Below are 144,179 nucleotides of genomic sequence, written 5' to 3'. Positions count from 1 at the left end.
GCACCATCGTCTTAGCCAGTTGTTTGCATCAAGGATCCTGTTCCATCTCCTGGTGCCATGCCCGTCTACTGGAAGGATAGAAGAAAAAACTACCTGTGCATCCAGTTCCTTTACTTTCTTCCCCAACTCTTCAAAGTCCTTGCAGATTGTCGGTAGGTCCTTCCTTGCTGTGTCATTGGTGCCAACATGTATCAGAAGAAATGGGTGGACGTCCTTGGAGCTGAAGAGCTTTGGTATCCTATCGGTCACATCCTTGATCATCGCACCTGGAAGGCAGCATACTTCTCTTGCAGTTATGTCCGGTCTGCAGATGGCTGCTTCGGTGCCTCTCAGTAGTGAGTCTCCCACCACCACCACTCTTCGTTGCTTCTTGGCTGTACTTTTTGCTGTCACTTGTTGCTGTGTGCCCTTTTCTTTTTTGCTTGCTGGTATTGCTTCATTCTTAGGTGTGCCATCTTCATCCTCTACAAAGATTTGATATCGGTTCTTCAGTTGTCTACATCTCTGGACCAGATATCACCTCCCTACTAACCAGAATCCCTCAATGTCTGCCCACTATTTCATCCTTCTTCTCCGCTAGATTTATGAAACTTAACATGGACAAAACAGAATTCATCATCTTTCCCCCATCTCACGTGACCCCCCCCCAATGAATCTATCCGTTACAGTAAATGGCTGCCCACTCTCCCCAGTCCCAGAAGCTCGCTGCCTCGGGGTAATCCTTGATGCTGATCTCTCCTTCAAACCACATATCCAAGCCCTTTCCACTTCCTGCCGACTTTAACCTAAAAAATATTTCACAAATCCGTTCATTCCTCAACCAAGAATCTGCAAAAACCCTAGTCCATGCCCTCATCATCTCTCGCCTTGACTACTGCAACCTCCTGCTCTGTGGCCTCCCCTCTAACACTCTCGCACCCCTCCAATTTATTCTAATCTCTGCTGCCCGACTAATCCACCTGTCCCCCCGCTATTCCCCAGCTTCTTCCCTCTGTTAATCCCTTCACTGGCTCCCCAATGCCCAGAGACTCCAGTACAAAACCCTAACCATGACATACAAAGCCATCCACAACCTGTCTCCTCCATACATCTGTGACCTCGTCTCCCGGTACTTACCTACACGCAACCTCCGATCCTCACAAGATCTCCTTCTCTACTCCCCTCTTATCTCCTCTTCCCACAATCGTATACAAGATTTCTCTCGCGTATCACCCCTACTCTGGAACCCTCTACCCCAACATATCAGACTCTCACCTACCATCGAAACCTTCAAAAAGAACCTGAAGACCTACCTCTTCCGGCAAACCTATAACCTGCAGTAACCACCGATTGACCAAACCGCTGCATGACCAGACCTACCCTCGCCTACTGTATTCTCACCCATCCCTTGTAGATTGTGAGCCTTCGCGGGCAGGGCCCTCTCTCCTCCTGTACCAGTTATGACTTGTATTGTTTAAGATTATTGTACTTGTTTTTATTATGTATACCCCTCCTCACATGTAAAGCGCCATGGAATAAATGGCGCTATAACAATAAATAATAATAATTTTCTGTTATACCTTTGTGCCCAGACGAGGCTGTTTTGGTTTTCAATCTCTTGGACTTTTATGAAAGTAATAAAACTGCACTTGTTTGCACCCGCATTACCTGAGATAGTGAATCCCTACACTAGTTTAATGAAGGGAAGAAACTTAGATGTTCAATTTTGGAAAGAGTCCGTTTCCGATAGAGGGAAAGCCTAATGTTTGAGAGAGAGGACAATGGTCATTATTCTTCTTAAGTAGACCGTGGTGGTGGGGGGAGGGAGGAAGAGTCAGGAGAAGTGTATAATTGGGTGTCATCAGCAGGAAGGTGCTACTGAAAGACAAATCTGCAGCTAGATTTGCAGTAAGGGCTGTGGGAACCCCAACATTATGGGTAGTGCCAAACGACTGTTTACTCCACATCTGAGATAAACGGTCCGATTATTAAGATCAGAGTTTGATCAGAGTGGCATCAACTTTTCTCAGCTGTGGAGCGAGAAAAAAAGAACACCTTTTTGCCATATTCTCCATCCTGTCAGTTTGTGAAAATTGAACCTATGTCATCCAAGTGCAGTCCATTTATTTTTTTCACAGACTCATAGATTTGCATTTCTGATATTGATCTGAAACTCTGATCATAATAGTACATGTTTTTCTTTTTTTTTTTTCAATGTTAAAAAATCAGACATGAACAGCCCCATAGAATGTCATAGCTAAAATTGGTTGTGTACATGAGCCAGCATCAGGGGCTTATCTACAGCATTCTTTAATGCTGATGATAAGCCCCCGATGTATCCTGAAAGATGAGAAAAAGAGGTTAGATTATACTCACCCTGGGGTGGTCCCGGTCCGGTTCTGGTCCGATGGGTGTCATGGTTCGGGGCCTCCCATCTTCTTACGATGACTGCTGTAGATAAGCCCCTGATGCTGGTGGGCTTAGCACCTTCGATTTTGGGGGTGACAGGTTCCTTTAAACCTTAGATCTGGGCAGGGTCGGACTGACCCACCGGAGGACTGGAGAATTCTCCGGTGGGCCCAGCCACTGACATCTGCTGGCACAGTGAACATAAGTCGCGTGTGCCAGCAGTTTGCATACCGACCGCTCTCCCCTCTTGTCTTACTGCGCAGAGCAGTGACATAAAAAACCATCAGGGCATAAGAGCGCTCTGTTACTTAGAAATAGTGCGCACGCAGTCTGCAGCAGTCAAGCATGTCAGCAGTGTTATCAGTGACGCCCGCACTGCTCTCTATCTTTGGGAGGAGCCACGAGCAGGACGTCCTCCCAGCGTGCACATCACTACTTGAGGCTCCTCTCAGAGCTAGTCAGAGAGTAGTGCACGCGTCACTGATTACACAGCTGACGCGCTCGCCTGCTGCAGACTGCGGCTCATGATTAGTAACGGCGCTCTTCCGTTCGGAAAACTTTTTAGGTCACCGCTCCTCCCTGCGTTGAACAAGCAGGGAGAGCGGTGCAATATAAGGCTAACTCTGATTGATTGGCTGCAGCATAGCCAATCAGTGTTAGCTTTAATTGTGCTCTCTTCTCCCCAACTGTACAACACAGCTCAGGTCACAAGCTGTGCTGACATCTATAACACATGCTCCCCCACAGTGTAAGCAGCAGAGGGAGATAGATGACTCCCTGCTACAGCTGCAATGGTTGAACAAGGGCCAGCCTAAAAGTAAGTGTAATTGGGGGGCCTTTAGTGTGGGGTGAGAGAGGGGGAGGGGCTAAGTTACTTTGGGATGAATGAGGACTCCATTAAGGCTGCTTTCACACATCAGGTTTTTGGTTTCAGGCACAATCCGGCAGTTTCAGGCACAATCTGGATCAGTTTTTTTCTTACAACTCTATGGGGAAAAAACAGATCAGTCGTATTACTGCCGGATTGTGCCTGAAGGACATGCGTTTCATCCGTTTTGTGCCGGATCCGTCCCTTCAGGCTTTTTTGCCGGACACAAAAAACGTCTCCTGCAAACGCATGGAACTGATGTGTGAAAGAACATTTCCGGCGACCGAATCCGTTTTTAACACACTGAGCATGCCCAGAAGCGTCTCTCTCCCCCTCTCCCTCTCCCTCTCTCCATGCCCATGCGCAGTACATAGAGCCGGATCCAGCTAAAAAACGGATCCGGTGCATCAGTTTCCATCCGTTTTTTCACTATGTACACCGGATCCGTTTTTAGCAAATTTGACAGAATGTTTCTGAAACCAAAAACCTGATGTGTGAAAGTAGCCTAAATCATCTCTCCTTTCACCCTTGACTGCACCCCCTTCCCCTATATCACTCCTGACTGAACACGTTAACAATACAATAATTAAAGCAAAATAAGACGACCCTGCTCGTGAGAGCTGACAATCTACAATGAGGTAGGGGAGATACAAAGCACAGGTGTGCATCATACCTGACTGCACCCCCTTCCCCTGTATCACACCTGACTGCACCACCTCCCTCTGTATCACCCCTGACTGAGCCGCTCTCCTCCTGCATTACCCCTGACTGACTGCACCACCTCCCCCTGTATCACCCCTGACTGACTGCACCACCTCCCCCTGTATCACCTCTGACTGACTGCACCACCTCCCCCTGTATCACCTCTGACTGACTGCACCACCTCCCCCTGTATCACCCCTGACTGACTGCACCACCTCCCCCTGTATCACCCCTGACTGACTGCACCACCTCCCCCTGTATCACCCCTGACTGACTGCACCACCTCCCCCTGTATTACCCCTGACTGACTGCACCACCTCCCCCTGTATCACCCCTGACTGACTGCACCACCTCCCTGTGTTTCACCCCTGACTGACTGCACCATCTCCCCCTGTATCACCCCTGACTGACTGCACCACCTCCCCCTGTATCACCCCTGACTGACTGCACCACCTCCCCCTGTATTACCCCTGACTGACTGCACCACCTCCCCCTGTATCACCCCTGACTGACTGCACCACCTCCCTGTGTTTCACCCCTGACTGACTGCACCATCTCCCCCTGTATCACCCCTGACTGACTGCACCACCTCCCCCTGTATCACCCCTGACTGACTGCACCACCTCCCCCTGTATTACCCCTGACTGACTGCACCACCTCCCCCTGTATCACCCCTGACTGACTGCACCACCTCCCTGTGTTTCACCCCTGACTGACTGCACCATCTCCCCCTGTATCACCCCTGACTGACTGCACCATCTCCCCCTGTATCACCCCTGACTGACTGCACCATCTCCCCCTGTATCACCCCTGACTGACTGCACCACCTCTCCCTGTATCACCCTTGACTGACTGCACCACCTCCCCCTCTATCACCCCTGACTGACTGCACCATCTCCCCCTCTATCACCCCTGACTGACTGCACCACCTCCCCGTGTTTCACCCCTGACTGACTGCATCATCTCCCCCTGTATCACCCCTCACTGACTGCACCATCTCCCCCTGTATCACCCCTGACTGACTGCACCATCTCCCTGTGTTTCAGCCCTGACTGACTGCACCACCTCCCCGTGTTTCACCCCTGACTGACTGCACCATCTCCCCCTGTATCACCCCTGACTGACTGCACCACCTCCCCCTGTATCACCCCTGACTGACTGCACCATATCCCTCTGTATCACCCCTGACTGACTGCACCATCTCCCCCTGTATCTCCCCTGACTGACTGCACCACCTCCCCCTCTATCATCCCTGACTGCACCACCTCCCCCTCTATCATCCTTGACTGACTGTGTCCCCTCCCACTGTATCACCCCTAACTGCATCCCCTCCCTCTGTATCACCCAAACAGACTGAGCCCCCTTTCCTGTATCCCCCTGTCTGCACCACCTCCTCCTTTATTGCCCATGACTGAGCCCCTCTCCTTTTGTACCACCCCTGACTAAAACGTTTCTTCCCCTACTACTAAGACAATGAGGCCCTTCATAAAAAGATACTGCCTTTTATAGGTGGCAGAGAGATTTCTGTAAAAAGTGTATGGGGGATGTGAGGGAAAGCTTTCTATATTACTCCAATGTCATACATAAGTGATTTAGGACCCCACCACTATAACAGGGGACATTCACATAATGTATTGCTGCAGAATTTCTACAATGGAAATATCCACACAGACATTGTGCAGATATTGCTGCATTTGCTGCTGTGTAATGTCGCACCTTTACCACTGACCTGATCCTTTGTATTGCAAAGGATGAAATCGGTGGTGAATATCCGCAGCATAAATTGTTGTTGTTCATGTTACATCTTCATCGGTCAATTCACACCGTGGGTTTTCTCAGCGTATGGATGAGATGTCATCAAATCCCATCCTATAACACATTGGCTAAGTGGTTAATAAACACCTGGGAACATTTAGCTTTGAGTTTGCACCAAAATGTGGGCGCCAACCCCTGCTATGTCATTAATACGTGTGCTACCTTATGTTGTGCCCTGATATTAGCGTGTTTTACTGAATAATTGGTGGTCTTGTATTTCTTTCTATGTAGCTACATAGTGGGCCCCAAGAATGATTTTCTCTGGTGGGCCCAGTCCGAGGCTGGATCTGGGCCATAGGTTTCTCCCAAATACAGGTTTTGTACCCCCCGCCACCATTTCACACAAGTACGTGTATACACGTTTCATAGGTCACACATTTGTCCTGCAGCTCCAGTACATTTGCCAGGTGCCAATTAAAACTCCTGACAGAGAAATCTGTGTCAAACCGGTGATGTATTTTCAGCGTAAGGTTTCCCGTTTCGTCTTAAATGTGTTTGTAGATGTGTTGGAAAAATTGCTTGTAGATGTGAAATTCTAAAAAAAAAAATGTAAATGATTCATGGTGGTGACAAAATGCAAGTTTTGCTGGAGATAAAATGGATTTACTGCTTAAATAATACATCATGGCTGTGAGCGGAGTGTGCATAGATCTCATTAGAGTCTCCATTTCAGACAGTGAATTTTAGCCAGATTTAAATGCAATTGATTTGAGTCTTTTTATGAATAATTTAGGTAGTTTGGATCTTGGATACATGCTTCCTTCTGTATCTTTTATCTAGTTTTTGTTCCTTGACTTTGTTCCTAGACTGAAGATCTCATTAAAGCCCTGCAGGATCTGGAGAACGCTGCTTCTGGAGATGCCACCGTTAGACAGAAGATTGCATCCCTTCCACAGGAAGTTCAGGATGTATCCTTACTGGAAAAGATCACCGGTAAGACCATCTGTCTGGCTTGCAACTCCGGATGCTTGGTATCCGCTAGTATCTGTTAAGTTTATGCATGGGACTTTTCGGCAGATGTCTGGCCTCCGTGTTGCCGGAGCACCGCGCCGCCAGAGCACCGAGCCATGCTGCCAGCTCTAATATGGATGTAGCAATATAGTTTCTTGATTGGCGATAACAATTTGGTAAATTTGTATTTTTCAGATAAAGAGGCAGCAGAGCGTCTTTCCAAAACTGTAGATGAAGCCTGTCTCCTGCTGGCAGAGTATAATGGGCGACTGGCAGCAGAATTAGATGATCGAAGGCAGCTGGCGCGAATGCTATTGGAGTACACACAGAGTCAAAAAGAGGCTCTGAGCAACAAGGAGAAGAAGCTGGAGGTAAGGGTGCCCCTGTGAGCTCTGCCTTTCACAGGGAAGGGTGTCAGGGAATTGGTCAGGGTAGCCTACGTTCCGTCTTGCTGTTTCCACCAGGGTTTTCGGTATTTTGAAGAACCCTATTATAACACAATGGCCTATTGCAGCATAGGTGTCATGGTTCTTTCGCGATATAAGCCGTCTCGCCAGAGTGAACAGAAACCTCCACTAGCTGATTAAACTCTTCAGTTGCAACTTTTAGGCTATGTGCACATGTTCAGGATTTCTTGCAGAAATTTTGTGAGCAAAACCGGACATTTTCTGCAAGAAAGCCGCATGCATTTTTTTCGCATTTTTTGTGCGTTTTTGACACGTTTTTTCTGGAGCTTCCCAATGCATTAAATAGCAGGAAAAAACGTGAAACATCCGCAAAATTAATGAACATGCTGCGTTTTTTTTAATGCGTTTTTATAGTGAAAAAAAACGCAACGTGTGCACACAGCCTTACAAGTTTGCATAATTAAAATTACACTTTTAGTTAAGATAATAAATAATAACCACAAACATTTAGACCTAGTGACATTGTTTTAAGTGACATAACTAATAAGTAGTCAGATGATAAATGACTACATTGCAGCAAAAAAGTGGTAGCAAGAAGCTTTTAATGGTATATTTTCAACTCCACCAAACAAAAACAGACACATCTTTTCAAGAAATATTCCAAATTTGTTTTTTTGTATTCATTCTTTCTTTAGTATTCTGTTCTTCCTTTCTATCTGAGAAATTATTGTATACTTCTGTTCAGTTATGTCATGTGATCTCTTGGTCGCCCTCTCAGGAACTGTACTTTGTGTAGAATAAGATGACCTAGTTTTCACCACACAGTTTCGCCACAGGAAGTATCAAACTTCTATCACTGTTACTAATGATGATTACACAGCTTCTGTTACACAGTCCTAATGTGGGCGATCACCTTTTACCATCTATTACTGTATACTTATAATATATTAGTTTATTGCAGGGACAAATTGAAGGAAGAGGAGTCTGTGTCCTCTCAGTAGGCTGAGATGGTATTCACTCTAACTGGTTATGTAATTTTTTGATGATGCCTCATGGTATTTAGATCATCAAGGAATGCAATGCGGGACAAGAGCTAGGAATTAATATGGAGTCTGAAGAGAAGAAAACAGGAGGCTGAACTACCTGGACAAAAATACGCTATATATGAGGAGAGCAGAGTATGATGATTAGGTGGGCTGCATGGATGAAAATATCAAGGAGTGCTTCTTTAAGTATGAATGTTGTAGCTGATGTTTAACATTTTGAATAAAATGTAGACATTTGTAAACTAATGACAGCATTGAATTTGTAAAAAAGAAGGTTTTAAAACAACCAAGAATAAATGTCACAATCCAATGTGCTTAGTGTTTACATGGAGATGGATGACTGTGAAGAACGACGCCGGAATATCACCTTGCCCAGGGGACACGCTGCTCGGCGGAGTCTGAGACTTCGGTTCCCAGCAGAAACATACCACATGTGATGAGATGACAACTTGTGGGAAAGTAGAGGGAGGCTGGAGTTTGTTTGTGGTGGTCTGACTAATAACTTGGACATCACAAAAGATACAGTGTAGGCCAAGGAGCCCAGCTAACCCTTCTCTAACCACTGACTGTGGATGTGAGGATGTCACAGGCTTCCCAAAAACTGCAAGTTAATAAGCTACCTCTGCTTTTTATGGAGAAGATGTCCTTTAAAAGCTGTTGGATCAGATACATTATATGTTGCTTTTAGTTACACAGTAGTGAAGTCAAGTGTAAAGGACAGGTAGACAGAGACCTTTTTATCAATGAGTTAAGATTATGCACTCCTTCAGCCCCTTGAATGTTTGATTAACAGGCTAGAAGACTATATTGATCTCATTTTACAGACTTACACCAGACTGACTCTCACGTAACCTTTAAGTTATTCCATCCTCCTGTATTCAATACCTGGACCCCAGTTATGGAGTGCGTAGGAGATGCCTATGGCATCAATGTACCTTCATGAGTGTAAGGTAGAATTAGAGACCTTAACGGGAACCTGTCGCCATGAACAGGCAGTAGGCACCATGTTGTAGAGCAGGAGGAGCTCAGCAGATTGATATACAGTTTTGTGTAAAGAGTCAGTAAAGCTTGTGATTTGATCATTTAGTCCTCTGCTCTGTCTTTGATTTTCAGTAGAGTGTGCAGCCTTATCAGTGACTGACAGCTATTTCTATATGCACTCTTTTACAAAGAAAGCTGACCACTACACCGAAATCCTAGAAAGCCCATGGGATTAAATCAAGGATGGATATTTAATTCTCCCAAGGGGCCACAAGCGACATTGTGACTGTTCTGGAGGCCAAATCAATAGGCTGAAATTAATTCTGCCCAATATTAAGATTAACATATATTAAATAATTAATTTAAAATACAATTAATTATTTTATATTTATATTGTATGAGTTAATATTGAGCAGAATTAAAGTATCCTGACATTCCCCTCTATATATGAGCCCACACACAACCCCTTACATACAGTATGAGTCCCCTGTAGCCTCTGTATATACAATGAGCCTCCACATAGCTCCTTAAATATAGTATGAGCACTCATATAGCTTCCTATATGCAGTACGGGCCCCTATATACAGTATGAGCTCCAACATAGCCTCCTATGTGCAGTATGAGCTCCCACATAGCCGCCTAAATAGATGCAAACATCCCATACACTTATGGAAAAAACAATACATGTTCACCTCGCTCCCGTTCCCCCGGCGCTCTGCTCTGGTTGCCGATGCATTTACTCCTGTACAGCACACATTATGTAATAATGTCATCGCATCTGCTGTCCGTCGCACATGCCGATTTGTGGAAGAAGCCGGGGGCTCAGGCATCCACCATTGCATTCCCTGCTGAGGATGCGTATAGCAGTGACAGCAGGTGGTAGCAGATGACCTGCAGAAAGGGAACCTATGTCCAGCTTTGTAAATTATTTTACAAAGTCTTGAGTCCCGAGTCATTACTGCCTACTGCAAATGCAGACCCTCCTGGTGCAACACTTTGCATGGAACCCTAGAAGGAACTACAGTTACAGCTTGTACATTTTAGTTACTCCACCTACATTTATTCTTTGGCTTTACCACTCTTTGGGGCGGTCATACATTTATAAAGTCCACGATGGCTCCCTTCACACGTCTATTTTAGTAAACACTTATATGGACAATGAAGCAAAAATTCAATAGTCTCTTTTCTCAAAAGTATGTATGTTTTGATAGACTTTTTTTTTTTTTTTTCTAATATTCCTCCTGGAAATGTAAGAATAAATTGACAGCTTGGTGTTACCGGTTTGGAGTATGTTCCTCCACATTCTGAGAGTGTCTAATAATAATAATCTTTATTTATATAGCACCAGCATATTCCGCAGCTCTTTACAGTTTAACAGTATCAAACACAAGTCATAAGTAACAACGTTAACAATACAATAATTAAAGCGAAATAAAACGACCCTGCTCGTGAGAGCTTACAATCTACAATGAGGTGGGGGAGATGCAAAGTACAGGTGTGTATTTACAATGATGTATTTACAATGATGGTCCAGCCATCTTCAGGGGGTGGGGGATAGATGGAGATAGTGAATGGGCTACACACACACAAACATAAAATGACTTTGATTAGTGAACGTGGTAGGCCGCTCTGAACAAATGTGTTTTGAGCGAGCGCCTAAAACTATGCAAATTGTGGATGGTCCTAATATCTTGGGGTAGAGCATTCCAGAGGATTGTTGCAGCACAGGAGAAGTCTTTGAGTCGGGGGTGTGAGGTACGGATTAGCGCAGAGGTTAGTCGAAAGTCATTTGCAGAGCGCAGCGGTCGGTTAGGCCGATAGAAATGAGGGAGGAGATTAAGGGGGTGCCGCACTGTGGAGAGCTTTGTGGGTGAGAACAAGTACTTTGAATTGTATCCTGTAATGAATGGGCAGCCAGTGTAATGACTGGCGAAGAGCGGATGCATCTGAGTAATGATTAGCCAGATGGACAACCCTGGCTGCTGCATTAAGGATGGACTGGAGAGGGGAAAGCCGCATGAGGGGGAGGCCAATTAATAGAGCATTACAGTAGTCCAGACGGGAGTGGATCAGGGCGACAGTGAAGGTTTTTGTTGTTTCCATGGTGAGAAAAGGGCGGATTCTAGAGATGTTCTTTAGGTGTAAGCGGCACGAGCGGGCAAGAGATTGTATATGGGATGTGAAGGAGAGATCGGAGTCAAACATAACACCCAGACAGCGCGCCTGTTGCTGGGGTGTTATTATGGTGCCACCCACGGAGAGGGAAAAGTCAGATTTAGGGAGGTTAGTAGATGGTGGGAGCAGAAGTTGTTCAGTTTTGTAAAGGTTGAGTTTCAGATAGAGAGCGGACATGATGTTGGAGACTGGAGACAGACAGTCAGTGGCGTTCTGTAGTACAGCGGGGGTAAGGCCAGGGGATGACGTGTGTAGTTGTGTGTCATCAGCATAAAGATGATACTGAAAGCCAAATCTGCTGATGGTCTGTCCAATTGGGGCCGTGTAGAGGGAGAAGAGAAGGGGGCCAAGGACTGAGCCCTGAGGTACCCCGACAGTGAGAGGAAGAGGAGAGGAAGTGGAGCCAGAGAACAGAACACTGAAGGAGCGGTCAGAAAGGTAGGAAGAGAACCATGAGAGAGCAGTGTCCCTAATGCATAGTGACTGGAGCCTAGAGAGTAGGAAAGGGTGGTCAGCAGTGTCGAAAGCTGCAGAAAGGTCGAGAAGAATGAGCAGAGAGTGGTCACCGTTACGTTTTGCTGTCAGAAGGTCATTGGTCACCTTGATAAGAGCAGTTTCTGTCGAATGTAGGGGGCGGAAACTGGACTGTGAAGGATCTAGGGGGGAGTGAATGGAGAGGTAACGGGTAAAGGTACCTTCACACTGAACGATATCGCTAGCTGTCTGTCCCCCGGCGCTGTGCTTCTCTGCACTGTGTAAGCGCCGGCCTGAAAGCAGAGCACAGCGGTGACGTCACCGCTGTGCTTTCCAGCTGGCGCACACAGTCAGTACAGAGAAGCACAGCGCCGGGGGACAGACACCGGAATGTAAGTATGTAGTGTTTGTTTTTTTTACGTTTACGCTGGTAACCAGGGTAAACATCGGGTTACTAAGCGCGGCCCTGCGCTTAGTAACCCGATGTTTACCCTGGTTACCCGGGGACTTCGCATAGTTGGTCGCTGGAGAGCTGTCTGTGTGACAGCTCTCCATCGACCACACAGCGACGCTGCAGCGATCGGGATCGTTGTCTAGATCGCGGCAGCGTCGCTAAATGTGACGGTACCTTAAGGCGGGAGTAGATCAGGCCCTCCAAGAGTTTACAGATGAAGGGGAGATTAGAGACTGGTCTGTAATTATTTGGGCAGGATGGGTTGAGAGCGGATTTCTTTAGTAATGAAGTAATGATTAGTGTTTGAAGGAGGAAGGGAAAATGCCAGAGGAGAGGAAGAGATTAATGATTGCAGTTAGGTGAGTTGTGACGGCTGGAGAGAGAGACTGGAGGAGGTGTGAGGGAATGGGGTCGGTGGTGCATGTAGTCGGATGAGAAGGAGAGGAGCCTGGAGACTTCTTCTGTGATGGGATCGAATGTGGAGAGTGAGCCAGGGGAAATGCAGGGAGGGATGGGAGTCACTGAACTTGGTGATTAGGAGCGGATTTCCTGACTGATATTGTTTATTTTCTCTATAAAGTGGGAGGCCAGGTCATGAGCACAGCAGATGTCTGTGATAGGGGCTTGTGCTTTTGGCCTGAGGAGGGAGTGAAAGGTGTCAAAAAGTTTCTTGGGGTTGTTGGCTAGTGAGGAGATCAGGGTGGTGAAGTAGGTCTGTTTGGCGAGGTGAAGGGCAGAGTTGTAGGTCCTTAACATAAATTTGAAGTGTATGAAGTCTTCTGGTGTGCGTGTTTTCCTCCATAAGCGTTCAGCACACCTAGAGCATCGCTGGAGGAATCGGGTTTGCGATGTGAGCGAGGGCTGTTTCACTCTGTGTTTGGAGGTTCTGAGGGTGAGGGGCGCTACTTGGTCAAGGGTGCTTCTAAGAGTGTCATTGAAGTGATGTACAGCCAGATCAGGACAGGAAAAAGAAGAGATTGGTGACAATGATGAGTGTAGGGAGTCTGAAAGTTTATGAGGGTTAATGGCATGTAGATTTCTGAATGTGCGGTAGGTAAGAGTGTGCTGGGGTGGGCGAGGATTTGTGAGTGTGAAGGAGAAAATGTTGTGGTCAGAGAGGGGAAGCGGTGAGTTATCTCGGTAGGAGATTGAGCAGAGCCGGGCGAAGACCAGGTCAAGGGTGTTACCGTCCTTGTGTGTCTGAGGTTGAGAGCTGTGAGAGGCCTAGAGAAGTGGTTAGTGATAGAAGCTGGGATGCAGATGTGGAAGTGGGGCTGTTTATGGGGATGTTGAAGTCTCCCAGGATGAGGGTTGGTAGTTCTGAGGACATGAAGTGCGGCAGCCAGGCAGAGAAATGGTCCAGGAAGTGGGTGGGTGAGCCTGGGGGGCCGGTATATGACCGCTACTCTGAAGGAGAGGGGACAAAAGAGCCTGATGGTGTGGACCTCAAAAGAAGGGAATGAGAGTGATGGAGCTGGGGGGATGACCTGGAGGGTGCATTGTGGGGAGAGAAGTATGCCGACTCCACCACCATGTCTGTTTGTGGGTCTCGGGGAATGTGAGAATTGTAGGCCACCATGGGAAATGGCAGCAGGGGAGACAGTGTCAGAATCTGTTTTTCAGAAAGTAATTGTCTAGGAAAGGAAGCTTGTTGCATACAGACCGTGGATTCCAAAGGGCAATATTAAAAGATGGAGATGAAGGAGTGCAAGTAATATTAGTAAGATTATTAAGGTTTCTATGTGAGGTAGGGTATGGGTTGAGGTTGGTGGATGGTGGACCGGGGTTGGGGGAGATGTCCCCTGAAATCAGTAGGAGTAGGAAGATAACAAGCAATTAGTTTTTTGAATTGTATGAAGTTTTTTTTGTGCAGACAGTTTGGGCAAGATGGGCTGAGGTTTTTCAGAAAGGTGAGAAGTGCATGGGAGCTGTACATGGGAGAGGGAAGTATAGAGAGGCTGATGTATATGAGTCGTGATGGAGGGGGGATTGGGCGGTAAAAGTGGATTGCAAGGGAACACAGGAGGATAGGAATAAAGCACATGGATAGAGGGGAGTGCAGAGTGTGGTTTACCTGACGAACTGCCATGGAATAACTGCTGTATCACGACGCTTAGCTCCGTGACGCTTTGCTTCTGGGACGCTTGCATTCACCAACCACACCCCTTTGACAAGGTAAATGGTAACACCCAGTTGTACATTTTCTTTGTATATTTCCATGAGGAGTAACTGTGGTATAATACAACCAAGATCTAAGAAATGTTGCTGTAGAATAATTTGTACCGTTCAATGAATCTCTTGAAATTTAATTTGAGTGAACAAAAGACCCAAGCGGAGGAGAACAGAAGCCTGGAACAAGAGCCGATCAGAGAAACAGTGGTGGCAGGACCGCTATGGGAGGGCTGAGGAAAGGACGGCATAGGATTTTTTTTTTCTTTAATTTGTAAAACTCAGAATGAATTTGATTATCCTTGAATCATTTTGCACTTTTCTGGATATTTCACATAGATCCAGACCGTTCAGAAGAGGTGACAGATCTTCTTTAAGATGTTGGCCGACAACTATCAGACCAGGCTTTTCCATCCCTCCAAAGGATTGGTTGAAGTCCAACATGGCCAATCCTCCCTATAGCACCTGCCATCAGAGGAGATGTGGGCGAAGTCTAAATCTGCATGTTTTGCCCTTGTGTGATGTGTGTGGTCACCGTTCTCCCCAGGTCTTACCGTTTCTCCACGCTTTGTGCCCAGTGCTCGTCACTGTTGCATCTCTGGCATTTCTCCTTCACACTGAGATCATTATCTAATCAGAGATATTCATGTACAGTGAACTCGGATTCGCCTCACCCTCTCTCCATCTGCAGCCCAGCCTGGCTCACATTTTTTGGCAGCCGACGCGCGGTATTCCAACCTGTGTTCCATCCATCAGCATCTCACCTGGAATTCACTGCTGTCACAATAATCCTCCTGCTGGCAAGAAAATCTCCAGACTTAAAAAAAATTCTTCCCATCGACTTAGGGACAGGACTATTTTTTACAAGCAAATATACAATTTCCGACAGTCAGATATTTCATTTTTGGATGTTCTTGAAGGTTATTTAAAGTTCAGATGAGTGGCTTCATTATCTGGTAAAGGTTAGGGGGATTTAGCGAGGATACATCATCACTTAGTGTTCACACTTGGAAAGCGTGGATTTGAGTGATTTTCAGGCGCATCCCTTCGGCAGGCTTCCTACTTCTCCGTACCTGACATGAGTTAGTCCCGAATGTATCCGTCTTTAGTGGAGTGAACAGTCGGATTTTTTACACGTCCGTAATTTGCTAGTGGATATTCCAAACTGAAAACTTTATAAGGAACCTGTTGTTTTATCTTTTATTTAAAAAACACTGCCGTCAAAGTTTTTATCATGGTAATATATTGCAGTCATCATATTATATGGCACTGTGTATTTACAGTTGCTCATTTTGCCTTTCCACCCAGTTAAAGGGGTTTTCCCACAAAGAAACATTCATTTTAATCAATAAATCTTGGAATAATAATAATTTCCACAATTTGATGTATTTACATAAAATGTTCCTGTGCTGAGATAATCTTATAAATGTTCCCCTGCTGTGTACTGTGTAATGTCTGTGTCTGACCGTACAGGAACATGGTCTGATCATACCACAGCTCCTGGGCAGGGGAGGAAGTAAAAGAGTGCACAAACATGGCAGCATCAGATCACAGCTGATTCATTCTCTGAGGTAAAATATTGTTAAAAACAGACAGGGAAATGTTTTTTCTCACAAAAAGAATATTTTGTGATCCTATGCTGTTCTGTCTGTATACTCCTTTGCTTCCTCCCCTGCACAGGAGATGTGGTATGATCAGACCATGTTCCTGCACGGCCATTACACAGTACACAGCAGGGACACATTTATAAGATTATCTCAGCACAGGAACATTTTATTTAAACACATCCAATTGTGGAAATTATTATTATTCCAACATGTACTGATTAAAATTAACTTTTCCTAGTGGAAAACCCCTTCACGCCACAGCCCATTTTCGTTTTTTCCTCCCCTTCTTTCCAGAGCCATAACACTTGGGTTTTTCTGTCCACACAGACATATGAGGGCTTGTATTATGCGGGATAAGTTTTTTTTTTTTTTTTTTTTTGGATGACACCATTTATTTTAATACATAGTATAATGGGAAATTGGGGGAAAAAATCCAAGTGCGGTGAAATTGTGAAGAAAAAAAACAAAATTCTGACATTATTTTACAGTGAACATTTTGTGCTAAAAATGACCAAAAAATATGATTCTCCTAATCAGTATGATTATGGCAATACCCAAATATGTCCAGTTTTTTAATTATTTTAGTGGTGAAAAAATAGTAAGCTTTCAAAAAAAATTTTTTTGAGTTGTCTCCATTTTCAAGACTCGTAACATTTTTATTTTTTGTCCGATGGCGCTGTATGATAACTTAAACTAAAAAAAAGGAATCTTGGTGTTCTTGAATTTTTCCCGTTTGCGGTGTCCACCGATCCGAGATATATATATATATATATATGTATATATATATATACATACACACACACACACACACACACACACACACACACACACACACATATATACATACACATATATACACTAGTTGGTGGCCCGATTCGAACGCATCGGGTATTCTAGAATATGTATTTATGTATGTATATAGCAGCCACATAGTATATACAGTGCCTACAAGTAGTATTCAACCCCCTGCAGATTTAGCAGGTTTAATAAGATGCAAATAAGTTAGAGCCTTCAAACTTCAAACAAGAGCAGGATTTATTAACAGATGCATAAATCTTACAAACCAAAAAGTTTTGTTGCTCAGTTAAATTTTTATAAATTTTAAACATAAAAGTGTGGGTCAATTATTATTCAACCCCTAGGTTTAATATTTTGTGGAATAACCTTTGTTTGCAATTACAGCTAATAATCGTCTTTTATAAGACCTGATCAGGCCGGCACAGGTCTCTGGAGTTATCTTGGCCCACTCCTCCATGCAGATCTTCTCCAAGTTATCTAGGTTCTTTGGGTGTCTCATGTGGACTTTAATCTTGAGCTCCTTCCACAAGTTTTCAATTGGGTTAAGGTCAGGAGACTGACTAGGCCACTGCAACACCTTGATTTTTTGCCTCTTGAACCAGGCCTTGGTTTTCTTGGCTGTGAGCTTTGGGTCGTTGTCTTGTTGGAAGATGAAATGATGACCCATCTTAAGATCCTTGATGGAGGAGCGGAGGTTCTTGGCTAAAATCTCCAGGTAGGCCGTGCTATCCATCTTCCCATGGATGCGGACCAGATGGCCAGGCCCCTTGGCTGAGAAACAGCCCCACAGCATGATGCTGCCACCACCATGCTTGACTGTAGGGATGGTATTCTTGGGGTCGTATGCAGTGCCATCCAGTCTCCAAACGTCACGTGCGTGGTTGGCACCAAAGATCTCGATCTTGGTCTCATCAGACCAGAGAACCTTGAACCAGTCAGTCTCAGAGTCCTCCAAGTGATCATGAGCAAACTGTAGACGAGCCTTGACATGACGCTTTGAAAGTAAAGGTACCTTACGGGCTCGTCTGGAACGGAGACCATTGCGGTGGAATACGTTACTTATGGTATTGACTGAAACCAATGTCCCCACTGCCATGAGATCTTCCCAGAGCTCCTTCCTTGTTGTCCTTGGGTTAGCCTTGACTCTTCGGACAAGCCTGGCCTCGGCACGGGAGGAAACTTTCAAAGGCTGTCCAGGCCGTGGAAGGCTAACAGTAGTTCCATAAGCCTTCCACTTCCAGATGATGCTCCCAACAGTGGAGACAGGTAGGCCCAACTCCTTGGAAAGGGTTTTGTACCCCTTGCCAGCCTTGTGACCCTCCACGATCTTGTCTCTGATGGCCTTGGAATGCTCCTTTGTCTTTCCCATGTTGACCATGTTTGAGTGCTGTTCACAAGTTTGGGGAGGGTCTTAAATAGTCAGAAAAGGCTGGAAAAAGAGATAATTAATCCAAACATGTGAAGCTCATTGCTCTTTGTGCCTGAACTACTTCTTAATACTTTAGGGGAACCAAACAGAATTCTGGTGGGTTGAGGGGTTGAATAATAAATGACCCTCTGAAAAAACTTTTCCCAATTTTTAAAAAAAATAAACAAAGAAATAACATTCTTTTTTGCTGCAGTGCATTTCACACTTCCAGGCTGATCTACAGTCCAAATGTCATAATGCCAAGTTAATTCCAAATGTGTAAACCTGCTAAATCTGCAGGGGGTTGAATACTACTTGTAGGCACTGTAGCACAGGCCACGTAGTATATAGGAGCCATGTAGTATATAGTAGACAAATACTACGTGGCCTGTGCTATATACTATGTGGCTGCTATATACATACATATTGTAGAATACCCGATGCGTTAATACAGGCCACGCAATATAGAACAGTGGCCACGCAGTATATAACACAGCCACGTACTATATAACACAGGCCACGCAGTATATAACACTGGCCAAGTAATATATAGCACAGCCCAAGCAGTATATAGCAGCGACGTAGTATATAACACTGCCCACGCAGTATATAGCAGCCACGTAATATATAACACTGCCCATGCAGTATATAACAGTGGCCACGTAATATATAACAGCCCACGCAGTATATAAAACTGCCCATGTAGTATATAGCAGCCACGCGGTATCTAACACAGCCCATGTAGTATACAGCAGTGTGGGCACCATATCCCTGTTAAAAAAATAATTAAAATAAAAAATAGTTATGTACTCACCCGGCGGGATCCACCGAAGCTTCGGCGATACGCGCGCGGCTGCCGTTACCGCCGGTATTAACCCTGTGTGAGTGGTGACTGGAGGGGAGTATGTGGGCGCCGGGCACTGACTGCGGGGAGTAAGGAGCGGCCATTTTCTTCCGGACTGTGCCCGTCGCTGATTGGTCATGGCTGTTTTGCCGCGACCAATCAGCGACTTGAATTTCCATGACAGGCCGCGACCAATGAATATCCGTGACAGAAAGACAGAAGTGACCCTTAGACAATTATATAGTAGATAATGCTGAATGTGTGTATGTCTGGGATTGGCATCTGCACCGCCGCAGCTACAGCCACAAAATTTTGCACAGTCACACGTCTGGACCCCAAGAGCGTCATATGCTATGTTGTGAGGCAAAATTTTAACCAGCGCATTCCAATTCACTAAACAATTTTGCCCCTATCTACATAATGGGGGAAAAAGTGAAAGGAAAAGTGTTGGAGGCAAATTGACAGCTGCCAGATGTGAACAAGGGGGACTTAAAGAGTGAGAGTGATGGCGCCAAAGAGTATATACCGTACAGTTGCTAAGGTGGGGCCCCGACATGGGATATGAACACGCACACAAAATGCGCCACACGTGCTTGAACACACATACCACCCTCCGCACACATTTCACCACACATATACCAACCTCGCCACACAAAACTCGCCACGTGCAAAACTCACCACGTGCAAAACTCACCACATGCAAAACTAGGCTCACGCAAAACTCGCCACATGTGCAAAACTCACCTCATGGAAAACTCGCCACATGCAAAACTTGCACACGCGGAAAAATTGCCACAAAAGTTGCAACACATGTAAAAGTTGCCTCACACAAAACTTGCACATACTCAAAACGCACCACACATAAAACTCTCCAGGCGCAAAACTCGCCATGCGCAAAACTTGCTGCACGCAACTTGCTACACTAACCTGTCACATGCAACTCGACACATAAAAAGTTGCTACACACATGTCGCCACACAGAACTCATCTCACAAAAAATCGCTACATTCATGTCGCCATACACAACTCAACACACACAACTTGACACATGAAACTCACCCTAAAACGCACACAAGTCTGGTATTATCCATCAAAAATAAAAATCTGATTAATAAGCAGACAAACTACAAGAGCAACAAATGTACCATATAGGAGATACGGCAGCTGTCAGTCACATGACCTGTCTATTATGTGTATGTGTGAGCTAATATATACAGCCAGGGCCGTATTTGCCACTAGGCACTTGAGGGCACGTGCCTAAGGTGGGACGATGCGGGGGAAGGGGGGGGAGGCGGCACCTGAACAAGTTTTTTTTTTTTTAAAGTCCGACCGACCGCCCCCGCCCGCCTGCCTGCCTCCTAGAAGACATCATACTCGCCCTACTCCAGCGATGCCTGGTCTCCGCACCAGCAGCTTGTCCTGTGTGAGCGGTCACGTGGTACCTCTCATTAAGGTGATGAATATGGATGCATATTCATGACCTTAATGAGCGGTACCACGTGACCGCTCATGCAGGAAGAAGGTGCTGTGCCGGGACAGAGATCATGGAGGGATGTTCGGCGCCGTGTGGGAAAGGTGAGTATGACAGCCAGGGAGGATGAAGGAGGACAGGGAGCCAAGCCATGAAAGATGGGAGCGGGGAGCCGAGCCATGCATACGCGAGGGGAGGGATGGGGAGCTGAGCCATGCATATGGGAGGGGTGGGGAGATGAGCCATGCATACGGGATGGGAGGGGGGTGAGATTAGCCATGCATACAGGATGGGAGGGGGGGTGAGATGAGCCATGCATACAGGATGGGAGGGGGGGTGAGATGAGCCATGCATACAGGATGGGACGGGGAGATGAGCCATGTACACAGGATGGAAGGGGGGTGAGATGAGCCATGCACACAGGATGGGAGGGGGGTGAGATGACCATGCACACAGGATGGAAGAGGGGGGTGAGAGGAGCCATGCACACCGGATGGGAGGAGGGGTGAGATGAGCCATGCACACAGGATGGGAGGAGGGGTGAGATGAGCCATGCACACAGGATGGGAGGGGGGTGAGATAAGCCATGCATACAGGATGGGAGGGGGTGTGTGAGATGAGCCATGCATACAGGATGGGAAGGGGGATGAGCCATGCATACAGGATGGGAGGGGGGGTGAGATGAGCCATGCACACAGGATGGGAGGGGGGAGATGAGCCATGCACACAGGATGGGAGGGGGGGGGAGATGAGCCATGCATACAGGATGGGAGGGGGGGTGAGATGAGCCATGCATACAGGATGGGAGGGGGGGTGAGATGAGCCATGCACACAGGATGGGAGGGGGGAGATAGGCCATGCACACAGGATGGGAGGGGGGAGATGGGCCATGCACACAGGATGGGAGGGGGGAGATGAGCCATGCACACAGGATGGGAAGGGGGGAGATGAGCCATGCACACAGGATGAGGGTGAGATGAGCCATGCACACAGGATGGGGGGTGAGTTGAGCCATGCACACAGGATGGAGGGTGAGATGAGCCATGCACACAGGATGGGAGGGGGGAGATGAGCCATGCACACAGGATGGGAGGGGGGGAGATGAGCCATGCACACAGGATGGGAGGGGGGGGATGAGCCATGCACACAGGATGGGGGGGAGATGAGCCATGCACACAGGATGGGGGTGAAATGAGCCATGCACACAGGATGGGAGAGGGGAGATGAGCCATGCATACAGGATGGGAGGGGGGAGATGAGTAATGCAAGATGTGAGGGGAGGATTATTCAGTATTGAGCATCATGTGTGGCCATTATACAGTGTAGAGCACTGTGTGGCCATTATACAGTATTGAGCATCACATGGGGCCATTATACAGTATAGAGCACTGTGTGGCCATTATACTGTACGCAGCATTATGTGGGGCCATTATACAGTATGGAGCATCATGTATGGCCATCATACAGTATGGAGCATCATGTGGGGCCATTATACAGTATGGAGCATCATGTATGGCCATCATACAGTATGGAGCATCATGTGGGGCCATTATACAGTATAGAGCACCGTGTGGCCATTATACTGTACGCAGCATCATGCGGGGTCGTTATACAGTATGGAGCACTATGGCCATTTTTTTTTGTTTATAATTATTGTTTATGAAACGGTGTGATCAGCAGTACTAAATGGGTGTGGTTGGGGCATGGATATGGATGTGACTAGTTGTGAAATGGGTGTGGTCAGAGGCATGGCCTAAAATTTGCCGCAGCTAAACACAAACTTTATCCCTCTTTGCCGTCTTCAAATGTTGGGAGGTATGATACCGCATTTGCCAGATCGCGGCAAGTGCCGCAAATGTCCGTAAATCCCATAGGGAATGAACGAGGCCGAACGCAGTGTTGCCATAAGTGATCCGTTATGTGGCAGATGCGGGAAAAACTGCCGGATCTGCTGCAAAAGGCTACTTTCACATCAGAGATTTTTTGACAAAGTCACTGCCGGTAGTGTCATACTCACCAAAGGGGGAGGCAGCACTAAAAGTGCCTAGGGCAGCATAAACTCTAAATACGGCCCTGGCCAGGGGGGAGGGCTTCCTGTTGGCTGGGGATTTATCAGGCTGCCAATAGCAACCAATCACAGCTCAGCTTCTATTTTGCTACAGTTAATTAATCTGAGCTCTGATTGGTTAATATAGGCAACAAAGGACATTCTCAGTATAACAAAGCTTGTGTGAGTGCATGTCAGTTAGGGTGTGCATGTCAGTTAGGGTGTGTTGGTAGAAAGGCTGATGTCAGTCACATTACCTCTATGTGAGAGGATATAGAAACTGCCAGTTACAGACTATTTTTACCACAATAATGCCTCATAAGAAAAGGAATTCCATGGCACGAATGTCAGCTGATGCAAAAGGAAAAGCTGCATTACGGGCCAATGAAAAATGTGAAGACCGAGAAACAAGGCTGACACACATGAGAACAGCAGCTGCTTCCTCAAGAGCCATATCCAACTGAGTTCCTTAATTCATTGAAGCCACAAGGACTTCCTCCTCCTCGCAACCTCTATCTAAAACCTGGAGCACCTATTCTGCTATTGAGAAATTTGGATCCACCAAAGCTGTGTAGTGGAACAAGACTCTTGATTAAGAACCTGTTTACACATGTAATTGAGGCAACCATTTTGACAGGATGTGCCACACGAGAAGATGTTTTCATTCCAACAATTCCTCTCATTCCATCTGATTTGCCTTTTGATTTTAAATGCCTCCAGTTTCCTGTTTGACTGCATTTGCTATGTCCATCAACAAGGCTCAGGGACAGTCCTTGAAAGTAGTTGGAATCGATGTACAATCTCCATGCTTTTCTCATGGTCAACTTTATGTGGCCTGTTCAAGAGTTGGAACAGCCAAAAATCTGTTTATCTTTGCACCTGAAGGAAAATCTAAGAATGTCGTTTATCAAAAGGCTCTCGAATAAGTAGTAGAAGATTACTTCACATTACTTGGCCAATTTAGTTAAATCTGTGTGAAATATCTCTGGTGTTGAAATATATGTTGTGAAATGCTTCTATTAGCTTAGTTTTTGCCTTTTAATAATTACATTTATATCTATTTCTTTTGTGGTTTTTGTGTGCAGAATACATTTTTGCTAACACATTCTATTTTGCTAACAGCAGTTATAAACCCGGGCGAAGCTGGGTAGTACAGCTAGTGTGTGTGTGTATGTATGTATATACATATATATATATATTTTGATCAGACTTATCTGAACACGGTGATACCGAATGTATTTTTTTAATATTATTGAGTTAAATACCACAGTCAGAGATTGACAGTCGCATTTAACAGGTAACAATCGCGGAAGGTCCTTGCTGTAATAGTGGCAGGTCATTATTATTAATATTATTATTTATATATATATATATATATAGCACCATTGTTTCCATGGTGCTATACATGAGAAGGGGTTACATACAAAATACAGATATTACAGTAAGCAAGCTAAGAATCAGACTGATACAGAGGGGCGAGGACCCTGCCCTTATGGGCTTACATTCTACAGGATGGTGGGGAAGGAGACAATAGGTTGAGGATTGCAGGAGCTCCGGTGTTGGTGAGGCTGTAGCTTCGGTAGTGGTGAGTAGACCGCAGGGTCAGTGCAGGCTGTAGGCTTTCCTACAGATTTTCCTGAATGTGGTTGATAGTCGGACGTGTTGGAGCTGAATGTGTGGTTGGGAAGGTATGAGGAGATTCAGGATAGGGTGAGGTCTTTGATGCCAAAGGAGAAGATGATCTGTAGTAGGAGGCAGTGGTCAACTGTGTCGAAAGCAGAGGACAGGTCTAGAAGGAGGAGTACAGAGTATTGTTCGTTAGCTTTGGCTGTAAGTAGGTCGTTTTTGGTCAGGGCTGTCTCAGTTGAGTGATGGGGGCGGAAACCAGGTTGTAGATTGTCAGAGCAAGTAAGATGAGAGGTGGGAGGAAAGTTCAGCGTGGACGTGCTGCTCCAGGAGTTTGGCAAGTTAGTGGCAAGTCCTGACTGTAATACTTAGCCATTGCCTGCCAGCTATTGGGTGGGCTTTCTGTGTCAGCCTGCTCCATGCATCCGCTTACAACTTGCACCGTATATATACCGCACATGTCGTGAAGGGGTTAATTCTTCTCTTTTGTCTGCTATATATAGAAACAGGAAGTCTTTCGTCCCTGCAATTATCATTCGCCTATTCACCTCCTGACCCAGCTGCTCCACTCTTCCCCCTGCCATAGACATGTGCCTGATTCGTGACTTGTGCAGGGAAAATTGGTCTTCTATTCCTACATAGAGCTTAGAAGGGTTCAGTTTATCAGTTTTTAATCATGTGGTGTCATAGACCTAGTAGAAAAGAGAAGAATTAACAGAGTAGGAAGGCAAAATGAGCAATTGTAAGTGCACAGTGCTGCATAATATAATATAACTGCAGTATAGGAAGGGAATAAAAATGTTGATGGCAGTGCTTCTTTAATATCTAGCACTGTTCCAAATCCGCAGCCAATCACTGGGGGTCCAGATTCTAAAACTCCCACCTATTCCTATAAAAAATGCTTTGCAGCTCGCAGCTCCACATACAGAAGCGCTAAGCTCCTGCATGAGCTCACAGACACTGCATTGTACAGCCTCCATAGAACTTCCATCATTCCATGCTCCACTCTGTGTACAGGATCACATTGCTTCTGTGCTTCTCTGTGTGCACTCAGGAGCTTAGGCTACGTTCACATTTGCGTTGTGCGCCGCTGCGTTGGCGACGCAACGCACAACGCAAATAAAAACGCACCAAAACGCACGCAAAAATGCGGCGTTTTGCGGCACATGCGTCCTTTTTTGCCGAAATTTGGACGCAAGAAAAATGCAACTTGTTGCGTTTTCTGCGCCCGACGCTTGCGGCAAAAAAACGCATGCGTCGCACAACGCAGCACAGCGCATGTCCATGCGTCCCCCATGTTAAATATAGGGGCGCATGACGCATGCGTCGCCGCTGCGTCGCCCGACGCAAACACGCAAAACGCTAATGTGAACGTAGCCTTAGTGCCACTTGTGAGCAGCATGCTACAAAGCATTTTCTTTGTGGGGGCTAGGTACCAATCGGAATATAATGCATTCCAGAAAACTGACGCAGCATGAGAGAAGTTTTAGAGATCGAAGTGGGAGCTTTGTGAGTGAGAGAGGTTTCTATTGCACTCTTTATCGGATGGGTAACCAGTGCAATGACTGGCACAGAGTGGAGGCATCGGTGTAACGGCTAGACAGAAATACATTCCTGGCTGCTGCATTCATTAAGGACTGGAAATGAGAAACTTTGGCAAGAGGGAGACCTATCAGTAGTTGCAGTTGTACAGACCAGAATGAATAAAAGCAACAGTAAGGGTAGGTTCACACGTGGCATTTTTGCTGCGTTTATGGAATTTTTATGCACATGTCTGAGATTTCAGGAATCTCATGCACACAGCTTGTGTTTTTTGTCGTCAACTTTTTGAGCTTTGTTTATTTTTTTGCAGAAAAGAGCATGTCCCTTCTTTTTAGCATTTTTTTTCCAGCGTTTTTCTCCCATTGACAGTTATGGGTGGTGAAAAAGCACTGAAAGAAAGCAGGTATCAGGTTTTGTTTTTATCAGCATGCACAACAGACAAATGTAGCATTAAAAAAAAAGTTTCATTTACAGTAGTTTAATTCCCTGAAGATTAGTTTGGATCCTAGTCTTGAGACCACCCCATTCTCTGATCTCCCCAAAAATCTGTGAGAGCTCATTAGGCAGGGGCGCAGACAACCCCTGCCGGAGCGTGCACTCATAATGGAGTATGGATTCAGATTAATGGGCCTATTCATTATTGCATTTGGGCCTTTTTTGTCTAGTTTTTGTTGTGTTCTTTTGCTTGTTTCATTTGTTCCTTATTCTTCTTTTAATTTGTGCCCTTTTTTAAGGCTTATATTTTGCCTTCTCCTGTTTTTCTTTTTTTATGTTTATCATGGTGTGAGAGCTTTGGGGTTTCCAGACATTTTTTTCCTGATTCATCAGTTGTAACTTTTCAAAAAGTTGCTACGTTTTTGCCAAATGGGTTCCCGACTTTTCCCTGGACTGATTTTATGTACTTCTGAATTTTTGTACAATTTTTTGCCATATTTTAGCAGAATATGCATCTTTTTGTGCATGTCACAAAATGGTCTAAAGGAAAAAATAATTTTGAAAAATTTGGTGCATAAAATATCAACTAATACCACATGACAAAAAAGAACAGTGGCTTAGAAAAAGTCAGAGGGTCCAATTAATTAGTTAGATTTTTTTTTTTTATTTAATCTGCACTCTGCTCTGTGGGATTTGTAGCATCAGACTTGCTGATAGAGAAAGGGGAAGTGGCATGGGGTTGAGAAAAATGAAATCAACCCAGATTTGCGAGTAGAACAACTTTATTTTAATAATTCTTAGCATTTTCAATGCATGTTGGGAACTCTGCAAATCCTAAAGAAGACCATAAACATGTAAAACCTATGCAGTAAGCGCCCCCTAGTGGTGGCGGCTGGCAGCAGGAATTTAAAGGGAACCTGTCTACCCCAAATTCGAAGATGAGCTAAGCCCACCAGCATTCTGGAATGATGTAGATAAGCCCCTGATGTATCCTGAAAGATGAGAAAAAGAGGTTAGATTATACTCACCCAGGGGCGGTCCTGCTGCGGTCCGGTCCGATGGACATCGTGGTCTGGTCCGGGGCCTCCCCTCTTCATAGGATGACGTCCTCTTCTTATCTTCACGCTCCGGCGCAGTTGTACTTTGTCTGCCCTGTTGAGGGCAGAGCAAAGTACTGCAGTGTGCAGGCGCTGGGCCTCTCTGACCTTTCCCGGCACCTGCGCACTGCAGTACTTTGCTCTGCCCTCAACAGGGAGATAAAGTATGCCTGCGCCGGAGCCGCAGCGTGAAGACAAGAAGAGGACGTCATCGTAAGAACATGGGAGGCCCCGGACAGCAACACCCATCGGATCGGACCGCCCCCCAAGTGAGTATAGTATAACCTCTTTTTCCCATCTTTCAGGTTACATCGGTGGCTTATCTACAGCATTACAGAATGCTGTAGATAAGCACCTGATGCTGGTGGGCTTAGGTCTTCTTCGATTTTGGGGGTGACAGATTCCCTTTAATCATGTGTAAAGCTATACCTTTGTGGGATGACATGGTTTAAAATATGATAACCACCTTTAGACATTAGGCATGGGTGGTTTTTAATTTTTTTAACGTCCCCACAAATAGAAATGACAGGAGGGGCCCCTCCATCATTCAGAATGATACTGTATATTGTGGGAATATTATAAGTCATTCTGTGCTATCAAACTAATATTAGAAGAATCCCACAGACAATGTAGGAATCTGTTTAGGTGGAGGGAAAATGAATGTGATTTGTATATTTAAAAAAAACCATTTCTTCATCACTTTGATCATTCTCTGTCTGGTTTTCTGTTGCTGCAGGAATACAAGCAGAAGCTAGCCCGTGTTACGCAGGTACGGAAGGAGCTGAAGTCCCACATACAGAGTCTACCTGACCTCTCCCTTCTTCCCAATGTCACTGGGGGTCTTGCACCTCTTCCTTCCGCCGGTGATCTCTTCTCTACAGATTAAGACCAACTAACTCCTATTTTGGACACTCCTTTGTCCACCCAAGTCTTCAGTAGTCACCAGCATAGGAGGAGTGGAGAGCACCAACATTCAGAGAGACTGGGCCGTTATCCTTCACGTGTAAGACGCAATGAGTTCACTGCAGGCGCAGTCTTAGCTGTGTATTGTTAGTGGCCGCCTAGTCCCCTCATCTACCCGAGTCCCGTGTAGAATCTGCTGCTGACGGACGGAGCCAAGAAGACAGTCCCGGGGTTCATCATCTCACCCTTGTGATACATATATATATTTTTTTTAATAGAGACATGTTTACGGAACGTGTGCACAGATTTTGCTTCTTTATCAGCTTTCTCTGGCAGCTTTATCTTTCGTGATCCAGTGGAAAGATTGGGGGATGAATTTGCGTTCGAAGGCAGCAATGGCAGATTTTCTGTGATTTGCTGCTAGACGGGAGCAATACACAATATAGTGCGTGTCATTTCAGAAATCATCGTGTCCTAATAATTGTGTGGAAAGTGTTTTATTACTAACTTTACCATTGGAGGATGTGTACGGTGGGTCGACTGTGTCCTTAACAAGTACCCTGTTGATGTTTTTCTTGTTTCTCCCTTTGGTAACAGTGATGTCTGTGTGTGTAATGACTGTAGCAACATACTCGCCCTTTGCAGTCCTTTGCCGTTTTCAGCAGTGCTCCTAAGGTCTACCCTTTTGCCGCATGATGCAGTTGTACCTTGCCGAGTCACACAGTGTCTGCCGTGTAGAGTTACTTATTCTGAGTCTCATTTTAAGTATGTGGTCAGTATTTCACACCCATATTTGTAAGCCACAACCAGAAGTGGAACAAACATTCGAAATGTATAATGGAAACAAGTGCACCACTTCTGCATTTTTTTTTTTTTATTTTTTTTTACCCACCCCTTATTGTGACAAATACTGACCAAATACTGAGCGTGGCCAAAAAGTGACCTCCGCACCCCAGAGCAGACCCTATGATATGGAAGATCTCAACTGTGGTCATGTGACACCAGAGCGCTGCTGAAAACGGTGACTTTTACTGCACTCATTACACATGCACACATTATTGCCACCAAAGGGAGAAATTAACATGTTCATTGGAGAGTGGTCCTTGTTAAACGAGCAATCTGTAGAAAAAAACAATGGCCCTAAAAAATTCACAAAATAGAACTATTAAAAAAAACACCAGCTGTGTGAAAGCTTTTTTCCTCTGTCCACATGAAAGCAACAAATACAGGCGTGGGGAGTCAGCAGGGTGGCACCCATATCTGGCGAGTGCCGCTACATTTTCCACAGTGTTCGTGCTGAGCAGCATGGCACCACTATTACTATGGCGGTGGAAACCATTTCCGAGCCTTATACCGGTGTCATGCACCAGTGCCCGCTGCGTTTCCTATACCATTAACTATAAAGGAGTTAAGTGTGCAAATGGCAGAAGTTTGGTTCACACTTCTAATAGAGAAGTCCCCATCCTGCCCGGCGGCAGATAGCTATGAAATCTGCTATATATTAATACAGCAGCTGTCATTTTCACTCTCATCCACCAGACCTCGCAGCCTTACACTGTATGCCACCAGCCATGATGGGAACTGCTCGATTGGTCTTTCAGACCCAACATCTGTGGGTTAATGGATCACGACCATGTATATCATGCACTTAACTTTTTTTTTTTTTTTCCTATGGGGTTATTGATTTTTCTAAAAACATTCACTCATGCTCGATCATCCTTAAAGGGTTTAGCCTCTATTTTGCTTCTCTATATATTTTATGTTAATGATGATTATTATATCTTGTATGCTGTTTTTTTTTTTTATAATAGGTACTATTTTCTAGATTTCTGAAATCGCGACACTTTCTTGTTCCATTTGGCATGCCCGCCCATAAGATGACTGCAGATAGAGGGGGACATGACCAGAAATATTCAGGCCTCCTCCATAATAACACTGGAAAGTAGCAGAAGAGGAGGCTAAATAACGTATCTGGTCACATGCCTCTGCATTTGCAGCCATAATATGGGTGATTTGCTGTCTGTAGGGCACAGAAGTGTATTATGCACAACATAATAAAATAAAGTATACATTAGTAAGGGACATGCACTGAGCAATAAGGTGGCTAAGCCCTTTAAGAGGTCGTCCACCTTTGTGAAATATGTGCGTTTATTATGAGACACATTAGATCACGTGGGTAGATCCTCCTGATCTCAATGAGATCCACCAATAACCTAATGTACATGACTGTCCTCCAGACTGTTCCTCTGGTGATGGGATAAAAAATTAGGATTTAAACGTACCTGATACTACTTTTGGTAGCAGCGGCTTGTCTCCTTTTTTTTCGTATTGAATAAAAATTAAAAAGTTGTATTTTTAGCCAACGGAATGTAATGTACGAAGATATTGGGTAGTATGCACACGGGTTTGAACCCCACCAAGCTGATGCTTCATGTACTTGGACTAGACTCTCATAACCAAACTCCCATAAAAAAAAACTTTTTAAGTGAGTGAAGCCGTCTTAGAGGATTTTACAGAGAAGATAAGGTTAATAAAGGGGCTTGTATGGCTAACTAGTACAGAATGAGCCCCTAGAACATGGGGTTTTTGCCTTTCTTTTGATCAGCATAGTAGGCTATAGGTTGAACTGGACTTATGTCTTCCTTCAACCTTTAAAACTATGAACCGTGATCCGGCCTGGGAAGATTTCCTCCATGTAAGTTCTATAGGGTACTGTCTGGCCAAACCCATGTGAAGATGATCAGGCGGTGGACAAAGCGCAGTAAATTCTAAAGTTACAATATCAAAAGGACTAACTGATTGTTTTTTGAGTGTTGATTCTCTTGCCTTTTACAATATGTGGTTTATCAGGTTTTGAAGAATATATGGATTTTGTATTTCCAAGGAATGTGTCGTCAGAAAATAACCTATTGTTTTAATCAGGTTTTTGCATTCAATATTTTATTACATTTTTTTTTAAATTTGCGCAATGTTTTTTTTCCCTCCAAAAAAATCACCATATTAAAAATGAGAAATCTTGTAATTCTGACACTGGCCACTGGGGCATTTTTAGATTCAGACTTCCTGTTGTTTCAGGAAACACATGTACATTAGCAGCACTTTGTTTAATGATGAATGTGATATGGCAATAAACTATATGAAAAATGTGAACCTGATTTAAACAATAGGTCCCGTTCTGACTACCCATTCCAGTTATGCAAGATAATAATTTTACAAAGCTGGCTTCTGATGATTTGTCACAGTGATGATGACCTGGAAAGTGTCAAATGTTGCGGTGGTAAATAAGCGACAAAGCTTTACATACCATAAAACACACCATGCACTGATATAAGGTTAAAGGCCTCAACCTTTTACAGATGCCAAGGGCTGATATTACTGGTGCTATGTGTTGTTCATGTAGTAGAAAAAACTTCCACTTCATCAACCATAGTTCAAGATGGAAACAGAACATTGAGGCTGAAGTCATCACTGAGATTGTTTTTTACCTTTTTGTTAGTAAATAGGAGACCTTTAGATACATAAGTCTCCACTGGTTTATCATATTGGGTATTCCCTGCTGTAAGTGAATGTCAAACTTTGGTACAATTTAGCAATTTTGTATTCTTTTTTTCAGACACATGCCATGCTTTGATTTTAAAAACTGGCATGCTGATTAAAGGGAACCTGACAACTGATGCGTGCTGCCCGATCCACAGGAAACATTCGTCAGACACCGGCTGCACAATATCTTCCATATATGTTTAACTCTGAAACTACAGTATTAAACATAGATAATAGGCACGAGGGACCAAGCCACCCAGGAGCCTAGTTGGACAGGCGGGTCACTTGTGGGTCCTCCCTGCCTGATGCACTTGAGTGATGGGTCTCGCCTTATACACACATGCAGGGAGAGACTGGTCACTCTACGGCAGCGGATTGGGAGAAGCCGCCAGGGACCCGCCTGTCAGACTTCAATCCTGCGCGTTTCGGATGTCAGAGGATATTAAACTACGTTTAATATGTTAAACATATATGGCTGAACTCTGACAGCCAATGTCTGATTCATGCTTCCTGTAAATGGAGCAGCATGTACCTGCTGTCCTGTTCCCTTTAAATGTAACCACCACTAGATGGAGCTAGTTGCATACTGTTACATATTGAACTTCCTCTAGTGCCGGCTACAGGGAAGCAGCAAATTCTTACATCTACATATGTGATTTGCTTCTCATATGTTAGGAAAATAACCCAAACACCATTTTGGAGTTAAACAACACTTTGATATGAGAGTAATTTTAGGGATTTCGGCCAGGAATAATTCTGTCCACTGCAAATATACCGTAATACATTAGTGTAAACCATAATAATAAAAATGATGCTATATTTTTTTTTGGTTTGTTAAATTGTTTTATTTTCTGAGGGTATCCATACAATTGTCCCATAGATGTTCCCCATTTTATTGGCAAAATGGATGTCCAATATATGAGCTTCACTTACGGGACAGCACATGTATTAATACACTGACTCAAAAAAATAAAGGGAACACTGAAACAACAGAATATAACTCCAAGTAAATTAAACTTCTGTGAAACTGTCCTCTTGGGAAGCAACACAGTTTGACAATCAATTTCACATGCTGTAGTGCAAATGGAATAGACAACAGATGGAAATTATTGTCAATTATCAAGATGCACTCAATAAATGAGTGGTTCGGCAGGTGGGGACCACAGACCACATCTCAGTACCAATGCTTTCTGGCTGATGTTTTGGTCACTTTTGAATATTGGTTGTGCTTTCACACTCATGGTAGCATGAGATGGACTCTACAACCCACACAAGTGGCTCAGGTAGTGCAGCTCATCCAGGATGGCACATCAATGCGAGCTGTGGCAAGAAGGTTTGCTGTGTCTGTCAGCGTAGTGTCCAGAGGCTGGAGTTGCTACCAGGAGACAGGCCAGTACACCAGGAGACGTGGAGGGGGCTGTAGAAGGGCAACAACCCAGCAGCAGGACCACTACCTCAGCCTCACGAGGAACAGGAGAAGCACTTCCAGAGCCCTGCAAAATGACCTCCATCAGGCCACAAATGCGCATGTGTCTGCACAAACGGTTAGAAACAGACTCCATGAGGATGGTCTGAGTGCCCGACGTCCACAGATGGGGATGTGCTCACAGCCCAACACCGTGCAGGACGCTTGGCATTTGCCACAGAACAGGATTGGCAAATTCGCCACTGGCGCCCTGTGCTCTTCACAGATGAAAGCGGGTTCACATTGAGCACATGTGACAGAGTCTGGAGCCGCCATGGATAGCAATCTGCCTGCAACATCCTTCAGCGTGACTAGTTTGGCAGTGGGTCAGTAATGGTGGGGGGTGGCGTTTCTGTGCGCCAGCGGTAGCCTGACTGCCATTAGGTACCGAGATGAGATCCTCAGACCCCTCGTGAGACCATATGCTGGTGCGATTGGCCCTGGGTTCCTCCTAATGCAGGACAATGCCAGACCTCATGTGGCTAGAGTGTGTCAGCAGTTCATGCAAGATGAAGGCATTGAAGCTATGGACTGGCCCGCCCGTTCCCCAGACCTGAATCTGACTGAACACATCTGGGACATCATGTCTCGCACCATCCACCAACGTCACGTTGCACCACAGACTGTCCAGGAGTTGGCGGATGCTTTAGTCCAGGTCTGGGAGGAGATCCCTCAGGAGACCATCCACCGCCTGATCAGGAGCAGGCCCAGGCATTGTAGGGAGGTCATACAGGCACGGGGAGGCCACACACACTACTGAGCATCATTTCCTTGTCTTGAGGCATTTCCACTGAAGTTGGATTAGCCTGTAACTTCATTTTCCACTTTGATTTTGAGCGTCATTCCAACTCCAGACCTCCGTGGGATGTTAGTTGTGATTTACATTGATCATTTTTAGGTTTTATTGTTCTCAACACATTCCACTATGGCTACGTTCACATTAGCGTTCCGCTAATGTGCGTCGCTGTTGCGTCGGCGACGCAGCGGCGACGCGCCCCTATGTTTAACATGGGGGACGCGTGCGTTTTTTTTGTTGCGTTTTCCGACACGTGCGTCGTTTTCGACGCTAGCGTCGGACGCAAGAAAATGCAACAAGTTGCATTTTTCGTGCGTCCGATTTTCGTCAAAAAACGACGCACGCGTCGCAAAACGCAGCGTTTTTGCGTGCGTTTTTGGTGCGTCGTGCGTTGCGTCGCCGTTGCGTCGCCGACGCGCAACGCTAATGTGAACGTAGCCTATGTAATGAATAAAGATTTACAACTGGAATATTTCATTTAGTGATATCTAGGATGTATGATTTTAATGTTCTCTTTATTTTTTTGAGCAGTGTATATATATAGACTATATATATGTTTTCATGAATATTTGAGCCCATGGATCCATTATATGTCCATTTTGCAAGCTGACAAAAAAAATCTCACCATACAGATGTCACACGGATGCTTACATGCGAGAAAATCACATCCTTGCACTGTGCAGGGAACATTTATGCGATTCTCGTCTGTCTAAAATGGACCGATTTATTTATTTTATTTTTTTAATACGTTGTGTGTGACTCCAGCCTAAGAATCACACACAGCTCTGCAGTGAGATTAGGAGAGCCGAGAACGGCCACTACATGTCTCACACTGGTAACCAATAAGTTCGGAGGCAGATTCTCATGCAGATCAGTTTTCGGCCCATAGTCCTGAACAGCTCATTTGCATAAGAGAAAAACATGGATTTCTCTGGAATAAGACATCAGATCACAGATGTCAAGGTATCACTATATTCAGCTATCTGCGACCTACATGTCCATATAGACGGCTTAGGAGGATTTATCCTACAGACAGATTCCCTTTAAGAAACTAATCTAAATATTTATGGGTTCCCAAATTACCCTCATTTCTCATAATGCATGTTACACAATGCTTTCTAACTAGTGCTATGACACTTGTGCGCCTACATGCTTGTAATCATCAGCATTCTTCAGGAACACTGATCCGTGTTCTCCGTAAAACATGTAATACAGAAATATGGGTTTCAGGTCATCAGCGGAAGAATTTCTCATGCTTAATTTTTAGTTTGGAGCCACTTCAATCTGCTAGATGCTGCGGTTTAAATTTTTATTTTACACCCCTGGCAAATGTTGTCAGGGGATCTTCCATGGAGTTATCTATTTGCCCTGCAGCAGCTGTGTTACTGTAATACCTGGGGTCTGTGTAGGCACTACAGTGCCTCATGGAATAATTTACCCTTCACATTCTTGGGTTCTCGTCATCCCCACACACTGGTGTCCTGATGTCGTGCAACGCCAGCACATATTGTATGCCACATATACATCCATCCAATACCGGATGGAGTCCAAACCAAGAGGAGCACTGCTCTAAGCTGGTAAGGGACCGACCTGGAGCATGGGAAGGGTAAGACGTCTTGGCCGGGGAGGATCAAGTTGAACCTTTGCACCAGCGCACTTTCAGTAGTTTGTCCTAGTAGTGGCCTGAAAGAATTGTGCAAACCAGACAAACCCTTTAAACCCATTTACGTCAATAAAATACCTAAAGCATATATCTTTTACAAAATATTTGTCTAACTTGCTTAACATGCAACGTACTTTTGACAAAAGAATTATGAGAACAAAGAATTTACGAAGGGGAAGGGACTAATATGTTATTCCAGGTTCACCTAGGTCCTAGGATCATCGAGTTAGTAGGCAGCACTAACCTTTAGTTGACTGGAGCTATTCTCTCAGTGACTCACCTGTATCCTGTTTTCACAGGAAAGGTCACATTCTTTTGCCACCCTCCTAAATCTTTAATTCACGTGTATATTTTTAATTATGATCGTGTTCTGTGTGATGAATGAGGTTGTTTGTAATCGAATGTAGTAATTACTAGCAATTCATCACAGCTCACAAAAATACTGAACTGTCAATAAAACCATAAAAGAACAAAACATAAAAGAACAGGTACTCCGCATATTTTGGCATTTTGAAATGAAGTCAGAACAGATGGGTTGCATTAAATTAAAGGGATAGTCCACAATGGCTAAATCATTTGTGTTAGAAGAGTCTTTGATGAAAAAATCAATCAGATTTCATATTTTGCACGGAAATGTGGAAGCAAGAGAATGTAACATTACGTGATACATAGAAGGAAGATGGGTTTGCGATCCAGCGTCAGGCTGCATTCCAGATAAGTAAAACTTAAAAGGAACCTGTCACCAGGTTTGGCCGATACAAGTTAGGGCCACCCCTTTCAGGGCCTATATACAGCATTCTATAAGCCCCCTATCCAACCGGTAAGAGGAGAAAAATTATTATTATTATTTATTGTTATAGCGCCATTTATTCCATGGCGCTTTACATGTAAGGAAGGGTATACATAAAAACAATTACAATAATCTTAAACAATACAAGTCATAACTGGTACAGGAGGAGAGAGGACGCTGCCCACGAAGGCTCACAATCTACAAGAATAACTTATTATACTCACCTGCGGGGCAGTGCGGTCCGAGGGGTGTCGCTCTTCTTGGTCTGGTGTCTCCCATCTTATGATCGCCACCTTCCTGCTTGCTTCTTGTGGATGACGCGTCCCTGCGTCATCCACACTGGCTCCCCGCATAGCGCTCCAGTGCAGGTGTACATATCTGCCCTGTTGAGGGCAGAGTAAAGTACTGCAGTGCGCAGGGGCTGGGCGTCTCTGACCTTTCCCGGCGTCTGTGCACTGCAGTACTTTGCTCGGCCCTTAACAGAACAGATAAGTACGCCTTCGCAGGAGTGCAATTCCGAGGAGTCAATGTAGATGACACAGGGATGTGTCATCCACATGAAGCAAGCAGGAGGTTGGCATCGCAAGAAGAGCGACACCCCTCGGACCAGACTGCCCCTGGGTGAGTATAATAAAATTTATTTTACTTCTCTTACAGGTCGGATCAGGGGCTTATCCACAGCATTTTAGAATCCTGTATATAAGCCCTGAAAGAAGGTGGCCGTAACTTGTATAGGCCAATACTTGGTGACAGGTTCCCCTTAACATATATTGTACATGTTAAAACAAACTCTGGGTGTGCAATAGGATAAAAGTGCATGAGGGGTACTGGTACCAGACCTATGCGTTTTGGCTAAGGCGCTTCATTCATGGCACGCATCCATGGGCCGTCACAGTCATGTACGGGCATACCTTGTGATCATGCACTACTTCAATGTGTATGCCACTGTCACGAATTCCACTCAATTACAGTAAAAGGTGACTGCTTCCCACTCACTCCTCCACACACCAATTGTAATAGGCTAAGCGCACCCCACAGATGATCCCTCATTGCTGTTTTACCAGATGCCTGCACTGGGCAACACACTGGTACACAAGGGTAAAGTGGGCTAGCATGGTAGTCATAACTGAGCTGCTGTCCGGTTACACTCTGGCACTTTACAGACAAACACTGTCCCAGTGTGCTGTCAGGTGTGGGGTGCATCACACTCACTTGTAGAACCCAGGCCTCCACCGCCTCCAGACTTCCGTCCTCAGGAGCTGCCGCACACAATTCAGGGGACATAAAGTTCTTTACAACTGGCAAGCATTTACTGATAAGTTCAAGATCATCAGGTGGTGACATGTGGGATAGGTCACAGCAATTCATGTTTCTTACTTCCTTGGTACAGTACGTCTTGAGCCCTGCTACTCATTCGTCCTGGACTACCTCGCTGACTCCATCAGCCTCAGGGATTTCCTGTCCACTTTAGCAGTGCTCCCGAGACTGGCTTCCTGCTCCCCATGGAGTTCCATGTCCACTGACCTAGAGATATCAGAAGACCATGCCCGCACCTTGGTACCTGGCCCAAGCCCTAATCTCAAGACTTTACAGGAATGTACATCAGGGATAACAGTAAAGTCTCCCACTGCCTCGAACGATTGGCACATGCTGCCCCTAGCAGCCTACAGCACCTGAACTTAACACTGCTCTCCTCTGACTACACACTAGCAAGAAGTGCCCCGCTTTTATTAACACTATTTCCCACCCACTGGACTAGTTCTATCATTAACTATTTCCTATCCTTAGACTAAACCTATTGTTCTTGCTAAACTACTTACTATATAAACTGTATTTATGCTATCCTGCACTATACACTATTACATATAAAACAGCATTACACTAAACACACAGTGTGGTTGTTGTCTTCAGGGGCAGGAACATGCACACCCAACTTACCCAAGTTTCTAAACGGTTCAGTACTTGCACTCTGGCTACAAGGTATCACATCCAAACTATTTTTGCCCCTCAATACCATGGATATGTTAGAGCAACAAGTTACAAACTTATACATTTTTTGATATAGACAAAAAAAAGTACAGTGCTTAGAAAGGGTTGTAAAAGGTGTAATAACAAAAATACACGCATGGAAGCAAAAACAGTATAAAATAAAAGGGATAAAATACCGATACGTTTTATAAATTGGACCTGTGAGAACTTCTAGTGAAGGACACATCTGCATTACCCGTTGTTTCTCCTAGGGTCTGACATGGATATTCTGTAGATGATGTTATAAAAGGGTCTTGCCAAATCCCTCACTTCTCCCATTGGTGAGAAGGTGATAGCTCATTAGATTGGATTATAATCGAGTTTTAGCCCTCATTTCTGCTGCGGGCCATATACCCAAAAACTCCTAGAAAAACAATATGGCTGACATGCTACTAAACATCCTTAAAGTACTCTATAGATACCACAAATGAATATGCCATAATTCAGAGAGATTTTACACTCCCGTTGGTTGTCATCTACCAAAACTTTTGCAATTTCACCCACAGATGCAAATCGTCTCTCTGATCATGGATATATCCATTAATTATGTAAAACTAAAAATATAATTAGAAAAACCTTGAAATATTGTTTTACCTTGTCTTGTCTGTGGAGTACAGACAAAGTGGCTCCAGAAGGTGAAAGCATTGACACCTCAGCGTTTAGCACTATGTGCCAGAGGGGGCATACAGGGACAGGTCTGCTGTGCCAAATAACTGCCCAACATTAACAGCTTAATTACTCTGTGTACACACTCCATGTCCGCCCCTCATCAGATAACCTGCTTCAATTACCAGTTTTTTTTTTGGGGGGGGGGTTCAATGTCCCCAGCCTTCAGCCTTTGATCTGTATAACTCATAACTCCACTTATGACAGTCACGACAAAGCTCCTGTTTTCACAGAATGGCATAAATGACACTGAGGTTCAAAATCTGTCCAGTTGGACTCTTTCTGCATACTGTTAATTCAACTGAATAGAAAGTATTGCAAACTGTAAATCTTCCTATACAAAAGAAAGAAAAAACTCTGTTTCCTCTTTAAAAAAAATAATTAAAAAAAATCGGACATTCATCTACATTAGATGAATAGTTTCATTAGATTTCATTAGTTACATTAGATTTCATTAGTTACATTAGATGAGTAGTTTGTCTCAACTGAGTTAGATTGATTGCTAACGAGCTTTAACACAAAAAAAAAAAAAAAAAAGAGATCTAAGGGCTAGCCTTCTATAAATGTAGATGTAGCTTGGGGATGCATTCGTGCACTGTTATTCGTGTATTTTTTATTCAAAGTACTTTTTTTTCTAAGTACTCGGCAGTTATAACATGGCAGTTAGACAGGGCAGGAGACAGGTAAGAAAAACTAAATCTAATCCATATTCACTTGAAACAGCACAAATACTCACCATATTTATTTGTATAATCTATATTCTGGCTGCTGCATTCACTCACATTCACCGCCCTCGCATTAACTCTCTACACTCCATCCATATCGGCCCCTCTGTCCTTGCCTCTCCTATGTATAGCACTCATGCTCTATTCACATTGCTTAACAGCACAGATCCATTCAGTCCCAACATCCAACACAAGAGACGCTCTCACAAATCACTTAACCATCTGCTCACTCTTTCGATCCTCCTTCTCCTAGTCGCTGGAGACATATCTCCAAACCCCGGCCCCCCATGTTATAGCCAGTCAAACCTCCCAATTGCTACACCCAGAAACCCCTCTAACCTTATTAATATTCCCTGCATGCCTGCTGTCTCTTTCAATTGTGCCCTTTGGAATTCTCGCTCTGTGTGTAATAAACTCTCCTTCATTCATGACTTCTTCCTTTCTAATTCTCTTAATCTCCTGGCTCTTACTGAAACCTGGATCCAGCAGTCAGACACCACCGCTGCTGCTGCTCTTTCATATGGTGGACTACACTTTTCTCATACCCCAAGATCAGACAACAGAGCAGGTGGAGGCGTTGGTCTGCTCCTTTCACCCAAATGTACTTTCCAAGTTATCCCCCAAGTACCCTCACTTGTCTTCCCTTCCTTTGAGGTCCATGTGGTCAGACTCTACGTCCCCTTCTCCATGCGAGTGGCGGTGGTGTATCGTCCTCCCGGCCCCTCTCATCAGTTCCTGGATCACTTTGCCACCTGGCTTCCACACTTTCTCTCCTGTGACACCCCCACCCTTATCATGGGTGATTTCAACATCCCCATTGCCTCTCCTCTCTCCCCATCTGCTTCTCACCTTTTATCTCTATCCTCCTCTTTTGGCCTCTCGCAGCATACTAACTCTCCAACACATGAAGATGGAAACTCCCTTGACTTGGTCTTCTCCCGACTTTGCTCAGTGGATGACTTCACAAACTCCCCTCTCCCGCTCTCTGACCACAACCTTCTTTCATTCTCTATCAAGAACTGCCATCCCGCTCAGGTCACCCCCACTTTCCACACCTATAGAAACATACAGGCCATTAACACCCAGAAACTTATGATGAACTTGCAGTCCTCATTGGCCCCTATTTCCTCCATCTCATGTCCTGATTCTGCATTGAAGCATTACAATGAAACCCTGCAAAGTGCTCTGGATGAAGCTGCTCCTCCTATACATAAAACAACTCGGCACAGACGGCAACAACCGTGGCACACGCTGCAAACACGTTTCCTGCAGCGGTGCTCCAGGTGCGCAGAACGTCTGTGGAGAAAATCTAATCTACCCGAAGATTTCATCCATTATAAGTTCATGCTAAAGACATACAATTCTGCCCTTCACCTCTCCAAACAAACCTACTTCAACACCCTCATCACCTCCCTGTCCAATAACCCTAAACGTCTCTTTGACACGTTCCAGTCCCTACTCAACCCAAGAGAGCAGGCCCCAACCACGGATCTCCGTGCTGACGATCTGGCCAATTACTTCAAAGAAAAAATTGACCACATTCGACAGGAAATCATCTCCCAATCTCTTCATACCATGCACTGTCCTCCCTCCCCCACTGCATCTAGTTCACTCTCTGACTTTGAAGCAGTTACAGAAGAAGAAGTAAGCAGGCTCCTTGCATCTTCGCGCCCGACCACTTGCACCAGTGACCCCATTCCGTCACATCTCCTCCAGTCCCTTTCCCCGGCTGTCACCTCTCACCTAACAAAAATATTCAACCTTTCCCTCACTTCCGGTATTTTTCCCTCCTCATTTAAGCATGCCATCATACATCCATTACTTAAAAAACCATCCCTCGATCAAAACTGTGCCGCTAATTATAGACCTGTCTCTAATCTTCCCTTCATCTCTAAACTCCTCGAACGCCTGGTCCACTCCCGTCTTACCCGCTATCTCTCAGATAACTCTCTTCTCGACCCTCTTCAATCTGGCTTCCGCTCTTTACACTCTACTGAAACTGCCCTCATTAAAGTCTCTAATGACCTACTAACAGCTAAATCTAATGGTCACTACTCCATGCTAATTCTCTTGGATCTCTCTGCAGCATTTGACACTGTGGATCATCAGCTCCTCCTCACTATGCTCCGCTCCATCGGCCTCAAGGACACCGTTCTCTCCTGGTTCTCCTCCTATCTCTCTGACCGATCCTTCACTGTATGTTTTGCTGGTTCCTCCTCCTCTCACCTTCCCCTTACTGTTGGGGTTCCTCAAGGATCAGTCCTAGGCCCCCTACTCTTCTCGTTGTATACTGCCCCTATTGGACAAACAATCAGTAGATTTGGTTTCCAGTACCATCTCTATGCTGACGACACCCAATTATACACTTCTGCTCCCGATATCACACCGACCTTTTTAGAAAACACCAGTGATTGTCTTACCGCTGTCTCTAACATCATGTCCTCCCTCTATCTGAAACTAAACCTGTCAAAAACTGAACTCCTCGTGTTCTCTCCCTCTACTAACCTACCTTTGCCTGACATTGCCATCTCCGTGTGCGGTTCCACCATTACTCCAAAGCAACATGCCCGCTGCCTTGGGGTCATCCTTGATTCTGACCTTTCATTCACCCCCTACATCCGATCACTGGCTCGCTCTTCTTACCTGCATCTCAAAAACATTTCTAGAATTCGCCCTTTTCTTAATTTCGACTCTGCAAAAACTCTGACTGTTTCACTTATTCATTCTCGTCTGGACTATTGTAACTCTCTACTAATCGGTCTCCCTCTTGCAAAACTCTCCCCGCTCCAATCTGTCCTGAATGCTGCAGCCAGGATCATATTCCTCACCAACCGTTACACCGATGCCTCTACCCTGTGCCAGTCATTACACTGGCTACCCATCCACTCCAGAATCCAGTACAAAACTACTACCCTCATCCACAAAGCACTCCATGGCTCAGCACCACCCTACATCTCCTCCCTGGTATCAGTCTACCACCCTACCCGTGCCCTCCGCTCCGCTAATGACCTCAGGTTAGCATCCTCAATAATCAGAACCTCCCACTCCCGTCTCCAAGACTTTACACGTGCTGCGCCGATTCTTTGGAATGCACTACCTAGGTTAATACGATTAATCCCCAATCCCCACAGTTTTAAGCGTGCCCTAAAAACTCATTTGTTCAGACTGGCCTACCGCCTCAATGCATTAACCTAACGATCCCTGTGTGGCCTATTTATAATAAAAAAAAAAAAAAAAAAAAGGTTCCTCGCATCATGTTCTCATACACTTTATGCAGTATTAGCCCTCTGTGTCTGTACTGCTACATACTTAGGCAGGTAACTGGTTCATGCAGCTTTACATGAACACCTGAGCCTTACACTATAGCTGGTCCGAATAACTAAAGCAATTGTTACCATCCACCTCTCGTGTCTCCCCTTTTCCCCATAGTTTGTAAGCTTGCGAGCAGGGCCCTCACTCCTCCTGGTATCTGTTTTGAACTGTATTTCTGTTATGCTGTAATGTTTATTGTCTGTACAAGTCCCCTCTATAATTTGTAAAGCGCTGCGGAATATGTTGGCGCTATATAAATAAAATTATTATTATTATTATTATTATTATGTTCACTGCTGTTATATACCTTATAAACACATAGGCCCGACAATAGGGACAACTGCTGCTTAGTCTCGTCCATGACAGAGGTCCCAAATATACGGGACTCTTCACTATTTCCACAAAATGCCATAATACTATGTTTGGGAAAAAATTCCCTAATGCCATAATTCAGAGAGATTTTACACTCCCGTGGGTTGTCATCTACCAAAACTTTTGCAATTTCACCCACAGATGCAAATAGGCTCTCGGATCATGGATATATCCATTAATTATGTAAAACTAAAAATATAATTAGAAAAACCTTGAAATATAGTTTTACCTTGTCTTGTCTGTGGAGTACAGACAAAGTGGCTCCAGAAGGTGAAAGCAAATCATCCAATTATTCAGGACTTCATTCAGATTTCAGTTTTTCACATATGAGTTCTATTTGGTGTTCATCATGGATTTAACTCGTACCTATTACAGTTTATGGTGCTGTTTACATGTATGTGTATGTCCGACTTTGATCCAAGTTGCGGATCAATTTCACTAATGTAAATCTATGGGTCCGTTGAAAAAAAAAAAAAAATTGGACAGCACTCTGATGCCATTCATGTGCTGTCCATTTTTCAAGGACTGTTTGAAAGTGGAATATTGAAAAACTGCATTTTTTTTCCTTAATTTGAAAGAAGCTGATGAAATTGTAAAAACTTGATAAGAAAAGATAAAATTTGGAGCGGTTTTGTGTTTGAGAAAAATCACGGACATCTGAATGAGCCCTAAACATTGTGCGTCTCTCAGTGGTCAGACTTGACACTGTGCATTACCAACGAGCATTGCCGGCCCGCTGTGGCTGAGGAGGATTTATTCTGGATCAGCATCAAGGTTTCTAATAAACACGGCCGTCCAAAATGCACGCTTGTGTTTTACAAGAGCCAAGCCTTCTGGTAACATGCGAGTCCAAGTGGGCTGCGTCCCAGACCTGGCTCATGTTATCACATATCTTCCAGGAACGTGGCTTGTGAAGGAAATCATATACTATAGCTAGAAAGAGCAACCAAAAGGTCAGGACTAGTGAAAGCAAGACAACACGCAGATCCTTGTCATTTCTGTATAAATGATTTTTTAATGTCTGGATACAAAGTGTTATTTACAATATCAGTAACAAATCTCCCCCCCCCCCCCCCCTCCCAATATAAAACAGAATATTAATAGAGCATACAGATTACAAAAAGCGGCAGGAGCTTTAGACACTATATTGCCTTAAAACACTAGAAATTCTGGCTCCTAGGCCAAACATCTTCTAATGCACAGTGCACGTCTCAAGATTCAGAGCCGGAGTGTATACTTGTAAATATGGCTCCTTACGTAATAGGTTTTCTCACATTATAGGACTGTTGGTGAGGACTAGTCTCCTCGATTGTACGGCTTCGGCATCCTTCACTTTGGGAGAGGAGCTATGATGATATTCTTATAACCTTTCACCCCGTGTAGGTGGTCACTTTCAAAATTCACTGCTAGCTTGCGAAATCCAGAAAGCTGAGGCATAAGATCCACCCGTACTTTGGCATCTTGCCCTGGATCAATAGGACAGTCTCTGTAACCATAAAATGAAAGATTTGTTGCAATATAATGCCTGTACATTTAAAGGGGTTGGTCAGAATTAGAAAAAAATACATATATATATATATATATATACTGTATATATATACACACACACACACACAGTATTGTGCAAATGTTTTAGATAAGTGTGGGAAAGATTTGCACAAAGTCTGGAATTTGGCAGGATTATAGTCAGGAGTATGAGTTAGTAGTTATACCAAACAGGTGGTAATGATCATCATTTTCATATCTCGTTTAAGCATAGTCATTAACTGAAACAGAAACTGATGTGTTGGAGACTTAAAGCTGAGTAAAGAACAGCCAAATTCTGCCACAAAGTTGATGTTCTGGAAGACAGTCTTGCCATTGTGACTGACCTGTGATATGAAGCTAAGCACAGCATCAGGACACAAGGTAGTCAGAAGCGTAATGTCTATAGCAGCAGACCATGCGGCCACTATGGTGCCAGTGAGTAGGGTGAAAGGCCTAGTAATAAATGGCACAGGTTCCCTCGCCTGACGTCTGGATTTCAATGGTATCTGGATCCACAGGTGGAGATGGTGGAGGAGAGGGCCGACAGCTCCTGTTTTCCGTCATTAATTTTTGTGTAAGAGGCTCGATGCAGCAATTTGCAGCCACTATGATGTCACTAGATCACGCCTGCTGCGTGCAGCCTCAGTCCGCACTGAAAAGCATTGAGAGAATGCGGCTAGGTGAGTAGGTTTTCTTTGTAATATTTTAGTATTTTAGCAGTCGTTACTTGAGAAGGATATGAGAGCCTCATAATGTCAGGATGTGACAGTCTGAAGTAAGGAAGAGGGGCCTGGAACTGCGACCCTGACTACTCTTTATTAGAGTTGAACGACTTTTACTTTTTTAGGATCGAGTCGGGTTTCGCGAAACCCGACTTTGTCAAAAGTCGGGTCGGGTGAAATTGGACGATTATTTCGAAAAGTCGGGGGCCGACCGAAACACGAAACCCAATGCAAATCAATGGGGAATCAAAGTCGGTAGTGAGTGGAGGACAGGAAAACACCTACAGTGCCCATTTTAATGCCAAAAACATCAATTCTTATTTCTTAAGCTTGTCAATCTTAATTTACTTTATAATAATAGTTAGGCATTGAAAACAGGGGGTCATTTGGCTAAAGTTGTGGGGGGGTAGGGCTGGCTCAAGATTTTCGTGGGCCCAGGAAATGCAGAATACATCACGGCGGTGGAGCAGGGAGAGGTAAGTATTTCAACTTTGCAAGTGCTGTGATCCTGAGCAAGCAGGAGGGGGGGGGGGCACTCATTGGCACTTGGCACTGGCACAGGGCCCCTCATAGTACGGCGGTGTGTTTGACGGCGGGAGGCACCTCCCACTGCCAGAGACACTTTTGCGTACTATGAGGGGCCCTGTGCCAGTGACGTCGCCAACGAGTATGCCCCCCCACCTGATGAAGGAGCCTGCACTTTCATCTGCACCTTCCTCTTTGTCCCCGTGTAAGGTGGTATAGTATGCGGGAAGGGGAACCTGACTTTCAGCAGGGTCAGATTCTGGCTGTGTAGAGTGCAAGGGGAATGTAGTGGTCTGGGTCAATGCACCAGCAGACTCATCTAGCTGTGGCTGGGCAATGGGCAGGATGAGGAGGAAACACAGATATAGGCCCAAATAATAAAGTAGGCTAAATGCAGTTCAAAATTGGTAACAGGACTAAACAGGTGGCATAGCTTTGTTCAGTGGAGGACAACTGTAATGAGTGGCGCAGACACAGTTAGTAGGCCCAAATAATAAAGTAAGCTAAATGCTGTTCAAAATTGGTAACAGGACTAAACAGGCGGCATAGCTTTGTTCAGTGGAGGACAACTGTAATGAGTGGCGCAGACACAGTTTGTAGGCCCACAATAAAAAAAATTGGCTAAATGCAGTTCAAAATTGGTAACAAGACTAAACAGGCGGCATAGCTAGGTACTGGGGTGGGCTCCTCTGCTGAGTAGCAGACAGTGGTAGTATGCACAAAGTATTAACTGGTCTAAATGGAGGCCAGGGCCCCTGTTTATTTTAACTATCATCTATCATTTCAACAAATTTGTATTGGCAGTGCCATTGAAGGATTTAACAGCACAGACTACACAGTGGTGGAGCAGGGAGAGGTAAGTATTGCAAGTGGTAAAGCACTGTTCGAGCTGGGGGGGAACACTCTCTCGTGGACGGCGGTACTGGCACAGGGCCCCTCATATTACGACGGTGTGTCTGACGTTGGTTGTGCACCACCACCGTCAGAGACACTTCATTGTACTATGAGGGACTTTGTGACAGTGCCGTCGCCCCAGAGTGGGTGCACCCACCTGTCCAGGCAAATGGCACTCGCACGGGTGTTTGCGCCAGGTGGTGACCACGGCCCTATGGGGGGAGTCAGCCCATTTAGGGAGGTATAAAAATGGCCTATGGTGGACATTCAGCAGCTGCAAATGGCAGAATTGGAGAAGTCAGTAAGAGGAGGCCAAAAGCAAGACATTTTTCAGGCAAGCTACGTGTCAGCAGGAGAAGGTGGGGCAAAATAATTTGAAATCCATGATTGGTTAATTTTAATGAAGGTTAGATCATCAACATTCTGGGTAGCCAGACGTGTCCTTTTTTCGGTCAGTATTGAACCAGCAGCACTGAAGACTCATGAGAACCATCACTGCCGCTGTGTGCTGGGAATGCCTGAACCAAACGGTCTACAAGAGTTGCTTGTTTGGTAGCCAATATTTGCTCAAGGTTCTCATGTGGCATGATATTTAGTCATTTTCCTAAATATCGTGGATCCAGGAGGCAGGCCAACCAGTAGTCGTCATCGGTCATCATTTTGATAATGTGGGGGTCCCTTTTTAGGATACGCAAGGCATACTCAGCCATGTGGGCCAATGTTCCAGGTGTCAATTCACTGCTTGTGCTGGGTTGAGGAGCACTTTCTTGCAAATCAACATCACTTGTGGCCCGCAAAAACCCTGTACCTGACCTTGTAACGCCACCAGTTTCTATTGCCCCCTGTGAAGCATCCTCCTTCCATAAATATTCATCCCCATCATCATCCTCCTCTTCGTCCGCCACCTCATCCAGGAGAGTTCCTGAGCAGACAATGGCTGACTGTCATCAAGGTTTCCCTCCTCCTCGGCTGCAGATGCCAGCTCCTTAATGTGCGTCAAACTTTGCATCAGCAGACGCATTAGTGGGATGCTCATGCTTATGATGGCGTTGTCTGCACTTACCAGCTGTGTGCATTCCTCAAAACACTGAAGGACTTGACAGAGGTCTTGGAGCTTTGACCACTGCACACCAGACAACTCCATGTCTGCCATCCTACTGCCTGCTCGTGTATGTGTATCCTCCCACAAATTAATTACAGCACGCCTCTGTTCGCACAGCCTCTGAACCATGTGCAGTGTGGCGTTCCACCTTGTTGCAACATCGATTATTAGGCGGTGGGAAGATTCAGCGATCACTGATGGTTCAGCATACTGCTGGAGTGTAGGGGCGACCGGCGGATGTGCGAGCAAAGTCTTCACACCTTCAGGAGCAGGGCTGGTAACTCCAGATAATTTTTGAGGAAGCACTGCACCACCAGGTTCAAGGTGTGAGCCAGGCAAGGTATGTGTTAAGGTTCTGAAAGGGCTATGGCAGCCATAAAATTCCTTCTGTTATCACTGACTACCTTGCCTGCCTCAAGATGTACACTGCCCAGCCATGACTGAGTTTGTTGCTGCAAGTACTCGGCCAGTGCTTCTGCGGTGTGTCTGTTGTTGCCCAAACACTTCATTTCTAACACAGCCTGCTGACGCTTACCACTAGCTGTTCGATAATGAGACACCTCATGTGCAACACTGGCAGCTGTGGATGGAGTGGTCGTGCGACTGTGTTCTGTGGACGAGCTTTCGCTTCTGGAGGAGGTGGAGGAGAGGTGGCGAACGCCTACAGCCAACTGTTTCCTAGACCGGGGCTAGGCAGAACTGTCCCATTATGGCTGTCCCGTGGACCCTGCATCCACCACATTAGCCAAGTGTGCCGTGATGGACACGTAATGACCCTGGCCATGCGTACTGGTCCATGCATCTGTTGTGAGGTGCACCTTTCTACTGACTGATTGCCTCAGTGCATGGACAATGCGGTCTTTGACAGGCTGGTGGAGGGCTGGGATGGCTTTTGTCGCAAAGAAGGGTCGACTGGGTAGGTCATAGCGTGGTACTGCGTAGGCCATCAGGGCTTTGAAAGCTTTGCTTTCAACCAACCGGTAGGGCATCATCTCAAACGAGATTAGTCTAGCAATGTGGGCGTTCAAACCCTGTGTACGCGTATGAGAGGACGAGTACTTTCTTTTCCTAATGATAGTCTCTTGTAGGGTGAGCTGCACTGGAGAGGTGCATATGGTGGAACTAGCGGTGGTGGTTGTGGTGGACATGGCGGATTGAGAGAGGGTTGGTGATGGTATTCTCGATGTTGTCCTACATACAGTGTTTCCTACCAATAACCTTGTGATTCCCTGACTGCTTTGGCCTTGCGACGATACCTCCACATTTGCTGCTGGTGGTGTCCTAACCGGAGGGCTTACAGTGAGGGAAGCAATGTAGCGTTGCTGACTACCTTCATTCTGAGCAGGTGCACCAACAGTACGGGACGTTTGGTAGTTAGTCTAGGCTTGCAAGTGCATGCTGGTTAAATGTCTAAGCATGCACGTTGTATTTAAATTTTGTAGATTCTTCCCTCTGCTAAATGTCTTTGAGCATTTCTTACAGATAACTTTTGACTGATCATTCGGATCTTGGTTAAAAAATTGCCACACTGCACTATTCCTACTATGGAATACCTTTACAGGCATTGCACGCTGTGCTACTTTCACCGGATGGCTACGCTGTCCTAAAACTGTTTTTGTTTTTGACAAACGTTTTTCGCCTGATATGGGCCTGCCAGATGACAGCTGTTGCGATGTAGATGGCTGCTGTGGATCATCCTCCTCCGCTTCTGAGCTACTGGCAGCGGCACCCTCTTCCCCCAATGGCTGCCAATCTGGGTCAACAACTGGGTCATCTATCACCTCCTCTTCAATGTCATGTGCACCTTCCTCTGTGTCACCGTGTAAGGTGCTATAGCATTCGGGATGGGGCACCATAGTCTCATCAGGGTCAGATTCTGGCTCAGTACACTGCGAGGGCAATGTAGTGATCTGAGTCAATGGGACAGCATAATAATCTAGCTGTGGCTGTGCATCAGTGCACTCCATGTCCGATTCATCTTGTAATGGGCAGTTAACCCAGGCACGGTATGTGTAAAGAGCTCCATGGAGTAACCTGTAGTGTCGCCTGATGCATCATTCACTTTTGGCTTGGGTGAAGGACACAAGGAAACGTCTTTTCCTGACCGGGAGCATCCACTGACGACTCGCTGCTTTTATATTTCGAACTTTCTGAAGAGGAGGCAAACGAGCTAGAGGCTGAGTCAGCAAGGAAAGCCAAAACTTTTTCCTGCTGCTCCGGCTTTAAAAGCCGTTTTCCTACTCCCAGATAAGGGAGCCTTCGAGGCCTTGTGTAGCCAGACGATGACACTGGCTCAACACCTCCAGCCTTAGGTGCTATTGTGCTTTTGCCACTACTACCAGATTCACCACCACCACCATCAGTACCAGCTCGCAACCACCGCCCACATCCTCTTCCACCTGACTTCCTAATTTTTTGGAAAATCTAACCAAAATAACAACCATTATATGGTACTGTAAAACAAGGTAGAAGGTGTATATAAACGTGTTGAGATTTTAAATCTCCCTTTTTTGGGGGGAGACTGAACAAAAAATCAGGCCCTGTGCAAAAAAACAACACAATGTAAGTGGCTGAAAGTGGCTGGCTGATATACGACAAACTAACAGGACAGAAGTATATCCACTTTGTGAGAATTTTATTCTCACGTTTTTTGGGGGGAGACTAAACCAAACCTCAGGCCCTGTGCATAAAACAACACAATGCAAGTGGCAGAGAGTGGCTGGCTAATATACCACAAACTAACAGGACTGAAATATACAGTTAGGGCCAGAAATATTTGGACAGTGACACAATTTTCGCGAGTTGGGCTCTGCATGCCACCACATTGGATTTGAAATGAAACCTCTACAACAGAATTCAAGTGCAGATTGTAACGTTTAATTTGAAGGGTTGAACAAAAATATCTGATAGAAAATGTAGGAATTTTACACATTTCTTTACAAACACTCCACATTTTAGGAGGTCAAAAGTAATTGGACAAATAAACATAACCCAAACAAAATATTTTTATTTTCAATATTTTGTTGCAAATCCTTTGGAGGCAATCACTGCCTTAAGTCTGGAACCCATGGACATCACCAAACGCTGGGTTTCCTCCTTCTTAATGCTTTGCCAGGCCTTTACAGCCGCAGCCTTCAGGTCTTGCTTGTTTGTGGGTCTTTCCGTCTTAAGTCTGGATTTGAGCAAGTGAAATGCATGCTCAATTGGGTTTAGATCTGGAGATTGACTTGGCCATTGCAGAATGTTCCACTTTTTGGCACTCATGAACTCCTGGGTAGCTTTGGCTGTATGCTTGGGGTCATTGTCCATCTGTACTATGAAGCGCCGTCCAATCAACTTTGCAGCATTTGGCTGAATCTGGGCTGAAAGTATATCCCGGTACACTTCAGAATTCATCCGGCTACTCTTGTCTGCTCTTATGTCATCAATAAACACAAGTGACCCAGTGCCATTGAAAGCCATGCATGCCCATGCCATCACGTTGCCTCCACCATGTTTTACAGAGGATGTGGTGTGCCTTGGATCATGTGCCGTTCCCTTTCTTCTCCAAACTTTTTTCTTCCCATCATTCTGGTACAGGTTGATCTTTGTCTCATCTGTCCATAGAATACTTTTCCAGAACTGAGCTGGCTTCTTGAGGTGTTTTTCTGCAAATTTAACTCTGGCCTGTCTATTTTTGGTATTGATGAATGGTTTGCATCTAGATGTGAACCCTTTGTATTTACTGTCATGGAGTCTTCTCTTTACTGTTGACTTAGAGACAGATACACCTACTTCACTAAGAGTGTTCTGGACTTCAGTTGATCTTGTGAACGGGTTCTTCTTCACCAAATTAAGTATGCGGCGATCATCCACCACTGTTGTCATCCGTGGACGCCCAGGCCTTTTTGAGTTCCCAAGCTCACCAGTCAATTCCTTTTTTCTCAGAATGTACCCAACTGTTGATTTTGCTACTCCAAGCATGTCTGCTATCTCTCTGATGGATTTTTTCTTTTTTTTCAGCCTCAGGATGTTCTGCTTCACCTCAATTGAGAGTTCCTTTGACCGCATGTTGTCTGCTCACAGCAACAGCTTCCAAATGCAAAACCACACACCTGGAATCCACCCCTGACCTTTCAACTACTTCATTGATTACAGGTTAACGAGGGAGACGCCTTCAGAGTTAATTGCAGCCCTTAGAGTCCATTGTCCAATTACTTTTGGTCCCTTGAAAAAGAGGACGCTATGCATTACAGAGCTATGATTCCTAAACCCTTTCTCCGATTTGGATGTGGAAACTATCATATTGCAGCTGGGAGTGTGCACTTTCAGCCAATATTATATATATAATTGTATTTCTGAACATGTTTTTGTAAACAGCTAAAATAACAAAACTTGTGTCACTGTCCAAATATTTCTGGCCCTAACTGTATCCACTTTGTGATCATTTGAATCTCACTTTTTTGGGGGAGACTAAACCAAACCTCAGGCCCTGTGCATAAAACAACACAATGTAAGTGGCAGAAAGTGGCTGGAAGATATATGAAAAAATACAAGGACTGTAGTACAATTTCAATCTCCCTACAATGATCTCAGGACAAGTATGGCAGCAATAAAAAGGACTGCTGCACACAAAAGTGTGGACAAATAAACAAGATAACTGTGCAGAAAGGAGCAACAGGATTTTTGCTTTTAAAAAAGCAGTTGGTTTGCACAGCGGCGTGCAAACAGCAATGCCGCTATTAGGGAGCCTTATAAGGCAGCCTAATAAGCTACAGAGATGATGCACAAAAATATAGCCTCCACTGTCCCTGCAAAAAAATGGTGGTGTTGGACAGTGGATATTGCTACAGCAAAAGCAGTTTCGGGGCTTAATCTTCCCTCCCTAACTATATCCCTTCTTCTGATGCAGCTGCGGCAACCTCTCCCTATGCTACGATCGGCAGAAGTAAGATGGCGGTCAGCGTGCATGCCCCTTTATAGCCCCTGTGATGCCGCAGAAAGCAAGCCAATCACTGTCATGCCCTTCTCTAAAATGGTGGGGACCGAGACCTATGTCATCACGCTGCCCACACTCTGCGTCCTCTTTCATTGGCTGAAAAATGGCGCTGAACGCGTCATGCGAAACGCGACTTTGGCGCGAAGATCGCCGACCTCATGGCCAATCCCACACTAGGATCGGGTCGGGTTTCATGAAACCCGACCTTGCCGAAAGTCGGCGATTTTTGAATTTGTCCGATCCGTTTCGCTCAACCCTACTCTTTATGTTAGAGAGGAATGGGTTTCCGACCTTACTATGCTCCTGTTAAACTCTAATCAATCCTCTCCCACACCCCATGAGTCATGGGACAGAAATATAAGGGAAACCAGACACAAAGACAGACATGGATAACTGAAAACCACTATCATACAAAATATTTACCAAAAATAGGGAGAAAGGTAGGGGAAAGGGAGGAACAATCAAACCAAATAGAAATAGGGAAAAGAAGATAAACTCTAATGAGCCTACCACACATAGAACTTTCAACTATACTCCCAACTCCAACTACACAGCTCAACACTTTTCAGGAAGAAGTTTATTTCACGAGCAAGGAAGGAATGCTCCGAGCTAATATATATGTTGTGGGATGACATGTTGTAGCTGGGATTAACAACGTGTATGTTCCCAGCCACCACTAATGGAAAGGAAATCTATTTAAAATAGGACACAAATCACACAGTCTCTAAAGAGGGCCTACGCTTCATTACCCGTTATGACTTTCTAACTCCAGGTCCACCATGGGGGCGTTGCACCCTTGTGACATATAATGTGTATAAGGTTGCCATCGACCATCATACTGTGTGTAGGTGGCTTTGGGGTCATACTGTGTATAAGGGTTTTTTGAACTATCATACTGATCACAGGGGGAAATGTGGCCATCATCCTGCATTTAAGGGGTGCGTGAGTGCATGATACCTGGGGGGAGCTGTGGGACCATCATACTGTGTATAGGGCTATAGGGCCATCATCTTGCATATGGAGGGTATGTGGGGCATTACATTGTGTCAGAAAGTGCTGTTGGGCCATCATATCGTAGATTGGGGATGTTGTGGAGCCAGTATACCATGTGTAGTGGGGCTATCAAATCATGTATAGGGGGGCAGTGAGGCCATCACACCGTATAAGAGGGGGGCTGTGGGGCCTTCATACTGGAAACAATGCTAAGCGACCTAACTATGCATGAACACATAGGAACTGGTGTGCAGAAAAATTAGAGAAGGAGCTCTGGAGTGATGAGTGAAAATGTGAAATATTTGGCTGTAATAGAAGGCAGTTTGTTTGCCGAAGGGCTGGAGAGCAATGCAATAATGAGTGTCTTCAGGCAACAGTGAAGCATGGTGAAGATTCATTGCAAGCCTGGGGTTTATTTAAGCAAATGTAGTTGGGGATTTGGACAAGATTAATTTCCCCACACTTATATATATATACTGTATATATATAACACACACTAAGTGTTCATGATTCCGATGCCACACGCATTATCATACTTACAGTTCCTTAACTACAGGTCCATCAGTCAGACCGGCTCCCTCCACAGTGAAGCTACATCCAACCAGGGGTTCTGGTAAAGGATTCTTAATGGAAAGCTCGGCAACCAGCTTCCTCTGTTGTTTGGGCTCTCCCAATACCTGGTAAAAATAAAGCAGGGTCCGATTAGTAGAGTTACTTTAACTTTTCAGTTTTGGGGAATTTTGTTAGACAGCAAACTTGGTCTCTGTCCTAAGTGAAGAACTTCAGCTGTTAATTGAAAGTTTGAGGATACTGTACAGAAAAATGAGTATAATGGCAATGCTTACTCTACAGTTAGGTCCATATATATTTGGACAGAGACAACATTTTTCTAATTTTGGTTATAGACATTACCACAATGAATTTTAAACAAAACAACTCAGATGCAGTTGAAGATCAGACTTTCAGCTTTCATTTGAGGGTATCCACATTAAAATTGGATGAAGGGTTTAGGAGTATGTGGCTTTAACTGTTTATTGAGATATCTTCCAAGACTGTTGCGACATAGAAATAGGTTGCTGATAGACAGTCTCAATGATGTACCCCCTTAATGCTAGACATGGGTAAGAGCTAAGAAACGTAGCATAACGGAATTATGTCACTCTTCGAAGACTAGAGGGATCTGCCAAATTCAGTCATCAGAACATCTGAAGCTGCACAGCTCAGTCCCTGCAGAGCACATCCACAGCTTGATTTGGGTCATTACACGGGTAAGTGATGTCATAAACCAGCAGGAAATTCTGATCTACAATGTAAGAAACATGTATAAACATATTCACTACTAAAACACACTATACTTGTCCTCCTGGGGATCTGATTGAGAGTTTATCCAGAACGTCCCACCCAAACAAATTGTTGGTAAATGCGATATGTCAAGATGACAGCACAGGTGCAGCAGCCGAGTCCGCCTGGCCACAAACAGCGATGCGATTGACAGCTGCCCTACTACACTAAAAAAATAAATATAGCATTCTGACTATTTAATCCCTGAGGCATCATAATTATTGTTTTGGCTCCTTTTGTGAAATCCATGTCAACCTGACAAAGTGATTTTGTAAGGAAAGTCCAGAGCTTAACAAAAGATCCCATGCATGTCCAGTATTGCAAGCTTAGGTTGAGGTATTACACAGAAGAGGGAGGTGTACTCATCTGTTCCTAGCCCAAATATCGTCACCATTTTAATAAATTAGTGATTATTACATAATGGCCCTGTACATTATACAAGCCAAGAGATATTTCTCAACAAAACTTGCAAACTATAGCTCTCCTCCCATTCTCATTAGAGCCAAATCATTATTAGTGCCATCAGTGTGCCATTTTCAGACAATTGTTGTATCCCGAGATCATTTGGGCACCCTTCAAAAGCTCTTTCTTCAAAAAGCCTACAATACAGGACTAATTGTGCCATATTGTGCTCTGTATGCTATGGCTAGCAGGCAGTGTATAGTCAGTTCTCCCTCAGTATCAAACTGGTCATTGGTGAGTGTGAAACACTTAACCCTGCTGTTCTGTTGGTCAAAAATGACCGACTTTGAACTTCAATATTCTTTAAAATATTCAAGATGCGGCTCTGAAACCCGTGGCCGACCGACCCATCCTCATTTAAGTCAATCAACCACAAGTTTCAGAACCGCATCTTGAACACCCCAAAAAATACCAAAGTTCAAAATAGGTCTCCCCAGACCGAACAGAACAGCAGGGTTAAAGCAAACCTGTCATGTTAAAAAAGCTATTAACCCACAGATATGAGGTTAATCTGCAGGTCAATAGCGTTTCGAACCTACTGGGTGCCGTCACTTACGCCCCCTGCTGCTGTGAGGAAACTAGCTTTATTCCTCCTGGTCACGGGGCGACACTGACACGGTTTGAGTCATCCGCTCTCTGTACAGAGAGCAGTGGTTGTAACCGCCCCCCCATGGACTGACTGACAGCTGGCCCTAATGCTAAGCTGCTGTCAGTCAGTGCTGGGTGTCCAGCTACAGCCACCACATAGATGCACAGAGCAGTGACTGAACCCATGCCGGCTCCGTCCCCGTGACTGACACTGGAAAGCTACTGGGAGGAATAAAGTAAATTTCCTCCTGGCAGCGGGGGTCTGAGTGCGGATACTGGGCAGGTTCAAAATGCTATTAAAAATCAGGTTAACCCAATATCCGCAGGTTAATAACGTTCCCTTTAAGGACTCTAGATGGTTTATGACATTGCAGGAAACATGGTTGGCTGTAACATAAGCTGTTGTGTCCCTTAATTGTGCCGATTGGTGGATTTCTTACCTCCAGGACCACCACCTAACATTGATGGCCTATCCTGAGGCTAGCTCATCATTATTAAAAGAATTGTTCTGTTAAAAAAATAGTTAAGACACATGGGCAGGGTAGGTGACAACTTACTGATTGGGGAGGGCCTACTAGGCCCACACTGATCCGCAGAGTAGGGAATTTTTATCCCTGGAATGTCACTTTGGACGCCCGACCGCTGCTCTATTCATTCTCTACGGGGCTGTGATCAGTAAGTTGTCACTTATCCTGTGGATGGCAATGTAGAATAGAAAACCAAAGCAACAATGGGCCAACATTTCGGTCACACGACCTTGTTTGCAACCACATACGGAATATAATGGCTGATCCAGATAGGCAATTTCCTGTAAAAAGAAATGAACACCTATAAGTCCTAGCGTACCCCTTTTATTGCCTTTCTATGGCTTCCTGCCATCAATGATGACAGCTTCACTTGTGAATAGATACAATCTGGGTGGAATAAGATCACGCTATAAAAAACGTGAGTTATGTTAATAATAATTCAAAATAGATTTTCTTGGCAGTCTGAGAGTATAAACCAATGAAGATAAATGCACTTTTTTTCATTCAGACTTACCCTCACTTTGATGTCGGGGTTTTTCACATAAATGTCTCTCACAGCAAGAAGAATATCATTATTAGAATAGTCATGGAGAAGAGCCACCACTTTGATCGTGTTGTCCTGGGTCAGACTGCTGCCATACTCCTCATAGAGGATCTTCAGAGGCACAGTATTATCTGACAGTAAAGAACATCAATAGTCAGTGAATCAGTGTAAATGTATAAAATAAGGAAGAAAAAAATATATATGAAAAGGAATTGCACGTGAACAACTTGACAATTATGTGGCATTGAAAGGGTCTCTGCTCTTCCTAAAAAACTATGGGACAATTAAACAAGACCAGCATTGTTGGAATAAACATGGGCATGCTTGAATTAGATGACCTGTGGTGTTTCTCCCCACCTATTTTGTCAGAGCTTGGAGAAACGGTCATCAAAATTCTTAAAATTTTGGCACCAATTTGCTCATAAATTTTGCAACTTTTCAAAGCTTTATGCCAGAAATCTGGCTTGAAAGCTGTAATGAATCGGGGGGCTATGTGTTTTGCAGCATGTCTCATGTCAGTGCGGTGCCAGCCTCTTTTTGAATCAGTAACATACAAAAATAAGTTACAAAAAACCCCCCAAAACTCTGAATGAGTTAGACTGCACTGCTTCATGTGTCAAATCCTCTGAAAATGTTAGTCTATGGTCTAGTCATTTGTGTGTACTGTACATCAGCAGATGAGAACCATTAAGAGTCACATGATTGATCTCTCGCTGTTCAACCTAGATTTTTTTTCTTTATTATTTGTTGCTTACATATCGCCATCATATTCCACAGCACAAATATCATCATCACTGTCCCCATGGGGCTCATGATCTAGATTCCCTATCAGTATGTCTTTGTAGTGTGGGAGGAATCCGGAGAACCCCCACCAAACACCGAACAACATCCAAACTCCTTGCAGATGTTGTCCTTGGTGGGATTTGAACCCCGGACTTCAGGCTGTAGTGCTAACCACTGAGCCACCGTGCTTGCCTTCTTTTGTTCTAGACATAACTCAGAAATAATCATCCACACATTTCAATATGAATCTGAAATAATGAGATCATCTCTGAATGTGAAGGAAAGGTCCAAGTCTGGAAGTGATTTGTATCTTCCAACAGTACAAAAAAAATTCCTGAATGAATGATGGCAGCAGATAATCATATATTACATAATAGGGTTCGCTCTTCGGCAGATTTACAATCAATATGGATGCAGCCTTGCAGAACCCTTACTGCCAAAATGTGATATAATACGACTGCACGGCCCATTTATTATTACCCCAGCGAATGTAAAACAGCAATGAGGAGTGAGAAGTCACAAAGGACAACAGAAAACTGAACTTCAGATACCAGATGCTCCATGGGCAAGGTTTCCTGATAAATTCAACATCCTTTCCTCTGATGAATCCATAAAATGTGGAAAAAGTAGATATTTATACCCAGTAAAGAAGGCTGGTGAATGGTCTAAGTACAAAAAGCAGTCTCCAATGTAATCCCATCATAAAAGTGATAGGCTCAGTCAACAGTTGGTAATCTATAATAATGGGTATAGTGCGCCATCCCGGGACCACAAACAACCAGATGTGCCCGCATACATCAGTTTGCCACAAGGCATGCAGCTGAACGAGTAGCTGGTTAGGTTCCGGCTCACTCACTTCTCATTATGGTACTAAAAGTGGGTGCCATTGGCCTGATGGTTTAGGAACCTGGAGCTCGTATTCCTAATCTAATATTTTAGGGGCACTGTATTATAAACCATAATAAGGTGGTTATGTCAGTGAAAGCTAATACACAGCAGGAGCGGAAACAGACATAAGAGGGCCCCTGTGCAAAAAAAATATATATGGGCCCTTTGCAGCCCAATAGATCATCAAAATCCAACTGCTTTGGGGATAGAAGTGACCTCCTTAACCATCAGGCCCCAGCGCTGGCTGTACAGGGGACACAAATTGTATGTCCGTCCCTGATATACAGGGCATCAACCAATCCAGGACCAATGCCAGAGTCAAGGCTAGGAAAGACATTAGTTACCAGACTCGTTTTGGTTGCCACTCAACCCAAAAAAAGCCCAGGGAGTGTCTCACAGCTCCAGAAAAAATAGGTGGGATTTATAGAAATCTTATGCCCTCTGTTATTTTTCTGCTGCGGAAACGCACTAAAAATGCATATAATCTACACATGATTGTATCAAAGCTTAATCAAATACCAGGAAGTGTCAAAAACAAAGCAACTTTATTTAAAGAATGACTTACCGACAAGGTTAAGAACCATCATATAAGGATGGAGATAAGCAACTTATTAATCAATTGAAAACACTGATCTTGCTTGACTTAGATCGGTCATGCAACTAAGTACAATTTATCCTAATTGCTCTGAATACAATATTTATTCTCCATTACTTCACGTCAGTTTGTGACACAGACAAGATAGAGATTGTAACCTGGAAGCTCTGAGCTGAGCCGCGGGCACAAACGGCTGTGTACCATCTGCATTGATTTTTATTTACAGTCCAGTTGGAAAATCTGATCTGGAATGATTACGCTAATCTATAGACACAATCAGCAATAAACTGTATAGATGCGCCTAGGGGCACAATTATATTAAGTATCACTAGTACATTAGTTTTTTTTTGGCACAGATCATATTGGTTGTGTGCCGGAACTGGGACTGAATGAAAAAAAATAGTTAAATGCTATTTTTTAATTTATAGTCTTCCGTACATTTTGGGGTGTCCCTTAGGTGTAACATTAAATATGAGAGGTCTAAATGTATCAAGCAGCATCCACCATTGTATTCAATTTAGTACAATCTAGTCTCATTCCGTGTTGTTGTCCCTATATTACTCAAGATTAGTAAATCTGACCCATAGTGTTATTCTTGGTCAAGGTGGGGGGGTGTAGGTGGTGTATAATACCGTATATACAGTAGTTTCATAAGATAGACCACAAATATTAGATTCTAACTTAGTATAGTATGCTTCCCAATATCTGTCAATGATTATCCGTGGATCTCCAAAAACTTGGTGGCACTACGTTTTGGAAATCAGACTATATGGTGGCATGCATTGTTTTTATTGCCTTCTACATCCACCACCCAACAGGGATCTCTTTATTGGCAATAGGAGGTTTAACACTTAGCGGTCAATTCAAAAAAGTGAAAAAGCAATCTTTTTTTTTTTGTTTGCTTTTTTTAAAAAAATTTTGAGAAATTATTCTTTGGAGGAAAAAAATATTTAGAATCCATTGTATAAGGCTATAAGAACCAAGGAATAATATCTGCTTTACAAAGAGGTTGAAGGAAACATCCCAAAACAATGAGCTCTGAAAAACAAAATTCTATAATACAACACTAAACTATAAATCTAATGTTGATGTAGTAACTTTATTCACATAGCATAGTAATAGTACATGCATTTGCACAAACTAGGTCTGCAACACCCCAGGTAACCGGTTGTTGCAGTGACGTTGCCTTCCTTTCGAAGAGGGCGATATCATGATTGGAGGCAATGGGAATTTCCTTCACCAGGTAAGGCACCCACAAACAACACATTCTGAATCCAGGCCAGGAGTGGGAGCTCAGGACCCGGATTCAGGGGAGCTTCCCTCAAATATGGATATATGTCCTGGTCTGGTGGAGGAGCTAGCCAGTCAGAGAGAGAGAGAGTGGAGGGAGACAGTTAGTCTCCAGGAGGGAGAGATAGAGGAAGGACGTCTGGAACAGACAGAGGCCTGGCAGCCATGTGAGAGCTGCAGCCTCTGGAAAGAGAGATAACCTGAAGGGTTGTATGTGGTGGAGCTACAGAGGAAAGGAGCACAGTAGTGGAAAAGGGCTCAGGGGGAACTGTGACCAGGCACCCTCAGAGCCAGAGCGCAGTAACCGGGCACCGGGAGCCCGAGGCTTTAGTGGGACTCTGGGACACTTAGCAGAAACGGAGGGCTAAGATCTTTAGGTGATTAGCCCACATCACACCTGAGACGCAGCAGCACCTGAAGAGCCCAGGGCATGATAGAGTCCCTGTAAAACAGCTCAAGCTGCTTGTCATGCGGGTAACTGTCCCAGGACAGGAGAGAGAGGATTCCTTGCCAGCAAGCTACAAGCAGCAGAGAACCTCGCCATCTTAGCCCAAGTAGGAAAGGCTTACGGACCTCACCAGGGAGAGAGATCAACTTTGCCTCCAAGCCGGCCGGACCACATCACCACCTGTGCCTGGAACCCTGGACTGTGGCCTGCTAACAACAGTAAACCAGGTAAAGACTTTACAACACATGTCCTCCACTTATTCGTTGGCATACACCATCTTTGCCACATACCTTGGGAGCCCTGGGGATCCCGCTTCACCTGTGGAAAGCATTACCATCTAGCCGCCATATCATCACCCCAGAGGACCCCTTTAAGCAGCATCAGTCCCTACTGACTGAACCACAGGTGGCATTACGAACAATAGACTTTATTCACAATCCCCCTTAAAAGACCTTTCCCCTTTAATTAGGCGCTCAGGGCCACGGACCGGGTCGCAGCCACCGTGACATCCTCTTTAAGTACCGGACCCGGTACCAAGTACCCTGCTGCCCTGGCGGGCATTTCAGGTCATTCTCATGGCTTGTAAAGATATACCTATAGGTGTGCAGAAACAGCAAGTCAAATCCAGGCTCTGATGCCTGGATGGACCAAAAAAGGTCTATCCTTAGTCCTCTCATCCTATCACACTTAGGTGAAAGTGTGGGGGTAAAGTTTGCATTGTACCCAGAAGCTTCTAGCATCTGATTTTCATTTTCCTTATATCCAATACATGCTAGCTTTCTTCTTTCTGAAGACCGTCATTCTAGAAAACACTTTTTCACAACAACTCTGCAATAAGTATTGGTCTTGGAAAATGTAAAAAGTGTAGTTTAAATGGCCATGCCTTCGAATCAAAATGTCAAAATTAATGGAAGTGCAGATTTACGAGAATAGGAACTGTTAAAATGACCCTCCAGTTAATGTCTATATTCACATGTTCAGTATAATTGCTATATTCAGCCCTGACATTTTATTTTTATGATAATCTTGTTAGCAGCAAAAAACTTTACTGTGATTACATTGGAAGTCATGGTTATGGCTGTTCTCATACCTTTAGGCCATTGCTGCTTCAAAGAACATAAAGGGATCCCGTAGCTCTCTGCGAATATCATAATAGTTCTCAAATTTTTTGTGTAGGAAATTGTGAATGTCAGGTTGTTCATAAACGTTCATAAAAGTTTTGCAGTTCTTTCTTATCCTTTGTAAAGGGTACAACTTCTAGAATGCTGGGAGCCTCATCAAAATGGAGTGTCTACTACATCTACAGCGTCAACCTCAAGTAGGCGTATGCGAGCATCTACTACGTCTACATTGTCCTCGTCCAGTAGCCATATATGCCCGAAAATGATTCACGACAGAGAGCACATTGACTCTGTTGGCACCATTATAGTCAATGACCCCGTCGGAGCATATTCTCGAATCGTGCTTTGTGGGACACAAGCCTCAACAGGACCACTGAACTTGGGCGAGAAAGGAATATGGAAGCACCCCAAGGGATAACTTTAAAACTGAGCATAAATCTTTAAATGTATCCATACACCCGAGAAAGCTGCCACCCATAAGACCATTTAACTGCCAACTATTGCTGCCAACTCATGCTATAATCGAGCACAATTTGTTTGCCGGAAGGAGGCAGAAATTGGACGATGGTTATGGTGTAACAATTAGAAATTTAATAGTCAGAATATGGCAACCTTTTTTCTTTTTAGAGTTTAAAGGGAACCTGTTATGTCCAAAAAACGATACCAACTTGCAGATATAGCGTTAATCTGGAGTTTAATAGTATTCGAATACTGTCTGGCCTGTGCACTGAAAGTGCGGCTACCAGGAGAAAAGGAAGTTTATTTCTCCATTGGCTTTCAGTCACATGGTGTGGCAGTTGTATGCACACCCTGACACTTTGATTGACAGTTCACTCTGCAGCACTTCATGTTATAAAAGTGTTATTTCCATCTTTCACATTTATGGCACGTACACTAGATATACCATAAATGTCCGATGAATCCTTTCATTTTGAATACAGCGCCCCACTGTAATGCTTCTGTCAGTGGTGAGGCGAGAAGTCAGGCATGTTCGGCAATCTGCAAAACTCCCACAGTAATGAATGGAAACATCTGCCCAAGCGCGACCACAACTCCTCTAACAGCGGCAGGCAATGGGGATGCCACTGTTATATGTTGCTATTGGTTAGCGAGTTTGTTTAGTGATCCGGGCCCTTATGCCACCAAATATATGGGCCTAGTAAGAAAAGAGGGTGGCACTCCCTATAACAGACCACAAAGACTATTAACACCGATTTGTTAGCAGGATAGGAATATTTCGAGAGCATGGACCTTTTCTTGATCTGCAGAGCCCCATCAATTGCTCTATTATCTATTATTGCTCACTTCAAGTCTGAGGCTCACAGTACCAAACTAGAACGCAACACAACTGCAGTAAAAGCTTCTTATCGATTTATTGACACTGCAACACAGGAGAAATACAATGTTCCCACAGCACTGACACAACGTGAAACTCCAATATTTGACATTAATATACTTTATAATCATCACTGAGCCAAATGCTGTAGCAAACAATTTATAACTGCTGCCACGGTCATCTTGTCTTTTCTCCAGGGGAAATAATACTAGACCTAAACTATTAAAATTATATATTTTTTTTCTAGTTTTGTTCAAACTATGCTATAGCTAAGATAGCGCTTTGTATAGCGCCAGCTATCTGCCCATATTTTGTAATAGGCAAATTAAGTTCCTTGAAATTGGCAACCTCATTCTGGCCATATTTGGGATTAGCTGAATTCGATCAGCGCAGGTCTTAGCATGCTGCAAACTGATCACTCGCCAGGTGCATCAGTTTACCAGGAGGACTGGACCCCTTCATGAAACCTAAGAGATTTAGTGCTCTGGGTGAGAAATATACAGCAGCGTTACCTGGGACCATATAGTAGTATTATTTAGATTTTGTATGGCGGTATTATTTGCATTATAATCATCTGTAGCTATGAAAGATTTTACTCCAGTTAGAGAACAATATTCTACAACTTAAATATTCTATTTGAGGGGGTATTCCGATTTCTGATAATTGTAAAATATACAGTATGACTGCGATAAATGCAGGTCCTACTTCTGAACATGTAATGTAGGCGGTGTCTAAAAATCACTAAAATTGACAAATCTCCGGGCCCGGATGGGATCCACCCCCGAGTACTGCAGGAATTAAGTACAGTCATTGATAGACCATTATTTTTAATCTTTAAAGAGTCCATAATAACAGGGTCTGTGCCACAGGACTGGCGTATAGCAAATGTGGTGCCAATATTCAAAAAGGGGACAAAAACTGAACTCGGTAAGGCCAGTAAGCTTAACCTCTACTGTGGGTAAAATCCTGGAGGGCATTCTAAGGGATGCTATACTGGAGTATCTGAAGAGGAATAACCTCATGACCCAGTATCAGCACGGGTTTACTAGGGACCGTTCATGTCAGACTAATCTGATCAGTTTCTATGAAGAGGTGAGTTCAGGACTACACCAACCGAACCCAGTGGACGTAGTGTACATGGACTTTTCAAAAGCTTTTGATACGGTGCCACACAAAAGGTTGATACATAAAATGAGAATAATGGGGATAGGGGAAAATATGTGTAAGTGGGTTGAGAGCTGGCTCAGGGATAGGAAACAAAGGGTGTTTATTAATGGAGCACACTCGGACTGGGTCGCGGTAAGCAGTGGGGTACCACAGGGGTCAATATTGGGCCCTCTTCTTTTTAACATATTTATTAATGATCTTGTAGGGGGCATTCAGGGCAGAATTTCAATATTTGTAGATGACACTAAACTCTGCAGGGTAATCAATACAGAGGAGGATAATTTTATATTACAGGATGATTTATGTAAACTAGAAGCTTGGGCTGATAAATGGCAAATGAGCTTTAATGGGGATAAATGTAAGGTCATGCACTTGGGTAGAAGTAATAAGATGTATAACTATGTGCTTAATTCTAAAACTCTGGGCAAAACCGTCAATGAAAAGACCTGGGAGTATGGGTGAATGACAAACTCATATTTAGTGGCCAGTGTCAGGCAGCTGCTACAAAGGCAAATAAAATAATGGGATGCATTAAAAGAGGCATAGATGCACATGAGGAGAACATAATTTTACCTCTATACAAGTCACTAGTTCGACCACACTTAGAATACTGTGCACAGTTCTGGTCTCCGGTGTATAAGAAAGACATAGCTGAACTGGAGCGGGTGCAGAGAAGAGCGACCAAGGTTATTAGAGGACTGGGGGGTCTGCAATACCAAGATAGATTATTACACTTGGGGCTATTCAGTTTGGAAAAACGAAGACTAAGGGGTGATCTTATTTTCATATATAAATATATGAGGGGACATTACAAAGACCTTTCTGATGATATTTTTAATCATAGACCTGAGACAGGGACAAGGGGGCATCTCCAACGTCTGGAGGAAAGAAGGTTTAAGCATAATAACAGACGCAGATTCTTTACTGTAAGAGCAGTGAGACTATGGAACTCTCTGCCGTATGATGTTGTAATGAGTGATTCATTACTTAAATTTAAGAGGGGACTGGATGCCTTTCTTGAAAAGTATAATGCTACAGGTTATATATACTAGATTCCTTGATAGGGTGTTGATCCAGGGAACTAGTCTGATTGCCGTATGTGGAGTCGGGAAGGAATTTTTTTCCCCAATGTGGAGTTTACTCTTTGCCACATGGTTTTTTTTTGCCTTCCTCTGGATCAACATGTTAGGGCATGTTAGGTTAGGCTATGGGTTGAACTAGATGGACTAGATGGTCTTCCTTCAACCTTAATAACTATGTTACTATATTACTTTATCCAGAACAGGACCCAGTTTTGTGCTACTGTGAATGGAGAGCTGACCGTAAAATGCATGGAGGAACTTCTACATAAGTGAATGGAAAGAGCTGCTCTTGTGTGGCCATCTCACCATTCGCAACAGCACCAGATGGGCCCCATTCTTCCATCATTTTATGAAATGAGAGTTCCCTTTTAATATCCATACCATACCTATCCATAGATAGTGTTTACTGATGACTAAAGTTCAAACCGGTGAAGATGATGTGCCATAGCGGACTAGTGGACCTTAATGATGTGCTATAGCGGACTAGTGGACCTTATTTGTTGGATCATCATCTATTCCATTTTTAGTTGCAAAATCACTTCTTGTTTTAAGTGTCTCTTAACAACAGGCTGATTAGAAAGGAATCTCCATTGATGAGCTATAATCTGTGGCCGCACGTGTCCAATCTTTTTACAGCGGCACCATAGGGAAAATGAGGCATTACCGAGCACACGTGAAAGTCAAGATGTTGTGTGTGTAATCCAGGCGCAGGACACAAGAACTATAACCTAACAGTGTATGTAAAGAAGTTTACTAAACCGGACAACCACTCTAACAAAGGACATGCTCTAGATCAGACCTGGGTAAAGTGCGGCCACATCCGGCCATCTGGCTGTTTTTTTTTCATGGGTATGGGATATTTGGGTGGGCATGGGGAGGATAAGGGGGTGAAATGCTGCGGATGGTGCTGCATATGGCGGTGACATGCTGCACATGGTACTGCATTGGGGTGACATGCTGCACATGGTGTTGAATATGGGGTGACATGCTGCATATGGGGATGACATGCTGCACATTGGGAGGCTATGGGGGTGACATGCTGCACATTGGGAGCCTAAGGGGGTGTCATGCTGCACATGGGGAGGCTATGGGGGCATCATGCAGTATATGGGGAGGCTGTGGGGTCTTCATGCAGTGTATATAGGAAGGCTGTGTGGGGCTCATGCAGTGTATATGGGGAGGCTGTGTGGGGCTCATGCAGTGTATATGGGGAGGCTGTGGGGTCTTCATGCAGTGTATATGGAGAGGCTGTGTGGGGCTCATGCAGTGTATATGGAGAGGCTGTGTGGGGCTCATACTGCATATGGGGCAGGTTGTTTAGAGCTCATGCAACATATGGGGAGAGGCTGGTGTGGGGCTCACGCTGCATAAGGGGGAGGTCGTGTGGGACTCATGCTGCATATAGGGGAGGCTGTGTGGGGGCTCTTACAGTATACAAGGGGCTGTGGGGGGGCTCATACGATATACAAAAGAGGCTCTACTCAGGTTCAAACAATATAAAGGGGATGTCAGCATACTTAATTCTGCTCAATATTAAGTGATACAATTAATATTAATATAATTATCAATAATATAATAATTATAGTATATCGATATTGAGTAGAATGATTTCATCCTGTTGGTTCTTCGCTCCACAACAGTCACGGTCTTTCATGTGGCCCCTTAGGAAAATTAATTGCCCACACCTGATCTAGATATACATGCATATCACAGTCATATTCTACATTTCTGACCATTGTAGGGAGCAGTCAGTGAACACAGCCTGACCCTCACCTGACCAACCCAACACTAAGTGTGTGAAGACGTGAGATAAACCATGCCAATTGCCTCTCTACATGGAAAAAAAAAAATCTTCATAAGCAACAGATGGAAAACCAAAAAAAGAAAATCGACAAGAGGAGAAATGAAGCTGTTATCTAAAGTCCTTCGAAACACAGCCATACAAGGAAAGAAGGCATTGCTGTACTCATATTACGTGGGAATCAGAAGTATGGAATTAGGATATATTAGCTTTTGTGGAAATGTTTAGTCTACAACGAGGTCAATGTAATAGCTGGAGAAACATTTTTGCCTTGCACACCTAATGTGTGGGAATACACCCATTTATGATGTGAACTTATGTATGAACGTTGCTGAACAGTCTCCACTTTGTACATTACTTGAAGAAAATATTTCAATTTCTACAGCTTGCTTGTGTGTAAACCAGTCACACCACAGAACAAACACCCAACATCAACAAATCTCCACCATCAAAATAAGAAAGGAAAACTAGTTATAAAACACAGTATATACTTAGTGTATTTATCTAAAGAGCAATTATAGTCATAGGTGGTTGAGTGGGCCATTAGTTATAGTTTCCATGCATACTTTCCTGCCAAATCTGATGTGTGTTTGCCAGAACAATTGTACCTCCCTGCACGGAGTCACATCCCTCCACTCCCAATGTCTGACCAGGTAGGAGAGTAGGAATGAGCAATCAACTTCCTTTCAGAAAATCCTCTCCCCGAGTGCAGAGTGTTATTATACAGGGTGGGCCATTTATATGGATACACCTAAATAAAAATGGGAATGGTTGGTGATATCAACTTCCTGTGTGTGGCACATTAGTATCTGGGAGGGGGAAAACTTTTCAAGATGGGTGGTGACCATGGCGGCCATTTTGAAGTCGGCCATTTTGGATCCAACTTTATTTTTTCCAGAGGGAAGAGGGTCATGTGACACATACTTCTTGAGAATTTCACAAGAAACACAATGGTGTGCTTGGTTTTAACGTAACTTTATTTTTTTCATTAGTTATTTACAAGTTTATGACCACTTATAAAATGTGTTCAAAGTGCTGCCCATTGTGTTGGATTGTCAATGCAACCCTCTTCTCCCACTCGTGACACACTGATAGCAACACCGCAGTGATCACAGTGGTCCTTCCCTTATAGACAGGACTCTTTGGTCACAGAGCGGCTAACCTCACTGATTGGCTGTCATTAGTGATGAGCGAGTGTACTCGTTGCTCAGGTGATCTCCGAATATTTGTTAGTGTTCGGAGATTAAGTTTCCATCACCGCAGCAGAATGATTTACAGCTACTAGACAGCTTGATTACATGTGGGGATTCCCTAGCAACCAGGCAACCCCCACATGTACTCAGCCTGGCTAATAGCTGTAGGCGATGAAAACTTAATCTCCGAACACTAACAAATGCTCGGAGATCACCCGAGCGTGCTAGGGAAACCCAAGCAACGAGTACACTCGCTCATCACTAGCTGTCATACTACAGATGTGATCTCACCGCTGCCAATTTAGGAAGCTGGGAACAATGCCTGTACCTGGGACGGTGAGTAAAGCAAACCCCACACAGGGCGCAAGATTTTCTAAAATGGGACAAACCCTAGCTTTTGTTCACTAAGGATTAATTTTTTCCCCTCCTTTCCAGGTTTAGGCTGAATGGAGCCTTGTACAAAATTAACAATTGGTGTCCCCAACCCATTAATTGTTTTACTCAAGAGTGGAAACTATTTTGTATACCTTTGGAAAAAAGAAGATTCAGGCTTCCTTCACACTTTTTTTTTTCGCCAATGAAATGACCCCACTCGCTGAATAATGTGTCCCATCCTCATGTGAATTTCAGCCTGTCCACATCATCATTGTAGCCCTCCCACCCCAAAAGCAGCATTGATCTGCAGGTAAATAGCAGTAAAGGAACACAATGACTATTCATACCAAGCACAAGCACTCAGTGCATAATTTTCCCTCTATCACCCCCCCCCCCATATTTGGCAACACAAGCAGGTTGGAGGATGTCTTTAAATGATTGGCCCCGCCATTATGCACAGAGCGCCTGTACTTGGTTTGAACAGTCATTCTTTCTGTGCTGACAGTCCCTTTAAAATTTATGCCTGCCTTTCTTAATGGAGCAACAGCTAAAAGGAGGAACTGAAATTATACTCTCCTTTAGCCGCTTGCTTCCAGTTATAGTAGCTGCTGGGAGTGGTAACAATCACAGGTCATTACAAAGTATGTGTGGCTGTAATCACTTCCCAAGGCACTGACAGCCTGCTCTGCAGCATGTGTGTGAGCAGAGGAGGCTGTCAATCAAAATTCTGGGGAGTGATTACTGCCGTGCTTACTGTGTAGTGATCTGTGACTGTAACCACTCCCTACAGCCATCACTTTATGATTGGAAGCTATCAGGAACAGGGAGAATTGAAGTGCATTTTCTCATTGTTTCCGCTGCTCCAGTAAGGTAGGTATGATTTTAACGCTATTTACCTGATGATTAACTTTATATCAGTGGGTAAATAGTGTTTCTGGACATGATGGTTCCCTTTAGAAATCAGTAGACTGTCTGTATAGAGCTGCATTTTCCAGTGTGACAGTTATAGGCACACTTTGCTTCGGTTTAAAAATACAGATCCTAAACAGGGTATGCCTTTATAGCACACCTGTACAACATGTGACCTGACGATGGACTTCTGGCGGTCCACTTGGAGAGCTGGTAACAGGCCAATTACCTTTCTGCATTCAATTGCATTCATGAGTACTGGGACAGAGGCAAAAAAAACCAAACATCAGCTCCCCACCCTGACGTATAAACAAGCGGCAAAGAGAAGTTAAGGTAAGAGCTCCTTGGAGCCGCAGGTTGTAGGGCAGGGGTGGGCAATTAATTTTGCCATGGGGCCGCATGAGAAATTTGGATGGTTTTAGAGGGCCGGACTAATATAATTAACTCATTTTACCCAATACTGTAGTATACATATGCTATCTTACTATGGGGGCACAAGTGACAAATAAGGACAGTATGGGGCCCATTCTGCCCTGATTTGTCACTTGTGCCCCCATACTGTCCTGATTTGTCACTTGTGCCCCCATCATACTGTCCTGACTCCTGATAAATGTGCCCCACAGGCCCATAATGTGCTGTTTGTGCTGCCCCCATCCGCATTCCCCCCAGGGCTGGCCGCTGCTCCCTCCCCCTCCTATCATGCATGCAGACAGGCAGGCACCTCCATCACCCGGTCCCCGCGAGCACTTACCACAGACCGAGGTCTGCTCTGGGGCGTCTGTGATGCTCTGGGGGGGGGGGGATAGGGGGGTCTGTGATGCCCAGGGTGTAGCCCAGGATACTGGCTGATGTAGATGAGCATGGCAGGAAGTGGCGCTTATTGCTAGATATGTTGGTAATTGGAGACAATAGGTCTGCAGCACCAGTGTAGTTACGGTAATGCAGGAGCCGAGGCTGCAGTGTGTGAGCCCGGGCACACTGGCACACGGACACTGCTATCTGAGCAGTAAAGTTGCTGTTGTGCTCTCTCGTCTCAGCCAGGGCATAGTGAGCTGCCAGCCTGTGATGGAGCGCAGACAATGCACTTAACTTTCCAGCAGCAGCAGCCTGTGCTGAGTGCAGCAGCCTCCCCTCTCTCCTCCCTTTTAACTTACCCTCCTCATCCTCCCTCCCCTTCTCTGCCATCGGGGGAATAAATCAGAAAGGAAGCGGAGATCTCTTCCCAAAGTGTCACTGATGGCAGCTCATCAGCCCTGGCTGCCAGAGTAGCTGTGCTCCAGCTATGACCTGGACGCAGCCCCTGGATTGTCCAGGTCACAGCTGTGGGAGGGGGATCAGCGCCATTTTGTTGGTGTGCTGTGAGGTAGAGGCTAGAATGGAATCTCTCCTGTGAGGGGATAATGTATGCACGCATAGGACACCGGTGTCTGGCGCAACGGAGCAGCGCAGCAGCCTGTGTCACGCTGAGTGACGCCACCGCTGCTGACGCTTCCCTGATGCGGAAGTGCCAGCAGCAGTCAGCGCGTTAGAATGCAGGGGGCACAGGCGCAGGCGCACGGACAGGAGTTGGAATGCAGGGCGCACAGGCGCTGGAGTGGCTGAAGGGAAGGGGAACCAGCGACGCGCAGCAGCTGCACTGTCTCTGGCGGCTGGCTGAGCGGGGGCGGCGGGCCGTTTACAATCGTCAGGCGGGCCGGATGCGGCCCGCGGGCCGCATCTTGCCCAGGTCTGTTGTAGGGGCTTTAATTATATTGATGGGGTGTTATTGTGAGTGCACAGTATGGTCGGGGCAATTTACAGAAGGGGAAAAGTTGGAGAAGGGGTGCAGTATAGTGAGGAAGCAGCATGGGGAGACAGTATGGAGCAGTGGGAGCTTGGGGGATTGTGGCACCCCAGGAGTCCGGTTGCCACAGTGGTATTGCTTCCCTCACAGGGAGTAATGTCATGCCTGAAAGCAAGGAGGGGTCCCCTTACCAGGTATCAGTAGGAGAGAAGTCGAGCAGAACCTGGGGAGTGGAGCTGTGATTAAACTCGCCCCAGAGGTGAGCACTAGGAACCAGATACCAGAGACCGTGGTTGCATGGGTACTGAGGTCCCGGCAGCTAAATCCGGAGCGCAGGGGACTGCAGGTCTCCTGGCCCGATCTAATACCCGGCGGCACAGCAGCATACCAGAGCCTGGAGCCGACACAAAGGAACGGCACCTGTGATAGGCTCGAACGGCACTTGTGATAGGCTCGAGCTGCCAGCCATGTGGGCAAAGGTTTGTTTTTAAAAATGGAGACAATTAGCAGTAGGAGGGTGAGCTGTGAGGCAGCAAGGAAAATGGGAGGTCAGCGCAAAAGGAAGGCCTCCATACCTACCTGGCCAGGTGTATCCAAAATTGCTTCCAAGCTGCTTGACTCTCCATTACGATCTGTTACCAGTGCCCCGGTCTGTACTATCAATCATCAAGTAAAGGAAAAGAAAACTACAGCTCTTGTGTCCTACAATAATCTCTTGTGCTCTGAGTCCTGCACCACAAGGTATACGAAGCCTGACATAAGCAGAACTGGTAGCCCTGGGGCCCAGCTCTACCTGTGAGGAAAAATCTTAATGAACATAAAAGCAGCATTTCATCAAAAAAGTAATTATCTAATCTAAGGTCGACAAATGACTATGCATAATAGTGGCTGCAAAAAGGACAGGACATATCACAGGCCAATCGCAACAACAAATAGACAAAAACCAGAGAACCAAGAAAAAGCGATCAAAGAGAGGCCAAGAATAGTAAAAAGTAGAAAAAACTTTATTAAGCATACAATTTAGCAGGAAATAACAGTGGGTACACCCACGGGACAAATGTACAATCTAACAAAGAAGAAAACATGGGACGAAGACCGGTGGTGGCTCAGAAATCCTAATATATAATGAGAAAGGACCATCAAGTAAAGGAAAAGAAAACTACAGCTCTCGTGTCCTACAATAATCTCTTGTGCTCTGAGTCCTGCAACACAAGGTACACGAAGCCTGACATAAACAGAACTGGTAGCCCTGGGGCCCAGCTCTACCTGTGAGGAGCAGAACCGTCCCAGCTGTGTCACCATCAGCCCCAGCGGTCTCCATTAGCAGCGTCGGCCATCCGTTGCCGAACACTACAGTTGGCTTCACGTTAAATCACATATACATATTCATTATATATAAAATCATGTAAACCCAGAATAAATTTTATTAATCTCGATTAAAATGCCACCAACCTGTGGCTGCACCAAGAAAAAATAAAAAAACAAAAACACAAAAAACACTGTGAAAAAACTAGGGTGGGGAAGAGGACAATCCCTATATGATACCTAGGTGGCACCTGCCTGACAGCGGGGGTTGGCGCCCTAGGGAGAACGTTATGGCACCCCCGCTCCACGTCGGCTGACCCTGGGGTCCTTTATAAGGCCCTAATAATCCCAAAGGGTCCAATGGTGTACTAAAGGTGCCCCTATAAGCTATACATATAGCAACTAGAACTAGGGAAGCCTCAAACCCCACACCTGTGAATTAAAATCAATATGAGAACATGCAGAGGGCTTTTTTGCGGTCAAATTTTACCATTATCACATATAATCCGTGATCATTAGGGCAAAACCTCACTTAGGCAGATGATGCTGCAATTGCTTCTATCAGCGCTGTGGGAGGCGCACACCCGCAGATGTCCACCCTACCACATACAATAGATGTAATCGATCTGTACCTCATACAGCCGTGTCCAATCCCACCGGGATGTTATTAACAGATATAGGCATGTACATAGATCGGTACTCATCGTTTAGTGATACGCCGTCCGCCCACTGTTCCTAAGTAGCCTCAACACGTTTCGCCCCACTGGCTCATCAGGAGGCTCGATTCATGCTCATGTGTCTCGATGGTGCAGGATATATCATTTTAATAGAGATTAATAAAATTTATTCTGGGTTTACATGATTTTATATTTAATAGGAGCCCACTTTCATTCATTTATTAAAGATATCACATATACATATTCCTCATTTTTATGGGACAGCCAGGGCCGCGGAGTCGGGTCACGGCGCCGTAACGTCCCCAAAGAACTTTCCGACCCAGTTCCGAGTACCCCACGGCCCTAGTGGGCGTGTCAGGATCAATATGGAAAAAAATCAGCATGGGTGGACACTAAGGAAAGGTGTGAATATAGGTGAACACTGAAAATGGCGCGTGAGGTAGGACAGTGTGGAGTCCTTAGTTTGTAAGGAATGACAACATGGCAGTTTTAGTTCATAAGGTCAGATAGTGAGGAGACAATATTTCATAAGGTGAACAGTGTTGGGGTTATATTTGATGCAGCAAGTGGAGTGAGGGGCAATTATTTATTCAGGGGCACAGCATAAGAGATTTTTTATTCATGGGGTGTTATAAAAGGCCTTTTTGTTAAGGGCATCATATTGGGATATACCACAAAGTCCAGCAAAGAGGGAATTCTGTGGGCATGAAATCTCATCATAACATCTGTACTACATGGAAATAAAAGAGATAAGAATCCTTGACTTCAACCAGAGAAGACGTCACTTGTTAGGTACATAATCTTATGATGGCTGGTAACAATAACTCCTAGCATCTCATTACCATTGTTAAGGACATACAGAGAGTTGTAGGCTCATGCAATACAAGTGTATATGGTGGGGACTGATCTGCCATTGCAATTGAACACTGTACCAAGCTTGTTAATGTAGTCATGTACTGACAGTTATTCTGGTGGTGTATTCATGTACTGATGGTGGTTCTAGTGCTGTATTCATGTAAGTTCCCCTTGGTTTTTTTGTGACAATTTGGATCTGTTCAGTATAACAACCCTTGGTAAAAAAAAAAAGATTGTACACTCTTGCTGTTTAGAAAAAGTATTATTCAAGATATGTCTTCCACTTTAGAATATAATTATGGAGTCATCATTGTCACGATTATGTATATTTGAACTACAACAATTTGCAGACTACCACTATTTAAATGTATTAAATTAAAACTAATGTTTTACCTGCATTTGCCTGCAAGCTGAGTTGGTCTAGCTCCTTTATTCCACACACGGGCCCCACCTGACCAGTGTAGCTGGTAGGACGTGCGCAAATTGTAAGTTTACACTCTTTGTCCTCGTCAGTGTTGTTGGTGATAACTGCAAACACATCAAAATCGCTACCGTTGTCCATTTTTTCTGATACTTTAATCTTTATGCCAACTGGAGATGGCACTTCCTCATTCTGTTGTCGAGGAACAGTAGTGTGCTGATTTGCTTTTTCAAAGACCCGCCTTTCATCTTCAGAACCTAAGGAACACAGAACACGAATACATGTTTATGATCAGTTGTTTGCTATTTTATATGTTTGTCAATGACATCTACAGGAGAGGTATAATATTTTCTACAAACAGCCCCATACTCATTACTCGAGATTTCCCGAGCACGCTCGGGTGTCCTCCGAGTATTTTTTAGTGCTCGGAAATGTAGTTTTATTGCTGCAGCTGAATGATTTACATTTGTTAGCTAGCATAAGTACATGTGGGGGTTGCCTGGTTGCTAGGGAATCTCCACATGTACTTTTGCTGGCTAACAGATGTAAATCATTCAGCTGCGGCAATAAAAACAAAATTTTCGAGCACTAAAAATTACTCGGAGGACCCCCGAGCATGCTCGGGAAATCTCGAGTAACGAATATATTCGCTCATCACTATTAGGCTGGGGTCACACTGGCGTATTGCATCGGATGTGATATGCTAATGACACTCTGCTCCTGCTCGCAGCAGAGCAGGAGCCGAGTGTCATGCGTCTGTGCTCCGACCGTCTCGCACAGAGCGGATCGGAGCACAGCTGCGGAGGAGGCGGAGAAACTAATTTCTCCATCTCCTCCATTGCCGGGGTCCGTGTTTAACGTACATCACTCAGATGACATCAGGCTTATATGGGTGCGAGTGAGCCGACAGTCGGCCGAGTGTCCGTGACAATCGCAGCATGCTGTGATTGTCTCGGACCGAGGAAAATGGCTGACAAAATAAAAAATAAAAAATCGGCTGCTGTGATCTGCCCCCTAGCTTATCATTGGTCCGAGTGCACATTGCACTCGTCCGTTTAAGTCGCCAGTGTGACCCCAGCCTTAGTGTGAGAACCCTTAATCTCGAAGATTACCCTGTATAAACATGCCAGAAATCACCCAAAAAACACTTTTTTGTTAGATGATCAGATCTTTTATCCCCACATAAAAATCATTGATATCAGCAGCAAATTGCCACACACAATTCAAAGATGTGCTACAATAATACAAAGCTGTATGGAGCCAGAATATCCATATTCTCAGGCCTGTGTACAGGGTAGCAAAAAGAAAAAAAGGATTTGGTACAGTGTTAGCCAGTTGAAAAAATTATTCCTCTCAGTGGAAAAAACAAAATAATAATCTTGAAGGTTATACCATTTAATAGCTAACAAAAATTAAATAAATGAAATTACAAAGCAAGCTTTCTAGACTTCTTAACCCAAGAAGCTTTTCTCTGTTTTGCATTTTCGATTTTCGCTCCCCTTCTCAGATTCATAACTTTTTTATTTTTCTGTCCATATGGCCATGCGAAGGCTTGTTTTTTGCGGGATGAGTTGTACTTATGAACAACACCATTGGTTTTACCATGTCGTGTACTAGAAAATGGGGAAAAAATTCCAAGTGTGGTGAAATTGCAAAAAAAAGTGCAATTACACCCTTGTTTTTTGTATGTCTTTTTTACTAGGTTCACTAAATGCTAAAATTTATGATTCTCCAGGTCATTACGTGTTCATAGACACCAAACATGTCTAGGTTCTTTTGTTATCTAAGTGGTGAAATAAAATTCCAAACTTTGTTAAAAAATCCCCCCCAAAAAAGCCATTTTCCGATACCAGTAGCGTCTCCATTTTTCATCATCTCGGGTTGTGTGAGGGATTATTTTTTACGTGCCAAGTTGATGTTTTTAATTATACCATTTTGGTGCAGATACGTTCTTTTGATCACCCGTTATTGCATTTTAATGCAATGTCGCGGTGAACAAAAAAAATGTAATTTTGGTGTTTGACTTTTTTTCTCACTACGCCATTTAGCGATCAGGTTAATCTTTTTTTTTTATTGATAGATTGGTCGATTCTGAATGTGGCGATACCAAATATGTGTATGTTTGTTTATTTTGAATGTGGCGAAAGGGGCGTGACTTTAAATTTTACGTTTTTAATACAAAAAATTATATTTGTAAAAACATTTTTTTTTTACTTTTGGCATGCTTCAATAGCCTCCATAGGAGACTAGAAGCTGCTGTAGCCCGATCGGCTCTGCTACATAGAGGCGACGTTCAGATCGCCTCTATATATTAGATTTACTGGCTTGCTATGAGCGCCGACCATTGGGTGGCGCTCACAGCAAGCCAGCACTGACAACCATAGAGGTCTCCAGGAGACCTCAGGTTGCCATGTCAACACACCAGTGACCCGCAATCACGTCCCGATGGCCGGAAGCGTGATTTAAATGCCGCTGTTGGAGTCTGTCAGCGGCATTTAACTGGTTAATAGCTGCGGGTGGATCGCGATTCCACATGCGGCTATTGCGGGCACATGTCATCTGTTCAAATCACCTGATATGTCGACGGAAAGATGTGGGTTCACTGCCGGAGCCCACATCAAATGGAGGGAGACCGACATCGATGTACTATTACGCCCTATGTCGTTAAGGAGTTAAACAAACAAACTGAGCTTAGAGAGTGAATCCTTCATTATAATAGATTAATGGTGTGAAAGTTTTATAGTCCGGATATCCATATAAGGTCAGAAACCTGGTGCGCCCACTGTCTCTGGAGCAGATTCCTCAGATTTTGTAGTAAATCATAAATTCTCCTGACAGATTTAGTCCTGTGCAAGGAAATCAAAGACTGTAGTACGTTTACATTCCCATATTGCCTTTTAATATGGTAAATTTCATAATGCTTATGTTGTGTCCTGGACCCTAAAAAATGTTTGGCCACGAGTAAATATTTCTTTGGCCTGCAATCAATTGGGGATGAAACTCATCTTTGTTCTCAGTTTCTGTCCTGATTTTCCAACATAGAGACCCCCAACATACAGTTGCATAGAATGAAAGGGAACATGTCACCAATTTTGTCATATAGCATCTAAAACTATGACCTTATTCTGCACCTATACTGCATTCCATAAATGCTTATTTAACCCCCTGATTCCGCCTGTATACCACCTGAAAACCTTTTTATGTTCTACCGCGCTGTATGGAAATCGTTGTGGTCTGGTCCGATGGGTGTAGTTTCATGCCTCTCCATCCCTTCCCCCGGCTACTGCCCGCTGTCCACCTTCTTCAATTCCCTATAAGTACACCACTTTGGAAGAGAGACGTGAATGTCCCGGGAATATTATAGTCCTGCTGTGTGTTGGAGGATCTGTATTCTGTCTTTGGTTTCTACATTAGTGTAATTTTGGCAGCTCTTCAAGAATAAGTTGCTCTTCGTGTATCCGAGGGATTTGAACTTCAGATCATGATGTTTTTTTAAATTAGGAGGTTGCCTGTAGCACAGCAAGGGAGGGACTTTGAATATTGTTTTAATCTGGTCTTCCTTGTGTAGCATATGATGAAGTTTTTTAGTAGTTTTTCTCAGTACCCCAAGCTGTGGGTTGTAGGGCCCGGTCCTGCTATGCCCTTATTCACATTGACGTCGTATGACATATGATAAGGCTTCAATACTAGACAGGCAATGACTGTCCTGAGGGTGCACCTTGTCGTGGTGGGATAGCTTTTATGCTTTTTTCAATAAAAATATTGTTAAATATTTACATGTACTATTACAGTTTACTTGTTTACTTGCTCTAGGACATATGCTCATTTAGGTCTTTTTTTTTCTTGGGTTTTGTCTGTGAAATGGCCATTGTGAACATGGTCTTACACTTTGCACATATACCAGCTTATAGTCCGGGTCATTTATTAGGTTTTGCACTTAACCTCTTGTAATTTGTACAAATAGGGAGCGTGGCCCACCCTTTCTGAGCTAAGAATTTCATCGGTATAGCTTCCCATGGATGGGTGTCTCAGTTGAGGGGTCTCAGTTGAGGCCTTGTCCTGCTCTGCCCTTATTCACATTGACGTTGTATGACACATGGTAAGGTTTCAATACTAGACAGGTTAGGACAGTCCCAATGGGTGCACCTTGTCGCGGCGGGATGACTTTTTTGATCAAAATAACGTAAACAAGGTACTCTATGTTATCTACCTGTACTAATACTATTTACTTGCTGTAGGGTATATGTTCATTTTTTTTCCTTGGGTTTTGACTTTCTCTCCGATATGTACTTTTTACATTAATTCTTCTTCTAACAGTATAATAGATGCAATGTATATTTCTAAGCTTACCGCTTGTTACATTTCAATATTTCTATATCTATCCATACACATACTATGCTAAATATATAATTCAACTCTCTTACATCATAGCCTGGAAACAACTCTCAGATGTGATCAGCAACACAAATTGTTTTCCACACGTAAAATAAAGTCTTCTAATCTTCACCAACCAGGATACGAAAAAAAAATCAAATCAGATTTGGCTACAGCCATTCACATTGAAGAGTAAATATAATATGGCTGTTGGCACATGGAAGCTGAGTCATCCAAGAACTCAACAAGTTCCATTATTAAGTTTTTTTTTCTCATGAAATAAAATGAAGGAACTGCCAAGAGAATAGTCATTGTCTGGCATTTGCACAATGTCAACAACATTATTATCTACTCTCATTCTTCTATTAATTATTGGGCTCCATTCAGAAAACAAAGCATTGTGCTGGTAACACATGAACGTTCTCCAGGTCCGTACTTTGGAGCTGTGGGCATATGGTACCATATGAGAGATGCTCTTCCCAAGAAGAGCCATATGGCTTCTAATGGAGTCGGCTGTGGAATCTGGCAGAAAAAAAATATCTTACACTTTTACAGGCATCACAGTACGACTGTAGAAGTTTGTCTGAAGCCTTAATATGGTTGTGTGCATAAGCCCTAAAGCTAACTATGAAAGCATAAGAGAACAATTACACTAGTAAAAGTCCACCTGCCATTCTGTGAAATGGAATATTACTTCCCATAATGTGGCATTGTAAATCTGCCATGACAGTTGATATTGTTCACGATAATGTTATTTCTGACACTACTTACCATTGCACAATTTAGCACTTAACCAATTGATCATCACTCCGTTATATTCTTACCTGGACCTGCTCCAGGGACATCTGCCTTAATCACCGAGCACCATTTCATTTACTCTGCAGGCGGTGCAGATTATAGAACAAGCAACATTACTGGCCTCACTGAGCAGTGTAGGCATTGTGTAGCTGAGACTAATGGTGTGGCTGTCACTTGTGCTCCCTCACAGCCATAGGGAGTGTGGGTTTATGTGTGTGAGTGCTGTCCAACTGCTCCGCAGAAATAATCAGTTCTCTAGTATAGCCAATGGGGCAGTACAACACCCCAGTCTACTGGGAGTTGCCAGTTATTGCTTGGTGTAGTCCATGATCTCTGGAGCTATATTTTGTTGTTTTGATCCTGACTAACTACATCTGTTTTTGTGATGCCTGCAAGTCTTGACTTTGGCTTATCCGACTTTGCTTTTGACTGACTTTCTGGTATCTGACCCAGACTATTCCTGACTATGGTTTTGTCTCCTAATTCTGACCTCTGTTCTATCTCTGCAGTTACTGACCTGGCTACTTTGATTTCTGTTAGCTCAGACTCCTTCCCTGGACAGTTATAACTCTGTAGACCCAGTGTACCTCATTATAAGTCCAGATCCCTGTATAGGGATTAAATGTCGAAGGCTGGGATTCTTCTCAGACCTACTCAATGGAATGGCTAGCACCAAGTCATGAACGGTTGGCCTTTTGAGCTAAGTGCTTTAGACAGAGTTTACACCCATGATTTATAGGTATTAGATCTTCCAATATTCTGCATAGCTACAATTTTCTTTGTTTTTTTTCAGATTTTGTACTCACCCTCAGGATACTTGTAGTTGTGTGTAATGTCTTCCCGACTGTCGTTTCCCACAGCTTTAGTGCTTATTTTCTGTCCAACCTGCCCAGTGTTTTTGGTTTGTCTGACAGAGCCATCTTTCTGCTCTACAAAGTTTATCACATCTGCATTCACCATAGCAAACACAAATGGGGTATCATAGTCTAAAGCAAGGTCACCTTCCTTGATAGCAAGAACAGGAGCAGGACCACAGCAGAACACATCTGCAAGACAAAAAAGGTCTACATTTTAACAAATTGTATTGGTACAGTGAAAAAACATTGAGACTCTACTCTGCGTTACCTTAATTAAATTTTCTTAATCCTAACAATTTGTTTACACGAAGGCAAGGGCCAGACTGGCCATCTGGCACTTCTGGCAAATGCCAGATGGACTGGTTCAGTTGTGGGCTGCATGAATTATGACTTAGTTCCTTAGGTACCTTTAGCAGCTGTGGCAGATAATAGAGCCACCAGCTCCATACTCAATCACTTACTCCAGAAGGCCTCAGGTTGCTTCCTGCCTGCTGGAGGCTGGTCCCACAAAAGTGTAATCCTGCAGCGCGATGTTACTACATCGCGACACTGACATCTACAAAACAGGATTGAAGAAGAGACAGTGGCTGCAATGGAAGCAAATGCTGATTAGGGGAGTGTTAGTTTTTGTTTTTTTTCTGGTACCGATAATACTGTGTGGTATATCATCATACTATATAAGGGCCTATGGACCATCATACTATATGGAAAGCTGTGGGGGACCAGCATACTATATGAAAAGCTGTGCGGACCATCATACTATACCGGGGCCTATGGGTGGGACAATCATACTGTATGAAAAGCCTTGGGGATCATTAAACTATATAGAGGCCTGTGGAGGACACTCATACTATATGGAAAGCTGTGGGGGACGATCATACTATATAGGGGTCTGTTGGGGGCCAATCATACTATATAGGGGCCTGTGTAGGGAAGATCATAGTATATGGATATCTTGGGGACATCATACTATATAGAGACCTGTGGGGGGCATCATATTATATTGGAGTCTATGGGGGACCCTCATACTGTATTGGGGCTGTTGGCGACCATCATACTATATAGAGCCCTGAGGGGTGCTATAATAATATATAGGGGGCTGGTGATCATCATATTGTTTCTGAGCTATGGGGCACCATCATTCTGTATAGAGGACCTTCAAACTATATGGGGGACTGTGGAGGGACGATCATACCATATGGAAGGCTATGAGGGAACTATCGTACTGGATTGGTGCTTTGGGGGACAAATATACTATGTGGAAGGAAGGATATGGGGAGATGGTCATGCTGTATTGGAGCTGTGTGGAGAACATCATACTGTATTAGGACTGTGGGGGGAACTATTATACTATATGGGGGTGTGAGGCAGTGACAAGTGTCACAGGTGAGGGTCGCTGTGTGTTCCCCCCAGGATGCGCACGGAGGCGTATTGGGGCCATGGGAGTGCATTGCAGTCACAGACGTAGCTGTGATTGCAATGCAAAATAAAAGTGAGTATAGGTCTTGGACATACTAGTGTCCAAGGCAGATTTAGGGAAAAACTGCTCTGAGCTTTTGTGTTGTGAAACAGACTGCAGGATGGTAGTCATGCAGTCTGTTTCATTCCCAGTCCATGTTTTCCATGTGACTGAAGGCCACAGATTCTAGATAAAAACCCTGTAGTATAGGGTTTGGGTGTGTCAGTATCAGAGTGGACTTTTGCATGGTGTAGAGCAGACAGCTCTGCAAAAGCTCCGCCTGTGTGAGTAACACAGAGCCCAGCAGAGCAAACTCCTGGCACAGAGCAGCGTACACAGAGGTGCAGTCGCCCACGACAACTGGTCTTAGAGGTAAACTGGCTTGTTTATCAGCTGCAATCTGGAGGATATGGTTCCCGGCTGCGATCCGGAGGATATTGAGCATTGTGTATTGCTGTGAGATTATCATTAAAGAGACTTTTGTTTGGAACTTTCCTGTATTACTGCCTCATCACTGCATGCAGTGCTACCACAGCACTACATACGGTGGAAAGAATGTGGGCAGTGTGAACTGAGGCATACCCCAAAGCGTGCTGCATATTTGTGAGCAAGCTGGCATTGCTACAGCTCAAGTGTGCTGGAGAAATGGAGGAGATTTTGAAGCAGGTGATCCTCGTCCAGCAGCAGGAGCTACTGTGCCAGCAGCAAGGGTGCCGAAGTTCCAGAGGCAGCAGCAAGAGGCACCGCAGTTCCAACGGCAGCAGCAAGAGGCGCTGCAGTTCCAGCAGCAGCCAGAGGCTGAGGTTAATTTTTCCATATTATGTGTGGACATTAAACATGTGGTGGGAATGGTGAAAACCCTTTCTAATGGGGCTGTGTTGGGAAGGGACTTGCCCCTGTTCTGGTCCCTGTGGGAGACCAGGGTACACCGTCTCAAGGTAAATGTTGTGCCAGGTGCAGAACCCGAAGATCCCAAGTCAGAGATACCTGCCATAGGGGTCGCCAATCTAGGGACAGAGTGTAACCCCAATAGGTTCCCCCTAGAAGTTGTGGCAGGAGATATCAAGGAGACAGTTCTGGGTAGGTGTGGTGGCGGAGGCAACTAGGGTCGTACCCACGAGAAACCCTCTGGCATCGGTCAAGGATATGGCTGGGGGTCAGGGTAAAATGGATAGAGCTCTCACTAGTCAGCAGCGATGGGTGGCTCGGGTTCGGGGGCAATGTGGTAAGGATGGGTGCCCACTGTGACCAGGGCGGACCTCGGTTTTCCAGCGTCACATAGACACCAAGGCATGGGTAAGGATGAAACGGTACCAAATGCCCGAAGGCAGGTACTTAGGTTATGGGATGAGCTGCGGGGTTAGTGAACCACAAATAAACATGGTCAGGGCCACTCGAATCAGGCACAAATCGACTGTCAGTCAGGGTAGGGGGCGTGTCGTCTGCAACGGAGAACAGGGAGGTGGTGGTTGTTCGGGTAATAAGGTATGGAGGAGAAGCGCAAAAGGGAAGGATGAGTGTGTCAACTGATAGTTTCGGTCCCTACTTTGGTTTATCAGTATGGTGTCGGACGGGGGTGTCACAGGAACATGTGAATGCCCTGTCACACGCCCATGTGGGGTGACATGCATTCAACCCCACAGGTTTGAACAGAGGGGCAGATATGTGAGGCAGTGATCGGTGTCACATGTGAGGGTCGAGGTGTGTACCCTGTTGTGAGTTCTGTTTTTGGGCTCCCTCTGGTGGTTACTGATGGTACTGGGTGACTTGTCTTTCCTGGGTTTCTGGGTTCCACCTGTTCCATCAGCATATGGGAGTTTCCTATTTAACCTGGCTTTGCTGGCATTTCCTCGCCGGTTATCAATGTATCCAGTGTGTCTTGTTACCTCTGCTCCCTGCTCCTAGAACCTTCTGGACAAGCTAAGTTTGGATTTTCCTGTTTTGTGTTTTGCTTAATTTGGTTTTTAGTCCAGCCTGCAGATATGTGATTCTCTGCTGCTGGTTGCTCTAGTGGGCTGAAATTGCTTTTCATGTGCCATGAGTTGGCACATGAGTTCAAGTAATTTCAGGATGGTTTTTTGAAGGGTTTTTCGCTGACCGCGCAGTTCACTTTTGTATCCTCTGCTATCTAGCTTTAGCGGGCCTCATTTTGCTGAAACTGTTTTCATACTACGTATGTGCTTTCCTCTCATTTCACCGTCATTATATGTGGGGGGCTGCTATTTGCTGTGGGGTATTTCTCTGGAGGCAAGAGAGGTCTGTGTTTCTTCTGATAGGGGAAGTTAGATCTTTGGCTGGAGCGAGACGTCTAGGATCATCGTAGGCACGTTCCCCGGCTACTTTTATTTGTGTGTTAGGTTCAGGGTCGCGGTCAGCTCAGGTTCCATCGCCCTAGAGCTTGTTTGTATCTGTGCTTGTCCTTTTTGTGATCCCCTGCCATTGGGATCATGACAGTACCCCTCAAGATGCGCACGGAGGCCATGGGAGTGCATTGCAGTCACAGACTGCAGGATGGTAGTCGTGCGGTCCGTTTTATTCCCGGCCCGGGTTTTCCATGTGGCTGAAGGCCACATACTCTAGTTAAAAACCCTGTAGTATAGGGTTTGGGTGTGTCAGTATCAGAGTGGACTTTGCATGGTCTAGTGCAGACATCTCTGCAAAAGCTCTGCTAGTGTGAGAGTAACACAGAGCCCAGCAGAGCAAACTCCTGGCGGTGCAGTCGCCCACGGCAACTGGTCTTAGAGGTGGACTGGCGTGCTTATTGGCTGCAATCTGGAGGATACGGTTCCCGGCTGCGATCCAGAGGATATCGAACATTGTGTATTGCTGTGAGTTTTTCATTAAAAAGACTTTTGCTTGGAACTTTGCTGGGTTACTGCCTCATCACTGCATATGGTGCTACCACAGCACTACAGGGCCTGTGGACGACCGTCATACTATATGGAAGGATGTGGGGGGACCATCAAACTGTATTGGGGTTGTGGGGATCAATATACTATATGGTAGGTTGTGGGGACCCCTTCATACTGTATTGAGGCTGTGGGGGCACATAATACTGTGTGGAGGTTCCAATACACTGTATTGGGGTTGTGGCAGGACGATCATACTATATTTGTGTTGTGGGCAGACTATCATATACTATATTGGGGCCTGTGGGGACCATCATATTATACAGTGGTGTGGGGCGACCAATATACTATATGGGGGTGTTGGGGAACCATCATACTATATTGGGGCTGTGGGGAGCCATCATGCTGTATTGGGGCTTTGGAGAACCATTGTACTAAGTAAAGGGCTGTGGTGGAACCATTTTACTATGTGTGGGGATCATCATACTATATGGAAGGCTGTGCCGGGGACCACTGTAATGTGTGTGGTGATCATCGTATTGTGTCTAGTTACCATTAAACTGTGCAGGGGGCTGTACCATTATAATGTGTGGGGAAATATCATACTGTGTTGGGGGTTGTGGAGATCATCATGCTGTGTAGGGACCATCAAATTGTGTGTGTGTGGGGGGGCTAAGTTGACTATCATACTGTAGCGGGGCAGGAGTGACCATCTTACTGTATGGTGTATGTGAAGGAATGTGGGAACATTATTCAGTGTTGGGGCATTTTTGGGGGTATCATACTTTATGGCGGCAATTAAAAGGATAACATAGTGGGCAAAAACACTAAGGAGATTCAATAAGTTTATTATTATTATAAGAATGCACAGGGGTGTTTGTACTATAAGGGGTCAATGTCAATTATTATAAAGAGGCACATGGGGACATTATTACAGTAAGGTGCTGCATAACTGTAAAAGGGGGGAATTTTTACTATGAGGAACTCCAGAGGGAATATTATTACTCTGTAGGGACAAAGAGGGGCTACTGTTATTGTGTGAGCACAAAACGAGTGTAATATTACTATACAGGGCACAGTGGGGAATTATTACTGTCTAGGGCATTGATTATAGCACTATGTGGCTTGCGTAGAGGTGGGGGAATGTGAGGAGGGGCCTGTGCTACATTTTGCAGCAATGAGTTATGGATAGAAGAAGAAGAGGTCATGGCGGTCAGGGCCGAATTAAAAAGAAAGGAAAATGAATTGCAAGAATCAGTAAAAACGTAACTGGTGAGAATCTCTACAGGACACATACTGTATTTTTCAGCCTTTTTTTCTTCCAAAAATGTGGAGGAAAATGTGCATCTTCTAGTATGGATGTACCTGCTCTGGCTGTGGTGGGGAGGTGGGAGAGCGGCAGCAGTGGGTCACAGAAAGGCAGAAGCAGGGTGCTGCGGCTAAAGCCTGTGCCCGCTGCTAAAGAGAAATGAGTGTTCACAGCATTCCACGCTCATTGGCGTGGAGGGCAATAAATATTGATTTCTCTTTAATAGCATCCTGGTATGATTGGCCCCCATCCCCATCCTGGTATGCAGGGCCCCATCAGAAAAACATTTAAAAAAACCCAAACATTACACTTACCTTTCTGCTCTACCTCGGCGCGTCTTCTTCTGGTGCCCGCAGCTGCTTTATGCTTGAAAGCAGCATATGGCAGGGACGTCATGCGCTGCTTACAAGCTGAAAGACAGCTGCCGGAATACTCATTGTTCTCCATGCCGGGACAATGTGCATGGAGGGCAGTGAGTATTAATTGCTCTTTAGTGCACAGTGTCAGCTGCTGGCTTCCCGCAGCTGACGGCGGTCACTGCGCCCCACTCCCATGGTGAATATTAATTTATCTTAAGTAGTGGGCATATGTGACCGTCAGCAGCTGCAGGAACCCGATGACTGACACTGTGCACTATTAAAGAGCAATGAATACTCACTGCCCTCCACGTAAATAGGCCCAGCATGGAGAGTAGTGAGTATTTCCACAGCTGTCCTTCGGCTTGTAAGCTGCGCATGACATCCCTGCCATGCACTGCTTACAAGAATTAAGCAGCTGCTGGCGCTGGAACAAGATGCTGCGAGGGAGCGCAGAAAGGAAGTGTAATGATTTTTGTTTTTTTAATGTTTTTCTGATGGGGCCATGCATACCAGGATAAGGATGGAGCCATGCATACCAGTTTGGGGATGGGGGCCAATCATACCAGGATAAGGATGGGGTCATACATACCAGTACAGGGATGGGGCCAATCATGTCAGAATAACAATGGGGCCATGCATACCAGGAATGAGATGGGGACCCTGCGTACCAGGATAGGGATGAGGGGGACCATTCCTACTAGGATAGGAAAGAGGGGGCCATGCCTACCAGGCTAGGGATAAGGAGGACATGGCTACCAGGATAAGGATGAGGGGTGCCATGTATACTGGGATAGAGATGAGGGGGCCGTGCACACTAGGATGGGGATAAGTGGGCCATGCATACCAGGATGGGGGGGGCCATGCATACCAGGATGGGGATGATGAGGCAATGCACACCAGGATGGGGATGACGGGGGGGAGGGGCATACATTTCAGAATAAGGATGGTGGGGCCCATGCACACCCGTATGGGGATGAGGGTGCCATGAATACCAGGATGGGGGGCCATGCATGCCAGGATAGGGATGAGGGGGTCATGCACACCAGGATGGGGATGAGGGTGCCATGTAAACCACCAGGATGGGGATGAGGGGACCATATATATCAAGATAGGGGATAGTAAGTACAGAATTGACCACATTTTTTGCTTCAATTTTTTTTCTAATTTCCTCCTCTAAAACCTAGGTGTGTCTTATAGTCCAAAAAATACAGTACATATAATCTTCAGAGCACTGGTGTAGATCTGATAATACCAAAATATGGTCATTATATGGGGTAATATCAGTTCTAGCACAGAGGTTTTGGTTAGTGATCAATATGGAGGTATTATGACCCAAGGCCGGACTGGGCCAAAAATGCAGCCCTGCAACACAAATCCCACCAGCTCACACACTATAGCACATCCCACTCCAGATCAGTGGATTTTTATTGTTACTCCAGTGTTTTTTGTTTTTTTTTTAGCGCTGGAGTGGCACAGTATGTGTAAGCCCCCTAGCCCCAGTGATATCCTCAACCTCCAGCGTCTTCCCTGCTTTTCAGCACCGCTTCAGCCCCACCGTGCCATTTTGTAAGTGCAGCTTCTGACAGCGGGAAGTCAGACGTTTCATCACAACCTCTTTATACAAGGCTACAAGAGCTAGAACGAGGCTCTCATAGACTTGTACTGAAAAGTGACCTCTGCATCGCTCCATGAAAAACTAGAGCTGCGAACAGGCCACCTTTCACAGGCGACGAACCGGAGCAATGCTGGAAACCAATGAAGGCAGTGGAAGGTGAGTCTGAGACAGGGGGCAGCAGACTTACATTTAAAGTACCACTCCATTGGTGTGATAAAAAAAATGCTGGAGTGGTGCTTTAAAGGAGCCACATGTGAATGATGCCGCAGTGAGCAGGATCGACCACAACTCTGTTTACATGTTACTCTTCAGAGCTCCAGTTCTCAGGATTATGGGGATTCCAGCAATTGGCAAGTATCCAGAGGAAGACCCCCCACATCCCACCCCAGAGCACGAGCATATCATTAACTCTGAAACTGAAAATAAAGATTAAACAACAACCACAAGACAGATTTCATCAACTCATGTATCATTTTAATCAGTATAATGGCGCCGACCTGACACTGTCAGGAGGTTAAGGTACCTTGTCCTTCACACATAACATAAACGTCACGTTTTTTGTGACTTAGCAAAGATCCCGCTAACGATCTCGTTATTTGTGACAACGACCAACGATCAGGCCCCTGCTGGGAGATCGTTGGTCGTGGGGAATGATCAGGACCTTTTTTTGGTCGCTGATCACCCGCTGTCATCGCTGGATCGGCGTGTGTGACGCCGATCCAGCGATGTGTTCACTTGTAACCAGGGTAAATATCGGGTTACTAAGCAAAGGGCCGCGCTTAGTAACCCGATATTTACCCTGGTTACCATTGTAAAAGTAAAAAAAAAAAAAAACAGTACATACTCACATTCTGATGTCTGTCACGTCCCCCGCCGTCAGCTTCCCTGCACTGACTGTCAGCGCCGGCCGGAAAGCAGAGCACAGCGGTGACGTCACCGCTGTGCTCTGGCTCTGCTTTACGGCCAGCGCTGACACAGTCAGTGTGGGAAGCTGATGCCGGGGGACGTGACAGACATCAGAATGTGAGTATGTACTGTTTTTTTTTTTTTTTACTTTTACAATGGTAATCAGGGTAAATATCAGGTTACTAAGCGCGGCCCTGCACTTAGTTACCCGATGTTTACCCTGGTTACCCGGGTGCTGCAGGGGGACTTCGGCATCGTTGAAGACAGTTTCAACGATGCCAAAGTCGTTCCCCTGATCGTTGGTCGCTGGAGAGAGCTGTCTGTGTGACAGCTCCCCAGCGACCACACAACGACTTACCAACGATCACGGCCAGGTCGTATCGCTGGTCGTGATCGTTGGTAAGTCGTTTAGTGTAACGGTACCTTTACTCAGCACAGGTTCCCTTTAGTTACTGAAAATATCTGAAATATCTGAAATATCCTGCATGTCTATTGCTCCAGTCCCTGACAGCAAGCAGCTTGGATGGTATCTGAGTCATTCTATTTTCGGCATTGAATCCTGCATATATCTATATATGTTAGTCATCCTATTATGCATTTGTTTGTGTTTATAGATATTTAATCTGACTTTTGCATGTCCTTACTCAGAGAGATCACATAACTGTTTCAAAGCGGTTTATGATCCATGTAGACCTGGACATTTGTTTATCTGATCACTACATTTATTGTGTCCTGTTGTCTCAACTGAGTTAGATTGATTGCTAACGAGCTTTAACCCCCCCCCCCCAAAAAAAAAAAAGAGAGATCTAAGGGCTAGCCTTCTATAAATGTAGACTTAGCTTGGGGATGCATTCGTGCACTATCATTTGTGTTTTTTTATTCAAAGTACTTTTTTTTCTAAGTACTCGGCAGTTATAACATGGCAGTTAGACAGGGCAGGAGACAGGTAAGACAATCTAAATCTAATCCATATTGACTTGAAACAGCACAAATACTCACCATATTTATTTGTATAATCTATATCCTGGCTGCTGCATTCACTCACATTCACCGCCCCTGCATTAACTCTCTATACTCCATCCATATCGGCCCCTCTGTCCTTGCCTCTCCTATGTATAGCACTCATGCTCTATTCACATTGCTTAACAGCACAGATCCATTCAGTCCCACCATTCAACACAAGAGACGCTCTCACAAATCACTTAATCATCTGCTCACTCTTTCGATCCTCTTTCTCCTAGTCGCTGGAGACATATCTCCAAACCCCGGCCCCCCATGTTATAGCCAGTCAAACCTCCCAATTGCTACACCCAGAAACCCCTCTAACCTTATTAATATTCCCTGCATGCCTTCTGTCTCTTTGAATTGTGCCCTTTGGAATTCTCGCTCTGTGTGTAATAAACTCTCCTTCATTCATGACTTCTTCCTTTCTAATTCTCTTAATCTCCTGGCTCTTACTGAAACCACCAGACACCACCGCTGCTGCTGCTCTTTCATATGGTGGACTACACTTTTCTCATACCCCAAGATCAGACAACAGAGCAGGTGGAGGCGTTGGTCTGCTCCTTTCACCCAAATGTACTTTCCAAGTTATCCCCCAAGTACCCTCACTTGTCTTCCCTTCCTTTGAGGTCCATGTGGTCAGACTCTACGTCCCCTTCTCCATGCGAGTGGCGGTGGTGTATTGTCCTCCCGGCCCCTCTCATCAGTTCCTTGATCACTTTGCCACCTGGCTTCCACACTTTCTCTCCTGTGACACCCCCACCCTTATCATGGGTGATTTCAACATCCCCATTGCCTCTCCCCTCTCCCCATCTGCTTCTCACCTTTTATCGCTATCCTCCTCTTTCGGCCTCTCGCAGCATACTAACTCTCCAACACATGAAGATGGAAACTCCCTTGACTTGGTCTTCTCCTGGCTTTGCTCAGTCGATGATTTCACAAACTTCCCTTTCCCGCTCTCTGACCACAACCTTCTTTCATTCTCTATCAAGAACTGCCATCCCGCTCAGGTCACCCCCACTTTCCACACTTATAGAAACATACAGGCCATTAACACCCAGAAACTTATGAAGAACTTGCAGTCCTCATTGGCCCCAATCTTCTCCATCTCATGTCCTGATTCTGCTCTGAAGCATTACAATGAAACCCTGCAAAGTGCTCTGGATGAAGCTGCTCCTCCTATACATAAAACAACTCGGCACAGACGGCAACAACCGTGGCACACGCTGCAAACACGTTTCCTGCAGCGGTGCTCCAGGTGCGCAGAACGTCTGTGGAGAAAATCTAATCTACCCGAAGATTTCATCCATTATAAGTTCATGCTAAAGACATACAATTCTGCCCTTCACCTCTCCAAACAAACCTACTTCAACACCCTCATCACCTCCCTGTCCAATAACCCTAAACGTCTCTTTGACACGTTCCAGTCCCTACTCAACCCAAGAGAGCAGGCCCCAACCACGGATCTCCGTGCTGACGATCTGGCCAATTACTTCAAAGAAAAAATTGACCACATTCGACAGGAAATCATCTCCCAATCCCTTCATACCATGCACTGTCCTCCCTCCCCCACTGCATCTAGTTCACTCTCTGACTTTGAAGCAGTTACAGAAGAAGAAGTAAGCAGGCTCCTTGCATCTTCTCGCCCGACCACTTGCACCAGTGACCCCATTCCGTCACATCTCCTCCAGTCCCTTTCCCCGACTGTCACCTCTCACCTAACAAAAATATTCAACCTTTCCCTCACTTCCGGTATTTTTCCCTCCTCATTTAAGCATGCCATCATACATCCATTACTTAAAAAACCATCCCTCGATCAAAACTGTGCCGCTAATTATAGACCTGTCTCTAATCTTCCCTTCATCTCTAAACTCCTCGAACGCCTGGTCCACTCCCGTCTTACCCGCTATCTCTCAGATAACTCTCTTCTCGACCCTCTTCAATCTGGCTTCCGCTCTTTACACTCTACTGAAATTGCCCTCACTAAAGTCTCTAATGACCTACTAACAGCTAAATCTAATGGTCACTACTCCATGCTAATTCTCTTGGATCTCTCTGCAGCATTCGATACTGTGGATCATCAGCTCCTCCTCACTATGCTCCGCTCCATCGGCCTCAAGGACACCGTTCTCTCCTGGTTCTCCTCCTATCTCTCTGACCGATCCTTCACTGTATGTTTTGCTGGTTCCTCCTCCTCTCACCTTCCCATTACTGTTGGGGTTCCTCAAGGATCAGTCCTAGGCCCCCTTCTCTTCTCGTTGTATACTGTCCCTATTGGACAAACAATCAGTAGATTTGGTTTCCAGTACCATCTCTATGCTGACGACACCCAATTATACACTTCTTCTCCTGATATCACACCGACCTTTTTAGAAAATACCAGTGATTGTCTTACCGCTGTCTCTAACATCATGTCCTCCCTCTATCTGAAACTAAACCTGTCAAAAACTGAACTCCTCGTGTTCTCTCCCTCTACTAACTTACCTTTGCCTTACATTGCCATCTCCGTGTGCGGTTCCACCATTACTCCAAAGCAACATGCCAGCTGCCTTGGGGTCATCCTTGATTCTGACCTTTCATTCACCCCCACATCCGATCACTGGCTCGCTCTTCTTACCTGCATCTCAAAAACATTTCTAGAATTCGCCCTTTTCTTACTTTCGACTCTGCAAAAACTCTTACTGTTTCACTTATTCATTCTCGTCTGGACTATTGTAACTCTCTACTAATCGGCCTCCCTCTTACCAAACTTTCCCCGCTCCAATCTGTCCTGAATGCTGCTGCCAGGATCATATTCCTCACCAACCGTTACACCGATGCCTCTACCTTGTGCCAGTCATTACACTGGCTACCCATCCACTCCAGAATCCAGTACAAAACTACTACCCTCATCCACAAAGCATTCCATGGCTCAGCACCACCCTACATCTCCTCCCTGGTATCAGTCTACCACCCTAGCCATGCCCTCCGCTCCGCTAATGACCTCAGGTTAGCATCCTCAATAATCAGAACCTCCCACTCCCGTCTCCAAGACTTTACACGTGCTGCGCCGATTCTTTGGAATGTACTACCTAGGTTAATACGATTAATCCCCAATCCCCACAGTTTTAAACGTACCCTAAAAACTCATTTGTTCAGACTGGCCTACCGCCTCAATGCATTAACCTAACGATCCCTGTGTGGCCTATTTATTAAAAAAAAAAATAACAATCAGGTTCCTCGCATCATGTTCTCATTCACTTTATGCAGTTAATAGCCCTCTGTGTCTGTACTGCTACATACTTAGGCAGTTAACTGGTTCATGCAGCTTTACATGAACACCCGAGCCTTACACTATGGCCGGTCCGAATAACTAAAGCAATTGTTATCATCCACCTCTCGTGTCTCCCCTTTTCCTCATAGTTTGTAAGCTTGCGAGCAGGGCCCTCATTCCTCCTGGTATCTGTTTTGAACTGTGATTTCTGTTATGCTGTAATGTCTATTGTCTGTACAAGTCCCCTCTATAATTTGTAAAGCGCTGCGGAATATGTTGGCGCTACATAAATAAAAATTATTATTATTATATTATTATTATTATTAGTTACGCCATTTACATCATACAGGATATGCTGGGGCCGACATGTATCCACTACACGGGACACGCTGAGGCCGACATGTATACAACACACGCAACACGCCAGGGCCGACGTGTATCCACCACATGGGATATGGCGGGGCCAACAAGTATCCACCACACGGGGATATGCCGGGTCCGAAGTGTATCCACCACATGGGAATATACTGGATAAAACATGTATCCACCACATGGGACACGCCAGGGCCTACATGTAGCCACCATACGGGATACGCTGGGACCAACGAGTATACACCACATGGCATACGCCGGGGCCGACGAGTGTCCACCACATGGGATACGCCGGGGCTGACGAGTATTTACCGAACGGGATACGCCGGGGCCGACGAGTATCCACCACACGGTATATAACGGGGCCGACGAGTATCCACCACACGGTATATGACGGGGCCGACGAGTATGCACCACACGGTATATGACGGGGCCGACGAGTATCCACCACATGGGGATATGTCGGGTCTCAAGTGTATACACCACACGGGGATACGCCGGGTGGAACGTATATACATCACACGGGGATATGCAATGTCCGACGTGTATCAACCACACGGGTTACACTGGGACTGATATATATACATTACATATGTGATATTTGACAGTGAAATCAGCAGTAAATTCTTACTACATGATATAGAAATATCCATATTATAAAGAAAACATAAAATTTGTCAAATTCCCACCATCACTTTTCTCTTGAGGAGTTGGATCAACAACCTGCCAGCCATCATATCCTTCAGGAAGATCAAGTCGATTCATCCAGGCTTCAACCCAACAGTGGAAGTTCCTTCATAGAAAAGGGACAAAAATTTCTTGTCAGGTGAGCTAAACGCTTTTCTTTATGTCAATCTACAAAACAACTATCTTTAAATATTAGGCATGTTCAGTTATAATGGTAATCTTAACCACATACTGTACAGTAGCTGTGATAATTATTCTAAAGCAATTTCATATATTGTTTGACAACTTAACATCTTACCAGACCATATCTTTTAGCTTATTCTGTTTCTTCATTTCAGCATCAAAGTACTGTTCAATCACCAAATTTGTGTTAGTATCATGTGCTGAATTGTAGTTGGTGATAACCCGAGCTGGGATACCCAGACACCTTAGCACTGAAATACAACAAAAATGAATTTAACTTAACTCCCACTTTTCTCTCTTCTTTTATTCTCATTTTTCTCACCTGAACAAGCAACTGCAGCAAAAACCCAACACTGCCCATATCGCACTGCCTGACATCTAAACTTTTTCCAACGTCGCAGGATGTCCACACTGCCGATCCAGAACATGGGACTTACGCCATCTCCATAGCAGTTGTCCCATCGCCCATATAGGATACCTTTGTCATCATTACAATTCACCTATAGGAATATAAGCAAATCTCAAAGGTATCAACATACTGAGAAGGTCAAAAAATGCCCTTTACCGTAAAAGGAACAGCCCATTGAAAATCAGTTAACCTTCGTCAGGCTAAATACTTTTACAACGGTAGCAGGCTGCAGAGGTACAATTGTACCTTCACATATACCTCCACTGTGATATTTGGCCAATATATTCTGGACCAAAACTGCAGAGATGTCACGAAATTTCAGCCCTCTACGGCTCTTCGAAAAAAAGTTATTGCAATTTTAAAACGGAATAGTTACAATTGTACCTAGTCAGCCGGACGAAGGTTAAAGGTGTCAAGTGAAACGGGCACAGGCTTTTCTTTGAGGACTATCCAAATTTCAGATGCTTTAATTTCTTTCAATTATTTAACTATGTATGCTAATTTCATAATTGCTAGAATTCATAAACTCACCATTGCACTAATAACACGGCTAATATACACAGGGTCATTCCGCTGGGTACAGTCAGTGGTAGAATCTTTCATAAATTTTGGGTTGTTGTCTAAAACCTCAAGAGCAGCTTCCAGTATACCATCTTCAAACTAATAGGAACAAAAAAGTACCAAATTAAGAAAATGTGGGCATTATCAAAGATTTAAAGAAGCACTCCTCCCATCAAAGTTTTTTAGTGTTTCTCCTCTTAATATATTGCAATCATCATAATATATAGAACTGTGTACATACAATGGCTCATTCCTCATTTTCCCCTTCTATCCAGTTAATTATTTTCTTTTCTCTTGTCCCTGTCAGGTCCCCCCCCCCCCCCCCTCCGTACCTTCCAATCCAGCAGCATTCAGCTATGTGTGACTAAACTCCCTCCCTAACCATCCCTGTATAACATAATTCAGTGAAATAAATGCTTTAAAAAAGCATTTAGAACCTTCACTTTCCCTATGCTAATGAGGGTTTTGATTAGTCTATGGGGCATTAGTCAGCCCTCTTTCCTTGTTATCATGTCCCTGTGGGAGTGATAACATAATTTGCACGAGCTGCGTCACTGTCACTCGTGCAATCTGCACAGCCGCTCACTGCGGTAGTGTCACTGAGTCTATGAAGCCGGGTGTACGTCAACCCGTGACTATTAGGATGTTCAAGGTCTAAATCTATTGTGTTGATTATATATACGGTCCAGATTGTGGAACCTGTATACTAATATCTGGTCATTTTTTGTAATATACTTTGTCTTTAAGCACATAGTGCATTTGCTTTTGTGAGTTTTATGATCATCACTAATTTGATCTACGGCCAATTGTAGTGTATTTAGGGTTACCGATGAAGAGCAGGGGTGCCATACCGTCTAACACAGTGGTCCCCAACTCCAGGCCTCGAGGGCCGCCAACAGTGCAGGTTTTCAGGATTTCCTTAGTATTGCACAGGGGTTGGAATCATCACCTGTGCAGATGATCACATTACCACCGATGCAATACTAAAGAAATCCTGAAAACCTGCACTGTTGGCGGCCCTCGAGGCCTGGAGTTGGGGACCCCTGGTCTAACATTAGGGTGCCAACCTCTGCAGCAAGACAAGGAAAGATAGCAGGGCATATTAGGGTAAGTTCAGACCCCCCCATTCCCTGCTTTTTTTGCCCCTCCCTATGGTATACAATACTCTACCAATGATATTCTCATGCATCATGTCCATTGAAGGTTGACATATTTTTATTTTAAACCCAAGTCTATATATGCACTGTTTGGCACTTTATTCACTTTACTAACACTATTAGGTTATTTTGGCACATAGGAGTATAGACTAGAGATGGGCAGACCCCTGGATCTTCGGGTCCAGCCAAACAGTTTAAACAAAGTTGTGGTTTCAGAACAGTACCCGAACCCAGACGCGGGCCAAAACATCCAGTGTTTTCCACAATAACATGTGCATGATAGCGCGGCAAACACTGCTTCTGATTGGTGGTAAAATCATTAACACTGGTCAGACAGCTGCATTTCCCACACTGTGAAATGACAGCATGAGCGCACAGCTGTTATCGGAGGTACAAAGTTGACCTCTGGTCACTAGCGCATGCTGCTGGGACTACTAGTAGCTCTCATCAACTTATGCCTGATGCCGCAAATAACAGCAAGAGAGCTCGCAGAAGCTCATTCACCAGTGTTTCTCAGCCTGGACTATTGCATCTTGGCACCTTTCAAGGTTTAAAACTATTAATCCCCAGACATGGATTACAGTGTGGGACAGAACAATGGACAGGTGAGGGATGTTGTTGTTTTTTTATTTTTGTTTCATTACATGAGACGAGGGATTCAGTGGTATAAGGCATTAGGTGAGTATAACTGTTAATGTTATTTTTAAATAAAAAAAGGAAAACTTTTGTTTTTGTTTCAAATAAAATACTTTATTCTAGCTGTGTGTTTATTTACTATATAACTATAGGATTAGTAATGGAGAGGCGTCTTACGGACGCCTCTTCATTACTAAACTGTGGGCTAGATGTCACCTGACAATACAAAGGTGACATCAACCCCACAAATATGAACCCCACTTGCCACCTCTACAGGGCAAGTGGGAAGAGCCAGGCAAAGAGTCAGAATTGGTGCATCTAATAGATATGAATTTTCTGGGCGGCTGCGAGCTGCTATTTTTAGGCTGAGGGGCAATATCCATGGCCCTTTACCAGCCTGAGAATACCAGCCCCCAGCTGTCTGCTTTAGCAAGGCTGATTGTCAAAAATGTGGGCCGATTTTTTTCAATTATTTATTTAAATATTTAAATAATTAAAAAATATGGTGTGTGGACACCTCTATTCTTGATAACCAGCCTTACTAGCGCTGACAGCTGAGGGTTGCAGCCCCCAGATGTCAGTTTTGCCTGGCTGGCTACCAAAAACAAGGGAACCAACACCATTTTTTAAAAATTATTTATTTATAGCACTGGCGCAGGCTGATAAATACTTTCATCAGCTGGTCCTGCTCTTGCTGTTATTAGCAGCAGCAGATGTCGGCTGATGGGAGGAGTAGTCCCATCAGCTGACCCCAGTAACCGGAGATAAACTTTTTATCTCTGATCACAGCTGCGGGTTCACGCTGTCATCTGACAGCATGGGAACTGCGGCTCTCTGACCAGCAGTAATGATTACCACCAATCAGAAGCAATGTTTGCCGCACAGTCATACTCATGACAGCGTGACAAACACCAGTATTCGGGGGGCCAAACCCAAACAGTAACACAGACTTACTGGTGAAGTCCATGTTCGTTCTCCGCGCCCAAACTGTAGGTGTTCGGTACGGGCGCCGAATTTTACTGTTCGGGTTCGCCAATCTCTAGAATAGACACTTTTAGATATAATACTATTGTAGGATGAGGTGTCGTCTGTGTTAGTAGGGTATCAAGCCAAGTAACAATAGGCATAGTTTCTACCTACTATTTAGATTGATAAATAGTTTTTTACAATGATGCCGTTAATTTCTTGTGGGGATTTGTTGTTGTTGTGTCCTTTCAAAATTTATAAAAAAAAAGTAAATTTTTAGGGTCTATTTTTGTCCTTTGGTTGTTGGGTACTATATGGGACCAGTATAATGCACTCCCTATAGGCCACCACACAGTATAATGCACTCCCCATAGGCCTCCATATAGAATGAGGCACTCTCCATAAAACTGCATATAGTATAATGCACTCCCCATAGCCCTCCATACAGTATAATGCACTTCCTATAGGCCTCAATATAGTATAATGCACTCCCCATATGCCTCCATATAGTATAATGCACTTAGCCCTGTATCTAATCTCAGCATGTGTTATTCTAAGCGTATCTAAGAGCACATGTGATACACTGCACGTATCTAGCCCCAAATTAAGATACAGCGAGCAGCACCAGTTAACAGAATCGGTGCTGCCAGCCATCCTCGGTGACACTGTACTTGTCAGTATCACTGGCAGTCACCAACAAAATGACTCTTCACGGTGATCCTAAACTTCATCCTCTCTTATCTTTTTACAAAAACACCCAGAAGGGGAGGAGGGGAGACGTCACACACGTGAGCAGATCCCGCCCACATTTACTGCAGTCGTAATATGAGCTAGCAGTACATTTGGTTTTCATGGCAAATTTCAGCAGCTGCTACCCCTAGTGGTTCAAAGAAGAAATACCAAATCTTTTAAAATTAGTTTTCATATTTTACTTCATTAAAAACTATTTTTTTTAAATAAAACATTAATACTGTACATTTTTTCATTTGTTGATGAGCGCCACAAAGGGGGTGGGGGTGTTCCTGTAAGTCTTAACGATAAAAGGGGTCGTATAAGGTTACAAAACATGTCCTCTTGTCTGTAGGCTATGTCTGGTATTTCTGCTTAGGAAGCAAACACATCTTCCATACAGCACCAGTCTGTGGGTTGTAGACGATTGGTTGAATAGTTTATTTCCTATCCAGACTTTACTTTGGAAAAGACGAAAAAAAGATTTGCCAAGGTCTGTAAACGTAAATCTATATTTGTGCCAATACATCTTACACCAATAATCACAGAAGAGTTCTTTTAAGCACTTTGCAAACTTTTTTGTTCCCTCTTTTTTTGGCATTGCAGCTTTTCTTGAATAGAGTTGAACTGCATTATCATAATCAGCCTCGTGACAAAAGAGGCGCTATTTCTAGGAGAAATCAACCATGTGTTTTTAATCTAATACAACCCAGTTTAACACTGAAAGTAGCCACAGTGTACACAGCTTGGTACAAGTCACTTCTGACAAGTGAGATTGATACAACTATGTCCTTCTTTATAAGACTTGCTACAAGCAATCTGTAGCTTGGACGGTAAACAGGAAACTGTATACTTTGTTTTTGGAAGAAATGTTATGCTTTGAATGATTGGAGTGAACGGAGCCCAGAAACATAAGTGTGTATATAGAAAATTGCATCATATACCCTTAATCTTTACATCAAACTTAAAATACAAGCTTCATCTCGTAGAGGAAATATTATCAGAAGGAATAAGCTCCATGTGGTTCCTCCGCTTGTCCAAGACCTTTTATGGCATAAAATACACGTCTTGTCTTAACATGGCAAGACACCAACATTCGGTGTTCGTGCTGCACTTCCACTTGATACGTGTCCTGACAAAACTCTGAGTACTCCAAGAAGGGCAGACATGGAAAGTGGCTGCATGTGTAGGGGAGATAAGACGTCTAGGGAGGGGGTACCGCAGAGGACCTAGTGATAAGTCACACAGCTTATACACACGTCACGGTCTGCTTAGTGTCATTGCACAGCAGCGTTCATATTACACAAAGATAAGACATGATGCCAATGTATTAAGGGCACAACAGAGCCTCTTGTATCATGAGACCCTGGATGACATTGGGAACTTATTATTGCTTTATTTCTGTCTAAGACAAATGACATTCGGTGTCAAAGAAAGTTTGAGAAATCTTTAAGGTTTTTTTTTTTAAACCAAGGGAAAAATCTGCTTTAGCACGTCCTTGAATATTCTCAAGGGAACCTGTCATCTGTTTTATGCTGCCCGAACTGCGGGCAGCATGAATCAGAGCCTGGCTGCACGATTGCAACCCGATATATCCTCCTCTGAAATTCTCCAGCATTTTAGAGAAAATATAGCCAGAAGATCCTGACTGGTTTCTCAGTATGGGAAAGTGACCCCAGACTAGTCCAACGGTCCAAGGGCGAAGCATCTATGAAAAACATACCTAGCTGCAATCGTGCAGCCATGCTCTGGGTCATGGTGCAGTTTGAGCGTAGTGAATGAGGTGACAGGTTCCCTTTAACCAGAGATGATGGTTTCATCATCACAATAGAAAAAAATGAACCATAGATTAAAAAAAACAACATTGTACATACTACAGAGCACATCTGGGGCATTCTTTGATTTTTACTATGGGCTTAGGAACTAACAGGAAGTCAGTTGCTACCTACCTGCCTCTCCCTGCTGACACAGAGCCGTCATGACCGCTCCTGCCACCGGTTCAGCGGCTTCTGCTGACATCACTTCAAGAGAGCAGAGATATCTTTTGGTCTGCACCATTAACTCAACGTGTTGGCTGATGTCATGCTGACCGACAGCCGGTTCCCCACTGCCTAACTGCAGGAAGCGGCTGTCAGTCAGCATAAAGTCACACCCCATTGACAGTAGACGGAAGAAGAGGTGCTCTGTTGACATGAAGCAGCTGAATCACCAGCATTAACAGTTACTGACTGATCTGAAATGGCGCCGCTTAGAACAGCCAGTATTAAGCACTCACCTGTAACTTTTTAGGCCCATAGTAAAAAAAAAAAAATTCCGGACAACTTCTTTGACTTTTTCATGAACCACTTTGAACTTGAAAGCTGCATCAGAATCCCATTCAAAACATGCAGATGAACTATACTTGCAATGGAGGGCTGGGTCATCTGAAGGACTGTCATGCTAGTACTGCAGCCACTAACTTCTAAGGGTCCTAGATGCTGATTCCTAACTAATCAAACACTGTTGTTTAACCTAATTTGGTGGCATATTCATGATATGTGATGTCATAACTTAATAGTTTGTGTCCATACTTCCACCATTTTATTGTTTCAAGTTTAATCTATAATGGAAAATTATTAAGCAGCATTGTGATGACGAGTCGTAATAAAAAAAATAATTGTATCTGTAGCTTCAATCTAAATCTGTGTCTCTATGGTTACCGATTGCATACAAAGCTGATCTAGGCATACTCCCTTCCATCTGTCCCTTACCTGTTACTAACGTAGGTAGGGAAAAAGTAAGAGGTGAATGGAAGCATGTTTGTCTGTAGCATCGGACTAGACAGAGCTTGTTTGAAAGCTAATGAGAACGAAACATATCTGCATAGGAGCTGTAGACACAACATTTTGGTCCTAATTTAAAAAAAAAAAAAAAAAAAACTCCATTTGGACATCAGAATACAAATGGTCGTGAAAGTGGACATAAAATAAGGTAATAAAGAAAAAATGCACCTGTCCAAAGTTCCAAGGAACAGTTGTGATCAAGTCTTTGTTGCCCTGGAAGATGATCCCGTACTGTGTTACAACGTATTCTTTCCGCTCCTCCTCATTCTCCATGTACACAGAATCCTCTGAGAATAGGAGACAGTTACACACTTAATGGAGGTTTATGCACTTAGACATTAGTCAGGGATTAATTACAATACCAGGATTAAGATACTCAAAGTAGTAGATGTGTGGACCCTAGACAACACCCAATCCTAATGTCTGTGCCAATATGCTCAGCTAACACGCTGTGAAGGACACATCTAACATTTCCTTCTTTGTTAGGGCTTGTTGGATTATTTTACGAGCCAGCTCTGCTGATATGGTTTAAAAACATGCCGAAAGGGGCAAAGATATTCCATTCTCAGTTAGTGTTCGCTACTATTCATTTTACATTTTTTTAAAGCCTTTTCATTTTGTGCTAATTATTATGGTCTTTGCCAGGGGGCATGGCTTGCACGGTAATAATGCAAATCAGCCTAAAGACATGCCCCCCAAAGAATCATGTGAGCTAGACCCCCTTGCCCAAAAAAAAAAAAAAAAAAAAGCACCAAATAAAAAGGCCTGTGTCTCCAAAACCACAAGGCCGATATAAAATGAAAAACAACTCAATAACCACCATACTTAGGGGAGCATTGGGAATAAAATACTACTGGCTATTACCTGCAGAAAGGTTCTTATTATTTTTAAAGAGAAGTGTCTGAGCTGGTTCCAGAGGGGCTCATATCTATGGACTTTGGTTTACAAAAGGGGCTCATAGTGACTTTGTCTAACACTTTCAGCTACAGCCATGGCTGTCCAAGCCTAATGGTTCCTTGTATCTGTTCAGGTTACTCTAGTGCTGATGTCAGTCGTTGCCTTTATTTTATTCCCGCCGCTCCCTTGTATATTTTTTTTAAATAAATCCGTCTTGTAGTTCTGGAGACATTGTCTTTCATGTTTAGTGCTAATTTTAATGATCTCTACAAAGGGGGCGTGGCTTACAGAATAATTGGGGGGTGTCTTTTGACCACTTTGTATTATTACACTGTGAGCCACACCCCCTAGTAAAGATCATAAAAATTAGGACTACATAAAATTGCCCATATTCCTGGATCCATAAGGTAAATTTGCCAACAACGAAAAAAAACTCCAGAATACTCAGTGGGAATAACATAAAATCAATGTAGAAGCAATGAATAAGAAGCTGTAAGAAGGGTTTCAGCTTTGGCCACTGGCTAGCATTTGACAGGGATAAAGTTTAAGATGGTGCAATAACTGTGCCTATGACTTAGGTGCTACCAGCTTACACGTTATCCCGGCTCTAATGTTCCAGCATACAGTACCGGCACATTGTAAGCCTGTGGTTCCCAAAGTGCATGTTTTGTGTAATAATTATGGAATGATTTATGAGCAATATTCTCATTCACATACCTGGGCACCAAGGGTTAAAAAGGAGATAGAATTCCCCAAGGTTGCAACTGTTCTCCTCAATTCCAGTGGAAGTCTCCAGGGAGAGGGCATACTTTCCAATCCGGGAATCAGGAGGAGAGATAACAGACAGAACAAGGTTTTCACCATCAACACTGCTTATTGTGGAGCTCCATTCGCCTTCCTGCAAGGCATCTGTCACTTTAAAGTGAGCTTCGGTGCCAAAGTCTTCAGAGGGACAAGGACCTAAGAAGGGACAAAAAGGTGTTAATTTCAATGTCAATCACTAGGCTCAATGTTCTTGTGCCAACTACATCGGCATTACTCCTCGGGTTAGTGATTGGCTGCAGAGATCATGGGCTTTGTAGCAGTGATGTCATCGCTATAGCCCATCAACAAAGACTAGGAGCAGCAGAGAGCTGGTGCAAGTAAATCTGAGTAACGGAGTTCTTTTAACAATAACAAGTTAATCAGCGTTAAAAAACATCATTTTATTTTATTTATTGTTTTACTTTGCAGGACAATCCTTTTAAGTCTAGTTATATTAGCTGTAGGACCCAGGGAGATTGTCTGATTTTTAATATGCAATTTACACAGAATTAATGAACTCTAGTAGTAGTAGGTATATCTATCTTATCTTTCCGTTTTTTTTTTAATCTGCTTCTTTAGTACCTATTCATTGTTTGGTCATTCTTTTCTGACTATGAAAAATCAATAGAAACCTAGTAGAAAAGCGCTTACCCCTGTGTGAACAGAGTCTAATGTAGAGCAGGCCCCGGGAAAGGGTAAAAGATCTGACCTGCAGTTCTCACATACAGTATTTCAGAGTGACTGTCACCTCTTAGGGCTTGTTCACATGTAGTGTTTGACTTTTTTCCAGTACTTTTTTTTTCCTTGGAATAAAAGCTGTTTTTCAGTAACAGCAAATTGAATGACATTTCTAAAATCTCATTCACGCAGACATTTTTTTGTTCTAGTGTTCTTGACCTCTGGTAGGGTTTTAACAACCGCAGCACGTCAATTTGGTCAGTGTTTTTACTATTGAGATCAAAATGACTTGGCACTAAAAAAAACACATTAAATATAATAACAACAAGGTAATATCTGCCTGCGTTTTTCTTGCAGAAAGAAAAAAACGTTAAGGAGGTTTCAACTTTTACAGATGTGGTCAGATGTATTTGTGGACTACATACATAGCAATGACGTTATCTATGATTGCCTCTTGGAACAGTAGGACTCGGGTAATATAGGAAGGCAGGAGAATACACGCCCCGAGGCTTCCCTGCCAATAAACAATGCACAGTCTGATGGACGTCTGTCGTCTAACGATGGATGGCAGAAAGGAAACTGAGGTTATGGAGAAAGCTGGAGTCTTCTACTCCTGCCTCTGACTCAGAGGACAGCACAATGCGTCTTTTTCTATTTCCTGACATTGTATGAAGGCACTGGGAACAGAACTATGCAATGGAAACAACAAGGTCATAAACCGCCCTTTCCTAGTCTTATGCACACATTCATTAAGACATATGTGCACAGATACATCAGCTAAAACAGTCAGGAGCCATAATGGGCAAGTCCCAAATGACTCGAATTCCACCAAAATGTGGCAGAAATTCTCTGCAATAGTAAATGCCCTACTTTCTCAGCCTAGCTGTGTGCTACGTCTTCATATCCAGGTAACATCAGAACTGAAAGTGTTAATGTGTGATAAAATGCATTTAATTAATTCCAGCAAGGTTACGGCAGATGGCAAAGAAGTGGGCAGAAACAGCTGCATAAAGCAACCAGGAATTCAGGTTCCCTAGTAACAAACCTCTCCATGCAATCACCAAAATAGAGATAGTGATGTTCCCTGTCACCAACAAATAATAGAAGGCTACAAATGTCAGATAATTCACCACCTGACTTGTCATGGAGAGAGTCGAGTTATTAGTAGCAAAGTATCTATGATGGGTCCGCAGCTACCTGTTTGAGCAATAAGAGACAACTGATCCACTCCTTCTTCATAACCCCTTGGAGAAAACTGCAGCTTGATTTCAAAAGCCTGACCTCTCCGAACAATCAGTTTCGTACATCCAGCATCTGCGGTGTGATGGTCCCGGTTATTGGTGCTGCAGTCAAAGTCACAGTTCTCCAGTATCAGAGCTGCAAGAGAACAGAACATGTTAAACCATTACATAAAGCTGAGAAGGGACACCAGCTTACGTCGCCAATGGGGCTAATTTCACTATCTAAATTTTAGAGTGAATTTTCAGTATTTGGAGAAACCCATATAATCATGTTAAGGACATGGAAACACCAGTTACATAGTTACATAGTTATTAAGGTTGAAGGAAGACTATAAGTCCATCTAGTTCAACTCATAGCTTAACCTAACATGCCCTAACATGTTGATCCAGAGGAAGGCAAAAAAAACTCATGTGCAAGAGTAAGCTCCACATTGGGGAAAAAAATTCCTTCCCGACTCCACATACAGCAATCAGACTAGTTCCCTGGATCAACGCCCTATCAAGGAATCTAGTGTATATACCCTGTAACATTATACTTTTCCAGAAAGGTATTCAGTCCCCTCTTAAATTTAAGTAATGAATCACTCATTACAACATCATACGGCAGAGAGTTCTATAGTCTCACTGCTCTTACAGTAAAGAATCCGCGTCTGTTATTATGCTTAAACCTTTTTTCCTCCAAACGCAGAGGATGCCCCCTTGTCCCGGTTTCAGGTCTATGATTAAAAAGATCATCAGAAAGGTCTTTGTACTGTCCCCTCATATATTTATACATTAACATAAGATCACCCCTTAGTCTTCGTTTTTCCAAACTAAATAGCCCCAAGTGTAATAACCTATCTTGGTATTGCAGACCCCCCAGTCCTCTAATAACCTTGGTCGCTCTTCTCTGCACCCGCTCTAGTTCAGCTATGTCTTTCTTATACACCGGAGACCAGAACTGTGCACAGTATTCTAAGTGTGGTTGAACTAGTGACTTGTATAGAGGTAAAATTATATTCTCCTCATGAGCATCTATGCCTCTTTTAATGCATCCCATTATTTTATTTGCCTTTGTAGCAGCTGTCTGACACTGGCCACTGAATATGAGTTTGTCATCCACCCATACACCCAGGTCTTTTTCATTGACGGTTTTGCCCAGAGTTTTAGAATTAAGCACATAATTATACATCTTATTTCTTCTACCCAAGTGCATGACCTTACATTTATCCCCATTAAAGCTCATTTGCCATTTATCAGCCCAAGCTTCTAGTTTACATAAATCATCCTGTAATATAAAATTGTCCTCCTCTGTATTGATTACCCTGCAGAGTTTAGTGTCATCTGCAAATATTGAAATTCTACTCTGAATGCCCCCTACAAGGTCATTAATAAATATGTTAAAAAGAAGAGGGCCCAATACTGACCCCTGTGGTACCCCACTGCTAACCGCTAACCAGTCCGAGTGTGCTTCATTAATAACCACCCTTTGTTTCCTATCCCTGAGCCAGCTCTCAACCCACTTGCACATATTTTCCCCTATCCCCATTATTCTCATTTTATGTATCAACCTTTTGTGTGGCACCGTATCAAAAGCTTTTGAAAAGTCCATATACACTACATCCAGTTGGATCTCAGTCATATTCATGCCAAGTCAACACTGCCCCAGATCTGCCCAATAATGTACAACCAATGACGAAGAGAAGCAAAACGAAGCTTGTGGTTGCACGCTATATTAAAGGGGTATTCCCATCACCAAGATCCTATCCCAATATGTAGTAGGTGTAATACTAATAATCTTAGGAAATACCACCAATTAGAAATGTAGTGTAGTTTTTCTCATTCGCTTGGTCTCTTTCCTCATGTGCAGGCAACTAGCTAACTTTCATTATGTGAGTGGTTGTAAGTATGGATACCTAAGGTCCTGCAATGCCTGCACATGAGGAAAGAGACGTAGCGAATCAGAAAAACTATACTACATTTCTAATTGGAACATATTATGGAAGTACATCATTTAAAGTCACTGAATCTGCATGGCTGTGAGTGAAATTTTATGTACCTGTTTGCACTGGGTGAGGCTGATACACTTGAACCCAGTAGTAGACAGAGGAGTCTGCATCCTTTTGCCTATGAAGTACAGAATAGGTCATGAAGGATGGACCATTTAACCAGAACATCAGTATTTTGGTGGGAGCAAGTATAATGTGACACGGGGCGGTAGCAGACGGCGAGGTACTCATCTCTTACGCCCTGGCACATTACATGAAGGTGGGGAAAGGCGAAGAAACGCGCCAATAATACCCACTGGGTTAGTGTTTTCTAGAGTCTGTCCAGGAACAACAGATTACTAAGCACATTTCTATATGCTGCCAGTTCTACGAGCAGACACTTCTGAATAATCTCTTGAAGGTTTGAAGCAATCGATGCCAAGTTTATTACCCCCTTCGAAAACTATAATCCAGGTTAATGGACCTCTTTGAATACAGATGGTGTGTGAGAGGAGAGGAGACAGCTTTTGCTGCTGCGGCAGCGGTTCCAAGCTCACTTCCACTGCCATACACACCCATATTCCATACAGACTTGGACACAGAGTTTGGGATTAGTTAGTGTTACGGTAAAATAGTTTTCCAATATGTCATCCCTCAGCAGGAGGATCAGAGCTAGAACTGTACAGACATGGTCTGAACACTGCACCAAGTCACAATGCCTCCAAACATTACGATACCTAGCTTTAGGGGGTGCAGAGTAAGCAGTTGCATCTGGTCCCTGAAAGGACCCCAAGCCTTGTCTGCCAGATATGATGCCACCAGTATTATGAATGACAGGTGGGGGCCTGGAGGCTCCTGTTACCCCTCCATGCTGCTGTACAGCATTAGCATAGAAATCCTGCAGTCAAACTTTGGCTTTATAGTCACAGTCTCTGAATTCACAGCACACAGTGTTCCAGTTTAAATCGTACGGCGCAGCTGCAGCACTTAGGATAATTATGTGAATTTACTGGTAATTTGGATGTAACTATGTCTATTATTTGAATGTTCTGCTAATTCAGACATCACAAAAGCTTAGTCACAGGGACAGGAGATTTACCAGCATTCAGGTATCTGAGCTATTTCTGGTATTGTCATTATTTATCGTCGATACATTGTCACAATTTGGAATCTGTTCCATCAGTTCCAGAATGTATCCGACTTTGCTGGCTGCTAGTCCAGATATTAGACGTGTGATCCAGAAGCTAAACTGCATCTTCTAATGGACAACCCATACAATTTCCATTTCAGCTCCCATAGAATTTGTCACAGAGCTCTTACATTCCTTTCTGACAAGTCTGTGTAATCATACATTGATATTTGTCATTCATGAACTATAAAAACTGAATGACAACCACTGTGGAGGCTGTAATGCTATTAGCAGTTGTCAGAGAAACAGATTAAGCAACTAGAACTAAGAAATCGATCAAGGACGTTAAGGGTTATCACCTATCCTGATTGTTGGGGTTCTGACTGCTGGGACCTCCACTGACTCTGAGAACAGTGTTCAGCAGGGGTTAAGCAAGAGCACCTTATCTCTGTTCTTTGATCTAGGGATAGTGGATTACAGCTATTGGATATATTCAATAATATGGAGGTCACCTGACAGCCGATTTTGGACTTCGATATTCATCCTCTACTGAGATTGTAGTCCGGCATGGTGTTATTTTGCCTTCCGTATCGGAAAAACATGCCCATTCAGCCGATGTGTGGAATCTCAGTGAAGTGCTGTAGACTGACATATTTTGTGCATATGGGCAGCTTTACATTTACTTTACGTTTTACATAAAAAAGATAGGGTTTTTTTTATATTGTGACCAGTTTTATTATTTATATTTGATCTATGTCATAAATTATCTTTTGTTCCTCCATACTGCCCCAGTCACCGCGAATAATTCAGGGACTGAGTGGTGCTTTTCTAGAGAGACTTTGCACAGTGTAAACATTTGTACTCATGAAATGTTTGCTCATTGGAATTAAGAGTCATTGCAACATTTATCACTCAGACAAACATCCAGTCTAGTTAATCAAACACAGGCCACTGCAATGTATGGCCTCACTAAGTAAACTATGAAGAAATGATGGAATAGGCAAAGAGGAATGACCTTGTGCAGTGCGTGACAACATACCACATGCCATGTCCACTGTCATTAGTCACTACTTCGTTTCCATAGGTGGTGCTGACATGCGAGGCGGTGTCATCAGTGCCAGGCAGGGCTCTGTCGCCCAGCATATTCTACTTGTGAATCCATTGGAGGGGGGGGTCTATGAAGTGCTCTGGGTGTCATGAATATTAAAGTCTTTAGGGTTAGCCAGTGGACCAATAACAGGGCAGGTTGAGTAGCCAATAGAGCAACATTGTGAGTTATTTAAATTTTCACATTTACCTAGCATAGTCATTATATTGTATACAGCTATGCACTGATGTACTATTTAGCCATTGGATAACCTTCTAGATTTGATTCTTAGACTGTAGGTTTACTCTTCTTGTCCAACGTCTCAGTCTAAACTTCTAGACTTGAGCCTAGCTAATTATCAAAATAAGCTTTTGACACTTGAGTTTGTCTCCATCTCTCTGAATCTGACTTAGCTTGGAAAATCTTTTACTTATTTAACAAGTTTCAACAGCCAGAACCTAATCCATAGCACCAACCTAGGGCTTCTTCAGTAAAGGCAAAAATCACGTTATATGGGTGAAAGGATGAAAACCAGAGTGCCCTTGGGACCTACTAAGAGGAGTGGCTAGTGCCAAGATTGTCAATGACAGCCCTTTTGAGTTGACAGATAAGTAATACACAGGGAAATTTGAGGCATCACGCGGCTACCCTCAAGACACGTGGGTCTTTGGTCCTTACACAAATTTGTGTTTCCATATCATTTGTTTTAATTGAATGTGAATTCAGCTTGGGAAGGCCAAACAAAAAGTAAAAGATGAATATAACACAGCTATAATATATTAACATTTTCCAAAACAGTAGAACAAGCACAAAAATCTGTTAAACATGCTACTACAAATCGTAATGCCCATGCACGACTAGTAATACATCTGCCAACAATACATGGTGGTTGTAGGACATGTTTTCGGTTTTTAAAAGGATTGGTCACTGAGCAACTCATGACTTGTCTCTGCCTCACTGCCACTTAAGAGGTTTCTGTCATCGATACTGCAAGGTTCAAGGTTTTCATATATGGATTTCTAGACTGACGAAAAACTGATGTTGGATACGAGGCTGGTCAGTTGCACATGGAGGGAAAGAATCTTTAGACTCGCGGATGCACTTGTGACAAAAGCTTCAAAGTCCCAGAGCCTCGAGAGGCACACTTCACTATTAATGCGTTCCTTGCTCAACACTTTTGAGGCTTATTCTTCAACCATTTTTCAATCACACATTAGAAAAAAGTAATCTCATTATATTAATGCATATATCCTAAAGGGAAAAAGACAGCAAGGAGCAGATAGGGACGATGAAAAAAGGCATAAGAACTATCCTTTCAAATGAAGGTCAGTGTGGTATAGTATTCTACGCATGCATGTGCTCTAATGTTGGCTTCCATCCACATAGTTATAGTCCTTCTATAGGGTGCCACCCGAAACAAGCTATAATAAGAATTGCAATGGTCATAGTTCTCCCCACAATCATCACTTTGTGATTTGTAAACCATAACTAAACCCAGGCTTGCAGATCCGGCCTCCTTGGCATAGCGCTATACCATCTGTTATCTCTTTGGACTGGGTCCTATCTTGTATCACATTCTTCTGTGGTGTTGAGATGGTTGAGAGGTTTTCCACTAGTGCCACTGTTGTTATGGTGTTTGCTGAAAGGAATTTTAATGCAAGGAGTTTCTCATATTTATTTTAAAGGGAACATCAAAGAAGCTTTTATGCTCATGTGTTCTTTTCCCATTGGCAATTCTGTAGCTGCATTCCCCAGATCTGACATTGTTATATAGAAAAGCTAATAAAGCTATATACATCTTGCTGGCAGTATAAAAAAAAACAGCACACAAAGGTCATGCAGAATCATAAAATCATGCTAGGTTTTATGGAGCACTGCAAAATACATAGCTTTACAGAAAAGATATATATAAATATAAATGAAGCTGTAAAATGGTTAAAGCACCACTCCAGAGTTTTTCTTTTCATTACAGTGCCAAAGTTGTGCCACTCATGTAAGTTCCCTGCACTTTGTCTGATGCTTACCAGCCTCAGACTTCATCTGTTATAGGCTGCCGTCACACGCTCAGTATTTGGTCAGTAGTTTGCATCAGTATTTGTAAGCCAAAACCAGGAGTGGGTGATAAATGCAGAAGTGGTGCATATGTTTCTATTATACTTTTCCTCTAATTGTTCCACTCCTGGTTTTGGCTTACAAATACTGATGTAAAATACTGACCAAATACTGATAGTGTGACGGCAGCCACAGGCCCTGCTCAGATTTGCAGTTTGTGACCTGACAGATCGCTCCAGTGTTTGGAACGTGAGCCGGAAGTCACAACTCAATGTTAGTCTGTAAGCAGATCAAGACCAGTCCGAGGCTCTCATAGACTTACATTGAGAGCTTGTGACCGTTACCTCTGACTTTCAGTCAGTCAGAAGTTGAGGTCACAAGATGTTGGGGGCAGGACCAGGGCAGTGTAGGGAACAGCTGAAGAAAGCAGAGGGTGAGTATAATACTAGGGTCAGGGAACCTAGATTAGAAGTACCACTTCAGTGCTGAACTAAAAAAAAACATCTGGAGTGTTTAAACATAACAAACAGTGGCATACTTACCTTAAAGCACCCCCTTGGATCCAGTGCAGGCCGCTTTGGCAGTTTCTGTTGACGTCTGCCCCTGTTTGAAAGTCACAGCACCAAGCTACAGCCTTCAGCTGACTGGAAGAGGGTGTTATCTGATGTTTCTCCCGATTATGCACCCATCTAGTCACTTGACTACTGCAGCCAATTACATAGCAGCGTGCACTGGATCAGTGGGTATCCCGGATGGTATATGTGCCTACTTTTTAATTTTTAATTAATCCATGCACAAATAAATAACCATTGGACAAACCCTTTAATAGTGATTCAAATTGAACCTTAAAGCGAACCTGTCAGCGGGATTTTGTTCAGCAAACTACAGCCACTGTCAGGTTGGTGATGTTAAACTGATTAAAATGATACCTGGGGTGGAGAAATCAGTCTTGTGGTTCTTGTGAAATCAGTTAGATGTTTTCAGTTAATGATATGCACATGCTCTGGGGTGGGACTGTAGGCAGAGTCTTATCTTCCTACTGCAAGCCAGAGAAACCAAGGAAAGACCTGCTGATTAAACAAGAACCACAAGATGGATTTCTTCACCCCAGGTATCATTTTAATCAGTTTAACAATACCAACCTGGCAATGTCTGTAGTTTACTGAGCAAAATGCTGCTGACAGGTTCGCTTTAAAGAAATGTGCTGACATCTTTTATTAGTAAGTCACTAATAAAATGCTGTTAATTCATGAGTTTAGACTACTGCAAATATCACAGGAGTATGAGAATTGACTTCCAGTGAGAGAACCATGGACAATGAATGGAGTGGGGGTTGAGTATGTGAACCTTGTTCCACTGAAGATGGGGCTCTGAAGAGCATGGTTCCCAGGATCCAGAGTCCATTTCTTGGGATCATTAGTGGTTCCACTGGTCAGATCCCCTATGATCAGTAACTTATCCCCTATGAAGAGAATAGGAGATATCTTTTGATTCTGAGTAAAACCTTTCAAATACCCATTCCGGCTGAAGGGGCTTAAAATGCATCAATGTGTGTAAGATTCACTTAAAATAATATTTGATCTATGGCTGCAATAGTAGTATTAGTATTTGCACCTTATGCTCTATATGTTTTGTACCATTTTTTAAGTTGTCTTTCTTTTTTTTAAGTCTTTTTCAATTTGTCCTGAATAACTTTGCTTATCCAAATTTTTAGAAAGGTTCACAAAATGCAACTCTTTTTAATATTGCATTATTTATATGCAGCTCATTGCAATCCCTGTCTGGAGCAAGGAATCTGGTAGATTTTTTTTGATTTGCCAAACTTAATATTTTAAAGGATTTCGCACTTCAAATTCTCAAAAACGGTTAAAGACAAAACATACAGAGTTTTTTTAAATTTGACATCAAATTCATGAACTACATGCACCATTTTGATTAAAAAAATGTCAGCAAATGCCACAAATAAAATTTTAAATCACTCAGGCCCTATATGTTTGATACAAATTTGTGTGTGAACAAAAGCAAGATATCCAAATACTGTAAAGTATACGACAAAAAAAAAAAAACTTGTACAGTGGAAGAGAAATGTAACTGTATAAGGTATAGACCAACATTATATGTTTGGAACAAACTTAAAAAAAACCAACATCTTTTGTTAAACCTCGAGTTAAAAAATTCGACTAGACATACATACGGTATATGTTTCAAGTGTTTGCTTTGGGAGTGTATTGGTTAGAAAAAGTTCCCTGAGGTTTGCTTATAAAACAAAAAAAAGTATTCATCATATTCTTTAAAAACCCCTAACCCTTCACAACATGCGCCGTACATATACTGCGCATGTTTTATGTTAGCGCTATATAAAAATAAAGATTATTATTATTGTGTCTCTACCTTTGATGTGGGCGCTGAGCTCACATCTTTCCCAGCACATGTAGTCTGATTTGAACAGCTCACATGTGCCCCTAACAGCCGTGGGTGGAATCGCGATCCGCTCGCGGCTGTTAACCAGGTCGTCAATGGGTTCACATGACAACCCGGGGTCTGCAGCAGACCTCTGTGGTTGTCATTGCCGTATTGCTTTTTGCGCCGCCCAGCTGTCGGCAAGGGCTGCAGCCTTGCTCTATGTAACACAAGCGATCGTATGATCGCAGCTTCTAGACTCCCATGGAGACTATTGAAGCAAGAAAAAAGTGAAAAAAAATGTTTTTAAAAATATTAAAAAGTGTAAATGTTCAAATCACCCCCATTCAAAATAAAACAATTTTAAAAAACCACATATTTGGTATTGGCGCGTTCAGAATTGCCCGATCTATCAACATATAAAAAGAATTAATCCGTTCCGTAAATGTCATAGTGAAAAAAAAAGGCAAAACGGCAGAATTATGTTTTTTTGGTCGCCGCAACATTGCATTAAAATGCAATAACGGGTGATCAAAAGAACGTATCTGCACCAAAATGGTATCAGTAAAAACATCAGCTCGGCACACAAAAAATAAGCCCTCATCCAGCCCCAGATCTCGAAAAATGGAAATGCTATAGGTCTCAGAAATGAGGCAATTTTTTTTTTTTAACTTTGGATTTTTTTTCACCACTTAAATAAAAAAACAACCTATACATGTTTGGTATCTACGAACTCGTAATAACCTGAAGAATCAGAATGACAAGTCAGTTTTAGCATTTAGTGAACAGGGTTTTTCCTGCTTTCCAGTACACGATATGGCAAAACCAATGGTGTCTCATTCAAAAGTATAACTCATTCCACAAAAAACCAAGCCCTCACATGGCCATATTGACCGAAAAATAAAAATGTTATGCCTATGGGAAGCAGTTATGGCTCTGAGAAGCAGGGGAGCAAAAAAACAAACACAAAAAAGGAAAATGGGCTGCGGCGTGAAGGGGTTAAATTATCACGCTATGTTGTTTGTAAAGGACCTCTGCAAATAGAAATTCACAAATGTCCAACATGAATAGGAAAGTTATCAGCAAAGACAAGAGGATATAAATCTATGAAGTATGTAAAATAAAGAAAGATTTCATTTTTCTTTTCTAGGGGCGGGGGGTTGTGGGAAAAAAATCTATTAATTAGTTGTCATCACATAATTGTATTTGTAGTTATTTATAGTATAGTACGTCAATGTTTTATAGTGATCTGGTATTTATCGCCCTGCTTCTGGGAAGAACGAGGGGGTCTCTTGGCAATTGGAACTTTCTGTAACTTCCATAGACCATAATAATAATAATAATAATAATTTTAGTTATATAGCGCCAACATATTCCGCAGCGCTGTACAAATTATAGAGGGGATTTGTACAGACAATAGACATTACAGCATTACAGAAATTACAGTTCAAAACAGATACCAGGAGGAATGAGGACCCTGCTCGCAAGCTTACAATCTATGAGGAAAAGGGGAGACACGAGAGGTGGATGGTAACAATTGCTTTAGTTATTCGGACCAGCCATAGTGTAAGGCTCGGGTGTTCATGTAAAGCTGCATGAATCAGATATCAGCCTAAATATGTAGCAGTACAGACACAGAGGGCTATTAACTGCATAAAGTGAATGAGAACATGATGCGAGGAACCTGATTATGGTTTAAGGTTTTTTTTTGTTTTTGAATGGGCCACACAATGTGAAAAGTGGCCACCGACCACCATGAAGGGCACCTATCAGACATTTATATATGAAATAAGAATGCATATACATTTTTTTGTTACCAATTTGGCGATATTATATCTCCTCCATGGGATCAAAAAATTAGCCAAAAGGTATATCTAAAGAACACTTCTTCGGACCTAATAGCTGATTGGTGACATAGATACTGTAGTGTCATTTGGTTAATAAATAAGCCATGATTGCATGTAATATACACAACACACAGATACATTTGTGCCATCTTAGAGGTTACAATAAGCCACAGGAACAGCTTATGGGAAATAACAAACAGCTCTACTCCTATCTAGATAATGATCTCTGCTCCTATGTACATGGCTCCCATGCTCTATGCAGATCCTGCTACTAAAGCACACACACAAGAAGCCCTCAGACACACAGTACCTTCTGCCATGGTCCTGCACTGACCTCCCCTCCAGTACTAAGAGTATACCCTAACTATAGCGAGGAGTTTTTATACAGCCTCTCCTGCGCACACCCCTGGGGTGGGACTCAAAGGGAGAACTTTGCTCACAGCCCAAGCTGTGGGTGACAATTTGCAAAGGAGGGGGATAGCTCTAACCCATTCATGGCCGAGAAGCCAAGATTTTCTAAACTAGAACCAGACTTCCAAATTCAGGAGGAGGAATATTTGTAAGAACTATTACTGTGTTTGTGTAACTTCAAAAGTTCTTTATGTCCACAGGATATTATAACACTCATTGGCATGTACATCTAAGCTGGCATGACGAGAGGAACTATGTCTTGGCAGAGACTGGTGCCTATACAATGCTGCTTTTTAATAGGATCAGGGGCCAAAATATGTGTCACTAGTGCTATTATGGTTTGTATAGTTGGCCATGAATGTGTCTAAATTTGACTTCTGGGTAAATGGGTTCCTACAATTTCAGCTTTCATGTAGATTAAACATCAACCTAACTTTATTTTTGTATTTCCCACTTCAAATACATTAACTGATGAACTGCTCACTGTTTTTGACATTTTGTATTGTTTGAATAGAGACTGGGGTACAGTATGGTGTTAAATGCAATTTTTGTGCCTTTATTGCATAACTAGCTGAAGAGCCCGGCGTTGCCTGGGCATAGTAAATATCTGTGGTTACTTATAGCACGTCACTTCTCTTATTTTCCCATCACTCCTCTCATTTTCCCAATCACATCTCTCATTTTCTCCCTCACACCTCTCATTTTCTCCCTCACTCCTCATTCCCGCCTAACACTTGTCATTTCGACCTCACATCTGTCATTTTCCGATCACTACACTATTTTCCCTCACTCCTCTCATTTTGCACTCACACCTTTTCATTTTCACCTCACACCTCTCATTTTCACCTCAGTATATACATGTTTGTCATCTCCCTTATATATAGTATACACCTGTATGTCATCTCCTGTATATAGTATATACCTGTATGTCATCTCCCCTGTATATAGTATATACCTGCTGTGTGTCATCTCCTCTGTATATAGTATATACCTGTATGTCATCTCCTCCTATATATAGTAAATACCTGTATGTCATCTCCTCCTATATATAGTATATACCTGTATGTCATCTCCTTCTATATATAGTATATATCTGTATGTCATCTCCTCCTGTATATAGTATATACCTGCTGTGTGTTATCTCCCCTGTATATAGTATATATCTGTGTGTCATCTCCTCCTGTATATAGTATATACCTGTATGTCATCTTCTATATATAGCATATACCTGTATGTCATCTCCTCCTGTATATAGTATATACCCGTATGTCATCTCCTCCTGTATATAGTATGTACCTGTATGTCATCTCCTCCTCTATATAGTATATACCTGTGTGTCATCTCTCCTGTATATAGTATATATCTGTGTGTCATCTCCCCTGTATATAGTATATACCTGTGTGATCTCCTGTATTAGACCTCGTTAACACGTTATTTGCTCAGTATTTTTACCTCAGTATTTGTAAGATAAATTGGCAGCCTGATAAATCCCCAGCCAACAGGAAGCCCTCCCCCTGGCAGTATATAGAGGCTCACACATACACATAATAGACAGGTCATGTGACTGACAGCTGCTGTATTTCCTATATGGTACATTTGTTGCTCTTGTAGTTTGTCTGCTTATTAATCAGATTTTTATTTTTGAAGACTAATACCAGACTTGTGTGTGTTTTAGGGCGAGTTTCGTCTGTCAAGTTGTGTGTGTTGAGTTGTGTGTGGCGACATGCATGTAGCGACTTTTGTGAGATGAGTTTTGTGTGGCAACATGTGTGTAGCAACTTTTTGTGTGTCGAGTTGCATGTGACAGGTTAGTGTAGCAGGTTGTGTGCAGCAAGTTTTGCTCATGGCGAGTTTTGCACGTGGTGAGTTTTATGTCTGGTGCCTTTTGAGTATGTGCAAGTTTTGTGTGAGGCAACTTTTGCATGTGTTGCAAATTTTGTGCATGTCGCAATTTTTCCGCGTGTGCAAATTTTGCGTGTGGCGAGTTTTCCATGAGGTGAGTTTTGCACTTGTGGCGAGTTTTGCGTGAGCCTAGTTTTTGCATGTGGCGAGTTTTGCGCGTGGTGAGTTTTGAGCGGCGACTTTTGTGTTTCGACTTTTATGTGGCGAGGTTGGTGTATGTGTGGTGAAATGTGTGCTGAGGGTGGTATATGTGTTCAAGCACGTGGTAGTGTGTGGCGCATTTTGTGTGTGTTCATATCCCCATGTGTGGTGAGTATCTCATGTCGGGGCCCCACCTTAGCAACTGATCGGTATATACTCCTTGGCGCCATCGCTCTCATTCTTTAAGTCCCCCTTGTTCACATCTGGCAGCTGTCAATTTGCCTCCAACACTTTTCCTTTCACTTTTCCCCATTATGTAGATAGGGGAAAAATAGTTTGGTGAATTGGAAAGCGCGGGGTTAAAATTTCACCTCACAACGTAGCCTATGACACTCTCAGGGTCCAGACGTGTGACTGTGCAAAATTTTGTTTCTGTAGCTGCGACGCCTCCAACACTTTTCCTTTCACTTTTTTCCCCATTATGTAGATAGGGGCAAAATTGTTTGGTGAATTGAAAAGCGCGGGGTTAAAATTTCACCTCACAATGTAGCCTATGACGCTCTCAGGGTCCAGACGTGTGACTGTGCAAAATTTTGTTGCTGTAGCTGCGACGCTTCCAACACTTTTCCTTTCACTTTTTTCCCCATTATGTAGATAAGGGTCAAAATTGTTTGGTGAATTGGAACGCGCGGGGTTAAAATTTCACCTCACAACGTAGCCTATGACGCTCTCAGGGTCCAGACGTGTGACTGTGCAAAATTTTGTTGCTGTAGCTGCGACGCTTCCAACACTTTTCCTTTCACTTTTTTCCCCATTATGTAGATAAGGGTCAAAATTGTTTGGTGAATTGGAACGCGCGGGGTTAAAATTTCACCTCACAACGTAGCCTATGACGCTCTCAGGGTCCAGACGTGTGACTGTGCAAAATTTTGTGGCTGTAGCTGCGACGCCTCCAACACTTTTCATTTCACTTTTTCCCCATTATGTAGATAGGGGCAAAATTGTTTGGTGAATTGGAAAGCGCGGGGTTAGAATTTCACCTCACAACGTAGCCTATGACGCTCTCAGGGTCCAGACGTGTGACTGTGCAAAATTTTGTGGCTGTAGCTGCGACGCTTCCAACACTTTTCCTTTCACTTTTTTCCCCATTATGTAGATAAGGGGCAAAATTGTTTGGTGAATTGCAACGCGCGGGGTTAAAATTTCACCTCACAACGTAGCCTATGACGCTCTCAGGGTCCAGACGTGTGACTGTGCAAAATTTTGTGGCTGTAGCTGCGACGCCTCCAACACTTTTCATTTCACTTTTTCCCCATTATGTAGATAGGGGCAAAATTGTTTGGTGAATTGGAAAGCGCGGGGTTAAAATTTCACCTCACAACGTAGCCTATGACGCTCTCGGGGTCCAGACGTGTGACTGTGCAAAATTTTGTTGCTGTAGCTGCGACGCTTCCAACACTTTTCCTTTCACTTTTTTCCCCATTATGTAGATAAGGGTCAAAATTGTTTGGTGAATTGGAACGCGCGGGGTTAAAATTTCACCTCACAACGTAGCCTATGACGCTCTCAGGGTCCAGACGTGTGACTGTGCAAAATTTTGTGGCTGTAGCTGCGACGCTTCCAACACTTTTCCTTTCACTTTTTTCCCCATTATGTAGATAAGGGGCAAAATTGTTTGGTGAATTGCAACGCGCGGGGTTAAAATTTCACCTCACAACGTAGCCTATGACGCTCTCAGGGTCCAGACGTGTGACTGTGCAAAATTTTGTGGCTGTAGCTGCGACGCCTCCAACACTTTTCATTTCACTTTTTCCCCATTATGTAGATAGGGGCAAAATTGTTTGGTGAATTGGAAAGCGCGGGGTTAAAATTTCACCTCACAACGTAGCCTATGACGCTCTCGGGGTCCAGACGTGTGACTGTGCAAAATTTTGTGGCTGTAGCTTCGACGCCTCCAACACTTTTCCTTTCACCTTTTTCCCCATTATGTAGATAGGGGCAAAATTGTTTGGTGAATTGGAAAGCGCGGGGTTAAAATTTCACCTCACAACGTAGCCTATGACGCTCTCAGGGTCCAGACGTGTGACTGTGCAAAATTTTGTTTCTGTAGCTGCGACGCCTCCAACACTTTTCCTTTCACTTTTTTCCCCATTATGTAGATAGGGGCAAAATTGTTTGGTGAATTGGAACGCGCGGGGTTAAAATTTCACCTCACAACGTAGCCTATGACGCTCTCGGGGTCCAGACGTGTGACTGTGCAAAATTTTGTGGCTGTAGCTGCGACAGTGCAGATGCCAATCCCGGACATACACACACACACACACACACATACACACATTCAGCTTTATATAGTAGATATAGCAGCACATTAATTACTATACTTTTTACGGGGTTTCATTTGGATATTCAAGTAATTTTAATACATATATATATATATATATATATATATATATTTCCTACACCATTCACCCCGAAGTAAGGCTTCATTCAGCCTTTTGTGATTTTTCACGTACATAAAAACATGAACAGTTGTTCATCAAAAAAATTCTCCTGTACCCAGATGGTACGGTGGCAGTACAGCTGAAGCTCCGACTACATGCAGCTGTCCAGTGGCTGCTGGTCGTGATGAAAAACTGGCCATCGCGGTGGGTAGAGTGTCAGGCATAACCTCTGCCACTTCCTTAAATGGCAACTTAGGATATGTCCGTACATATCTCACAGTCAGTATGAGAACCACATTTCCCAGACTGATCACAGCTTTCCTGATTTGAACCCACAGCGTCACATACAGGTGCTTCTCACAAAATTAGAATATCATCAAAAAGATAATTTATTTCAGTTCTTCAATACAGAAAGGGAGTGATCTATTTCAAGTGTTTATTTCTGTCAATGTTGATGATTATGGCTTACAGCCAATGAAAACCCAAAAGTCATTATCTCAGTAAATTAGAAAACTTTATAACACCAGCTTGAAAATATGATGATTTTAAAATCCGAAATGTTGGCCTACTGAAATGTATGTTCAGTAAATGCACTCACTACTTGGTCGGGGCTCCTTTGGCATCAATTACTGCATCAATGTAGCGCAGCATGGAGGCGATCAGCCTGTGGCACTGCTGAGGTGTTATTGAAGCCCAGGTTATTGAAGCCTTCATCTCGTCTGAATTGTTGGGTCTGGTCTCTCATCTTCGTCTTGACAATACCCCATAGATTCTCCATGGGATTAAGGTCAGGCAAGTTTGCTGGCCAATCAAGCACAGCGATACTGTTGTTTTTAAATCAGGTATTGGTATGTTTGGCAGTGTGGACAGGTGGCAAGTCTTGCTGGAGAATTACATTTCCATCTCCAAAAAGCTTGTCAGCAGAGGGAAGCATCAAGGGCTCTAAAATTTCCTGGTAGACGGCTATGCTGACTTTGGTCTTGATAAAACACAGTGGACCTACACCAGCAGATGACATGGCTCCCCAAACCATCACTGATTGTGGAAACTTCACACTAGACCTCAGCAGCTTGGATTGTGGCCTCTCCACTCTTCCTCCAGACTCTGGGACCTTGATTTCCAAATTAAATGCAAAGTTTACTTTTGCTGTGGAATGTGTCGATGACTGCCTTGTCGACATCTGTCAAGTCAGCCATCATCCCCATGACTGTGGAGCCTTCTAAAACAGACTAAGGGACCCTTTTAAACACCTTTGCAGGTGATTGTTGTTAATTATTCTAATTTACTGAGATAATGACTTTTGGGTTTTCATTGACTGTAAGCCATAAACATCAACATTAACAGAAATAAACACTTGAAATACATCACTCTGTTTGTAATGACTATATATGAGTTTCACTTTTTGTATTGAACTGAAATAAATTAACTTTTTGATGATATTCTACTTTTGTGAGAAGCACCTGTATGTCTATGAGGCTGTAAATTCAGGTTGGGAAATTCTTAGCAAGTCTCGGCATTGTAGTCCACATTTGCATAGTTAATTATGCTCATGTGAAAACGACAGTAGCATAGCTACCGGTGGGGCAGAGGTGGTGGTGGCCACCGGGCCTTGCGCTCTGAGGGGCCCCACCCGGAGCTACGGTATGTAACTGTATTGGCGAGCACATTGTGCCGATACAGTTACAGTCTGCGGCAGAACAGGGAGAATCGATCTCCCTGCTCGGCCGCTATGGGCCCCTGAGGAGACGGTGGGGGGCCCTGTGCCACCAGTGGGCCCCCCCGCTCATCATCGCAGGGTCCACTATGGTGCCTATGAGGGTGCATTATACTGTACTGGCTGCCTATGAGGGTGCATTATACTGTACTGGCTAACTATGGGGGTGCATTATACTGTACTGGCTGCCTAATGGGGGGCATTATACTGTACTGGCTGCCTATGAGGGTGCATTATTCTATACAGGCTGCCTATGGTGGTGAATTATACTGTACTGGCTGCCTATAGGGGGGCATTATACTATACTGACTGCCTATGGGGGTGCATTTTACTATATTGGCTGCCTATGAAGGTGAATTATACTGTACTGGCTGCCTATGAGGGTGCACTATACTGTACTGGCTGCCTAATGGGGGTGCATTATATTGCACTGGCTGCCTAATGGGGGTGCATTATACTGTACTGGCTGCCTATAGGAGTGCATTACACTATACCGGCTGCCAATGGGGGTGCATTATACTATACTGGCTGCCTATGAGGTGCATTATTCTATACTGGCTGCCTATGGGGGTGCATTATACTATACTGGCTGCCTAAGGGGGTGCATTATACTATACTGGCTGCCTATGGGGTGCATTATACTATACTGGCTGCCTGATACTATACTGGCTGCCTACAGGGGCGCATTATACTATACAGGCTGCATATGGGGAATGCATTATACTATACAGGCTGCCTATGGGGAATGCATTATACTATACAGGCCTATGGGTAGTGTATTATACTATGCAGGCCTATGGGGAGAGCATTATACTATACAGGCCTATGGGGAGAGCTTTATACTATATTGAGGACTATCTGGCACATTATACTATATGGAGGCTATCTAAGGGGCCATCATACAGTGTGGGGATTATACAACAAAGAATCATGAAGCACAAAAGTACTATAGGGCCGAGAGTAGTGCAATGCATCTCTCCCACTCGTAATACCCAGATAAACTGGTTTAATAGGGCCACTCCAAGGGTCATAAATACTAACAAAGAAATGGAGTAAGAAAATCCCAGATACCATAGTAAAAACAAATACCTTTATTTATACCATATAAACATTACAAAAAGTTCCAAAAATATAACACCAATAAAATTGCAGATAAGCACCGTAACAGATGGAAACTAAGGAGGAAAAACTCTAGTAGTACAGGTGTACATGGGGAGTATAGCGTACATCCGGGGATAAGAATGTTACTAGTATAGGGCCATAGACATAGTTAAATCCTGCATATATCCCCCGCTGTCAACAGACAGTATTCTATGGGGTGAACCCTAAATCCATTAGTAAATGAACAATACCCACTGCATGCTTACCCATATGTAAACCGGACAGCTCACCCACTGCACACCAGGAACCCCTTGACGCACGTTTCGCCGCCAAGCTTTTTCAAAAGGGGATGTGGGGATTATAGCGAAGGGGCCATCACACAACATTGGGGCCATCAAGCAGTTTGGGGGCTACTAAGGGGTCAGTATACTGTGTGGGTGTACATTACTGTGTGTAGGGGAGCTGTACAGGAGGGAAACGCAGGATATTATTCAATGTTAAGTGGGCACTTATTGTTATAGGGGAACTCAAGTTACTGTGACTATCAAAGGGGCACACAGAGGAAGTTATTACTTTCTAGGGAGCAAAATGTGGCCACTGTTTTCTAGGGCACTTGCGCCCAACATTACTATATTATAGAGCGGTGCTTTAGAATTTAGAGGGCACAGAGAACCACACAGCAGGTGCAGTAATAGGGACACATACGGCAGCAGCGGCTCAGTATTGGGGTATCAGGTGCAGTAATAGGGAAACATACGGAAGCAGCGGCTCAGTATTGGGGTATCAGGGGCAGTAATAGGGACACATACAGCATCAGCGGCTCAGTATTGGGATATCAGGAGCAGTAATAGAGACACATACGGCAGCAGCAGCTCAGTATTGGGGTAACAGTAGGATGAGGAGTTTGTGCAGGTTGGGAATAGATGGTGACATGCTGAAAATACCAGACGTGAAATGTGTCTTTGTTCCAATCTCTGCACCTGAGTCCTGGCTGGAAGAAGTTGCCATGTCGGTTTGGGCCAGATGGAAAAGACCGGAAAAGTGAACAATTCCATCAGAAAGAATGTTAGCGGTAAGTCACCACCTGTAACTGTGCAGTGATCTGTTACATGTTCTGTAGGACTGGTATCTACCACTGACCATATGGCGGTAATATCCATGTTGGTCTTTGTATAGAGATTATCTTCAGTAACAACGCAGTCATCTGCTGAGGTTCTCCTCCATTATTAGGGTGCGTCACCGAGTTGTAATCAAGGTTGCCTGGCTAGGGGCCAACTCCGAAGCTTCGCCCCCCTGAACCAAAATCCTAGCTACGACCAAAATCTGATGACACTTGCAGGACAGATATGACATATTTCATTTCTAAGTCTATTCACTGATTTTCACCATGCTTATAATGGTCCCAAATAGAACAAAAATGTTGTTTTTAAATGGATTCTGCTTGGAACCAGCCTGAAAATGCACTAAAAAATGCTACATAGAATGAACATGCACAGCAAGATTGGAAATGGTTCCAAATGTGTAGGACTTTCAGTTGCAAGTGGCAAGACTCGCTTGCCATAGACTTCAATGCAAGTCGCATGAAACTTGTGACGTGTTGCAACTCGGCTATCTTACTTTACAGCAAAATTACAGCTCTAATATAGTCGTGTGACAGCAAGTCGCAGACAAGTCACATGGATGTTCTTGTACAACTTTTCTGTGAACCACTGACAAGGGACAAATTTGCTGTGCAGCCCTAGTCTAACAATCGTACAGCACACTGACCAGTGTAATTCATTTGAGCTGTTCAGATGACAGTTTATTCACATGGACAGAGCGTCCATGCACAAAAATCACAGCGCGCACTATTCTCTTCCGTGTCGGATGAGACTAGCCCTTTCAAGTCTATGAGTGATAAAAATCGTATCTCATGCAGATCATCTGTGTAGCATCTGATTTTTATGGCTACATTGCCATTATTAACCAAGAAAACTGTATTTGATCATATACATTGTAAACTGTTGATGCATAAAATCGAATGTTACATGGACATAAAAAACAGTCACACAGATGACAATATGAATGAAAATCATGCGTTTTCTGGATGAAAGATTTTTTCATACGTTCATCTGATTTGAGCCTAAAGTGAATTCAGATTGGTGTTATTGGGCCAGTTAGATCTGCAAATTGAGGACTTGACCACATTGTGGATAGGTGGCTTGTTGCTTGCTATTAGGCTGGGGTCACAAGAGCGTATGTTCTCTTGTGGGACAGAATCGGGTCGATTATGCAAACGACACTGGGCTCAAACTCCGCTGCGAGCGTAATCCGAGTGTCAGTGCTCTGTGATTTGATCCTCTTGCATGAGAGCATCGCAGCACAGGTGCGGAGGAGACGGAGAAAGTAATTTCTCCATCTCCTCCATCAATGGAACTGCACTCAAATGACATCTGCAATCTGATGTTTCACATACACCCATAGACTTGTATGGGCGAGTGCGATCCGATTTTGTAATCGGCATGAGAAAATAATCGCAGATCTGAGCTGCCCCATAGTATAACATTGGGCTGAGTGCGATTCGATAAAACACGGATAGGTAAAAACTGAAAAGACAATGAGCACTATTGGGTCTTATCTGCAAAGAGAAAAGGCAGAATGTGCTTACCTTGAGGGGTTATGAATATCACACACACCCCTATGTTAGCTAAAGAAGTTGGCTGCTGCAGATAAACAGTATGCAACCAAATAGCACATCCCAAAAAGCCAGTTTCACACGTTCATTTATTTCCTGTACCAGAAAAAAAAAGGTACGATTGGGATATGGCAGCTTCTAGTCTCCTATGGAGACTATTGAAGCATGCCAAAAGTTTTTAAAAAAAAAGGTTTTTAAAAATACTTAAAAAAATAAATAAATAAATAAAAAAAAAAAAAAATATATATATATATATATATATATATATATATTCAAATCACCTCCCTTTCGCCCCATTCAAAATAAAACAATAACAATAAAATCAGACCTACACATATTTTGTATCACCACATTCAGAATCGCCCGATCTATCAATAAATGCAGCGTCAGACTGGAGCACCTTGGGCCCACCAGAGAAAATCATTCTTGGGGCCCACTACGTAGCTACATAGAAATTGATACAAGACCACCAATTGTGCGGTAAAAAGCGCTAATATCAGGGTATAATATAAGGTAGTTCACATCTTAATTATGTAGCAAGGGTTGGGGGTAGCCCCCTTACAGAATATAATGTAGCCCCCTCATAAAATATAATGCAGTCCCCTCTCATAGAATATAATGCAGCACCCCACAAAATATAATGCAATCCCCTCAGGTATAGCGCAGTCCCCACCATAGAATATAATGTAGTCCCCTGAGAGAATGCAGCCCCATCACAGAATATAATGCAGCCCCCCATAGAGTATACTGTAGCCTCCTCACATAGTATGATGTAGCCCCCCCATAATATAATGTAGTCCCCTAAGAATAATGCAGTCCCCCCACAGAATATAATGTAGCCCCCTCATAAAGTATAATGCAGCACCTCTCCACCCCATCTTTGTCCTCATCACCACCTCCATCATTGCCTTCTCCCCCTCCACCCCTATCATTCTCCCCCACCACCTCCATCACTGCCCATTCCACCTCCTGCATCATTGCCTCCTCCCCCACCATCATTGTCCATTTCATCACCTCCATCATCACCTCCATCATTGTCTCCTCCCACCACCATCATTGCCTATCACCTCCATCATTGCCTCCCCCACCACCATCATTGCCCATTTCATCACCTCCATCATTGCCTCCCACCACCACCATTACCCAGCACCTCCATCATTGCCTCCCCCACCACCATCATTGCCTCCCCAACATCATATCCTATCACCTCCATTGCCTATCACCTCCATCATTGCCCATCGCCTCCATCATTGCTTCCCCCACCACCATCATTGCCCATCACCTCCATCATTGCCTCCCCACCATCATTGCCCATCACCTCCATCATTCCCTTCCTCACCATCATTGCCCATCACCTCCATCATTGTCTCCCCCACCATCATTGCCCATCACTTCCATCATTGCCCCCCCTCACCTCCATCATTGTCTTCCCCCCACCATCATTGCCCATCACTTCCATCATTGCCCCCACCACCATCATTGTCCATCACCTCCATCATTGTCTCCCCCCGGCCCCCACCACCATCATTGCCCATCACCTCCATCATTGGCTCCCCCCACCAATAACATTGTCCTTCACCACCACACATACACACAGACCTCTCTGCAGCAACAGCTCATCACACACACACACACGCAGGCGCACACACACACACTCACACACACATACACGCAGGCACACGCACACATACGCAGGCACACACACACACACAGGCACACAGCACAGCTCACCTCCCTGCAGCAGCAGCTCATCCCAGCAGCCTCTTCCTTGCTGGAAGCTTTCTGACTGAGACAGCAGCACGCTGGATGATAACGTCATCCAGCTGGGTTGCCTCACACAGGAAGCAGGACGCCGGGAGGTGAGCTGCTCTGTGTGCCTGCATGTGTGTATGTGTGCGGTGCTGTGTGTTTGTGGGGAAGCGTGAATATTCATTTTGCTTTAGCAGCGGGGACAGGATACTGTCTCCAGCTGCTGCTACTGGCACAGGGCGGGCCCCCTTGACTCAGGGGCCCCGTAGCCACTGGCTGGGGGCCCCTGGAGCAGTGGGGGCCCTAGGCAGCTGCTGGCCAGTATGCGAGCAGGTGTCAGTGCCTGGGTCCACCGGAGAATCCTCCGGTTCTCCGGTGAGCCAGTCCGAGCCTGAATAAAAGACAAGTATTCTGTAGCGCCATAGCATGCAAATATGAAATATGAAAATTGAATTGCATTACTGCTCTAGAAATATGAAAAACTGAGAATGCTTAGCGCATAAATTGGCCAATTCATGTGTACCTGGAAGCCACGTTAAGGTGTTTCCAGGACCTAACATAATGCCATTCCTCTCAGAATAAAGTCTTCATTTGTATGGGAACCTAATGTGAATCTTCTCTTGGACTTATATCTATATCTCTGTGGAGGGGTAGGGTCCTGCTGTGATTAAAGCCTCAGGCGTTTTTAATCACAGCAGGACCCTACCCCTCCACAGAGATATAGAGGTGTGTAGAAATTAACATTAAACCCTTACCATTACTTTCCCATTAGACTTCGTTCCCACAATGAGCTATTAGTGATTTTTTTTATGTAAATTTTCTACACCTATTAAATAAATGAGGCTACTTGATTTTTTTCACGTGTTTTTAATGTTGCATTTTCTTTCTCTAGTTGGTGTGTCATGTTTTAAATAAAGTTGCTTTGTTTTTTATTCTTCCTGGTATTTGGCTTTGACAAAACTTTATTGATATAATTATGTGCTTATTATTTGCATTTTTGATAGGTTTCCACAGCATGAAATGCATGCAAGTTTATAGGCAAAATCCATACATAAAACACAGCGTACCCGCAAAAAAAATTGAAACACGCACCTCAGGTCAGTTTACATTAAGTAAAAAAGAGGTACAGTGTGCATGAGATTTCTATAAATCTCATCCATTTTGCTGAAACTGTAAGATCCTACTCTTTTGACCCAGCAAAAATATGCAGCGTCAAAAACCCATCATGCAAGAGAGACTAAAAGGAGACAAAGTGCAAATTGGATCTTTTGAGGGAAAACAGAAATAGAGGAAAATAGCACAATTGTGTGGTTGCCCTGATGAAGAAGCTATATGCTTTGAAATGTGTTAACGAATAAACCATGTACTATTTCGATTGGCATCCATCATTCTTCTTCCTATGGCGGCGCAGAATTAAACCATCTGTTTTTTCCATTGCTTATGCTTAAAAACCCATCATGCAGACACAGCCTTATAGGCCTAAAATCTGATATAGATGCCCTCAGGGCTGCCACCGGGCATTTCAGGGCCCTAAACTGGCAAATTTGTTTAGCCCCTTTGAAACTCTGCCCAGGCTCCACCCCAGCTCCTCTTCTACCCCTTGAACCTTCCACAGTCCCACCGCCCACTCTTGGAAAAACTCCAATTCTCCTCCACATCCTCACCAATCACAACAGTTCCCATTGAATACCATATCACATACATAGTCATCAATTTTTGTTGTGAAAAAAAGATTTTTTAAGCTTGGAACCACAACATGGTAGACTCTTTTAGCAGGGCCCTCCTCTAACCTATTAAACATTTGTTACAATATAAAATACTCTTTTTAGGTATATTTTTTATTTGTTTGTATTTAAGGGAATGTGTCACATACATTTTTTAACTGAACAATAAAACGACATATAAGGGACAAATACCGTCACACCATGGCTAGACCACCTAGTGACCACTACGTAGTGACAAAATACTATAGTACTGATGATTAATAAAGATAACAATGCTAATATTACCATAAGTGTCATTATACACAGGAGTTCCGTACATAATATACAGTATATAGTGTCAATGAAGAGGTAATTCAGTTATCACCAGTGCCTTTATATCCAGGAGTTCTATATATATTGTCAGTGTACAGATAATACAGGGATTACTGGTGACATTATACACAGGAGCTCTGTATATAGTGTCAGTGTACAGGTAATTCAATGATCACCAATGCTTTTATACACAGGAGCTCTGTATATATTGTCACTGGGATAATAATACTGGGATAATTATACCAGGATCACCGGTGACATATACAGGAGCTCTGTGTATAGTGTCAGTGTACAAATAATACAGCGATCATCAGTGACATTATACACAGGAGCTCTGTATATAGTATCAGTGTACAGATAATACAGTGATGACCAGTGACATTATACACAGGAACTCTGTATAAAGTGTCCATATACAGGTAATACAGTGATCACCAGTGACATTATACACAGGAGCTCTGTATATAGTGTCAGTGTACAGGTAATTCAATGATCACCAATGCTTTTATACACAGGAGCTCTGTATATATTGTCACTGGGATAATAATACTGGGATAATTATACCAGGATCACCGGTGACATATACAGGAGCTCTGTGTATAGTGTCAGTGTACAAATAATACAGCGATCATCAGTGACATTATACACAGGAGCTCTGTATATAGTATCAGTGTACAGATAATACAGTGATGACCAGTGACATTATACACAGGAACTCTGTATATAGTGTCCATATACAGGTAATACAGTGATCACCAGTGACATTATACACAGGAGCTCTGTATATAGTGTCAGTGTACAGGTAATTCAATGATCACCAATGCTTTTATACACAGGAGCTCTGTATATATTGTCACTGGGATAATAATACTGGGATAATTATACCAGGATCACCGGTGACATATACAGGAGCTCTGTGTATAGTGTCAGTGTACAAATAATACAGCGATCATCAGTGACATTATACACAGGAGCTCTGTATATAGTATCAGTGTACAGATAATACAGTGATGACCAGTGACATTATACACAGGAACTCTGTATATAGTGTCCATATACAGGTAATACAGTGATCACCAGTGACATTATACACAGGAGCTCTGTATATAGTGTTAGTGTACAGGTAATTCAATGATCACCAGTGCCTTTATACCCAGTAGCTCTGTATATATTGTCAGTGTATAGATAATACAGGGATCACCAGTGACATTATATACAGGAGCTCTGTTTATAGTGTCAGTGTGCAGGTGATACAGTAATCACTGGAGATATTATACACAGGAGCTCTGTATATAGTGTCAGGGTACAGGTAGTATGATGATCACCAGTGACATTATACACAGAAGATCTGTATATAGTGTATTGTGTACAGGTATTACAGTGATCACTGGTGACATTATACACAGGAGCTCTGTATATATTGACAATGAAGAGGTAATACAGTGATTACCAGTGACATTATACACAGGAGCTGTGTATATTGTGTCAGTGTACAGGTAATTCAGTGATCAACAGTGACATTATACACAGGAGCTCTGTATATAGTGTCAGTGTACAGATAATACAGTGACCACGGGTCACATTATTTACAGCAACTCTATATATAGTGTCAGTGTACAGGTAATTCACTAATCACCAGTGATATTATACAAAGGAGCTCTGTATATAGTGTATAATGTACAGGTAATACCATGATCACCTGTTACATTATACACAGGAGCTCTCTATATAATATACAGTGTAAGTGTACATTTAACACATTGACTCACCAGTGATGTCTCTAGATGAAGTCCTTCATCTTTGCTTTTCTTCCCCATCCAACATAGACCGTCATCCCTTCTTCCAGCAAGGACTCGTCTCTGCAGAAAATAACACACAATTATCTAGAGCACCGCTTCCAAAGCACATTCCTCACTATTTCCCCAACTTCTACACTATGCCAGATGAAGAAAAAAACCAACATAGTGTTGCCCTGCACAGTAACAGGAGCCCCCTAAATTCATAATTTGCTCTCAACCACCCTCACCCTCAAGTTATCATTTCATGTTCCCCAACCCCCAGTTTCAATCCATAATCATTTACTGTTTCCCACTCTCCAGTCTTAATTCATAATAATTTACACTTCCCCACCTCAATTTATCATTATTTGTTCTACCCCAAACTCAAGTCATCATTTGCTGTCCCCGACCCCAAATTCATAACCATTTGCTCACACCCACGGCTCAGCACAGTATCACACAGCAGAGGATTACGTACTCGGCTCAGCAGTCAGTATCACACAGTATAGTCATAGATACACCACGGTCTGATGTCCTTGATCAGTGGCTGCAGTGAGAGGCAGGGAGCGAGCAGCACAGAGAGACTCTCCCCCTCCCCCGTGTTACCTCTGCAGCTCATGATAAGAGGACATCAGACAGGCAGCAGAGGACAGGGAACGGCCGCTGACAGTGTGAGGGGAGACAGATGGAGCTGCCCCTCCAACTGCGCAGCTCTCAGTCACAGTGGAGCTCACAGGTACACTCCACTGTGGCTGAAGAAAGATGGCGCCGATCTCCTGCCTCTGCTGTGATGTGGTGACAGCCCAGGGGGCGTGGCCACATCACAGCAGGGAGCAGCACATTGCACAATGATAGGTATGGGGTCGGCTCCTGACCGCAGCCTCCTATGCCCAGGGCTGCCGTATTTGCAGAGTGTAAGTGTCGTGCAGCTATACTTACACTCCTGCAAAGCAAAATGGCGGCGCCCAGTGGCTGCAAAAATAATTAATAATAAAAAAGATATTAAAGTTATAAAAAATAATTTTGTATTAAAAATAATTGTTTATATAAACAATCATTTTTAATACAAAAACAAAATTGCGGCACCTTCCCTTTAAAGAGTGAGAGCGATGGCACCAAAGAGTATATACTGTACAGTTGCTAAGGTGGGGCCCCAACATGGGATACTCACCACACACGGGGATATGAACACACACAAAATGTGCCACACACTACCACGTGCTTGAACACATATACCACCCTCAGCACACATTTCACCACACATACACCAACCTCACAACATAAAAGTCGAAACACAAAAGTCGCCGCTCAAAACTCGCCACATGCAAAACTAGGCTCACGCAAAACTCGCCACACAAGCAAAACTCACCTTATGGAAAACTCGCCACACGCAAAACTTGCACATGCGGAAAAATTGCCACATGCACAAAAGTTGCAACACATGCAAAAGTTGCCTCACACAAAACTTGCACATACTCAAAACACACCACACATAAAACTCGCCACGTGCAAAACTTGCCATGCGCAAAACTTGCTGCACACAACTTGCTACACTAACCTGTCACATGCAACTCGACACACAAAAAGTTGCTACACGCATGTCACCACTCAAAACTCATCTCACAAAAGTCGCTACATGCATGTCGCCACATGCAACTCAACAAACACAACTTGACACATGAAACTCGCCCTAAAACACACACAAGTCTGGTATTAGCCTTCAAAAATAAAAATCTAATTAATAAGCAGACAAACTACAAGAGCAACAGATGTACCATATAGGAAATACAGCAGCTGTCAGACACATGACCTGTCTATTATGTGTATGTGTGAGCTAATATATACTGCCAGGGGGAGGGCTTCCTGTTGGCTGGAGATTTATCAGGCTGCCAATTTAGCTTACAAATACTGAGGTAAAAATACTGACCAAGTAACGTGTGAACACGGTCTAATACAGGAGGAGATGACATACAGATATATACTATATACAGGGGAGATGACACACAGATATACAGTGGGGCAAAAAAGTATTTAGTCAGTCAGCAATAGTGCAAGTTCCACCACTTAAAAAGATGAGAGGCGTCTGTAATTTACATCATAGGTAGACCTCAACTATGGGAGACAAACTGAGAAAAAAGAATCCAGAAAATCACATTGTCTGTTTTTTTATCATTTTTTTTGCATATTATGGTGGAAAATAAGTATTTGGTCAGAAACAAACAATCAAGATTTCTGGCTCTCACAGACCTGTAACTTCTTCTTTAAGAGTCTTCTCTTTCCTCCACTCATTACCTGTAGTAATGGCACCTGTTTAAACTTGTTATCAGTATAAAAAGACACCTGTGCACACCCTCAAACAGTCTGACTCCAAACTCCACTATGGTGAAGACCAAAGAGCTGTCAAAGGACACCAGAAACAAAATTGTAGCCCTGCACCAGGCTGGGAAGACTGAATCTGCAATAGCCAACCAGCTTGGAGTGAAGAAATCAACAGTGGGAGCAATAATTAGAAAATGGAAGACATACAAGACCACTGATAATCTCCCTCGATCTGGGGCTCCACGCAAAATCCCACCCCGTGGGGTCAGAATGATCACAAGAACGATAAGCAAAAATCCCAGAACCACGCGGGAGGACCTAGTGAATGAACTGCAGAGAGCTGGGACCAATGTAACAAGGCCTACCATAAGTAACACACTACGCCACCATGGACTCAGATCCTGCAGTGCCAGACGTGTCCCACTGCTTAAGCCAGTACATGTCCGGGCCCGTCTGAAGTTTGCTAGAGAGCATTTGGATGATCCAGAGGAGTTTTGGGAGAATGTCCTATGGTCTGATTAAACCAAACTGGAACTGTTTGGTAGAAACACAACTTGTCGTGTTTGGAGGAAAAAGAATACTGAGTTGCATCCATCAATCACCATACCTACTGTAAAGCATGGTGGTGGAAACATCATGCTTTGGGGCTGTTTCTCTGCAAAGGGGCCAGGACGACTGATCCGGGTACATGAAAGAATGAATGGGGCCATGTATCGTGAGATTTTGAGTGCAAACCTCCTTCCATCAGCAAGGGCATTGAAGATGAAACGTGGCTGGGTCTTTCAACATGACAATGATCCAAAGCACACCGCCAGGGCAACGAAGGAGTGGCTTCGTAAGAAGCATTTCAAGGTCCTGGAGTGGCCTAGCCAGTCTCCAGATCTCAACCCTATAGAAAACCTTTGGAGGGAGTTGAAAGTCCGTGTTGCCAAGCGAAAAGCCAAAAACATCACTGCTCTAGAGGAGATCTGCATGGAGGAATGGGCCAACATACCAACAACAGTGTGTGGCAACCTTGTGAAGACTTACAGAAAACGTTTGACCTCTGTCATTGCCAACAAAGGATATATTACAAAGTATTGAGATGAAATTTTGTTTCTGACCAAATACTTATTTTCCACCATAATATGCAAATAAAATGTTAAAAAAACAGACAATGTGATTTTCTGGATTTTTTTTTCTCAGTTTGTCTCCCATAGTTGAGGTCTACCTATGATGTAAATTACAGACGCCTCTCATCTTTTTAAGTGGTGGAACTTGCACTATTGCTGACTGACTAAATACTTTTTTGCCCCACTGTATACTATATACAGGAGAGATGACACACAAGTATATACTATATACAGGAGGAGATGACACACAGGTATATACTATATACAGGAGGAGATGACACACACATATATACTATATACAGGGGAGATGACACACAGGTATATACTATATAAAGGAGAGATGACACACAGGTATATACTATATACAGGAGGAGATGACATACAGGTATATACTATATACAGGAGGAGATGACACACAGGTATATACTATATACAGGGGAGATGACATACAGGTACATACTATATACAGGAGGAGATGACACACTGGTATAAACTATATACAGGGGAGATGACATACAGGTACATACTATATACAGGGGAGATGACACACAGGTATATACTATATACAGGAGGAGATGACACACAGGTATATACTATATACAGGAGGAGATGACACACATATATACTATATACAGGAGGAGATGACACACAGGTATATACTATATACAGGAGGAGATGACACACACGTATATACTATATACAGAGGAGATGACACACAGGTATATACTATATACAGGAGGAGATGACATACAGGTATATACTATATACAGGAGGAGATGACACACTGGTATAAACTATATACAGGGGAGATGACATACAGGTACATACTATATACAGGGGAGATGACACACAGGTATGTACTATATGCAGAGGAGATGACACACAGGTATATACTATATACAGAGGAGATGACACACAGGTATATACTATATACAGGAGGAGATGACACACAGGTATATACTATAAACAGGAGGAGATGACACACAGGTATATACTATATACAGGAGGAGATGACACACAGGTATATACTATATACAGGAGGAGATGACGCACTGGTATATACTATATACAGGGGAGATGACACACAGGTATATACTATATACAGGAGGAAATGACATACAGGTACATACTATATACAGGGGAGATGACACACAGGTATGTACTATATGCAGGGGAGATGACACAGGTATATACTATATACAGGGGAGATGACACACAGGTATATACTATAAACAGGAGGAGATGACACACAGGTATATACTATATACAGGAGGAGATGACATACAGGTATATACTATATACAGGAGGAGATGACGCACTGGTATATACTATATACAGGGGAGATGACACACAGGTATATACTATATACAGGAGGAGATGACACACAGGTATATAGTATATACAGGAGGAGATGACACACAGGTATATATATATACAGGAGGAGATGACGTACAGGTATATACTATATACAGGAGGAGATGACGCACTGGTATATACTATATACAGGGGAGATGACACACAGGTATATACTATATACAGGAGGAGATGACACACAGGTACATACTATATACAGGAGGAAATGACACACAGGTATATAGTATATACAGGAGGAGATGACACACAGGTATATAGTATATACAGGGGAGATGACACACGTATATACTATATACAGGAGGAGATGACACACAGGTATATACTATATACAGGAGGAGATGACACACAGGTATATACTATATACAGGAGGAGATGACACACAGGTATATACTATATACAGGAGGAGATGACACACAGGTATATACTATATACAGGAGATGACACAGGTATATAGTATATACAGGGGAGATGACACACGTATATACTATATAGAGGAGGAGATGACACACAGATATATACTATATACAGGAGCAGATGACACACAGGTATATACAGGTCCTTCTCAAAAAATTAGCATATAGTGTTAAATTTCATTATTTACCATAATGTAATGATTACAATTAAACTTTCATATATTATAGATTCATTATCCACCAACTGAAATTTGTCAGGTCTTTTATTGTTTTAATACTGATGATTTTGGCATACAACTCCTGATAACCCAAAAAACCTGTCTCAATAAATTAGCATATCAAGAAAAGGTTCTCTAAACGACCTATTACCCTAATCTTCTGAATCAACTAATTAACTCTAAACACATGCAAAAGATACCTGAGGCTTATATAAACTCCCTGCCGGGTTCATTACTCAAAACCCCCATCATGGGTAAGACTAGCGACCTGACAGATGTCAAGAAGGCCATCATTGACACCCTCAAGCAAGAGGGTAAGACCCAGAAAGAAATTTCTCAACAAATAGGCTGTTCCCAGAGTGCTGTATCAAGGCACCTCAATGGTAAGTCTGTTGGAAAGAAACAATGTGGCAGAAAACGCTGTACAACGAGAAGAGGAGACCGGACCCTCAGGAAGATTGTGGAGAAGGACCGATTCCAGACCTTGGGGAACCTGAGGAAGCAGTGGACTGAGTCTGGTGTGGAAACATCCAGAGCCACCGTGCACAGGCGAGTGCAGGAAATTGTCTACAGGTGCCGCATTCCCCCGGTAAAGCCACTTTTGAACCATAAACAGCGGCAGAAGCGCCTGACCTGGGCTACAGAGAAGCAGCACTGGACTGTTGCTAAGTGGTCCCAAGTACTTTTTTCTGATGAAAGCAAATTTTGCATGTCATTCGGAAATCAAGGTGCCAGAGTCTGGAGGAAGACTGGGGAGAAGGAAATGCCAAAATGCCTGAAGTCCAGTGTCAAGTACCCACAGTCAGTGATGGTGTGGGGTGCCATGTCAGCTGCTGGTGTTGGTCCACTGTGTTTCATCAAGGGCAGGGTCAATGCTTTATGGTGATGAAGATTTCATTTTTTCAGCACGACCTGGCACCTGCTCACAGTGCCAAAACCACTGGTAAATGGTTTACTGACCATGGTATTACTGTGCTCAATTGGCCTGCCAACTCTCCTGACCTGAACCCCATAGAGAATCTGTGGGATATTGTGAAGAGAAAGTTGAGAGACGCAAGACCCAACACTCTGGATGAGCTTAAGGCCGCTATTGAAGCATCCTGGGCCTCCATAACATCTCAGCAGTGTCACAGGCTGATTGCCTCCATGCCACGCCGCATTGAAGCAGTCATTTCTGCCAAAGGATTCCCGACCAAGTATTGAGTGCATAACTGAACATTATTATTTGATGGTTTTTTTGTTTGTTATTAAAAAACACTTTTATTTGATTGGATGGGTGAAATATGCTAATTTATTGAGACAGGTTTTTTGGGTTATCAGGAGTTGTATGCCAAAATCATCAGTATTAAAACAATAAAAGACCTGACAAATTTCAGTTGGTGGATAATGAATCTATAATATATGAAAGTTTAATTGTAATCATTACATTATGGTAAATAATGAAATTTAACACTATATGCTAATTTTTTGAGAAGGACCTGTACTATATGCAGGAGGAGATGACACACAGGTATATACTGTATACAGGAGATGACATACAGGTACATACTATATACAGGAGGAGATGACACACAGGTATATACTATATACAGGAGCAGATGACACACAGGTATATACTATATACAGGAGGAGATGATTTACAGGTATATACTATATACAGGAGGAGATGACACACGTATATACTATATACAGGAGGAGATGACATACAGGTATATACTATATAAAAGAGGAGATGACACATAGGTATATAGAGGAGGAGATGACATACAGCAGGTATATACTATATACTGTACAGGGGAGATGACATACATGTATATACTATATACAGGAGATGACATACAGGTATATACTATATATAGGAGGAGATGACATACAGGTATATAGTATATACAGAAGAGATGACATACAGGTATATACTATATACAGGAGGAGATGACATACAGCAGGTATATACTATTTACAGGGGAGATGACATACAGGTATATACTATATACAGGGGATGACATACAGGTGTATACTATATATAAGGGAGATGACAAACATGTATATACTGAGGGGAAAATGAGAGGTGTGAGGTGAAAATGAGGGGTGTGAGGTGAAAATGAAAAGGTGTGAGCACAAAATGAGAGGAGTGAGGGAAAATAGTGGAGTGATCGGAAAATGAAAGATGTGAGGTCGAAATGACAAGTGTTAGGGGGGAATGAGAGGAGTGAGGGGGAAAATAAGAGCAGTGAGGGGAAAATGAGAAGTGTAAGGGAGAAAATGAGAGATGTGAGGGGGAAAAAGAGAGGCGTGATGGGAAAATAAAAGAAGTGAGGTGCTATAACTAACCACAGATATTTACTATGCCCAGGCAAGCAGAGACTGGACTATCTGCCCATACAACTACAATAAGCCGCACACTCCATAGAGCTGACAATTATGGAACAGTGGCCAAAAATTGTAAGGCTCATTTTGAGTTTGGTAAAAGACATGTGGGAGACTTTCAAAAGCCACTGTATAGTGGTACATACCAGTCCTGCAGAATATACAAGTGAGTACAGTACAGTTATATATAGTGTGGTAGAGTGTCTCACTCGGCTGGACACAGAGGTATAACTGGAACACTGTCACTTTAAGAAAAGTCTTGGTTTATTGTAGCAGAATAAACCAAGCTGGAGAAGTAAACACAGAGCTTTGGGCAAAGCAGCAAAACAAAAAAACACAGTACTTTTTCTAGCAGGATCAGCCCGCTCACAGGCAACAATGTCCACGGTTCAGATTGAGCACACAACTTCCTGGAGTGTTCTCTCTCTAGGCAACCACTGAACATTGGAAGTTCTGTTAGTCAGCCATTTAAGCCCAGACCATGTGACTCCTCCATCATATGATTGATCACATGATTTTGTCATTACACAGGTCCTGTCCGGGACACTGCAGGTGGAGATACGGTGGACCCTGGAAGAAGAATAGGTGAAACGCACGTTGGGGTAGGGAGACACAGCAACCATCTAACACTTGCTTGTTTACAGGCAAAAAAAGGTTATATTAATAATGTTTATTTTTATATAGCGCTAACATATTCCGTAGCGCTTTACAGTTTGCGCACATTATCATCTCTGTCCCCGATGGGGCTCACAATCTAAATTCCCTATCAGTATGTCTTTGGAATGTGGGAGGAAACCGGAGTGCCCGGAGGAAACCCACACAACACGGGGAGAACATACTAACTCCTTTTGCAGATGTTGTCCAAGGTGGGATTAGAACCCAGGACTCCAGCTCTGCAGTGCTAACCACTGAGCCACCTTGCTGCCCTTATATTGATTGTTAGGCACTATATTTCATTAATCTTTGTGACATTTGGGTTAACATTTTTTTAATTTATTTTCATCACACTATCATGTGATTTCAGATTATCCTTATTTATTCACAAGATGGACAGCACTATGCATGATCCTGTGGTTTGACAGTTTTTTGTTGCCATTGCGGTCAGGGGGTGTTTCACTAAACAGGTTTTAGCACTGAGTATTTCCTGATTTGATTATTGATTATACTCGCCTTTGGCTGACTATTAGATTCCTTGCTCTCCACAGGACGAATGACTACAAGTTTTTATGTATTTTGTTACCATTGTTTTCCAATTATTTACCTCTGAATAGGATGTGAAGTCCAATATACTCCTTTTTTTCCGTTGCGTCTCCATGTTGACAGGAGGCATCTTTTAACTAATATTTTTTCTTGTCCTATATTGTAATTTAATACAATTTATATCTATTCTACCTACGAATACAAACACTCCTTTTTTCCAGGTTTCATCTGTTTTTTTTTGTGCATGTCTAATATATATACGGAGTATGACCTACTGAAGGTCTGATGGACTAATATGTATACTGATTGAACATAATGTACAGCAATGTAAAAACAACATTGTTGTTCACACCTTCAGTCTTTTGTTACTTCTTTTAACAGCTTCAGGGTTTGCAAACTGTCAACAGGTTAAAAGAAGCAGCAATGCTAATTCTGTGCAAAAGTACAGAGAAAAGATGCCGGTAGTGGAGCAAAAAACGATGGTGAAGCCGCTTCAAGAAACAGCCTGTCAGATATTTCCTAAAGCAGCTTCGTCTAGAAAAACTCAGATGTAAAAAAAAAGATGCAGAGCCCTTACCCTCACAACTGAAAACATCATCAATAAACCACATGGATTTTTGGCGTAGATTTCTCTTGACAATCACTTCTGAATTCCTACCTATAAAAGCCATGTGTGAACATACTCCAAGGTGATGTGCACCTGATGAACCTGCTGAGTTTTTTGTGAAGCAGCTTCACCATTGTTTTTTTCGTCGTTCTTGAGGCAGCTATGCCTCCGGTCTCTTTTACTTGTTACTTTAAAGACTATGTACTTTGGTCTATGTTGAGGGTGGGGGATATTAATTTTGCCTGTATTTGTTTTATTTAAAAACTTTAATAAAAAAATACTTGATAAAAAAAAGAATAAGTACTTTCGAGAAGAATGAGAACGCCACTCTTAACTTCTCCAGGGTTTTTGAACCCTAAACTGGTTAAAAGAAGTGACGAGTGTGGACACCACAATGTCGTTTTGACATTGGCATGCACTATGTTCATTTTATGGGTTGCTTTTGCGATCCTTTTTCAGGCAGATTCTTGGCTGATTCGTCTGAAAAAGAGAACGTGTGGACATACACTAAGATGTTAAAAACTGCCCAAAATGAGTTTACAAAGAGACCGTTAGCTAGGACTGGGCTACAGAATGTGCCGTTATATGCTATACTCTGTAACATATTGACACACAGCTTGTAGGATTTGCTTAGTTATTTTCAGACGCCTTGAGGTGAATCAGAACCACACCTTGGTCTATGCATGACTCTCACCTACAATCACCCAGTCATTTCGTCTATGCCTGGATGTGTGTCTCATAGGGCGGTATTCCGATTCATCACGCCACATTACAGACTATATGATATCTATTCCAGGCAGTGTCTATGTTTGTTAAAGAGCCGATAATTAAACATTTGCCTTGGGTCATTTTTTTTCAGATATAAAAAACTTCTTGTTACCGGGAATGAAAAATGGAACAAATAGAAAAGAGAATAAAAGTAAAAATCAGAGGGTAATGGAGAAGACTGGAGCTTGGTTTGTGCTGCACAGCAAGAATTTATCTCAGTCATTAATCTCCCGCATTCCAGATACAGTACAATGAAAACTGCTTGACATTAAACTTTGTGATAACTAATTGAATCCAGTGCATGGAATGATAAGAAGTGTTATGAGAAGAGATAGCAGGTTTTATGTTGAAAGAGAAAAATAGATATCGTGGCAGAATTTTTGGGTTATAGAGATTTTTAGGTACTAAAATTTTAAAAAGTGGCAGTAGCAATTTGTCATGCCCCCTGAGGATGTAACGCACGCAAAATGCGCTTCACCACCTGGCGCACCCGGGCAAGTGCTGGGGCTCTGAGCAAGTAGGGGGGACCACTCGCCATCGGGGACACCGAAACACTATGGGGGCCCGTGAGTCAGGGGAGGCTGATGCCAGTGAGTGTGACCCCCCGCACTTGCAATTCCTATGCCTCACTGTTCCTCCATAGCTCCGGCGT

The 144,179-nt window shown here is 43.6% G+C and overlaps 2 protein-coding genes across 3 annotated transcripts in view; one reads left to right on the top strand and one right to left on the bottom strand.

Annotated features, from left to right (window-relative positions):
• Window positions 1–32,572, top strand: part of RPRD1B (regulation of nuclear pre-mRNA domain containing 1B) — a 159,324-nt gene extending 126,752 nt beyond the window's left edge. For both annotated transcript variants that reach the window (XM_069752276.1, XM_069752277.1), the window contains 3 exons: window positions 6,580–6,706; window positions 6,920–7,095; window positions 28,042–32,572. In XM_069752276.1, coding sequence (XP_069608377.1) covers window positions 6,580–6,706; window positions 6,920–7,095; window positions 28,042–28,191 — 453 coding nt within the window. In that variant the 3' untranslated portion in view covers window positions 28,192–32,572. The remainder of the gene's footprint in view (window positions 1–6,579; window positions 6,707–6,919; window positions 7,096–28,041) is intronic.
• An 11,982-nt stretch (window positions 32,573–44,554) lies between these two features.
• TGM2 (transglutaminase 2) lies at window positions 44,555–117,586 on the bottom strand. The gene is made up of 13 exons (XM_069752275.1): window positions 117,513–117,586; window positions 106,677–106,856; window positions 104,715–104,957; window positions 103,269–103,387; window positions 96,761–96,889; window positions 96,143–96,320; window positions 95,936–96,071; window positions 95,640–95,743; window positions 81,776–82,015; window positions 75,770–76,054; window positions 57,739–57,899; window positions 54,847–54,983; window positions 44,555–45,051 (listed from the first exon to the last, which is right to left on the bottom strand). The coding sequence occupies exons 1-13, from the start codon at window positions 117,520–117,522 to the stop codon at window positions 44,895–44,897; spliced, it is 2,079 nt and encodes a 692-aa protein (XP_069608376.1). The 5' UTR covers window positions 117,523–117,586; the 3' UTR covers window positions 44,555–44,894.
• Between the last annotated feature and the right edge of the window lie 26,593 nt (window positions 117,587–144,179).

This window comes from Ranitomeya imitator, chromosome 2, assembly GCF_032444005.1.
Source record: "Ranitomeya imitator isolate aRanImi1 chromosome 2, aRanImi1.pri, whole genome shotgun sequence".
NCBI lineage: Eukaryota > Metazoa > Chordata > Amphibia > Anura > Dendrobatidae > Ranitomeya > Ranitomeya imitator.
This window is presented reverse-complemented; position numbering and strand designations above follow the sequence as displayed.

Excerpts from the sequence above, each read along its gene's own strand:
- TGM2 (XM_069752275.1), bottom strand. Across the intron at positions 96,890-103,268 it reads TTCCTTGGAACTTTGGACAG|TTTGAAGATGGTATACTGGA; the intron begins GTGCATTTTTTC and ends TGTTCCTATTAG. Across the intron at positions 76,055-81,775 it reads CAACTACAAGTATCCTGAGG|GTTCTGAAGATGAAAGGCGG; the intron begins GTGAGTACAAAA and ends TGTGTTCCTTAG.